Below are 144,179 nucleotides of genomic sequence, written 5' to 3' on the forward strand. Positions count from 1 at the left end.
CACCTACCTATTCGAATCTCATTTTCCAGAACTCAGTCCGTGGCCGATAAGAGTTATAGAATTATTCTAATATTGTTGGGAGTCTGGCCCAGGGTCATATTACCGCCGTAATAATATTCAAATTCACTGCTCCCACTGCCCTAGAGGGACGCAAAGACTCACGATCCTCACTGAAGTTGCCAGGGTTGGTTGAGAAAGCAGATGATAATGCACGTGGGACCTTGGACTTTATAAACAGTGATTTAAGTGAACAAAAACAAAGAAGTTATGATGAACCTGCATGAAACACTGATCAGCCTCAATGGAAATATGGTGTCCAGTTCCGAGAGCTTTACTTTAAGAAAGAAGTGAAGGCATTAGGGAAGGTACAGAAATGATTCACATAAACGGTTCCAGGGTTGAAGAACCTGTTAAGTGGATAGATTGGCGAGGTTCATGAAGAAAATGAAGAGAGTTGATAGAGGTGTTCAAAGTCATGAGGGGGTCTGGACAGAGTAAGTTGGAAGAAGCTGTCCTCATTAGCAGAAGGATTCATAACCAGTGGACTCCGATTTAAGGTAACTTGCAAAAGAAACATCAGGGACAAGAGGATCGAGAAAACAATGCTCGAGAATGTGATGGAGGCAGAATCAATCGTGGCTTTCAAAATGAGAATTATCTGAAGAGAAAGACATTTTCAGGGCGAAGGGGGGAAAGGCAGAGGAATAGGACTAAGTGAGTCGTTCTTGCAGATAATCAGCATGGACACGACAGGCCATGTGGCTCTATGATTCAAACTATTTAATTTCCTTCTAAAGCATTGACTCTTTTTAAGAAATATGGTTCAACAAGTGTCAGTCCAACTTTGGGACCTCACTCTAGACATCCGTTAATGATGTACGAGCCTCAAAGCCTGTGTCTGCAGGACATCCGTTCACAGAATATCGTTGCTGAGCCCAATGCACTGTTCATCTGCCATACACAAACTTCCACTGGAGATTTCAAGATAATGGTAAGTGGTGAGGTGTAGACCTAACACAAGGGCCAGGAGGGGAAACACAGGAAATATAACATAAGGTACATGTCAGGGTCAGCGCTGGAGTGAGGCCAGATGTCTTGATCTGGGGGAAAAGGTGATGATTCTCATGGAGAATTGCAAATGATAGGTAACTCTTGGAATTAACATTATCAGTAGTTTAATGTTTTTAATTCCCACCATAAATTGTGGCTTCAGGCATTAGGCCCAGTTGCTCATTCAAACGGAACCCTAACGTGTGCAACATGTTCATCCTGAACTGATCTTCCAATTCTCAGTAATCTTCACTGACCTAGATCTTCTTGGTCACTGATGGACCTTTTGCAAATTACCTTAAATCGGTGTCCTCTGGTTATGAATCCTTCTGCTAATGAGAACGGTTTCTTCATCTGTCCTCTAATGTGCTGGAGGGATTTGAACCCAGGTCCCCAGATCTTACCGTGGGTCTCTGGATTACCAGAGATTACCGTGGGTCTCTGGATTACCAGATCTTGCCGTGGGTCACTGGATTACCAGAGATTACCGTGGGTCTCTGGATTACCAGATCTTGCCGTGGCTCTCTGGATACCAGATCTTGCCGTGGGTCACTGGATTACCAGAGATTACCGTGGCTCTCTGGATTACCAGATCTTGCCGTGGGTCACTGGATTACCAGAGATTACCGTGGCTCTCTGGATTACCAGATCTTGCCGTGGGTCACTGGATTACCAGAGATTACCGTGGCTCTCTGGATTACCAGATCTTGAAATGAAATGAAAATCGCTTATTGTCACAAGTAGGCTTCAAATGAAGTTACTGTGCAAAGCCCCTAGTCGCCACATTCCGGCACCTGTTCGGGGAGGCTGGTACGGGAATTGAACCGTGCTGCTGGCCTGCCATGACCTGCTTTCAAAGCCAGCGATTTAGCCCTGTGCTAAACAGCCGTGGCTCTCTGGATTACCAGAGCTTGCCGTGGCTCTCTGGAAACCTGTCCACTGACAAGAACACTACGCCACTGCCTCCCATTCCCATGAGAAGTAAAAACTGGTCTCTCATTAAGAGGCAGCTTGAATACCTCCACTCCCCACTAATGTCCTTTGATTGTAAGCAGATGTGCTGACAGAATAATACGGCAGGAATGAATCAAAGGGAAGAGAGAGTGTGGAGGCTGTTGAGAGGCGATTGGATGGATGTCCCAGACGTCCTGTAACTGTTTCTGTAGCTGTGACAGTTGATAATAATGTCTCATGTTCCTTGATGAATGCTATCTGTCGGAGTTGGTCTGAGTGAATTACTCATTTGTGCCAGAGAGCAAAGATTTACAAATTACTTTTTATTATTAAGGCAACATATTGCTTCTGAATATTTCTCTGCATCAAAGACTGAATTTCCAAGATTGCACTCTGCCATTTAACCTACACCCACTACCCGCCCTTCTTCCGAATCATACAGGTTTTCATCCCATCATCCCACAGTTGAGAATAATTTTAATATGTCCCTTCCATGTTGAACTCCATTACACATTTATCATTTTTAATAAACAAGCCAATGCAGTCTTTGAATTAATGTTGTCTACCAACATCTAGTGAGTTTATCCAAATTACAGTACATTCAAAGGGTAATTACCTCACTTCTGGCAGGGGCTGGTTTACCTCACTTGGCTAGACAGCTGGTTCGTGATGCAGAGCAGGCCAGTAGCGCGGGTTCGATTCCCGGACTGGCTGAGGTTATTCATGAAGGCTCTGCCTTCTCAACCTTGCCTGAGGTGTGGTGATCCTCAGGTTAAATCACCACCAGGCAGCTCTCCCCCTCAAAGGGGGACTATGGCGACTTTACCTTTTACTTCACTTTTGGTGTTCGTATTATTCTTCACCTGAAGATCACAGTCAATATTCGCCTGTTAAAAAATATGCTACATTAAAATGAAGAGATATCTGTCTCTCAAATAATCCAACAGAATTCTATGCCAGCACCTCATACTGCCATTTTTGGTTTTCTTCACTGAGGATTCGGAGCAGGTTAGGCCATTCGGCCTTCACGCCTGCCCCGCACTTAATAAGATCCTGGCTGATGTGGTTGCGGTCTCAACTTGGCCGCCTGCCCCCCCAGAACCCGCGACACCCTAGTCCAGCAAAGATCTCATTCTTCTAAACTCCAATGGGTATAGACTCAACCTGTTCAATGTTTCTCTCTGGAGATAAGCTCCTCATCCCATGAATGAACCGTCTCTGAACTGCTTCTAACCCAATTATATCTTGTCTGAAATAATGGCCCGCAGCTTTTTAATTTTTTTTTTAAAAAATCGCTTATTGTCACGAGTAGGCTTCAGTGAAGTTACTGTGAAAAGACCCTAGTCGCCACATTCCGGCGCCTGTTCGGGGACGCTGGTACGGGAATTGAACCGTGCTGCTGGCCTGCTTGGTCTGCTTTAAAAGCCAGCGATTTAGCCCAGTGTGCTAAACCAGCCCCTGGGTCAGCGACTTAAGTTGCTGGTCCACCGGACATGCGCGGCATGATGACCGAGATGTGCGGGTGAGAGCGCGTGGTGTTTAAACTTGCAGCCCGTTTTCCTTTTACAAGTTTAAAGCCATGCGCTGCACTAGAGTTGCTCAATGAAAAATGCAGGTACAGCGCTAACCTGGGTGACCCGGTTTCAGGTGGGTATTGACACCTTTTTATTTCAACTTTTGTTTCTCGGCCTAGGATTATCGACGGAGGCAGGAGACATCGGGAGACATTTTTTTGGTAGGTTAATGTTTTATATCATTAGTGTTTTGCATTTATAAATATGTTTAAAATGCGAATAAAATGAAAGGAAGATATATTTTTATTTTAGTTTGTCATGAGGCCGTTAATTCCATTAAAAGGAACTATAATGGATAAAATGCGGTGATCACTCACTAACGAGTATGATTGTCCATCTAAGACACTCTGTGTTACTGGTCATGGGTTCGGTGGGTTCTTGCATGATTGATGATCCCGATCCTAGAGCCACATCTTCAATCTCTCACTTGACAGGAGTTTCTAAAAGGTAGCATCGGTCCTTGCTCGCTAAGTCATGGGTATTTCTTTCTCAAGCTCCTTTTCCGGGCCTCCTCTTGCTGTTGGGTGTTCTCGAAGAATTGTGTCTCTTCGATTAGGAGGTTCCTCCAAGTAGGTCTTTTCTGATCAAGGGTCTCCCAGACATTGACGTCTATGTTCCATTTCCTGAGGTAAGCCTCCAAGGTGCCCTCCTCTTGTTTGGGTTCCTTCCTTGAGCTGGGTGAAGAAGATTTGCTTTGATAGTCAGGACGCTGACATCCTAAGTGGCCCAGCGGAGTTGGTTTTGGATGATTATGGCCTCTATACTGGTGCTATTGAGTCCTTCAAGGGCATTACCACGCCTGTCTTCCCAGTTGATTCAAAACTAAAGTACTATTTGGATTTCGCAATGTATTTTAACCTGTATTGTTTAAGAGTCTCCTTGGTGTAATGTTCACTATTACAAGCCTCAGTAATTACTTCAAATGCTTGAACAAAGTTTAATGCCTTAGTTGACATATGCAAGCCTCCTGTAAGCTAATGTGAATTATCTGTCTGACAGGTATTGCAGCAAATGGTTTTGCACACTGGGCTAAATCGCTGGCTTTTAAAGCAGACCAAGGCGGGCCAGCAGCATGGTTCAATTCCCGTACCAGCCTCCCCGAACAGGCGCCGGAATGTGGCGACTAGGGGCTCTTCACAGTAACTTCATTGAAGCCTACTTGTGACAATAAGCGATTTTCATTTCATTTTCAAATCAGATACACACCCCTAGGAGTGTACTGCCAAAGGACATCCTGAAATGATGTCGGAGATGTGTCAGGACTGCATTTCAGCAGCTTCTGCTTTTGGACATTGAGATTGTAACATTAACAATTGATATGTCAAACCCCCCCCCTCTTCCGTCCCTCACCTTTATAAATAAACAGAACCGTTGTGATTATGTAGAGAGGTAGACCAAGGTGACAATATCATAGAATCCCTACAGTGCAGAAGGGGGCCATTCAGCCCATTGAGTCTGCACAGATCCTCTGAAAGAGCATCGTATCCCTGGAATAATAATAATCTTTATTAGTGTCACAAGTAGGCTTCCATTAACACGGCAATGAAGTTACTGTGAAAATCCCCGAGTCGCTACATTCTGGTGCCTGTTCGGGTACATGGAGGGAGAATTCAGATGTCAATTCACCTAACAGCCCGTCTTTCGGGACTTGTGGGAGGAAACCGGAGCACCCGGAGGAAACCCACGCAGACACGAGGAGAACGTGCAGATTCCGTACAGTAACCCAAGCCGGGAATCGAACCCGGTCCCTGGTGCTATGAAGCAACAGTGCTAACCACTGTGCTACCGTGCCACCCACAGCCTAACCTGTGCATCCCTGGATACTAAGGGGCAGCTTAGCATGGCGATTCCACCTAACCTGCACATTTATGACTGTGGGAGGAAACCGGAGCACCCGGAGGAAATCCAGGTAGACATGGAGAGAATGTACAAACTCCATTCAGACAGTCACCCAAGGATAGAATTGAACCGGGGTCTCACACGCTCTGAGGCACATGTGCTAACCATTGTGCCACTGCCATTTCCTCCGGGTACTTTGGTTTCCTCCCATCATCCAAAGAGGTGCAGGTTAGATGGATTGGTCTTGCTAAATTTTCCCCTCAGTGTTCAAAGGTTAGGTGGGGTTGATTGGGAGACTCCCACACGGGGAGGTCAATGGGACGGCGGGGAAAGCCGGGGTCAGCAGGTGTGAGCTGACTTACGGGAGTGATGTGGGGGAGCAAAAAAGCTAGACATGGGTCTAGCGGGGGGGCGGGAGAAAAGAGTTCATGTTGCACTGGCCGAAAGGGAATGGGACACAGAAGCGGTGGTCGGGGCGGGGTCTCCCGGCTGGGGGACTGGAGGGTGAGAGCGGCGCGGACACGGGACTGGCCTAGAAAAGGAGATGGGTAGTCGGCCGGGGGGGGGGGGGGGGGGGGGGGGGGAGCCCCTCCAATCCGGCTGATAACGTGGAACGTGAGGGGCCTGAACGGGCCGGTGAAGAGGGCCCGATTGTTCGCGCACTTAAAGGGACTGAAGGCAGACGTGGCCATGCTCCAAGAGACACATCTGAAGGTGGCGGACCAGGTCAGGTTAAGAAAGGGATGTGGAGGACAGGTATTCCATTCGGGGCTGGACGCGAAGAATAGAGGGGTGGCAATATTGGCGGGGAAGCGGGTGCCTTTTGAGGCCAATAATATCGTAGTGGATAACGGAGGGCGATATGTGATGGTGAGCGGTAAGTTGCAGGGGACGTGGGTGGTATTGGTAAATGTATACGCCCCGAACTGGGATGATGCTGGGTTCATGAAGGGCATGTTGGGGCGCATTCCGGACCTGGAGGTAGGAGGCCTGATAATGGGTGGGGACTTCAATACGGTGTTGGACCCAGCACTGGACCGTTCCAGATCGAGGACTGGAAAGAGGCCGGCGGCGGCCAGGATGCTTAGGGGGTTTATAGATCAGATTGGGGGAGTGGACCCGTGGAGGTTTGCGAAGGATCTGGGGCCAGTGCAGACGGCACAGGGGTGCAATGGGAGCCTAGGTGTGGTCCCCGATCAGGGGTAATCACCGGTTTGTCCCGGGGAGGATGGACGGGGGGTTCCAGGGCTGGCACCGGGCGGGGATTGGAAGAATGGGGGACCTGTTCATTGATGGGACGTTTGCAAGCCTAGGGGCACTGGAGGAGAAGTTTGAGATACCCCCGGGAAATGCTTTTAGATACATGCAGGTGAGAGCGTTTGTGAGGCGACAGGTGAGGGAATTCTCGTTGCTCCTGGCACAAGAAATTCAAGACAGGGTGATCTCGGGTGTATGGGTCGGGGAGGGCAAGGTGTCGGCAATATACCAGGAGATGAAAGAGAGGGGGAAGCGCTGGTAGAGGAGCTGAAGGGTAAATGGGAGGAGGAGCTGGGGGAGGAGATCGAGGCAGGTCTGTGGGCTGATGCCCTAGGTAGGGTTAATTCCTCCTCCTCGTGTGCCAGGCTCAGCCTGACACAATTTAAGGTGGTTCACAGAGCGCACTTGACGGGGGTGAGGTTGAGCAGGTTCTTTGGGGTAGAGGACAGATGTGGAAGGTGCTCAGGGAGCCCGGTGAACCATGTCCATATGTTTTGGTCATGCCCGGCACTGGAGGGGTTCTGGAGAGGAGTGGCGGGAGCAATATCTCAGGTGGTGAAAGTCCGGGTCAAGCCAAACTGGGGGCTAGCAATATTTGGAGTAGTGGACGAACCGGGAGTGCAGGAGGCGAAAGAGGCCGGCATTCTGGCCTGTGCGTCCCTAGTAGCCTGGCGAAGGATCTTGCTACTGTGGAAGGAGGCAAAGCCCCCCAGCCTGGAGGCCTGGATAAATGATATGGCTGGGTTCATAAAGTTGGAGAGGATTAAGTTTGCCTTGAGAGGGTCTGCGCAGGGGTTCTACAGGCGGTGGCAACTGTTCCTAGACTATCTCGCGGAGCGTTAGAGGAAGGTCGGTCAGCAGCAGCAACCTGACTCCCCGTCACAAGGTGGTTAGGGTGCGCTCCTCCTGCGCTGCGCTGGAGCCTGCACAGACCGAGGCACTGGAGGCCCGAGGCTGCCCTACCGACAGGAGGGTTGGACGTGATATGAGTGCAGGTGTGCGCATTTTGTCATTTTAGAATGGGCGGTCCGTGTCGTATCACCGCTAGCCGGAAGTTACGGGCCGATGAAATCAAAACTGTACACAGTACTCCAGATGTGGTCTCACCAATGCCCTCTACAGCTGCAGTAAAACATCCCCATTCTCCTTGCAATTAATGTCGATATTCCATAAGCCTTCCTAATCACGTGCTGTACCGGCATTCTGACTTGACGATTCATGTACCAGGACAACCAGATCCCTCTGTACCATCGGGTTCTGCAATCTCTCACCATTTTAAATCATTTACTGCTTTTCTCTTCTGCCGGCCAAAGCGGCTAAGTTTGCATTTCCCTACATTATACTCCAGCTACTAAATTTTTGCTCACTCTCTTATCCTGTCTATGTCCCTTTGCAGACCTATCCTTGACAACTTACTACCTATCATGGTGCCACGGGTAAATTTAGCTACCATATATAGAAACATAGAAAATATGAGCAGGAGACCATTCGGTCCATAAGCCTGCTCCACCATTCATTATGATCGTGACTGATTATCCAACCGCTTTCCCTCCATATCCTTTGATCCCTTCGGCCCAAGTGCTATATCTAACAACTTCTGGAAAACATGGAACATACAGTGCAGAAGGAGGCCATTCGGCCCATCGAGTCTGTACCGACCTACTTAAGCCCTCACTTCCACCCTATCCCCCCCAAACCGTCCTAACCTTTTTGGACACCAAGGGCAATTTATCAGAACCAATCCACCTAATCTGTTTTGGCTCCAACTGTTTCTGTGGTAGCAAATTCCACAAGTTCACCACTCTCTGACTGAAGACATTTCTCATAATCTTTGTCCTAAATGGTCTACATCATATCCTTAGACTGTAACACTTGGGTCTGGACACACCCACCATTGGGAACATCCTTCCTGTATCTACCTTGTCTAGTCCTGTTGGAATTTTATAGGTTTCTATGAGATCCTCCCTCGTTCTTCTGAATATAATCCTAACCGACTCAATCTCTCCTCGTACGTCAGCCCCTTCAAACCAGGAATCAGACTGGTAGCACGCAGAGAGGTGGTCACATCGTAGGCTCAGACTCCACAGGCAGGAAGGGAATGGGTGACCACCAGGCAGAACAAGAGATCTAGGCAGGTAGTGCAGGAATCTCCTGTGGCCATTCCCCTGCAAAACAGATATACCGCTTTGGATACTGTTGAGGGGAATAATCTCTCAGGAAAACAGTAACAGCCAAACTCGTTACATCACGGTTAGCTCTACTGCAGAGGAGAGGAGCAAAAAGTGTGAGAATGCAATAGCTGGAGGGGATTTAATTGTAAGGGGAATAGATCGGCTTTTCTGTGGCCGTAAATGAGACTCCAGGATGGTATGTTGCTTCCCTGGTGCTAGGGTCAAAGATGGCTCGGAGCGATTACAGGACATAGTGGAGGGGGACGGGGAATAGCCAGTGATTTTGGTATACATCGGTACCAATGACATAGGTAAAACAAGGAATAAGGCCCTAAAAGCAGAATATAGGGAGCTAGGAAGAAAGCGGAGAAATTGGAACTGAAAGGTAGCGATCTCAGGATTACTACCGGCGCCACGTAATAGTCAGAGTAGAAACAGTAGGATATATCGGGATGAATACGTGGCTGAAGAGATGGTGTGAGCGGGAAGGTTTCAGATTCCTGGGGCATTGGGACCAGTCCTGTGGAGGTGGGACCTGTACAAACTACATGGGTTAGACCTGGGCAGGACTGGGACTGAGGGGGGGTACTTGCGAGAGCGGTTGGGGATTGGGGACGGTTTAAAATAATATGACAGGAGGATGGGAACCTATGTAAGGATTCAGAGCCGGAGAATCAAGAACAAGAGAAAAAGACAGAAAGGAGAATAAGAAAGGTGATAGGCAAAGAAATCAAGGGCCTGTATCAGATAATGGCTGTAAAAAATAGTAGGGACGGGACAAGGAACGTTAAAAGGATTAGCCTTAAGGTTTTGTGCCTGAACGCTCAAAGCATTCAAACTAAAATGGATGAGTGAGTTGCGCAAATAGATGCAAAGGGATATGATAGTTGGGATTTTGGAGACATGGCTCCAAGGTGACCAAAGATGGGAACTAAACCTCGAGGCGATTCAGTTTTTAGGAAGGACAGACAGAAAGGAAAAGGTGGTGCAGTTGCATTGTTGAATCATAGATAAAGAAGATATTGATACAATATTGAGGAACTATATTAGCACAGGTGATGTTGAATCTGTCTGGGTCGAGTGAAGAAACACCAAGGGGAAAGGAAATCATTCATAGGGGTAGTACACAGATCACCAAACTGCAGTGGTAATGTTGGGAATAGCAATAGACAGGAAATCAGAGATGTATGTGATAAAGGAACATCTGTGCTTATGGGTGACTTTAATTTGCATAAAATTGGGTGAGTCAAATTAGTCACCGTGCAACAGAGGAGCAATTTCTGGAGTGTATAAGGGATGGTTTTCTGGACCAGTATGTTGAAGAACCAACAAGGGAACAGGCCATCTTGGACAGGGTGTTGTGCAGTGAGAAAGGACTGGTTGGCAATTTAGTTGTGAAAGAACCCTTGGGAATGAATGACCATAACATGGTAGAATTCTTCATGAAAATCGCTTGTCATAAGTCGGCTTCAAATGAAGTTACTGTGAAAAGCCCCTAGTCGCCACATTCTGGCACCTGTTCGGGGAGGCTGGTACGAGAATGAACCGTGCTGCTGGCCTGCTTTCAAAGCCAGTGATTTAGCCCTGTGCTAAACAGCCCCTATCACGGTGGATAGTTAATTCTGAGATCAGACTCCTGAACTGATTGTTTGAAGCATGAGTTGGCTATAATGGACTGTGAAACCTTATCGAAAGGAAGGACAGTGGACAGACATTCAAGGAACGAATAGGTGAACTCCAAAAATTGGTATTCCTATTTGGCACAAGAGTAGAAAGGGAGCTGTGGTCAAACCATGGCTTACAAGGGAAATTAGAGATAGTATTGGAGTCAAAGAAGAAGCATACAAATTAGCAAGAAAAATCAATAGTCCTGAGGATTGGGAACAATTTAAAATTCAGCTAAAGTGTACCAAGGGATTGATTAAGAAGGGGAAAATATAATATAAAAGTAAGCTAGCAGGGAACATAAAAACTGACCGACTGGGACCTCGGCGCCGTGATGCTGCAGTGCTAACCACTGCGCCACCATGCTGTCACATTAGGTTTGTGGCAGATAGGTGTATGGAAGTTAAGTCTCAACATGATATGTTTCGCCATTGCTTTAGGGAGGGGTTTTAGGCACTGGAAGCATGCCTATCAATGATAGTGCAGTATAAATAATATGGAGTTTCAAGGCAAAATGCTGCATTTAAGCGAGAAGTAATACAGATGCGTTAATAGGTGTAAAAACGTTGAACATGGCTGGCGAAGGAGGCCGTTACTCACAGAGAATGTTGCCTAGGTTCAATTATCAGTGCTTCAGAGCCCCTCCAACCTCCTGGTGATGCAATTTGTTTATTTGTAAAAGAATGATTTTTAGAGTGGAGAAAAAACCTTGCAACATGTGAGAATTCAAAGCAGCTAGGTATTAGAAACTCTACAGTGCCTCATCAGCAGCAGCAGCACAAGATAAAGATACTAACAGCTGAAATCTAATAAATACAATTTAACAACTGGCCTGCAATAAGCCATTTTTAAACAGAAGATCACATTCTTCACTGCACTTACTGAGAAGTCATTGTGCTGCAGTAAAATGTTTGGCATCTCCTTCTTGTTGAGCAGTGTGTGGGCCAGCAAGCTGATGGGGAAAGATGATGCCAGTCAACTCGGTTTATTTATTTTACTGCACTCCTATTTGATTGACTGAGGGAAGGAAGTAACTAGCTACACCTGGAATAAGTGCATGAGACTATTTTGCAGACAGGCATTGTGCTTGCACTAAAAGATATAAATCAAATGGTACAATTGAACAGACAAATAATCTGTATCTACTTAACTGTCAATTTTTTGGATCCAGTGAAATATTTTAATTTATTAATTTCATATTAAATATGTTTGCTGCTAACATTACTTTCCTGCTATACTTAGGAGACAGAATTAAGGACAGCCCCAAGTTTGCCTTGATTTTTTTTTACTTATCCCAATGAGCAAAGGTTTTCTGTAATGCATCAAGTCTTTTGACTGCAAATTCTGTCAAGGGAATCACCATCCTAAAAATGTATGGAGTGACCTACAAAGAAGAAACCATAGCCCCATTATCCAATTCCGTCTCTACCATAGCCCCATTATCCAATTCAGTCTCTACCATAGCCCCATTATCCAATTCAGTCTCTACCATAGCCCCATTATCCAATTCCGTCTCTACCATAGCCCTATTATCCAATTCAGTCTCTACCATAGCCCCATTATCCAATTCAGTCTCTACCAAAGCTCCATTATCCAATTCAGTCTCTACCATAGCCCCATTATCCAATTCAGTCTCTACTGTAGCCCCATTATCCAATTCAGTCTCTACCATAGCTCCATTATCCAATTCAGTCTCTTCACCACCTTCACCCTATTGTCTAATTCAGTCGCACCACCATTGATTGATTGATATTTATCGTCACACGTACCGAAGTACAGTGAAAAGTATTTTTCTGCGGCCAAGAAAACGTACACAGTACGTACATAGTAGACAAAAGAATAATCGACAGAGTACATTGACAATGGTACATCAAAAAATAGTGTTACAGTGCAAAACAAGGGCCAAACAAGAGCAGCATTCGTCCCGTTATCCAATTCAGTCTCTTCACCACCATTGCCCCATTATCCAATTCAGTCTCTTCACCATTGTCCCATTGTCCAATTCAGTCTTACCTTGTATGTAGGCATGTTTTGTGAAACAAGTGAAGGTAGATTGGCCAAAATCACATTTAAACATACTTTAATCTAACTCACTACAAAAAAGCCTTTGTGCAGATACACTCACCAATCACTTGCCTATATAAGAGGGTGTTGCAGTTAAAACTTACACCAATGCTTTCACTATCAAATGACAGTGCAGCATCATTGAGCCAAGACTGAGCCAGAAGGTCACTGGTTCAAGTCCCCCCCGCCCCAGAAAATCACAAATTAAGGCCGGCAATTCTGTGTTATACTTGGGGAGTGCTGCAGTATCAGAAATGTGTGAGGTTAGCCCTATCTGTTGTCTCAGGTGCATGTGAAAGATCCCATGGCACTACAATCAAGATCAATAGTTTAGCGCAGGGCTAAATCGCTGGCTTTGAAAGCAGACCAAGGCAGGCCAGCAGCACGGTTCGATTCCCGTAACAGCCTCCCCGAACAGGCGCCGGAATGTGGCGACTAGTAACTTCATTTGAATCCTACTTGCGACAATAAGCGATTTTCATTTCATTCATTTTCATTTCATTTCAATATATATTTCCTGGTGGCTTGGTTAATAATCATCCTTCGATACCTACCATCAAAAGTACATCATCTGCTCATTTATCTTTGTTATTTGCAGGACGTTGCTGCATTTCCCGAAAACAGCGAGAACACGTTAAATATTTCACTGGCTCATTGGCAATTTGTGAAGTTGTGAAAGGCTCCCACAATATAAAGGCAAGTTTGCTCTTTCTGATTAACCAGTTTTGCTTGATCAAATTTCACATTTCCCCTTCCTGATAGCTGGGCTCTTGACGTTTTGTTTTAAACTGAGGAGAGAATATAATCCAGGAGGAAAAATTTTGTTTTACAAAAAAGGAAATAGGCTTCTGGGGCTTCTTGACAATTTGGAAATGAGCAGGCAGCATTCTCATAATAATAATCTTTATTAGTGTCACAAGTAGACTTACATTAACACTGCAATGAAGTTACTGTGAAAATCCCCTAGTCGCCACATTCTGCCGCTTGTTCAGGTACACAGAGGGAGAATTCAGAAAGTCCAAATTACCTAACAGCACGTCTTTCGGGACTTTGGGGGGGGGGGGGGGGGAAACTGAAGCCCCCGGAGGAAACCCACGCAGACACGGGGAGAACGTGCAGACTCCGCACAGACAGTGACCCAGGCCGGGAATTAAACCTGGGACCCTGGCGCTGTGAAGCAACAGTGTTAGCCACTGTGCTACCGTGCCGCCCATTAGATGTGTTGAGAGACAAGCTGGCTGTTGGTTCAATAAACCTGGATGGATGCTTTGCACCTCCTACAGTCAACAAAATAGCAACAAGAATCAAAGATTTTTTAAATCCATAAGCCCACAAAACAATGGAAACAAGACCGTTTACACACATCTTTATTTTATTAAAACAGATTTCTCAAGTCACTGATTATTATGCAACAGAAATAGTGATAGTTCACTCAATAATCCAATTGTTATCACGATCATCCTTAAATTGTTTTTTGTAATAAAACGTTCACAAATCATTATGGTTCACATGATAATCAATACCCAAAAATCAAGGGAAACAAAACATTTGGAAGGTGTCTTCAAGTCAGTGAGGTGCTGCGGCTGTCAAATCTTCAAATTTCAGAAATGAGCTGCTACATTTTGTGAGTACTGCATGAGGGGAACACAATAATAAACTTCTGCTGGAAAACTTTTCAGCACAATCATTTAAAGAACATCTGCTTTACTCTGTCCACAATGTAGGAAAACAAGTCCAAGTAAAGGTGACTCAGGAAGCTGGACATGTGCAGAATAATCATGATACGAACTGCCTTCAATAATCACAGCAATTTATTTTTTGTGTTGAACTATCCCTAGTGAGACGTGGAATCAGTCCATTGGACGCCTTGCAAGAGCTCTGATACTTATGTTAATCAAGTATGTAACTGTACAAAAACATGCTACAAACTTGTCTGTTTAGTCAGAATTAAAAGATGCACTCGGAAGCAGAAAAGAATTGAGAAGGAAAAAAAAAAATGAGATGGTGCAGCACGAGGCCAGCAAGACAATCATCACTTGAGAAGTTCTCTCATTTCAGGGCTTTCAGCAACTTCGAAATAGCTCATTCCATCAGGGCATTTCTCTGTTTTATTAGCACCCTGTGTAATGGAAAATGATGGAAACAAGACACAATTAGAAACCAACTGGAGACAGATGACGTTCACATAAATAAGACCTAAAATATTGGCTCCTGTTCAAAATGAAAAGCGAACAGAACCATAATTTAAAAAATGACACCGATGAGGAACAAAGCAACGAGACAAGCTTTAAAATAAATGTGTCTGCTGATTTAATAGCAGTATGCTGGTGAAAAGTGAGAGCACGGACTACAGATTAATAAGTCTACCACTATCACTGTGCAGCTGCCTTGAAATAACCAACAAGCCTCACTCAAGTGAAATGAAGTTGTTACTTGGATCGATTTAAGGTTCAACCAATATAACCTATAATAAAATATTAGTCATTTGAAAATGAATCAATTAACATTTGAACCATTTCTAAGCATATCCATACCGACCAATGAAATTTTCCAATCAGCTTAAATGCTCAGAAAAATCAGTTACTCAAGTTTTGACCTCTGCTACACTATCCAAATGATTCTGGCAGACAAGATCATGCAAATGTTTGTCAGAAGATTAGTTCAATTCCTCTCCAAATATCCTCACATTCGTTTCAGTTCTATTAACTGAATTAATGGATCTTAGATATTCCCCACTGCACCTTATGTACTAAATAATTAAGCTTTAATTCAGAGTAGTGCCTCAGTTTTTCTGTTGTTTTGACAATCTGTACCTGGGATACAATTATGTTTTGGCTTTTTTTTTTAAACAGACAACAGGTTTCCTTGATCTGAAAAAACATTTCAGGTTTAATGCTTTATTGAAATGCTTGTGGACAGTTCAATGATGCAAGTACAATGAGTATCACATGTGAAATATATTGGTGTGACATTAAAAAGTGGAATGGTTTAAGAGCAAATTTCCTGTAGTATATTGGTGGTAATACACCAAGAGTCTAGTGAAACCAGAATAAGTATCTTGGTCAGGAATATAGCCAAAGTGTAGAGGATGAAATGCCTTGCAAAGTGTTCCAAGTCTTGATGGTACAAAAACTTGGAATAAAAGTCCTCTGTACATAACGCACATTCAGAATTCAAACAGAAATGAAGGCTGCGTGTAGAGGCAATCACGGTCCTTTATCTAGCCCGTACAATGCTTTTTAATGCAAATTAGCTTCTTCCCTCCCCAAAAGGCAATACTCTATGAAAGACCATGGCCGGACAACACGGTGGCACAGACAGCTGCCTCACGGCACCGAGGTCCCAGGTTCGATCCCGGCCCTGGGTCACTGTCCGTGTAGAGTTTGCACATTCTCCCCGTGTTTGCGTGGGTTGATTTGCGGGGGTCGGTGGATTGGCCACGCTGAATTGCCCCTTAATTGGAAAAAAATGAATTGGGTACTCTAAATTTTAAAAGAAATTAAGACCATGGCTGAAATTCTCTGGTCACTCGCTGGTGGCAGGATTCTCTGGCCCTGCTGGTCGCGCACCCCCGCCGGCAGGTTTCCCAGCGGCATAGGGTGGTTCCAATGGGAATTCCCATTGATAGCGGTGGGAAGAGAATCCCGTCACCAGCGACGACACACCGCCTCCCACTTTCGAGAAACACGTGGCCGGTGGACCAGAGAACCTAGCCCCATATCATTTTTATCTATTGTGCTAAAGTGGCAGAGATTTGCATTATTGGCTTGCTCGATAGGTTACTTTTTAATAAACCGGAAATTCTTACCTAGACTAAATTCCAGGATCTTACAGATAAATACAACTAGGAGTGAATGGGCACAAGGTAGACCAGGCAGAAGCTAGGACAGTGAGCTGTCACACCAGTCAATGCTGTAGTCAGTGAGCAGCGTTGGAGAAGAGGGTGGACCAAAACAGGCTTTTGAAAATAACAATTAAATAATTCAAGTCCAATTTCTAAAATGTGCTTTCCTGAAATGATCTTCCACAGCTTACTCTCCTATATCCCATTTAGGATATATCAAACTGTTGGATATCCAACTTCTCCTCCTACACAGAAAACATCTCCCCTCCCAAAGACCAGTGAGAACCTGCATCAAATTCTATAAAATCAGCAGGACCCTGTTCCTTGCAAGCATCAGGGAATTAATATTTGTATTAAATGCAAACGCTGATACTACTGAAAAGACGAGATGGATTCCTCTGCCAGACATGGGCTTTCCTCCTAGAGCAAGAGGGATACAAATATTACTGCAATTACAGCAACCCATATCTCATTTAACCAGAGCAAGCACTTTCTCAAGCCTGTAATAAAATGTCAGCCTACACGAGGAAAAAATGTTACAGACAACATAAAACCAATGATTCATAAATAACCTGCAAAGAGAGACACACAGTAAGCTGCAACACCAAAATATATCATTTCATAAAAAATGAGGGCCTACTAGGAGGGGATTTGTACCCAAGTTTGAACCTCACGCAAGGAACAAGCAAGTTGAGCCTTTAGGAAGTAATCTTGTTATTTATTCAACCCCTACACACAAAACAAGCAGACTACCAATTACTTGAAACAGATCTCGAGGACTCGCATCTTCAGATTAACTTGTAGTTGTGTTATTGTCCACAATTCACACAACCTTGTCAGTGCTTTGGATAAAAGCAAATTACTGCGGATGCTGGAATCCGAAACCAAAAAGAAAATGCTGGAAAATCTCAGCAGGTCTGGCAGCATCTGTACGAAGAGAAAAGAGCTGACGTTCCGAGTCCGATGGTCTTGACAAAGATGAAATGGCTTTGACAAAGAGTCGTTGGACTCGAAACGTTAGCTCTTTTCTCTCCCTACAGATGCTGCCAGACCTGCTGAGATTTTCCAGCATTTTCTTTTTGGTTGTCGGTACTTTTATTATTCAGTCAACTGATATCAGAATTTGGAATTTTGCTCTATAGCATTCCCAATGCTTGCAGGATTCAAGTCTTAGGTTTTCATATTCATATTCTGTCTTATTAGCATCCTGCACAAGTTATTCAATCTAGCTGTGCTTTGAGTTACAAACAGCCAGTTTTCAATTAGCCCAGAGAGAAATATTAGTTGACAACTGCAAAGGTATGTTTAATTCATAAAGAACTATGATTGTCTACAATACCTAAATCATAAGAGGTACTGTACCATAGCAGAAACAAGCCTACTACAATTTCATGGAACAGTTTCTTACACAAAACAACTGACACAGACGCAAGTGACAAAGAACAGATGAAAGTTATGTTTAGTTTTGTCTCAATCACCTGTTTAACATTTGAAACACAATGCATTTTGGGAGACAAATGTAACGTAATCCACTATCCTAAAAGGGATACTTCCTAAAATGGTGAAAAGCTAAAAGTGGAGATTCCAAGGGATTTGGGGATCCAGGTACAAAGATCATCAAAATATCATGAACAGGTACAAAAAAATCAAGTTGCATGGAATGCAGGCCTTTATACCTAGAAGACTAGAATAACATTGGGTAGAAGTTATGCTACTGCTCTACAAAGTCTGGGTTGGATCACATGTTGACACCTGAAGGACTGAGAGTAGTTCTGGGACCAGAGGTTAGGAATTAAGTATTGGCGGGGGTGCAGTATAAATATACTGGAATGATAACTGAATAGCAAGGGCGACATGAAAGGGGCAATTACAGGACGGCATGGTGGCACAGTGGTTAGCACTGCTGCCTCGTGGTGCCGAGGACCCTGGTTTGATCCCGGCCCCAGGTCACTGTCCGTGTGGAGTTTGCACATTCTCCGTGTCTGCGTGGGTCTCACCCCCACAACCCAAAGATGTGCACGGTAGGTGAATTGGCCATGCTAAATTGCCCCTTAATTGGAAAAAAGAGAACAATTACATTAATTCTGGTTAACTTCCCTGTAATCTAGAAGCTTAAAGGGTGATTTGATTGAAGTTTTCAAGATATTAAAGGGAATAGACAGGTAGGTAGAAATGGTTTTCATTGGTTGATGGGGACCTTTAGAACCAAGGGAATACTGTTAAAAATTAGAACCAGACCTTTCAAGAGCAAAAAAGGAAACATTTCCATACACAAGGGCAGTACAAATTTGGAAAACTTTTATATTTGATTAGTTGTTAATTTTACATCTGATATTGTTACGACATTTGGTTAACAAAAATCTAAGGGTCATGGAACAAAATTGTGGAGATAGATCAGAAATTAGCTATGATCAGACTGAATGGTGGAATAGACTTGTAGACCTCACATCCCTTTCTTGTGTTGTGTTTTTTTTACACTGATGTGATATTTGTTCAATTAAGAACTTGCATCGAACTCTTGCCGAGGCCTGCTCCATGACTTTTGTCTAATGCAGCTGACAATATTTTACTTAGCAGATGTGGCTCAGTTGGTAGCACTTTCACCTTTGGGTCAGGAAGTTCCAGGGATCAAATCCCACTCAAGAACGTGAGCACAAACATCAAGGTTGACAACTCCAGTGTAGCACCGAGGGAGTGCTGCAGTGTTAGAGGTGCCATCCTTTGGTCACGATGTTAAACGGAGGCCCCTTCTCTCCTCTCGGGTGGATGTAAAAGATCCTGTGGCACTATTTCAAAGAATAGCAGTGGAGTTATTCCAGTGCCCATTAACGTCCTAAAAAAAATTATCTGGTCATTATCCCAATGCTGGAAACAGGGTGTAAGTAAATTGGCTGTTGCATTTCCTACAATACAACAGTAACGATACTTAAAAGTACATCATTGGCTGTAATGTGCTTGGAGATACCAGGCGGTTGTGAAAGCACAATATAAATGCAAGATTTAAAAAATACATAATATTTAGTTTGCAGAACTATTCATGTGCTGATATCCAATCTCTTTCTTAACCACCTTTCTTTGTTCTACCCACTGGTGAGCAACCCGCCTCTTCACTCTAATTTATTGGGCGCAACCAGATCAATCCCAATTCCCATCAATTTTAATTAACTCATGAAAAGGCCAGTTCACAATCCTGACTAATTTATAATTGTAATTTAAAAATGGGAGGCCAATGAAATTACTCCTGTTCCAAGTCCGATGAGAACAGATTAGATATTTTTACACATTATGAGCCAAGAGGAAAAAACTCTTCTTAGAAAAGCACCAAGTTGATCGGCAGCTTATTCCCGCTGGGTGGCTCAGTACTGAGCTGCCGGGCTAATATGTGCAAAGTTTTAATAGAACTGAAAACATAAAATGCTGCAAACTCAGCTGGTCTGATAGCATCTGTGGTGAAAGAAACATAATTCAAAGTTTCAGATCCAAGGATTCTATGGGAAGCAAGAGATGAAATTGCAGAGCCGTTGGCAATGATATTTTCGTCCTCACTGTCAACAGGGGTGGTACCAGGGCATTGGAGAGTGGCGAATGTCGTGCACCTGTTCAAAAAAGGGACTAGGGATAACCCTGGGAATTACAGGCCAGTTAGTCTTACTTCGGTGGTAGGCAAAGTAATGGAAAGGGTACTGAAGGATAGGATTTCTGAGCATCTGGAAAGACACTGCTTGATTAGGGATAGTCCGCACGGATTTGTGAGGGGTAGGTCTTGCCTTACAAATCTTATTGAATTCTTTGAGGAGGTGACCAAGCATGTGGATGAAGGTAAAGCAGTGGATGTAGTGTACATGGATTTTAGTAAGGCATTTGATAAAGTTCCCGATGGTAGGCTTATGCAGAAAGTAAGGAGGCATGGGATAGTGGGAAATTTGGCCAGTTGGATAACGAACTGGCTAACCGATAGAAGTCAGAGAGTGGTGGGGGATGGCAAATATTCAGCTTGGATCCCAGTTACCAGTGGCGTACCACAGGGATCAGTTCTGGGTCCTCTGCTGTTTGTGATTTTCATTAATGACTTGGATGGGGAGTTGAAGGGTGGGTCAGTAAATTTGCAGACGATACGAAGATTGGTGGAGTTGTGGATAGTAAGGAGGGCTGTTGTCGGCTGCAAAGAGACATAGATAGGATGCAGAGCTGGGCTGAGAAGTGGCAGATGGAGTTTAACCCTGAAAAGTGTGAGGTTGTCCATTTTGGAAGGACAAATATGAATGCGGAATACAGGGTTAACGGTAGAGTTCTTGGCAATGTGGAGGAGCAGAGAGATCTTGGGGTCTATGTTCATACATCTTTGAAAGTTGCCACTCAAGTGGATAGAGCTGTGAAGGAGGCCTATGGTGTGCTCGCGTTCATTAACAGAGGGATTGAATTTAAGAGCCGTGAGGTGATGATGCAGCTGTACAAAACTTTGGTAAGGCCACATTTGGAGTACTGTGTACAGTTCTGGTCGCCTCATTTTAGGAAGGATGTGGAAGCTTTGGAAAAGGTGCAAAGAAGATTTACCAGGATGTTGCCTGGAATGGAGAGTAGGTCTTACGAGGAAAGGTTGAGGGTGCCAGGCCTTTTCTCATTAGAACGGAGGAGGATGAGGGGCGACTTGATAGAGGTTTATAAGATGATCAGGGGAATAGATAGAGTAGACAGTCAGAAACTTTTTCCCCGGGTGGAACAAACCATTACAAGGGGACATAAATTTAAGGTGAAAGGTGGAAGATATAGGAGGGATATCAGAGGTAGGTTATTTACCCAGAGAGTAGTGGGGGCATGGAATGCACTGCCTGTGGAAGTAGTTGAGTCGGAAACATTAGGGACCTTCAAGCAGCTATTGGATAGGTACATGGATTACAGTAAAATGATAGTGTAGATTTATTTGTTCTCAAGGGCAGCACGGCAGCATTGTGGATAGCACAATTGCTTCACAGTTCCAGGGTCCCAGGTTCGATTCCGGCTTGGGTCACTGTCTGTGCGGAGTCTGCACATCCTCCCCGTGTCTGCGTGGGTTTCCTCCGTGTGCTCCGGTTTCCTCCCACAGTCCAAAGATGTGCGGGTTAGGTGAATTGGCCAATGATAAATTGCCCTTAATGTCCAAATTGCCCTTGGTGTTGGATGGAAGTGTTGAGTTTGGGTAGGGTGCTCTTTCCAAGAGCCGGTGCAGACTCGAGGTGCCGAATGGCCTCCTTCTGCACTGTAAATTCAATGATAATCTATGATTAATCTAGGACAAAGGTTCGGCACAACATCATGGGCCGAAGGGCCTGTTCTGTGCTGTATTTTTCTATGTTCTATCGATGACCTTTCAGTTTTTTGGGGGTTTTATCCACAATATTTCGTGACTGTAAAAGTTTTTTGTTTGAGAGATTACAATGTGCAAAAGCTGGAAGCCACATTTCTAGTTGAAAGCCCATTGGGTTCTGATGAATATCTGTACCAAAAACTATTACGTACATTCTCGCTTTACACATAGCAACAAACCTGGCGTGCTTCAGGATTTTCCATTTTCATTAGTATTTTATTGTGGGCCAGAGCTCTCAGTGGCGCTATTCCAAAACAAAGCAGACTGGTGGCTCAATTTCTGCACAGCTACTCAATGGCTCAAGAACATGCAGGAAGCTGGCAACTCACTCTGGTGGCAGCTCACCGGGTGCAGAAGTTAATCTTCAAATTAGACCTCAAAAATAAGGATTGGGAAAGGGCGGAAAGGAAAAAAAACATCTGCAGGTAAACTCAAAATGTGTTCTCGCTGCAACAAATCTTGTTACACATCAATCCAAGCCACTATTAAAAAAAAATATTAGAACCTTTATTGTCACAAGTAGGCTTACATTAACACTGCAATGAAGTTACTGTGAAAAGCTCCTAGCCGCCACATTCCGGCGTCTGTTCGGGTACACAGAGGGAGAATTCAGAATGTTCAATCCACCGAACAAGCACGTCTTTCAGGACTTGTGGGAGAAAACCGGAGCACCCGGAGGAAACCCACGCAGACATGGGGAGAACGTGCAGACACCGCACAGACAGTGACCCAAGCCGGGAATCCAACCTGGGACCCTGGCGCTGTGAAGCAAGCAACAGTGCTAACCACTGAGCTACCGTGCCGCTATACAGTGCCCATTTTTAAGATTAACTGGGTTGCACCATAACACAATTGACAAGGGTGGTCATCGTAGAACGGATCTGGACACAGAAAATGCAAATATCAAATCCGATCAATTAAGTCTGAGATGAGGCAGGTGGACTAAGAAGAGATTTATTTAATATAAATATCAGCACAGGTTGATGACTGAGTCAGCAAGGACATTATAAAAGAGCCAGGAGAAGCTCTTCTTGCAATTTTTCAATTATTTAGATTTTTTTTTTTTTGTCCTGTTGTACTGATACCAAAACTTTAATTTTATCTCCCTCACCAGTTGGAAAACACAAGTATAAATAAATATCACAACCCAGAATCTAGCCTTCAGTCCTCTACAAGTTTGAGCAATGAGGATTCGCCAAGTAAGAATCTGGGGTCCTTAAACTCACACAGAATCAATCAAAATACACGATGTTAATGCCCATTAAATCAGTGTACAGACATCAATAATGCAAACTGGCCAGAAGCACACCAAACACACCTGAACTCCAGCGATATATGTAAGAAGTGATAAAATGAGCAACAGAATTAATGACCTGCTGCCCCAGTGTCATCGGGAATGACGAGTAACACATGCTCCATTCTATCAGTAGACACTGATGGATGAGGTTGGAGATTGCTGCTTAGTGTGGGAATAAGAGAGTTACCACAAGAAAACCATTCTGCTAATACAGCAAGAGGGGGTTTCCATCAAAGCTGTCACTACTACAAGTGCATTCAGAATACTGATGGCAATATCCAAATAATTTCTTGCACATCCATGTAAAAGAAATTGAAGACTCGCATTTATATTGTGCTTTTCACAATCACCTGTATCTCAAAGCACTTTACAGCGTATTAAATACTTTTTGAAATGCGGTCACTGTTCCGATGTAGGAGACACAGAAGTCAATATGCAAACAGCAAACTCTCGCAATGTGACACTGATCAGATTTTTTTGTGTGATGTTAATTGAGGAATAAATATTGGCCAGGACAGACTCCCTTACCCTTCTTCAGGGTCCACCTGAACAGACAGATGGTGCCTCAGTTTAACATCGCAGCCAAAAGACATACACGTACAAAATTATCCAACATTTCTCTTTAAATATTACAAATATGTCTGTGTACATGCATGTGCGCACGGGCCTGTGTGATTTCAAAGACTGAGTAATACTAATAAGCTTCGCCTCCAACCAGCTGCAATTTCTGAGAGCAGGGACAATGGACCAATGCCTCCATCAGCTCACGTTTCAATGTTTCTATCATCTCCTAACAGTGGACAATGCACTCATCAACAGGACATAGTATCTCATTAATCTCAATTTACTCATGGAGTCAGACTGCTCCACTTCACATCCCAACTCCAAAAATTACAATCTCACCCCATTCAAACAAATACACACGAGAACACAAGAAATACAAGCAGAAAGGGCAGCATGGTGACGCAGTGGGTTAGCACTGCGGACTCACTGCGCCGAGGTCCCAGGTTCGATCCCGGCTCTGGGTCACTGCCCGTGTGGAGTTTGCACATTCTCCCCGTGTTTGCGTGGGTTTCGCCCCCACAACCCAATGATGTGCAGGGTAGGTGGATTGGCCACGCTAAATTGCCCCTTAATTGGAAAAAATTAATTGGGTACTCTAAATTAAAAAAAAAAAAAAGAACTACCAGCAGGAGTCGGCCACCAGGCCCCTCAAGCCTGGTTCAATGTGATCCTGGCTGATCCATGCCGGCCTCAACTCCTTTTCTGTGCCATTTCCCCATAGCCCTCTATTCCTCAATCTATCAAATATTGATCCACCTCCACTTTAAATACTTCTAATGATCCAGTCTCCACCTCCCGCCAGGGATTCCAGAGATTCACCACCCTCTGTGAGAAGAGGTTTCTACACATCTGTTTTAAATGACCGACCCTTTATCTTGTAGCTGTTCCCTTGTTCGAGACTCCCCACTAGTGAAAACATCTCACCATCTACCCTGTCCAGTCACCTCAAATGTATATATATTTAATTTAGAGTACCCAATTCATTTTTTCCAACTAAGGGGCAATTTAGTGTGTTCAATCCACCTACCCTGCACATCTTTGGGTTGTGGGGGCGAAACCCACACAAACACGGGGAGAATGTGCAAACTCCACACGGACAGTGACCCAGAGCCGGGATCGAACCTGGGACCTCGGCGCCGTGAGACTGCAGGGCTACCACTGCGCCACCGTGCTGCCCACTAGTCACCTCAAATATAAGACAAGACTGACTGTTTACGACATTTATTCTGAATTAGATGAAAATGCACCAGTCACCAAAATAAAATAATCTTGCATACCTGTTGCATTGTTCACAATGAGTTGGGATATGCTGTTTTAAATACAAAGTGGAAGGGTGGTAAGAGATAAGTGTGAAAGATGTGGTACCTCAAAGTGCAAGGCACATTATATCACCCATGGTGTAGTTAAAGTAAAAAGATAAGCTCAAGTTACATTTGAAGGAGGAAAGGAAGTAGGTAGTGGGTGGCACAGTGGTTAGCACTGCTGCCTCACAGCTCCAGGGTCCCGGGTTCAATTTCGACCCCGAGTGACTGACTGTGTGGAGTTTGCGCTTTCTCCCCATGCCTGCATGGGTTTCCTCCGGGTGCTCCGGTTTCCTCCCCCAATCTAAATATGTACAGGTGAAGTAGATTGGCCACGCTAAATTGCCCCCAAACTGTCCAAACGTTAGGTGGGATTACAGGTATAGGGCGGGGATTGGATCTGTGTAAGGTGGTCGTTCCAAGGGTCGGTGCAGACTCGATGGGTCGAATGGCCTCCTTCTGCACTGTAGGGATTCTATGATTCGATAGGTGAATCCCTGGCGTGAGAGAGATGTAGAGATAGAGAGGAGAGAGATAGAAAATGATCTTTCTAACATGTCTCAAAACTGTCACAGGATATGCTCTTTTTTCACCTGCATCATGTTGGTGCTACATTTTACTTTCTCCTTTTCTCAATTCTTCTTACTCTGTTTCTATTCTGCTGTTTCCCCTTTTTCATCTGTTTCTCGGAGTCGTATCAAACCGAAGGGGGATCCTACCAGCACTACATGCCAATGGGTCCTGGAGGCCACAGATTCCAATGGCGGGAGGAATTGAGACAAGTAGTTTAACTTTCTGATGGCAAAGTCAGGTGCTGGTTAAGAAGGGATTTGTCCAGAGAAGAGGCAGTATGGGGAGAATGGCAGGGTGCTGAGAGGGAACTGCGGTTTAAGGTAGGTTGCAGTAACCTACAATTCTGTTCCCAGAAGTCAGTGGCACCTCAGTTTCTGAAATGAACAAGTTCTTTCCTAGAATTGTGGGGAAGACTTTCTTCATCCAGTTCAATAGCCGAGTCAAGGCTTTGCCTTGGAACTACTTTTTGAAGTGTTGAAAGAATCCTATCCCTGCAATTCATCGCACTTCCTGGTTCAGGCCAGCTACAGCTTTTTAAAGCATGGGCTGGATAAATGGGAGCAGTTATCATGAGAGTGGGAACAGATCAAACTGGTAATAGAGTAGGAGAGAGCAGAGCCTGAGGACCACAGAGGAAGATTTAGTTTCTCTCAACTTTTAAAATTTGAGCAGAACAGCATGCTGGGAGAATAATGAGGCCCAAGGTGGTTCAGAAGAAGTGGGAGATGAAGGTTTGATCATGCCAATTAGTGGCAGGAGAGCCATTTTCACCAATCATTACAGGCTAAGGAATTGATGTCCGAAGATACACGCACTCGTATACGTAATGGGGGTAGTGAAAACACTGCTAACTAGACACCAGATTGTGGACACATTTCAAAAAGGCAGTGTCAATCCCCAAAACATATTCAAAGATGAGGGTTACTTGTCATAGAATAACAAAAACAACATAAAATAGAGATTCAGTTTCTGCTATCTTTTGTTGTTAGAATTATGAAGTGCAAAATCCACAGGGAGAAAGCACAATTAAAAGAGAAATATTCCATAGAAATAGCACTGCAGTGATGTATGGTTTCAGAACTGAAATCAACATCCTCAAGCAAACTGGTGCAATGCTCTCAGCCTATTTCTGAGTCAAACAATTTGCTTCAAGATGTACATATCCCCGACTGTACTATCAGAAAAAAGCAATTACTGTAAAGCTTCAATTTAACTACAAAGCAACTCTTAACCTCCTGAATAAACAAGAAATTGCACCTTCCTCTTTTAGGGATGGTCCAATAATCAAAATCTTTGAAAGGGAAATGGTAATTGGGAAGTAAATTGATGGTTTGGGATTTTAGTGTTCAAATACTCCTCAGGATAGTGTCTTTGTCGACTAGAAACTTTGCCGTTGAAAACACAAAAAATAATTTATTCTAAATCGTAAACTTTAAAGAATCATTAGCTGAAACAAATAAAAACGTTGTTAAACATGCTCAATATAGATAAAGCACCATGGGGACGATTCTCCACTCCCGCGCCGGTTGGGAGAATCGCCTGGGCCGCCAAATTTTCCCACGACGCCGGTTCAATGCCCTCCCGCGATTCTCCCAACCGGTGGGAACGGCCCGGTCGAGTTCCGCGTGATGCAGGCCGGAGAATCGCCCGAGACACCCAAAAGGGCGATTCTCCGGCACCACTGCTATTCTCAGGCCCACATGGGCCGAGCGGCCGGGCCAAAACGGCGGGTTCTCCCCGGCGCCGTCCACACCTGGTCGCTGCTGTTGGGAACAGCGCGGGAACGCTGGGGGGGGGGGGGGGGGGGGGGGGGAAAGAGATCCTGCACCGGGGGGTACCTCAAATGGGGTCTGGCCCGCGATCGGTGCCCACTGATCGTCGGGCCGTCCTCTCTGAAGGAGGAAGTCCTTTCTTCCGTAGCCCCGCAAGATCCGTCTGCCATCTTCTTGCGGGGCGGACTCGGAGAGGACGGCAACCACGCATGCGCGGGTGACGCCAGTTATGTGGCTCCGGCCGCGCCATGTATGCGACGCCGCCTTTACGCGGTGACAAGGCCTGGCACGTGTAAATGACGCGGCCCCGCTCCTAGCCCATTATCGGGCCCTGAATCGGTCGCGATAGGGGCCGTTTCACGCCGTCGTGAACCTCGACGGCGTTCACGACGGTGTGGGCACTTTGGCGCGGGAGTGGAGAATCCCGCCCAATATCTTCTTACTTATGACCAGTTTCTGTCCTGTCATTATCTGACAGGAACCATTCAAATGACAGCAAGAGGATTCGGCTTCAAACCTTCCAGATGTATACAACAGCAGAATAACTAATGAGCACTGTGGAATATCGGCAACTCAAAGACGGCCTCGCAAAATTAACACAGCAACAACAGAGCATTAGAGGAACGTGCACTTTGGAAGTTGGGTTTAACAATTAAGAAAGCTGTACATAGTAATTGGGATTGATTGTACAGCAGAGTCTCGCAGAATTAAATATTACACCAGGAACTGAGTGAAGAGATTCATAAAGATTATTATACCTATACGTGGAGCGACTACTGAAGATTGAAACAGAAATAGTTTAAGACAGGAAGTGGCCATTTAGTCGTCTTCACTCAATTTAGACCCCGCTTGGAAGCCAAACTGACAATGTGGTTATAATGATTTCTTCCGGGCGGCATGGTGGCACAGTGGTTAGCACTGCTGCCTCACGGCGCTGAGGATCCAGGTTCAATCCCGGCCCCGGGTCACTGTCCGTGTGGAGTTTGCACATTCTCCTCGTGTTTGTATGGGTCTCACCCCCACAACCCAAAGATGTGCAGGGTAGGTGGATTGGTCACGCCAAATTGCCCCTTAATTGGAAAAAAAAAAGAATTGGGTACTCTAAATTTAAAAAAAAAATGATTTCTTTCTTCAGTATTCTTGATATTATCCTGTACCTTTTGTGAATGTTGTAATGAATTTGACACTGATTAGCATACGTGACCAACTTTTCTACATTGAATATGGAAAGTTTTCTCTAATCCATTTGATATGCTTATGTGGTCATATTCAAACCATGGCCTCAATTTACTTGCCGATTAGACTAATTTATATTCACCAAGTATATTTCTGTACTCATTTTGGTTTGTTAAATCTCCACACCATCTTCTCAGTTCAAGTTTCTCTATCCTTTCATTGTACCCTAACTCATATATAAGGAGCAAGAGTGTAACTAGAGATAGGATTGGCCCACTCAAAAGACAAAAGAGGGAATTTATGCGTGGAGTCAGAGGAAATGGGTGAGATTCTTAATGAGTATTTTGCATCGGTATTCACCAAGGAGAGGGATATGACAGATGTTGAGGCTAAGGATGGATGTTTAAATACTCTAGGTCAAGTCGGCATAAGGGAGGGGGAAGTTTTGGGTATTCTAAAAGGCATTAAGGTGGACAAGTCCCCAGGCCCGGGTGGGATCTATCCCAGGTTGCTGAGGGAAGCGAGGGAAGAAATAGCTGGAGCCTTAACAGATAGCTTTGCAGCATCCTAGAGCACGGGTGAGGTCCCAGAGGGCTGGAGAATTGGTAATGTTGTCCCTTTGTTTAAGAAGGGTAGCAGGGATAATCCAGGGAATTATAGACCTGTGAGCTTGACATCAGTGGTAGGCAAACTGTTGGAGAAGATACTGAGGGATAGGATCTATTCACATTTGGAAGAAAATAGACTCATCAGTGATAGACAGCATGGTTTTGTGCAGGGAAGGTCATGTCTTACAAACCTAATAGAATTCTTTGAGGAAGTGACAACGTTAATTTATGAGGGAAGGGCTGTAGATGTCATATACATGGACTTCAGTAAGGCGTTTGATAAAGTTTTCCATGGCAGGTTGATGGAAAAAATGAAGTCGTATGGGGTTCAGGGTGTACTAGCTAGATGGATAAAGAACTGGCTGGGCAACAGGAGAGAGAGAGTAGCGGTGGAAGGGAGTGTTTCAAAATGGAGAAAGGTGACTAGTGGTGTTCCACAGGGATCCGTGCTCGGACCACTGTTGTTTGTGATATACATAAATGATCTGGACGAAGGTATAGGTGGTCTGATTAGCAAGTTTGCAGATGATACTAAGATTGGTGGAGTTGCAGATAGCGAGGAGGACGGTCCGAGAATACAGCAAAATATAAATAGATTGGAGTTGGGCAGAGAAATGGCAGATAGAGTTCAATCCAGATAAATGCGAGGTGATGCATTTTGGAAGATCTAATTCAAGAGCGGACTATACGGTCGATGGAAGAGTCCCGGGGAAAATTGATGTCCAGAGAGATCTGGGAGTTCAGGTCCATTGTACCCTGAAGGTGGCAACGCAGGTCGATAGAGTGGTCAAGAAGGCATACAGCATGCTTGCCTTCATCGGACGGGGTATTGAGCACAAGGGTCGGCAGGTCATGTTACAGTTGTATAGGACTTTGGTTAGGCCACATTTGGAATACTGCGTGCAGTTCTGGTCGCCACATTACCAGAAGGATGTGGATGCTTTAGAGAGGGTGCAGAGGAGGTTCACCAGGACGTTGCCTGGTATGGAGGGTGCTGGCTATGAAGAAAGGTTGAGTAGATTAGGATTGTTTTCGTTGGAAAGTCGGAGGTTGAGGGGGGACCTGATTGAGGTCTACAAAATGATGAGAGGTATGGACAGGGTGGATAGCAACAAGCTTTTTCCAAGAGTGGGGGTGTCAATTACAAGGGGTCACGATTTCAAGGTGAGAGGGGGAAAGGTTAAGGGAGATATGCGTGGAAAGTTTTTTACGCAGAGGGTGGTGGGTGCCTGGAACGCTTTGCCAGCGGAGGTGGTAGAGGCGGGCACAATAGCATCATTTAAGATGCATGTAGACAGATATATGAACGGGCGGGGAACAGTGGGAAGTAGATCCTTGGAAAATAGGTGACAGGTTTAGATAAAGGATCTGGATCGGCGCAGGCTGGGAGGGCCGAAGGGCCTGTTCCTGTGCTGTAATTTTCTTTGTTCTTTTCTAGTATTACATGGAATATAGAGGCCATGTAGTCCAGGTATCTATGCAAGTGTTGACACTCCACATGGACCTCCTCCCATTCCCTTTACCGCATCTCAGCTTTTCAACATACCTTTCTATTTATTTTTCACACACACTCATTTAGTTTCTTTTTGAAAGCAACTAAAGATTTGCCTCAATTACTTCTCGTGGTGGCAAACTCCAGATTCTAGCCACAGAGTAAAGACATTTCTCCTTGGTTCCCCATTGGACTCATTAGTAATTATCTTGTATTAATAACCTCTCTTTTTGGATTGTTCCATAAATTGAAGCATTTGCCCCTGTCCAACCTCTTCATAGTTTTAAAGACCTCTATTGGGTCACCTCTGTCTTCTCTTTACTAAAAGAAAATCCCCAAATTTGTCCAATCCTTCCCTCCTTGCTGTGTCCCCTCAGTTCTAATACCATCCATATAAATCATTCTTACACTTTTTCCAATGCATGTCCTTTCTACAGTGTGGTGTGCACCATACTCTGGGAAGTACAGCCTCAGAAATGTCCCATACAAGTTTAACATGACCTCATTGCCTTGCAATTCTATGCCCTTAAAATAAATCCCTGTTCTTACAATAGAATTTTGAATTGCATTGTTGACCTGCAATGCTGTTCTTAATGGTTTTCTCACTGCATCCAGAGGTCCCTTTGCTCATCTATCCCCAATCAGTTTCGTATTTTCAGAAGATCATAAGAAATGAAAGGAATAGTCCATTTGGTCCAAACATTCTCCACTGTTCAATAAGATCATTGCTACGATTGTGACCGTATCGATGCTGTTTCTGCATTTCCTACCAAAGTGCATTATTCCACATTTCCCCTCGTTAAAGTTCATTTATCACTTAACTGTCCAACCTGCAATTTTTTCTAAAGTCTTGCCGTATGTTGCATTCTTACTCATTGGCCTGACTTTCACATTTGTAGCAGCAAAATTGTCAGTGCTTGCTGCTATTACAACCGCGAAACGGACAGCTATTTCTGGCATCTGCAAATACATAGTTAAAGAAGGAAATCCAGAGGTTGCTCTATGATTTCCGACTCATTAGTGTACGTTGAAGTCCTTGCAGAGTACTAGCTTTAGAAGGTACTTGAGCTACACAAACTTGCATTTTTAAGCTGCAACGTAGTGTAAAAACCACCCAAACAGCTACAACATACTGAATGAGATTTAACTGAGCTTTTAAACAGAGAAAACCCGCTTCGGCCATGAAAAAATAATTTTACATTTATAAAATGCTAACTTTATACATGACAAAATTCATAGACTTTTAATATACTAAAAATTTTAACAATGATATTTCTGTTGCTATCTTACTTCTATAAGTATGCCCCAATCTTTGCTTTGTGAACTGCAAAGTCTATATAAAAAGTGAATGAAAACCAGTGTCGTTTACTTCCGAGGTTAATGGCAAAATATTGCCCATACTGGAAATTTGAAAGAAAAACAAAGCGCCAGAAAAACCCAGAAGGTCTGGCAGCATCTGTGGAGAGAGAAACCGAGTCAACGTTTCAAGTCAGGTATAACTCTTCAGATGCACTGTGTATTTATTTGCCTCACTGTTTGCTGTCTGAGAATTCTTCAATGTGATTAGCTGCTTTTATGTTGCTGAACACCTGGAAATCTCCTCGATTTAACGTCAGAATGATACTGTTGGGGAGTGCTCACTCCGCTACTGACCACAAAATCGGAGCCATTATCGTAAATTATGAATAGCAGTCCCAAGCATTGATCCTTGTTGAAGACTACTTTCCATCTTCTTCTCATCTGAATGACTGCCCCATTACTCCTCCCTAATCTCAGGTTATTTTTAGCCAAGTTACTATCCATGAAGCACTCTGGACTGTCAGAAGCAGAATTCTTTTTCACTTTGTTGCCTCATGGTCCAGCATATCCCTCACTCCAACTTCATTATAACACTCAGCAAACAACATTGGTTCAATAGAGCAGGTCAGGAGCTGGGCTGCTTTACCTTGGATGCTGTCAAGCTTCTTGAGTGTTGTTGGAGTTGCACCCATCTAAGTGGACAGCATTCCATCACATTCCTGACTTTTATTTGCAGATGATGGACAACTTTGGGAAATCAGAAATACGTTTCTCCTCACAGAATACGCAAGTTCTGACCTGGTCTTGTATTTATATTTTTTTGGCTGGTCCAGCTTAGCTCCTGGTCAATAGTAACTCCCAGGGTCCTGCTGGTGAGGCATTCAGCAATAGAAATGTCGTTCAAAGTCATGGGGAGATGGTTTCATTTTCTTTTGCTGTAGATGATCATTGCCTGGCATTTATGTGGCATAAACCTTATTTGTCACTCATCGGCCCAGGTTTGAAGGTTGTCTAGGCCTTGCTTCATGTGGGCATGAGATGCTTCAGCATCTGAGAAGTCAGATGCTACTGAACACTATGCAGTCATCATCAAATATCCCAACTTGGGACCTTATATTGGAGGGAAGGTCATTTAAATAGTTGAAGATGGCTGTGTCTTCGACACAAAGCTGAGGAACTCGCGCAGTGTTGAGTTCAGACTGAGATGATTAGCCTTCAACAACCAGAAGCACTTGCCTTTGTGCTAGATATGACTCCAACCCAGTAGACAGCCCCTCAAACCTTTGTGGCAGTACCACCAGGCTCAATGTGGTATATTGGGATCACCATCCAGCAGGACAAAACCTGGCATCTACAAGATTGTATGTCACCACCATCTGTAACTTCACAGATGTCCCAGCATGTTCTTTACACTATCGGCAAGCCAAAAGAAAAAACCCTGGTTCAAAAAGGAGTGCAGGAGAACATTCCAGGAGCAGTACCAAGAAAACTTAAAAATGAGGTACCAACCTGGTGAAGCTACAACACAGAAACATAAGCATGCTAAACAGTGGATACAGCAGTCTATAGACACCACAACCATGGGATCAAATCAAAGCTTTGCATTCCTGCTATATTGTGGTGGTTAATTAATGGGAGATGGAGGCTCCATGAAGATCCCAATTTCATATCCCTACACCAATACACCAATGATGGGAAACCTGGGCTAGTGAGTGAACTGCGTGAGTGGCCCTCCTCCATCTCAGTGGTTGCAAAATTGAAATCTGGCATGTTCACTAATCATAGCCCCATGAATACAACTGAATATATTTAATACATATATATATATATATATATACACACACACAAAGCCAGCCGGCTCGTGATGCGGAGCAACGCCAACAGCATTGGGTTAAATATTGGTACTGGCTGAGGTTATTGAAGAAGTACAATACAGCTACAACACTGGCATCTACCCGGCAATGTAAAATTGCCCATGTGTGTCCAATAGACAAGAAACAGGACAAATCCAACCCGGCCAAATACCGCTCCTTCAGTCCACTTTCGATCATCAGCAAAATGATGGAAGGAGTTATCAACAGTGCTATCAAGCAGCACTTACTCAGCAATAACCTGCTCATAGATGCTCAGTTTGGGTTCTCCCAGGGTCACTCAGCTCCTGACCTCATTACAACCTTGGTTGAAATATGGAAAAAAGAGCTAGAGGTGAGGTGAGAGTGACTGCCTTTGACATCAAGGCAACATTTGACCGAGTGTGGCATCAAGGAGCTTGAGCTAAAGTGGAGTCAATGGGAATCAGGGGGAAACCCTCCGCTGGTTGGAGTCATACCTGACATAAAGGAAGATGGTTGGAAGTCATCACTGCAGGAGTTCCTCAGGGTAGTATCTTAGGCCCAACCATCTTCAGCTGCTTCATCAATGACCTCCCTTCCATCATAAGGTCAGAAGTGAGGATGTTCGCAGATGATTGCACAATGTTCAGCACCATTCCCGACTCCTCAGATAATGAAGCAGTCCATGTCCAAATTGAGCTAGACTGGGACAATATCCAGGCTTGGGCTGACAAGTGGCAAGTTACATTCACGCCACACAAGTGCCAGACAAAGACCATCTCCTACAAGAGAGGATCTAACCACCACCCCATGACATTCAATGGCATTACCATTGCTGAATTCCCCACAATCAACATCTTGGGGGGTTACCATTGATCAGAAACTGAACTGGACTAATCATATTAATACTGTGGCTACCAGAACAAGTCAAAAGCTAGGAATCCTACAGTGAGTAATGCACCTCCTGAACCCCCAAAGCCTATCCACATCTGCAAGGCACAGGACAGGAGTATAATGGAATACTCTCCACTTGCCTGGATGAGTGCAGCTCCAACAACACTCAAGAAGCTCGACACCATCCAGGACAAAGCAGCCCGCTTGATTGTTCCTCCTTCCACAAACATTCAATCCCTCCACCACCGACGAACTATGGCAGCCGTGTGTACCATCTACAAGATGCACTGCAGGAACACACCAAGTGCCCTTAGGCAGCATCACCCAAACCCACGAGCAGTAAGTACCATCTAGAAGAGCAACAGATACCTGGGAACATCACCAACTGGAGGTCCCTCGCCAAGTTACTCACCACCCTGACTTGGAAATGTTTCTCCGTTCCTTCACCGTTGCTGGGTCAAAATCCTGGAACTCCCTCCCTAATAGCACTGTGGGTGTACTTAGACTTTGGGACTGCAGCGGTTCAAGAAGGCAGCACACCAACACCATCTCAAGGGCAACTAGGGATGGACAATAAATGCTGGTCTAACCAGCGACGTCCACAAGACCCCGTCTTCTCTACCTTGTCCCTCACCTGAGGTGTGGTGATCCTCAGGTTAAACAACCACCAGTCAGCTCTCAAAGGGGAGAGCAGTCTATGGTCCTCTGGGACTGTGGCGACATTTAGAATTTAGTGTAGCTATCCAGCAAAATTTCAATCCTTGTATAGACCATGTGACTAGGATCTGGAGTGCTTTTTTCTGCTAAGTACTCATCTTCATTTTGCGTGCTGTGTAAAAGCAGTCCAGTGCGTTGCCTTCTTTAGTTACCATTTATTTATTGTAAAAGGATGATGAGAGGAGGTTTTGTGAAGGAGTTCAGGACATTGAAATGTCATTTAAAGCAATTGGAATGCCTTTGTGAATCACACCTTAAATAACAGGATCCACGGCAATCATAAATAATTGAGTCATCATGTGCATTAAGAACTTTGTGAAATTATGACCAAATTCTTGCTACAGACAAGTTTCCACTCGCATAGCAACACGAGGGAGCTTCGGGTTGCATTTTTTTGATATCAGGTATCACTACAAAAAGTCACTTAAAACAAGTCACTAATTTTCAACTTTCTCCCATAACCTCACAATAGAAAACACCAAACATGTGATAAAATCTCAGTCATTCATAAAATAGCCCGACAATGGAGTCACCGACTTTCCCTCCTTTGACAATGGGCAATAAACATGCATTAGATCCTTTAAAGGACTGAGAGCAGTAGATGATTGTATGGAGATTTAAGTCTTTAACTTGTACCTCAAAATATACTCAAAATAATGCGCTAGACAGCTAAAAAAGCATGCAGCCAAAATTCAAGGGCTGCTAGAATTGTAAATGTGTCTAGTCGAAGATCACTCGAGTTTACATACATACTGACTACACCTGCTGGCCTTTTATCAAGGCAACAGTGATGTAATCAGTGTATCTGACCATTCTTTAGGCCTTTGCCCACCCAGGTGTGTTGGGACCAAACTTTTCACAATATACATTAACCATCTGGAAGAAGAAACTGAGGGCAGTGTTAATAGAATCATCGAATTTACAGTGCAGGAGGCCATTCGGCCCATCGAGTCTGCTTTGCCCCTTGGAAAGAGCACCCTACTTATGCCATGCCTGCACCCTATCCCCGTAACACAGTAACCCCACCTAACCTTTTGGACTCTTTTTCTTTTCCTTTTATAAAAAATTTAAAGTACCGAATAATGTTTTTCTCAAGTTAAGGGGTTATTTAGCGTGGCCAATCGCCTAAACTGCACACCTTTGGGTTGCAGTCACGGGAGAATGTGCAAACTCCACACAAACAGTGACCCGTGGCCCGGATTGAACCCGGGTCCTCAGCGCCGTAGACAGCAGTGCTAACCATTGCCACCAACGTTTTGGATTCTAAGGGGCAATTTAGCATGGCCGGTCCACCAAACCTGCACATCTTTGGACTGTGGGAGGAAACCGGAGCGCCCTGAGGAAATCCATGCAGACACGGGGAGATAAAGCAAACTCCACACAGGCAGTCAGCTGAGGCCGGAATTGAACCCAGGTCCTTGGAGCCGAGAGGTAGCAGTGCTAACCACTGTGCCCTGTGCCACCCTGTTGCTAAGTTTGCAGAAGATAAAAAGATCTGCAGAGGGACAGGTAGTATTGAGGAAGCAGAGAGCTGCAGAAGGATTTGGACAAGCTAGGAGAGTGGGCAAAGAAGTGGCAGATGGAATACAATGTGGAATAGTGTGAGGTTATGCACTTTGGTGGGAAGAATGGAGGCACAGACTATTTTCTAAATGGGAAAAGGTTCAGGAAATCAGAAGCACAAAAGAACTTCGGAGTCCTAGTTCAGGATTCTCTTAAGGTCAACGAGCAGGTTCAGTTAGGAAGGCAAATGCAGTGTTAGCATTCATGGAGAGAGGGCGAGAATACAAGAGGAGGGATGTGCTTCTGAGGTTGTACAAGTCTCTGGTCAGACCCCATTTGGAGTATTGTTTTGGGCCCCGTATCTAAGGAGGGATGAGCTGGCCTTGGAAAGGGTCCAGTGGAGGTTCACAAGAATGATTCCTGGAATGAAGAGTTTGCCATATGAGGAGTGGGTGAGGACTCTGGGTCTGTACTTGTTGGGAGTTTAGAAGGTTGAGGGGGTATCTTATTGAAACTTACAGGATACTGTGAGGCCTGGATAGAGTGGACATGGAGAGGATGTTTCCACTTGTAGGAAAAACTAGAACCCGAGGGCACAACCTTAGACTAAAGGAACGATCCTTTGAAACAGAGATGAGGAGGAATTTCTTCAGCCAGAGGGTGGTGAATCCGTGGAACACTTCGCCGCAGAAGGCTGTGGAGGCCGAATCACTGAGTGTCTTTAAGACAGAGATAGATAGGTTCTTGATTAATAATGGGATCAGGGGTTATAAGGAGAAGGCAGGAGAAGGGGATGAGAAAAATATCAGCCACAATTAAATGGCGGAGCAGACTCGATGGGCCCAATGGCCTAATTCTGATTCTATGTCTTATGGTCAAACATGCTATACCTACCTTGGACACCAGGAATTTCACACAGTCTACATGTCCCTCGTAGATTGCTGACAGGAGTGCTGTGTAACCATGTCTATCTGGAGCCTGTGAATCAGAGAAACAGGAGGGATAAAATATTGTTGAAAAACTGTTCACTTATTAACGCTATGAATGCAAGTAAATTATAATACTGCATAAGTTGAAGGAAATCTCTTTTATACAACTCTTGAAATGATTTGTTCTCAAATTGGTGTCTATCAGGGACGTGTACTGAACTTTCCACTGCAAAATGTAATAGAGAATTATATACCAAGTTTCGAGTGATATCAGGAAACACTGCTCACATACAGGGCAGAAATTGCGAACGCACTCCCATTGAATGACTGTACATGCTAGGTCAATTGAAATTTTAATGTCTGAAATCGATGGATTGTGTGATTAGGAAAGGGTATTAAACGATGTGCAGAAGAGCAAATAAATGGGGTTCAGGTACAGATCACCGATAATGAAATTAAATGGCAGAATCAAGAGGGGAGTGAAGACAGTAAATGCTGGAAATACTCTTGGGGACAGAAAGCTATTATTTCAGGTCAGTGATCTTTCATTGGAATTAGGTCACTGACCTGATAATTCAATTCTGTTCCCCTCTCTCCAGGTGCTGCCTGAATTGCTGAGTATTTGCAGCATTTTCTGTTTGGTTTCACATTTCTAGCATTTGCTGTATTTCACTCGTATGGAGGGGTGAAATTGCCCACTCCTGTTCTTGCCTCCACTAGCAGTAAAGTAACTTCAGGTTCAGTCACTGTTCACAATTACAAGCCAAAATGTATTCTACCCAGCTTCAACTAGAAGATCAATAAAATTAGATAAAGGGGGGTACCATTAGATGTAATATTCAAATTGATGTGCAAAGGAACAATAGTCATTTGATCGGCTGTGGGACGAGATGATATAGGGGGGCAGTGGCATGCATGGTGGTGATGTCACTGGATGCAACATGGGTTCAAATTTAAAGTCAATTGGGCAGCACGGTAGCATAGTGATTAGCACAATTGCTTCACAGCTCCAGGGTCCCAGGTTCGATTCCTGGCTTGTGCGGAGTCTGCACGTTCTCCCCGTGTGTGCGTGGGTTTCCTCCGGGTGCTCCGGTTTCCTCCCACAGTCCAAAGATGTGCAGGTTAGGTGGACTGGCCATGCTAAATTGCCCTTAAGTGTCCAAAATTGCCCTTAGTGTTGGGTGGAGTAACTGGGTTATGGGGATAGGGTGGAGGTGTGCGGTTGGGTAGGGTGCTCTTTCCAAGAGCCAGTGCAGACTCGATGGGCCGAATGGCCTCCTTCTGCACTTCTGTAAATTCTATGAATCTATAAATTACTAAATCTGGAATTAAAAGCTAGTCTAATAGCTATCACATTATCAATTGTCAGAAAATAAATCTCCATCTGGTTCTCTAATGTCCTTCAAGGAAGGAAATCTGACCCCCTTACCTGGTCTGGCCGAAATGTTACTCTCGATCCACAGCAACATTGTTGACTCTCGACTGCCCTCTGAAATGCCCAGCAAACCACTCAGTTGCATCAAACCACGTCAAAGTCTAAAAGGAATGAAACTGGACGGACCACCTGGCATTGACTCAAGCACCAGAAACGATAATGGCAAACCCAGCTCTGTCGACCCTACTTCTCCTTATGAACATCTGGCTGCTTGTGCTAATATTAGGAGAGCTGCCCCACAGACTTATTAAGCAGCAGCTTGACAATGTTTATAAGGTATGATTCCATGAGTATGACAATGCCAGACACGATCATCACCATCCCACTTGCAGAACAGACCACCAGAGGCGGTGGTACAGTGGTATACAGTCTGGACAGTTGCCCTGGGAGTTCTCAATATTGATTCCAGACCCCATGCAGTCTCACGACATCAGGTCCAACATGGGAGGGAATCCTCCTGCTGATTACCACCTACCATGCTTACCGGGTGATGAATCAGTTCTCTTCCGTGTTGAACGTCAATTCGAAGAAGCATTGTTGGTGGCAAGAGCACAGAATTTACTCTGGGTGATTGATTTCAATGTCTAGTAGCACCACTACCGACTAAGCTGGCTGAGTCTTAAAGCACATAGCTGCTAGTCTGGGTCTGCGGCAGGCGGTGAGAACACCAAGATGCAGAAGCTATTTATTTAACTTCGTCCTCACCAATTTACCTGTTGCAGATCCACCTGTCCATGATAGTATTGCTATGAGTGACCACTGCACAATCATTGTGGAGACCAGCTTAGTGGTAAAAACTGGGCGGCAAGGACAAGTTGGGCCGAAGGGCCTGTTGCCATGTTGTAAACCTCTATGACTCTATGAGACAAAGTCCCACCTACACATGAGGGATATGTCCCATTGTATGGTGTGGCACTACCACTGTACTCGATGGGACAGATTTCAAACAGATAGCACAATTCAAAACTGGGTGCCAATGAGGTACTGTGGGCCATCAGCTGCTGCAGAATTTTATACACCCCCAATCTGTAACCTCATACCCCTGCTCCCTCACCATTTTTACAAAGCCAAGGGATCAACCCTGGCTCGATGAAGAATGCAGGAGAGCATGCCAGGAGTAAGACCAGGCATATCGTAAAAATGAGGCGCCAATTTGCTGAAGCTACAACGCAGGACTAGTTGCATGCTAAACAGCGGAAGCAGCATGCAAAATACACAGAGTTAGACGATCCCACAACCAACAGATCAGATCTAAGCTGTGCACTTCTGTCACAATGGTAGCAGTCAATTAAACAACTAGCAGGAGAAGGCTCCACAAATATCCCCATCTTCAATGACTGGGGAGCCAGCACATCAGTGCAAAAGATAAAGCTGAAGCATTTGCAAGAACCTTCTGCGAGAAATGCCGAGTGATCCACCTCGGCCTCTTCCTAAGGTCCCCGGTATCACTAGATGCCAGCCTTCAGCCAATATGATTCACTCCACATGATATCAAGAAACTGCTAAAGGCACTGGACACTGCAAAGGCTTTGAGCCCTTAAACATTCACTTCCTCCAGTGCCGATGCACAGTGGCAGCCGTACGTACCATCTACAAGATACATTGCAGGGACTCACCAAGTTCCTTGGGCAGCAAGCACAAGGGAACACCACTAGCTGCAACTACCAAATATATCACCGTTCTATCACTCGCTCAGGTTGAAATCCTGGAACTCCCTCCCTAACAGCACTGTGGGTGTACCGACACCACAGGGACTGCAGCGTTTTACTGTGGTACCTCTCCACCAGCTCAAGGGAAATTTGGGATAAGCAATAGATGCCTAGGCAGTGAAGCCCACATCCCTTAAATTAACAAAAAATAGGTAAAATTGCCCGGGTATACCCTGTACACATGATGCAGGACAAATCCAACTGACCAATTACCACCCAATCAGTCCACTCTTGATAATCACCAAAGTGATGGAAGGTGTCGATGACAGTGCAATCAAGCAGCACTTCCTCAGTAATAACCTGCTCACTGGCACTCATTGTGACTGCCTCATTACAATCTTGATCCAGAAGGACAAAAGAGCTCAGAGTAGAGCTGAAAGCGACTGCCTAGGACAACAAGACAGCCTTTGCCCGAGCATAGCATCAAGGAGTTCTGGCAAAAAGGGAACTACGGAGTCATACCTAGCACAAAGGAAAATGGTTGCAATTGTTCCAGCTCCAGGAAATCGCCATGTGTTCCTCACAGTAGCTCCCTAGGCCTAACCATCTTCAGCTGCGTCACCAATGATCTTCCCTCTATCATCAGCTCAGAAGTGGGGATGTTCATTGATGATGCACAATGTTTAGCACCATTTGCCACTCCTCAGATACTGAAGCAGCCTTTGTCCATGTGCTGCAAGACCTAGACAATAATCAGGCTGGGACTCAGTATCAGGTAACATTTGGGACATACAAGTACTGGGCAATGACTAACTCCAGCAAAAGAGAATCTCACCAACTATCCTTAACATTCAATGGCTTTACCATTGCTGAATCCCCCACGACCAATATTCTGAGGTTACCATTGTCACAAACTGAATTGGACTACCCATACAAATATTGTGGTTACAAGAGCGAGTAAGAGGCTAGGAATTCTACAGAGTAACCCACCTCCTTAACGCAACCCCCCCACCCCCCCAAAGCCTGTCCACCATCTACAAGGCTCATGTTAGGTGTATGATGCAATATCCTTCACTTGCCAGGATGAGTGCACCTTCAACAAAAGTAAGAGGCTCGTCACCATCCAGGACAAAGCAGCCCACTTGATTGGCACCCCATCCACCACCATCAACATTTACGTCATTCCGCACCAATGCACAGTAGCAGCCATGTGTACCATTTACAAGATGCACTTCAGTAACTCATCAATCCTCCTTCAACATCACCTTCCAAACCTGCGAATTCCACCACTTACAAGGACAAGGGCAGCTGATTCATGGGGACACAGACTCTACCTGCAGGTTCCTCTCCAAGCACACACCACCATGAATTTAAAAAAAAAAAAAATCTTTACATTTATATCCTTTTTAACAGTTCATTTCACTGCTGGTGAAGCATGAAACCTACCTTCAAAACTTTTGGGCTTGGCAATCGACTGAAGACTGTAAGAAATAGATGTTTGCTACATGGCCCTTTAGCCTGCTCTACCGTTTGAAAGGAACATGGCTAATTTTCTCGATAACACCACTTTTTCATCCATCCCCATATACTTTTTAAGTGGTTGTCAGGCTTTGGGGAAATTGGGAGACAAATTACTTGCCACAGGATTCCCAGCATCTGACTTCCGGTGGCGCCTGTGAGCGGAGTGGCCACTTTCAGAAGCTCCTGCCGGTCCGCGATATCGCGGGCTTTTTCGGGGGGGGGGGGTTCCCCGCAGATTTCTTTGAAGAAATAAACCTCTCCGGGTTGGCCCTGCCTCCCTTGCCCTGTGCTAGCATCAAGGCTCCGTTTCACGGAGCGGGAGGGTTGAACGGCGGGAGGGGAGAGACTGGTCCCGGTGGGTTCGGCAGGGCCGCTGCACGCGGAGGGGGAGCGGGGATCGCGACTTGTTCCCCGAGGAGCATCCTGAAAGCCGAAGGGCTCAAAGAGCATGGAGAGGAAAGGAGAAAACATTTTCTGTTTTTTCTCTCTCCTGAAAACTTGAAGGAAGCAGCGGGGGCGGAGCCAAGCGGAGCCCGAGGCGGCAGGCCCGAAGCCAGGGCGCGATGTAGGTGAGGTGTCCGACATCGGATGGCTCCCGCCTAGAATGTGGTAAGAAGGCGGAGCCCGGTCCCAGGGAAATTCTGGAGGTATACCAAAAAAAAGAAGAGAAAGAAGTTTTAAAGAAATTAGAGATTGAAGAAGGAAGGAAGAGTGATAAAGGGAAAAATAATAAGCCGTTAAAGGATGCGAAAAGCAGCGTCGAGGAAGGGAGGAAACGCGGGCTCGCTGTTGAATGAGAAGACGAGCAAAAGTGCTGACAAGATGGCGGAGGCCGGACTGCATGGTGGGGCCGCACTACTTACAGTGGAGAAGATGACCGAGGTGATGGCGGTGGAGCTAGAAAAGCAGTTTGCAAGGCACATGGAGGCTTTGAGGAAGGAGATGGCGGTCACATTGAAGGCATTGGTGGAGGAGGCAAACGCCCCGGTGAGAGTAACTGTGGCAAAGACATCTGCGGAGGTGAGAGAGCAGGACGAGAAAATGAAGGAAGTGGAGGAGGCCGCGTCGCAGCACAGCAACCAGCTCACCTCGATGGGGGACGAGCTGCAGAGGGCAGTGGAGGTCAACAGAGGGCTCCGAGCAAAGCTTGAGGACTTGGAGAACCGCTCGAGGCGGCACAATCTAAGAATGGTGTGCTTGCCCAAAGGGACAGAGGGCCCAAGGCCAACAGAGTATTTCGCTAAGAAGTTGGCGGAGCTGATGGGGGAGGGTGAGAACCCCTCTCAGTACGAACTGGACCGAGCTCATAGGTCGTTAAGGCCGAAGCCCAAAGTGAATGAGCCGCCAAGAGCAGTAATCATCTGTTTCCATAAGTACTGCATGAGTGGGGCTGTTTAGCACAGGGCTAAATCGCTGGCTTTGAAAGCAGACCAAGGAAGGCCAGCAGCACGGTTCGATTCCCGTAACAGCCCCCCCGAACAGGCGCCGGAATGTGGCGACTAGGGGCTTTTCACAGTAACTTCATTTGAAGCCTACTTGTGACAATAAGCGATTTTCATTTTCATTTCATTTCATGAAGGAGAAGGTGTTAAGCTGGGCGAAGCAGAAGGGTGAGGTGCAGTGGGATGGTGCCGGAGTTCGGATCTACCAGGACTTGACGGTGGAGTTGGCAAAAAGACGAGCAGCGTTGGGCAGCACGGTAGCCTTGTGGATAGCACAATTGCATCACAGCTCCAGGGTCCCAGGTTCGATTCTGGCGTGGGTCACTGTCTGTGCGGAGTCTGCACATCCTCCCCGTGTGTGCGTGGGTTTCCACCGGGTGCTCCGGTTTCCTCCCACAGTCCAAAGATGTGCAGGTTAGGTGGATTGGTCATGATAAATTGCCCTTAGTGTCCAAAATTGCCCTTAGTGTTGGGTGGGGTTACTGGGTTATGGGGATAGGGTGGCGGTGTTGACCTTGGGTAGGGTGCTCTTTCCAAGAGCTAGTGCAGACTCGATGGGCTGAATGGCCTCCTGCACTGTAAATTCTATGATGAGTGAAGGCGGCACTGTACAAGAAGGGGGTGCGATTTGGTATGGTATACCCGGCGAAGGTGAGGGTGACGTATGGTGCCAAAGGCTTTTATTTCGAGACAACGGAGGCGGCTGAGGTGTGCGTGAGGGCAGGAGGCTTGGGACAGACATGAGGAGCAGAGCTGGAAGAGAGACTGTGGACTGTGATTGGGGAGCTGGAAAATGTATAAATGGTATAACTTTATTTTTACTGACGTGTATTATAATTTACTTCTCTTCACATTGTTACAGAGTTCAAGTTATTAGTTGGGTTGATTGGCATTCTGTGTTGCGACAGTTATATCTTAGTTTAGTGAATTGTATGGGTTGGATTGTTGTTTTTGTTGTTTCTTTCTCTGGGACTGGGTGGGATGGGACGGTATATCTTGGCGGGGGGGGAGCCACCCGTGCTAGCTAACTAAAGTCGGCTAGTGAACGGAGGTGAGGTGAGAGGAGGGCTGCGAACATTGCAGCCTGGTTGGCAGGTTTCGATGGGCCTACGAGGCGAGAGAGGGGGGGGGGGGATTGATGCCGGGAGATGTTTTTTCAAGAGGAAATGTAGCGGGGGGGGGGGGGGGGGGGGAGAGAAGGGGTTCGATGTTAATAATGGATAGGGGCGGTCAGGCTTATAGGGCAGGGCCCGGTGGTATGACGATGGTGGATAAGGGTGGGACGGGGGGGGGTGAGAGACCCCCAGTTAGGATAGTCACGTGGAACGTGAGGGGGTTAGGGGACCGGTCAAGAGTGCTTGCGCATCTTAAAAGTCTGAAAGCAGATGCAGCAATGCTGCAGGCGACTCACTTGGGGGTGAAAGACCAGGTGAGACTTAAAAAGGGCTGGGTTAGTCAGGTGTTTCACTCTGGATTTGATGGAAGGGCTCGAGGGGTAGCGGTAATGGTCAGCAAAAAAGTACGCTTCCAGATGGAGAAGGTGGTGGCAGATCAGAGGGGTAGGTATGTGATTGTGACAGGGGCGCTGGAGGAGAGGTTAGTGGCGCTGGTAAGTGTATATGGCCCCAATTGGGACAATGTGGGATTCGCAAAGGTGTTTGGAGCCATCCCAGACTTGGACACACACAAACTGATAGTGGGGGTGGACTGGAACTTGGTGCAGGAGCCAAGGTTGGACAGGTGACGGCCGCGCTCACTGGTCTCATCGGGCGGGGGGGCGAAGGCGTTAGCTGGGCTAATGGTGGAAATGGGGGGGGGGGGTGGACCCTTGGAGGTTTCTGCACCCGAGGGAACGGGAGTACTTGTTTTTCTCATCTGTCGATAAGGTATATTCGCGGATCAACTTTTTCGTGGTGGGGAAGGCTTTGTTGGCTGGGGTTAAGGGGTCGGAATACTCGGCAATTGCAGTGTCAGATCATGCTCCGCATTGGGTGGATATGGTGCTGGATAAGGGGGTAGCGCAGAGGCCGGGGTGGAAGTTAGATGTGGGACTTTTGGGGGAACCAAGTGTTCTGTGACAAAATTGAAAAGATAATTAAGGAATATGTAAGTTTCAACTATACGGGTGAAGTGTCGAAGGCAGTCGTCTGGGAGGCTCTAAAGGCGGTGGTGAGGGGGGATGTGATCTCGTTTAAGGCCAGGGTGAACAAAGAGGAGAGGTTGGAGCGGCAGAGGGTAATAGATGAGATGTTGGAGGTAGATTGGAGTTGTGCAGAGGATGGGGACCCAGCAAAGCTGGAAAAGAGGAAGGAACTACAGGCGAGCTTTGAACGATTATCTATTAGGAAGGCGGTGCACCAACTGAGACGAGCAAGGGGTACAGTTTACGAACATGGAGATAAGGCATGTTAGCATGTCTGTTAGCAGGTCAGCTCCGGAGGGAGGCAGCGGTAAGGGGAAATGTGCAGGTGAGGATAGGGCAGGGAAGTTGGTGGTGGCGCCGAATCTGATGAACAAGGTTTTTGATGAATTTTATGAGAGGCTGTACAGGTCAGAGCCACCCAGGGGAGATCATGAGATGCAGGAATTTCTAGATGGGTTGGAGTACCCAAGGTTAGGGGAGGGGGACAGGGCTACATTAGAAGGAGCGATAGCGGAGCAGGAGATAAAGGATGCGATTGGGAGGATGCAGTCGGGGAAGATGGCAGGACCGGTTGGGTTTCCAGTGGAATATTATAAAAAATTCAAGGATAAGCTGGCACCCCTGATGGTGGGGATGTTTGAAGAGGCGATAGGGAAGGGGATGTTGCCACAAACCTTGGGGCAGGCATCGATTTCCCTGCAGCTAAAAAAAGATAGGAGTGTGGATCGTATAGGCCTATCATACCATCTACAACTGAAACAGTCATTTTGTCTTTTTTCTGCCCACAGCTTTATTTACTCCAGCGATGTCTTGATCTGCCTTTATCTGCTACTGTCCATAAATTTCAGTTTATCCAAATCATTACAGCCCACATCATATCCCAGACTGTGTTCCATTCTTCAATCACTCCTCACTGACAGGGAGTGGGATAGCTTGATCTTGGTTTCGGACAAAGCACGGCACAACATCGAGGGCCGAAGGTACTGTTCGATATCACTTCTGAATGTGGACGCAAAAGTATTGGCGAAGGTACTGGCGGGTAGGCTGGAGGAGTGCCTCCCGAAGGTGATAGGTGAGAATCAGACGGGGTTCGTGAAAGGGAGGCAGCTCTTTTCAAATATTAGAAGGGTATTGAACGCCGTTATGGCACCGGCAGAGGGAAAGGAAACCGAGGTAGTTGTGGCATTGGATGCGGAGAAGGTGTTCGACCGGGTAGAATGAGGGTACTTGATGGGTTCTGGAGCGGTTTGGGATTGGACCAAGGTTTGTGAATTGGGTAAAGCTACTATATAAGGCGCCTAGGGCGAGTGTCCACACAAACAACATCAGCTCGAGATACTTTTCTTTCCACCGTGGGACTAGGTAGGGATGTCCTATGTCCCCCCTGCTGTTTGCACTCGCGATTGAGCCGTTGGCCATCGCATTAAGAAGTTCGGGGGTATGGAATGGAATAGTGCGGGGGGGTAGATAGAGCATAGGGTGTCCTTATATGCCGATGACTTGCTGTTTGTACGTGTCGGAACAGAGTGTGTCGATAGGGGGAATATTGGAGCTGCTTCGAGTGTTTGGGTCTTTCTCAGGGTACAAGCTGAATCTAGACAAGAGTGAGTATTTTGTGGTGCCTCGGCCGGGGGTGGGGGGGGGGCTGCCATTCCATAGGGCAGGGACTCACTTTAGATATCTGGGGATGCAGGTACAACATTTCTAATTTGGTGGGGAGAGTGAAAGCTGATCTGGCAAGGTGGGATGGTCTCCCTCTGTCATTGACGGGTCGGGTACAGGCGATTAAAATGAACGCGTTGCCACGATTTCGGTTTATTTTTCAATGCCTGCCGATTTTCCTGCCAAAGGCTTTTTTCAGAGATTGAGGGAAGGATTAAGTCGTTCATATGGGGAGGGAAGGTGGCCAGAGTTAGAAAGGTGCTGCGACAGAGGGGAAGGCAGACAGGGGGTTTGGGTCTTCCGAACCTGATGTATTACTATTGGGTGGCGAATGTGGAGAAGGTGCGGAACTGGGTAAGAGGAGTTGATTCCCAGTGGGTCAGAATGGAGGAGAGTTTGTGCAGGGGGTCAGGTAATAATAGCTTCATTGAGAATTTGGAGGCAGTTTCGCCAACACTTCGGGTTGGGGGCAGGGTCAAAGGAAATGCTGATTCGGGGGAACCACAGATTTGAGCCAGGGAGGTGGGATGGAAATTTTCGGAAATGGGAGGAGAAGGGGATTAAGACACTGAAGGATTTGTTTCTTGGGGGTCGGTTTGCAGGATTGAAGGAGCTGGAAGCGAAGTATGGGCTGGAGCAGGGGGAAATGTTTAGATACATGCAGGTTCGAGATTTTGCCAGAAAGGAGATACAGAACTTCCCGGAGGTGCCGGCCTCCACATTGCTGGAGGAGGTGCTGACGACAGGGAGACCGGAGAAGGGGGTAGTGTCAGCGGTCTACGGAGCTATTTTGGAAGAGGAGAAGGCACCGCTGGAAGGGATCAAAGCAAAGTGGGAGGAGGAGTTGGGAGAGGGTATGGAGAAGTTCTGGTGTGAGGTGCTCCGGACAGTGAATGCCTCCACCTCATGCGTGAGGTTGGGGCTGATACAGCTGAAGGTGGTATACAGAGCACACCTCACGAGGGCGAGGATGAGCCGATTCTTTGAAGGAGTAGAAGATGTGTGTGAACGTTACCGGGGGAGGGTTTTAGGATAATTTCTAAAGTGGTGCACATGAAACTGCACCCGGGGCCCCGGGAGGCCTTATTTGGGATGTCGGACCAGCCCGGGTTGGAAACGGGTGCGGAGGCAGATGTCGTAGCCATGTTAATGGTGGCCATGGGTGATTCCTGATCCTTTTTGTCAGTTGTTTATGTGAACATGTGGGTGGATGTTTTGGGTTTGGTGGGAGGATGGGATCGGTGTTATCGATATGGGGATTGACATATTTGTTACTGATTATTGTTTATTACTGATTATTGTTTATTGTTGGCGGGTGTAAATTTGGGAGAAAATGCGAAAAAGGAGAATAAAGAAATATTTTTTCAAAAAAATTGTAAAAAAAGGATTCCCAGCATCTGACCTGCTCCTGTAGCCACAGCATTTATATGGCTGGTCCACTGAAGTTTTTGATCAAAGCTAAGCCCCCAAGATGTTGATAATGGGGGGAATTCAGTGATGGTAATGCCTTTGAATGTCAAGGGGAGATTATCAGATTCTCTGTTGCGTGAGATGGTCATTACCTGGAACTTGTGCGGCGTGAATGTTACTGCATATTACATAATTCATGTACAAGGATTGTCCTGCAAAACATTAATTAGTCTCCCATCATATTAAAAAGTCTGCCTTTCTTCTTCCTACCAAACTGGATAATTTAATATTTCCCCATTTATACTCCATTTGCCACCACCTGCCACTCAATTAACTTGGAATAGAATTTCTACAGTGCAGGAGGCGGACATTCGGTCTATCGGGTCTACACTGACTCTCCGAAAGAGTACCCCACCTATCCCCGTAACTCAATCTAACCTGCAGATCTTTGGACACTAAGGGGGACAATCCACCTAATCTGCACATCTTTTGACTGTGGGAGGAAACCGGAGCACCCGGAGGAAATTCACGCAGACGCAGGGAGAATGTGCAAACTCCTCACAGTCACCCATGCCGGAATTGAACCTGGGTTCCCAGCGCTGCTTTGAGGCAGCAGTGCTAACCACTGTTCTCTCATCTAAATTGTTAATATGGGTTGTAAATCCGTTGCCAGCCTTCGTGTCAGATTTCACCCCAAGATGAGCTTCTGGCCACATATTCATTCAATCCTCATTCATGCCTTTTTACCTCTAGATTTGACAATCCAACACACCCCTGGCTGGTCTCACATTCCACCCACATGCTACTCACAGTAATTGGAGGTCATCCAAAAGCCTATAGCCCATTTGTCAACACGTACCAAGTTAGATTGCCCCTGTGCTTGCTGACCTACATTTGCTCCAGTCAAGCAAAATCTTGATTTCACAATTCTCAGCCCTTTTCAAAGCTCTTCATGGCCTTGCTGCTCCGTATCCTGGTAACCTTTATTGGCCCCACAACCCACGATATCTGCTCATCTGTGTTTATCTAATTCTGGCCTCTTTATCATCACTGATTTTAGCCATCAGTGGCTGTGCCTTCAGTTGCCCAGGCCTTTTGTTTTTTTTATAATTTAGAGTACCTAATTCATTTTTTCCAATTAAGGGGCGATTTAGAGTGGCCAATCCACCTACCCGGCCCATCTTTGGGTTGTGGGGGTGAAACCCACGCAAACGCGGGGAGAATGTGCAAACTCCACACGGACAGTGACCCGGCACCAGGATGGAACCTGGAACCTCGGTGCCATGAGACAGCAGTGCTAGCCACTGCGCCACCGCACGGCTCAGTTGCCCAGACCGAAGCATCCCTAAACCTCTCTGCTTCTCCACCTTGCCTTCTGCCTTTAAGACTGTCCTTAATACCTATCGCTTTTGGTCTTCCATCCATTGTCACCGATGTGGCTTGACATTATATTTAGTCTCTTAATGCTCCAGTGAAGCATCCATTAGTTACAACTGCAAATGACATTTATTCTATTGTTTTCGGTCTCTTAGCCAATCCTCAACTCATACCCCTAAAGATGCGAAGCCTCTCATGTGCGACCTTATAAAAATTTGAAAATACAAAAAACCCGCATCCACCACTCTTCCTTAACAGCGCGACCTTATCTACCCTATTAGTTACACTTCCAGAAAACACTAAGTTTTGTCAAACAAAACGTAATCTTCATAACATAAGAACATAAGAACTAGGAGCAGGAGTCGGCCATCTGGCCCCTCGAGCCTGCTCCGCCATTCAATGAGATCATGGCTGATCTTTGTGGACTCAGCTCCACTTTCCGACCCGAACACCATAACCCTTAATCCCTTTATTCTTTAGAAAGGGATCTATCTTTTTCTTAAAAACGTTTAAAGGAGGAGCCTCAACTGCTTCACTGGGCAAGGAATTCCAGAGATTCACAACCCTTTGGGTGAAGAAGTTCCTCCTAAACTCGGTCCTAAATCTACTTCCCCTTATTTTGAGGCTATGCCCCCTAGTTCTGCTTTCCCCGACCAGTGGAAACAACCTGCCCACATCTATCCTATCTATTCCCTTCATAATTTTATATGTTTCAATAAGATTCCCCCGAATCCTTCTAAACTCCAATGAATACAGTCCCAGTCTACTCAACCTCTCGTCATAATCTAATCCCCATAACTCTGGGATCAACCTAGTGAATCTCCTCTGCACTCCCTCCAGTGCCAACATGTCCTTTCTCAGGTAAGGAGACCAAAACTGAACACAATACTCCAGATGTGGCCTCACGAACACCGTATACAATTGCAGCATAACCTCTCTAGTCTTGAACTCCATCCCTCTAGCAATGAAAGACAAAACTCGATTAGCTTTCTTAATCACCTGTTGCACCTGCACACCAACCTTTTGCGACTCGTGCACCAGCACACCCAGGTCCCTCTGCACAGCAGCATGTTTTAACATCTTACCGTTTAAATAATAATCCATTCTGCTGTTATTCCTCCCAAAATGGATAACCTCACACTTGGCAACATTGAATTCCATCTGCCAGACCCTAGCCCATTCACCTAACCTATCCAAATCCTTCTGCAGACTTCCGGTATCCTCTGCACTTTTTGCTTTACCACTCATCTTAGTGTCGTCTGCAAACTTTGACACATTGCACTTGGTCCCCAACTCCAAATCATCTATGTAAATCGTGAACAACTGCGGGCCCAACACGGATCCTTGAGGGACCCCACTAGTTACAGGTTGCCAACCAGAGAAACACCCATTTATCCCCACTCTCTGCTTTCTGTTAGTTAACCAATCCTCTACCCATGCTACCAATTTACCCTCAATGCCATGCATCTTTAGTTTATGCAGCAACCTTTTGTGTGGCACCTTGTCAAAAGCTTTCTGGAAATCCAGATATACCACATCCATTGGCTCCCCGTTATCTACTGCACTGGTAACGTCCTCCAAAAATTCTACCAAATTAGTCAGACACGACCTACCCTTTATGAACCCATGCTGTGTCTGCCCAATGGGACAATTTCCCTCCAGGTGCCCCGCTATTTCTTCCTTAATGATACATTCCAGCATTTTCCCTACAACCGAAGTTAAGCTTACCGGCCTATAATTACCCGCTTTCTGCCAACCTCCTTTTTTAAACAGTGGTGTCACGTTTGCTACTTTCCAATCCTCTGGGACCACCCCAGAGTCTAGTGAATTTTGATAAATTATCACTAGTGCGTTTACAATTTCCCTAGCCATCTCTTTCAACACTCTGGGATGCATCCCATCAGGGCCAGGAGACTTGTCTACCTTTAGCCCCATTAGCTTGCCCAATACTGCCTCCTTAGTGATTACAATCATCTCAAGGTCCTCACCTATCATATCTTTATTTCCATCAGTCACTGGCATGTTATTTGTGTCTTCCACTGTGAAGACTGACCCAAAAAACCTGTTCAGCTCCTCAGTCATTTCCCCGTCTCCTATTATTAAATCTCCCTTCTCATCTTCCAAAGGACCAATATTTACCTTAGCCACTCTTTTTTGTCTTATATATTTGTAGAAGCTTTTACTATCTGCTTTTATGTTCTGAGCAAGTTTACTTTCATAGTCTACCTTACTCTTATAGCTTTTTTAGTAGCTTTCTGTTGTCCCCTAAAGACTTCCCAGTCCTCTAGTCTCCCACTAATTTTTGCCACTTTGTATGTTTTTTCCTTCAATTTGATACTCTCCCTCACCTCCTTAGATATCCACGGTCGATTTTTCCCCTTTCTACCGTCTTTCTTTTTTGTCGGTATGAACCTTTCCTGAACACTGTGAAAGATCGCTCAGAAGGTTCTCCACTGTTCCTAACTGCTTCACCATGAAGTCTTTGCTCCCAGTCTACCTTAGCTAGTTTTTCTCTCATCCCATTGTAATCGCCTTTGTTTAAGCACAAAACACTAGTGTTTGATTTTACCTTGTCATCCACCATCTGTATTTTAAATTCCACCATATTGTGGTTGCTCCTTCCAAGAGGATCCCGAACTATGAGATCATTCATCAATCCTGCCTCATTACATAGGACCAGATCTAGGACTGCTTGTGCCCTTGTAGGTTCCATTACATACTGTTCCAGGAAATTATCCCGGGCACATTCTATAAACTCCTCCTCAAGGCTGCCTTTACCAACCTGGTTAAACCAATCGACTTGCAGATTAAAATCTTCCATGATAACCGCTGTACCATTTCTACATGCATCCGTTATTTCTTTGCTTATTGCCTGCCCTACCATCCTGTTACTATTTGGTGGCCTATAGACTATTCCTATCAGTAGGAGCAGTGACCTATCAGTGACCGTTTCGCCTTACTATTCCTGATTTCCACCCAAATTGATTCAACCTTGTCCTCCATAGCACCAATATCATCCCTTACTATTGCCCGGATGCCATCCTTAAACAACAAAGCTACACCACCGCCCTTACCGTCCATTCTATCCTTTCGTATAGTCTGATACCCTTGGATATTTAACTCCCAGTCGTGACCATCTTTTAACCATGTTTCAGTAATGGCCACTAAATCATAGTCATTCACGATGATTTGCGCCATCAACTCATTCACCTTATTCCGTATACTACGAGCATTCAGGTAAAGTACACTTATGCTGTTTTTTATGTCTTTATGAATCCTAACACCTTGATCAGTAACTTTTCACACATTATTTTTCCTCTTACCCTTTCTCCTAATTTTCCTTGTCTTTGAACCCATATCTCTACATAATAACCTGTCATGTAGCCTGCTGCCCTGCTCTCCATTAACCATTATACTGTCCATAGCTTTACCCTTCCCTTCCCCCCAACTTGCTAGTTTAAAGTCCTTGTGACCAACCTATTTATCCTATTCGCTAGAACACTGGCCCCAGAATGGTTCAGGTGAAGACCGTCCCAACGGTACAGGTCCCTCCTGCCCCAGTACTGAAGCCAATGCCCCATGAAATGGAATCCCTCTTTCCCGCACCACTCCTTTAGCCACGTGTTAACTTCCCTAATTTTCTCAACCCTATGCCAATTGGCACGTGGCTCGGGTAGTAATCCAGAGATTATTACCCTGAAGGACCTGTTCTTTAATTTAGTCCCTAGTGTTTGATAATCCCCAAACAGGTCCGCTTTCCTAGTCTTACCTATGTTGTTAGTCCCAACGTGGACCACAACAACTGGATCCTCCCCCTCCCTCTCCAAAATTCTTTCAAACCGATCAGAGATGTCCCTCACCCTGGCACCGGGCAGGCAACATACCATGCGGGACTCACGAACTGGTTTACAAAGGATGCCATCAATCCCCCTAATTATAGAATCCCCTACAACTACCACTTGTCTTTTTGCTCCCTCCTCTTGAATGGCTTCCTGTACCACAGTGCAGTGGTCAGTCAACGCATCCTCCCTACAGCCCTCTTCCTCATCCACACAGGGAGCAAGTACCTTATACCTGTTGGACAAGGTCAAGGGCTGAGGCTCCTCAACTCCTAAACTCAGGATCCCCCTACCTGCCTCCCTTGCAGTCACACCACTCTGTCCCTGACCACTGTCCGAATTAACAGTACTTATTCTACCGGGTGTGACTGCCTCCTGAAACAAAGCGTCCAGGTAATTTTCCCCCTCCCTGGTGTGCCGCAGTGTGTGCAGCTCAGTCTCCAGCTCATCAATTCTGAGCCGAAGTTCCTCGAGCAGCCAACACTTGCTGCAGATGTGGTCACTGATGGTCTCAATGGGATCCACCAGTTCCATCATCATACAGCAACAGCACATCACCTGTTCAGCCATATTCAACTAGTTAATTAATTTAAATAATTAAAAACATTTTTTTTTTTTTTACAGAACCTCAAGGATAAACCCGAACACCAACAAAAACACAGCCACTCACCCGAACTCAGTCACTCACCTAAACTCAGATGCACTCTGTTCCAATCAGCACTCAGTCACTCACCTAAACTCAGATGCACTCTGTTCCAATCAGCACTCAGTCACTCACCTAAACTCAGATGCACTCTGTTCCAATCAGCACTCTGTGACTAAAGGCACTCCTGCCACACCTTTTGTACCCTGCCTGATTTCCAATGAGCCAATAGGCCCGCTCCAGGAAGTGAAGTCTCCAACTGCCACTCGACCTGTAAACTAAGCACTTTTAAATATGCACTCACCTCTCCCAGCAACCCTGCAGCCTGTGGCCTGCTCCAGGAAGTGAAGTCTACAACTGCCACTCGACCTGTAAACTAAGCACTTTTAAATATGCACTCACCTCTCCCAGCAACCCTGCAGCCTGCTCCAGGAAGTGAAATCTACAACTGCCACTCGACCTGTAAACTAAGCACTTTTAAATATGTACTCACCTCTCCCAGCAACCCTGCAGCCTGTGGACTGCTCCAGGAACTGAAGTCTCTTTTAAATATGCACTCACCTCTCCCAGCAACCCTGCAGCCTGTGGACTGCTCCAGGAACTGAAGTCTCTTTTAAATATGCACTCACCTCTCCCAGCAACCCTGCAGCCTGTGGCCTGCTCCAGGAAGTGAAGTCTACAACTGCCACTCGACCTGTAAACTAAGCACTTTTAAATATGCACTCACCTCTCCAAGCAACCCTGCAGCCTGTGGCCTGCTCCAGGAAGTGAAGTCTACAACTGCCACTCGACCTGTAAACTAAGCACTTTTAAATATGCACTCACCTCTCCCAGCAACCCTGCAGCCTGTGGACTGCTCCAGGAACTGAAGTCTCTTTTAAATATGCACTCACCTCTCCCAGAAACCCTGCAGCCTGTGGCCTGCTCCAGGAACTGAAGTCTCTTTTAAATATGCACTCACCTCTCCCAACAACCCTGCAGCCTGTGTTGACTCTCCCTATGGAAGCAGAGGCGAAATGGTATTGTCTTTGGACTAGTATTCCAGAGACCCAGGGTATTGGGGTTGAATCCCACCAGGCAGATGGTGGAATTTGAATTCAATAAAAAACTCTGGAATTAAAAGTCTAATGATGACCATGAAACCTTTGTTGATCATCATAAAAACCCATCTGGCTCACTAATGTCCTTTAGGGAAGGAAATCTGCCGTCCTTACCTGGTCTGGCCTACATGTAACTCCAGATCCACAGCAATGTGATTGACTCTTAAATGTCCTCAGAGATGGGCAATAAATGCTGGCCTGGCCAGCGACGCCCACATCCCATAAATAAAAGAAAATCATATTGTGATATTCCAAGTCCCTGTTATCACCTCCTTAATAACAGATTCAAGTATTTATTGTATTGCTGATGTCAAAGTAACTTGTCTATATAGTTCTGTTTTCTCTAATTCCTTTCTTGAACAGCAGTATTCACTTTATATCTTTGAATCCAGAATTTGCTCTAGAATTCAGGTCGATCAAAATCAATGCAGACATATTATAATTGTTTATAATTATGTGATTAAAAACGGGTTAAAGGGATATGGGGGACAGGTAGGGAGGTGGATTTGGGACCATGATCTGATTGAATGGCGGTGTAGGCTCGAGGGGCCGAATTGCCTACTTCGGCTCCTAATTCCTATGTTTTATCCAGGTGTGAAAATCGGCTAATAACCCAATGCAGTGAAATTACCAAGTCTTTTTTATCTCATCAAGTTTTGCTGTGAAAACTGCCTCATCAGGTGCTAATGCTTTATAATGTATTCTACAAACTACAAGACATAATTCATCTGTGAAAGGCTAGTGATAATCAATTAACTGTTTTTTTAAAAGCATTAATTTTTAACATTGCAAGGAGGCCATTCAGCCCCTCTAATATTCAATTATTCATGGTCGATCCATATTTTAACCATATTTTTATGCATTGGTTAGAAACCCTTAATACTCTTACCTAACAAATATTTATCAACTTTAGTTTTGTAATCGACTAGTCTCTACAATGTTTTGGGGGAAAGAGCGTTTCAGAATTTCCATTACACCTTGTGTGAAGAGGTGCATTCTGACGTCCCCCTGAAAGCCCTCTTTATCATTAAAATAAGTCATCATCATTATGTCAAAACAGTGGATTAATCACGTAGCTCTTTAGGTGGACTTGGCACTAAACGCTTAAAATGATAACAAGGCTCATGCTGGCACTATCCCATTGTGTGCCTTTTATATTCAATGCAAATACACTCCACACTGCCAGAACATCAGAGAAATCATGACTCATTAGTTTTAATTTAAAACGGTGTCTGCAATGCAGCTATCCAATGTACTATTTTGGCCTAACATAGCTTCCTATTTAAAATCATAGACATCTTGCAACAAAGAAAGCAGTCAGCCAGCACACCTCGTCTAAGGCAGCTCTGAAGCTGGAGCTTCCTACTTGAATCAGAACACAGGAAATAGGAGCTGGACTAGGGCATTTGGCCCTTTGAGCCTGCTCTGCTATTCAACAGACTCTACCTCTTCCCGTAGTGTCCCCATATTGTTTAATGTCTTTAGTACCCAAAAGATCTAATGATCTTAGTCTTAAATATACTAAATAACTCAGCATTTACTGTTCACTGCGGGACCAAATATCAAAGATTTGAGTAACATTAACTGGTCTATAATTTCCTGGTACATCCCTTTCCCAAAGAGTAAGGAACTCTTGGCACCTTCCACACCTTCAGCATCACAAAGCAAATTTTCCAATCTCCAATATAGGTAGGCACCCTGGTCAGAAATTCAGAGGCACTTCGCCACAATTTTTTGGCTATTGAAATGTATATGGACAACGCACTCTAAATTTCTGATCACGTGCTTCTGGCCGGCAGACTGAAAATCAGCTCTCGTGCCCGATCATAAACATTTTTGGAAAATTTTGCTTACAGCCTCAGTCAGCTTCTATCCAAACTTCTGTGCTCGAGGTTACATACCATTTGGGCCTGGCAACTTCGTCCTTTAGTTTAATTAACTTTTTAAATTTGCATTTTGAGTATAAAACAATGTTGGTCATTAACATTGTGCATTATTTGAGGATTTTATTGAACTATATCCAGTGCTCTATCCAAACACTGAGAGCAGAAGGTGGGCAGGAAGGTGTGTGGTGAGGGTTGTGGGGTAATCCCGACCGTACAAAATGCCCATACATGTAAAACATGTAATTATGCAAATGTATGACAGGACATAGGTTTTAAATAAATTAGAAAAACATTTTAATAATTGAATAGTGCAGAATCCAATGAAAATTGGAAATAATTTGAAAACTGGAAAAACATCTGAATGCTTAAATCAGAAAAAAAAGGTACAGAAAGATTGACAACTGCAACAGGAGTATTTGTTTAAAGAAGGATGGCCAGACCAACCACTGCCATCATGACCCTTGACAGACAGACATTCAGATTATTGGCATATATCTAACTCACGTTAATCTCTGCTCCCATGTGAATCAGGAATTCCAGAACCTCAAGCTGACCACAATCTGCTGCAAAGTGAATGGCCTTCCGACCAGCTACTTCTACCTTGGTCACATCTATACCCTGAAGAAAGAAGATGTAAATAAAATGGCATTAATAAGAGCAGAAGCAAAATGTTCAGAATTCACAAATGCCATTCAAAAATATAACCACAAGAACATATAAAGAAACCCAGTAAACTCTCTTATAGTTCAGCTGATATCAAATTGACTTAAATGCCTCAATGGACATTAAAAATTCCAGGCACAAGGGGAAATGCTGCACATCACAGAACACCTGCAAGGTACGCCTTCAAAAATAAATAATAAAATAATGGCTGTTAAAATAAAATTGTTATTCTGGAGAGCTGGAAGATCTCTGCACTAATTTAAAAAAAAACTCCCAGTATCTTATCACTATTGACAGAATAGTTGCTGCTCAAGAAGTCATCCACAGTGGCTGTAACCTAAATAATAATCTCCTGGTGTCATAAAACCAAGTTTTACACCCAAGTATTCTTCTCTTTTATCCTCCTTCAACCTCAGTATTCCTTAATTTTTGGCGATTTCAAGCATCTCAGCTCCTTTTCTGCCTTCTCCTCCAAACTCACTTCCCTCCCATCCTTAAATCTCCATTTTATTCCCTTACACACGCTCACTCTCTCAAACTGCTTCCCAAGTACTTCCAAGATTTTGATCACTGCTACGCCATTTCTGTCCATTTCCTCACAACCCTAAACACATATGTTCCTCCCCCTTTCAATTAACTTCCTTCTGCAGCTACTGAACATAGAACATAGTGCAGAAGGAGGCCATTCGGCCCATCAAGTCCCCACCGACCCATTTAAGCCCTCACTTCCACTCTATCCCCATAACCCAATAACCCCTCCTAACCTTTTTTGGTTACTAAGGGCAATTTATCACGGCCAATCCACCTAACCTGCATGTCTTTGGACGTTGGGAGGAAACTGGAGCACCCGGAGGAAACCCACGCAGACACGGGAAGAACGTGCAAACTCTGCACAGACAGTGACCCAGCGGGGAATCGAACCTGGGACCCTGGTGCTGTGAAGCCACAGTGTTAATCACTTGTGCTACCGTACTGCACAAAAAATCTTAGAAACTGTTTAATCTTATGCACAGCACTCGCCACAATATCGCCAACAGCTCATGTACACTAATCACTTTCTCACCTCCACTATCAATGCCTTCATCCCAGTGAAAGCTACATCCCTCATCCTGGTCAATTCTGTTTTGCCCATTTTTAATTCATCAAGTCCAAGGTGTGTACACATGACCATTTCTGTTGTAAAACAGGCAGAACCATCCATTGCCAGAATGAGCTCAGCTGTCCAACACAAGATCTGGTTTAACCAGGTTAAGTACCGTCTTAAATAGAAACATGCATTGAAAATAGAAGGGGTAAGCCATTCCCTCTTGAAATCACACACGGTTTTGGCCTCAACTATTTTCTGTGGTACCAAATTCCATAGATTCACCAATTTCTGGGTGAAGTAATTTTGCCTCATCTCAGTCCTAAAAGGTTTACCCCTTGCCCTCAAACTATGACCCTTTGTGAAGACAGAAGCAAAGTACAAATTTAATTCTTCAGCCATTTCTTTGATCCCAGTTATAAATTCCCCTGTTTCTGACTGTAAGTGGCCCACATTCATTTTTGTCAATCTTTTTCTTTTTACACATGTTCCTGGCTGGCTTACTTTCAAACTCTATTTTTCCCCTTCTTAATCAGCCCCTTGGTCCGCTAAATAGCTGGCTTTGAAAGCAGACCAAGGCAGGCCAGCAGCACGGTTCAATTCCCGTAACAGCCTCCCCGGACAGGCGCCGGAATGTGGCGACTAGGGGCTTTTCACAGTAACTTCATTTGAAGCCTACTTGTGACAATAAGCGATTTTCATTTCATTTCACTCCTTTTGCCGAATGTTGTTGTTAATTTATATGCTTCTTCTTTGAATCCACTGCTATCTCTAATTTCCCTTGTAAGCCATGGTTTGGCCTCAATTCCCTTTCTGCTCTAGCACCAAATAGGAGTAATCAACATTTGGAGCTCATCTATCCGTTCCTTGAATGCCTGCCATTGCCTGCCCATTGTCCTTCCTTTCAGTAATGTTTCCCAGTCTCTCATAACCAGCTCATGTCTCAGGCCATCATAGTTACATTGATTGAGATTCAGGACCCTAGTCTCGGATCTTTCACATTATGGTCATTCATCCCCAAAGGTTCTCTCAGCATCAGTTTGTAAACTAATCCTTTCTTACTGCGCAACAGTCCAAGTTGGTGTGTTCCCTTGTTGGTTCCTCAATATATTGGTCAAGAAAACCATCCCGTACACACTCTGGAAATTCCTCCTCTAGTGACTAGCTTGAGGTTCTACTTTTTAAACTTGCTTCCTAGCTCCCGATATTCGACTTTTAGGACCTCATCCCTTTTTTTATCTGTGTTGTCGGTACCAACATGTACCACAACCACTGGCTGTTCAACCTCCCCCTTCAGAAGTCCTGCAACTGCCGAGACATCCTTGACCGTAGCACCAGGGAGGCAACATACCATCCTGGAGTCTCTTTTGCAGCCACAGAAAGGTCTATCGATTCCCCTCACAATTGAATCCTGTATGACTATTGCATTTCCACACCTTTTGCTCCCGCTTCTGCACAGCAGAGCCAACTGGGGTGCTACAAATTTGGCTGCTGCTGCTGTTATCCCGAGAGGCCATTCCCCTCAACAATATCCAAAACAGTATATCTGTTTTGCAGGGGAATAGCCACAGGAGATTCCTGCACTGCCTAGTCCTGTTGCTCTGCCTGGAGGTCACCCAATTCCTTCCTGCCTGTGGAGTCGGAGCCTGTGAAGTGACCACCTCTCTATGCATGCTATCCAAGGTACTTTCCACCCTCGCGGATGTTCCAGTGTCCCCAGCCGCTGCTCCAGCTCCGAAATCCGGACTTCCAGGAGCTGCAGCTGGAGACACTTCCTGCACACATGCTGGGCCCAGCAACTGGAAACCTTCCTGCTCTCCCACATGGAGCAAGAGCAGACCACGGCTTGGAGCTCTGGTGGCATGTCTTGCCCCTTAATTAATCCTTTTAATATCAAACAATGTCAACTGGGGCCCTTCCTCTCTGCTCTTTGTTTTATATAGAACATATTTCTTACACTGAATCACAGAATGATGTCTCAACAATTACCTACCCAGCTGTACTCAGGAGTTGGAAGCCTGCACTCTGCTTTTTACAGTCTTTTAACCACCTGGTTCTGCTCTTAGATTCACCTTTTCTTTACTCCTTTATCCTCTTAGCTTTGTTCCCTAACTGTTACCTTTTTAAGTTATTTAAATTTCAGTCCAAAGGTGGGTGAGGGCCCAGAGCCTCAGGCTCCCTTTATTCTCTGCTCCCAGAGTGTCTCTCGCAAGTCTGGTGCTCTCCATTGCCGAAAGCAGAGTTTCTGTTGAAACTGGCCACTCTGCTTGGATCATCTGGAGGTCCAAGGTAACTCCCAGACTCACTCTCTCTCCTCTCAACCACTTCCCTTAAATCTCTCTTCCTTATTTCCCATCCTCACCTCCAACAAGCACGAGAAGCTTTTGAATATATCACCAATATGGAGATCATTTGTTCAGCTGTCACTACTGCTTCACTTCTCCCTTTGCCGAACTGGCTAAAACGTTTCCCCAATCTTGCTCCCACCCTAACCCTAAATCTGCTGTCCCTAGTTTCTCCATCTCTTCCATGACTTCCCGAAGTTCTTCTCAATCCTATTCCCAGTATTTTTAAGATGCTGTACAAGTACATATCACTGGACTTGTCGGAGCTACGCATTTATAATTGCTGTTCCTTCAGGATCAACGTAGGTCAGTGAGGAGTGATTGAAGAATGGAACACGATCTGGGATATGATGTGGGCAGTAATGGTTTGGATAAACTGAAATTTATGGACAGTAGCAGATGGAAGGCAGATCAAGACATCGGTGGAGTAAATAAAGCTGTGGGCAGAAAAAAGACAAAATGACCGTTTCAGTTGTAGATGGCATGAGGTTGGTGCGGAGGCGGACAGTTGTGGAAGATGGTGGTCTGTGATAGAGAATTGTCTCGACAATTTACAGAATGTTTTGAGTCCTTGACCTTTCTGACCACTAAAACTGAAATTCCACAGCATGTCTGAAAACAGGAAGTCATGCAGAATATCCCCACTTCCTTTATGTTCCAACTGACACAGAATCCTTATAACCTTCTCAGATTTGAACTTGGGACCTCTTGGTCTGACATGAAATGCTTTACAGCCGTTAAATCCTCAATGATCTTGTGTTGTTGTTGCCCACAGCCAGTTAGGCTCAGTGGGCGGGACAGCTGGTTTCTGATGCAGAGCGAGGCCAGCAGGGTTACCATGAAGGCTCTGCCTTCTCAACCTTGCCCCTCGCCAGAGGTGTGGTGATCCTCAGGTTAAATCACCACCAGCCAGCTCTCCCTTTCAAAGGAGAAAGCAGCGTATGGTTATCTGGGACTATGGCGATTTTATCTTTTTACCTATAGCAAGTCAGAGTCATAGATGTTTACAGCATGGAAACAGGCCCTTTGGCCCAGCTTGTCCATGTTCCCCAGTTTCTATCACTAAGCTCGACCCACTTGCCCTCATTTGGCCCATGCCCCTCAATACCCACCCTGCCCGTGTAACTGTCTAACTGCTTTTGTTTGTTAAATTTAGAGAACCAAATTCATTTTTTCCAATTAAAGGGCAATTTAGTGTGGCCAATCCACCTACCCTGCACATTTTTGGATTGTGGGGACGAAACCCACGCAAACACGGGGAGAATGTGCAAACTCCACATGGACAGTGACCCAAAGCTGGGATCGAACCTGGGACCTCGGCGCCGTGAGGCAGCAGTGCTAACCATTGCGCCACCCCTCCAACTGCTTTTTAAAAGACAAAACCATACCCGCCACTACCACTGCTGCTGGCAGCCCGTTCCAGATGCTCATCACCTTGTGAGAAGAAATTTCCCATCTGGTCTCTTTTGTATCTCTCTCCTCTTACCTTAAACCTATGCCCTCTAGTTCTAGACTCCTCTGCCTTTGGGAAAAGATGTTCTAACAGGCCAAAAGCATTCTACCATTCAAAAAAAAACATTATAAAAGAGATGAACAATGCATTATCTGGACTGTCTAAGACTATAAAGCCTCATTGCTTAGGTATATTGGGGAAAATTAAAAGGAAGTTGTTTTTTCAAATCAAGAAGTTAATTGCTGAGAGGTTATCTATGGTCCTTTGTGGACGATGGTTAATTAGTCACTTATTTTGAAAACAGGAAAATATAATGTTCCTTTTTAAATGCTCGTCAGCATCTATTGGTAGAATCACTGCAATCCAATAGAAACTGATGAACCACAGGTATGGCTACAGCATTATTGAATCACTGAATTGTTATGTTAAAGGAGCTGGCTACTTGGTCCAAGGTGTCTGCACCGACTATCCGAATGAGCAATTCACTAATGCCATTCACCTCCCCTCCCCCTCCCCAATTTCTCCCCACAATCTTCTTCAGATAACATTCAATTCCATTTTGAATGCTTCAGTTGAACCTGCCTCCACCACACTCGGACAGTGCATTCCAGACCTTGACCACTCACTGCGCGAAACCTTTTTCTCTCGTGTTGCTTTTTGTTGTTTCACTTCAAATCTGCGCCCTCTTGTTCTTGATCCTTTCACCAGTGGGAAAAGTATAATCCTATCTGCTCTGTCCAGACCTCTCATTATTTTGAATACTATATCAAATCTCTTCACCGCCTTCTTTCCTCCTCGGCAAACAGTCCTAACTTCTCAAATCTATCTTCATAACTGAAGTTTTCCAACCCTGGAACCACTCTCCAATGCCTCCACATCCTTCCTAAAGTGGGGCAGCCTAAACTGACAAGTTCAACGTAACCCCCATCTTTTGAAAGTCCACGTACACCACATCAACCACATTTTCCTTACCAACACCCTCTTACCTCTGCAAAAAACTCCAGCAAGTTAAACAAGCTTTCCCCGAAGCAAATCCTTGCTGGTGTTCCATAATTAACCTGCATTTTATCATCTGACTATTAATGTTGCCCCCCCAATCATTGTTTCTAAAAGTTTTGCCATCCCAGAAGTTAAACTGACTGGCCTGTAGCAGCAGGGCTCATCTTTATGCCCGTTTTTGAACAAAGGTGTAACATTTTCAATTCTCTAGTCTTACCGAGTCTCGGAAAGACTGAGAAATTATGGCCAATGCCTCCACAATTACCACTCACTTCTCTCGGTACCCTTCGTCGCATCTCATTCGGCCCTGGTGCCTTATCTACGTAGGCAGCCCATCTAATTGTCCGAATTACTCTCTCTTTTACCATGGCCTGGTTAAAGACGTGCAAAATATTCACTTAATACTTCAGATATGCGCTCTGTCTCTATGTGCAAATTCCCTTTTTGGCCCTGAATCAGTCCTATTCCTCTTTTCCCATCCTTTCACTATTTATATATAGAAAACTTTAGGATTCCCTTTCATGCTGACAACCAATCTCATTTCATATTCTTTGCTTCTTTTATCTGCTTTTTCACATCCCCTCTGAATCTTCCAGGTCAGCCTGCTTCTCAATTCTATTTTCTACCAAAATCTGTCATAAACATTGTTCTCAGCCCAAACCTTCCGATACAAAGTCGGCGGTCCCTAAATATTCGCTTAATGACACTTGATCGACTGGGCCCACCTCATTCCCAAGAACCAAGTACAGCAGTGCCTCCTTTCTAATTGGACTGTTTAAGGCACAGTATTAATTTTAGTTAAAAAAACTTACACAAGTTTTGCACAATACAGACAAACATAAATATATACTGTTGCAGGAAGGTCTTGCCTCACAAATTTGATTGAATTCTTTGAGGAAGTGACAAGAAGACTTGATGAAGGTAGTGCAGTGGATGTGATGTAAATGGATTTTAGCAAGGCATTTGACAAAGTCCCACATGGCTAATTGGTCAAAAAAAGTCAAAGCCCATGGGATACAGGGTAATGTGGCAAACTGGATAAAAAGTTGGCTTCGTAACAGGAAATAAAGGGTTGATAGCTGCCTTTAGTTGTTTCAAGTGGTGTTCCACAGGGCTCGGTGTTGGGGCCCTTACTGTTTGTGTTGTATGTTAACAATTTGGACGTGAACATGGGGAGCATGATTGGGAAATTTGCAAACAACACAAAAATTGGTCAAGTGGTGGACAGTGTAGAGGATAGCTATAATCTCCAAAACAAGATAGATGGGCTGGTGGAGTGGGTGATAAAGTGGCAGATGGATTTTAACACAGAGAAGTGGGAGGTCATGTATTTAGGGAGGTCAAATATTTGTAGGGAGTACACAATCAATGGGAATGTACCAAGAGGGGTAGATGGAGTGAGAGTTCTTGGTGTACAGGTACACAGGTCCCTAAAGGCAGCAGTTCAAGCAGACAGGTTTGTTAAGAAAGCATATGGAATGCTCTCCTACATTGGCAGAGGTATAAAATATAAAAGTAAGGATATAATGTTGGAATTGTATAAAACACTGGTGAGGTCACAACTGGAGTATTGTGTGCAGTTCTGGTCACCACATTACAGGAAGGACGTTATTGCTCTGGAGAGAGAGCAGAGGAGATTTAGAAGTATGTTGCCAGGGCTGGAAAAGTGTGTCTACAAGGAGAGATTGGATAGGTTGGGGTTATTTTCCTTGGAACAAAGAAGGCTGAGGGGTGACTTAATTGAGGTGAACAAAATTATGAGGGGAAACGATATAGTGGACAGGATAAAATTGTTTCCCTTGGTGGATAATTCAAAGAAGAACCATAGAATCCTTACAGTGCAGGAGTCCATTTGGCCGATTGAGTCTGTGCCTACCTTCTGAAAGAGCACTCTAACTAGCCCTACCTCCACCCCACCTAACCGTTGGACACTAAGGGGCAAGTTAGCATGGCCAATCCACCTAACCTGCACATCTTTGGACTGTGGGAGGAAACCAAAGCACCCGGAGGAAACCCACGCAGACACAGGGGAGAACATGCAAACTCCACACAGTCACCAAAGACCGGAATTGAACCCGGGTCCCTAACTCTGTGAGGCAGCAGCGCTAACCACTGTGCCAGCCTAGAACCAGGGGACATAGATTCAAGATAGGAGGTGTAGAGGGAACAATAGAAAAAAACTTTACAGTGAGGGTATTGGATGTCTGGAATTCGCTGCCTGAATTTAAAACGTAGCTGGATCTGCGCATGCAGTAAGCTACAGGGCTATGGGCCAGGTGCAGGAAAGTGGGATCAGAAAGTGTACCTGGGTTCCCTTGGGTTGGCATGGACAAGATGGACAAAATGGCCTCCTTATGAACTGTAACTTTTCTATGGTTCTATATACAATTTTAACATCTAGGATAAGGGTCAAGAAACACTAGCATACTGCTGTTCCCCATACCATTTCTCCAACAAACATGTGGAGAAATTTAGCATACATCGTGCAAACAGGAGCATTAATAGCGTAGTTGCTCTTTTATTTACTGATGAGAAATGCAATTATTCCCCATCTGGACTCCCAATTAGGCACACAAGGCAGGCAGTTCTCTTGTGCTCGCAAAAGCGCAACTGTTTTGACACAAGTATCTGTATGAACATTACTAAAGTATTTGCAGCACCAATATTTTATTATCGCCTTAAAAGCAGAAGTACTGCTTTGAAATGAAACTGGTTCTCAATCTTTCTTTAAATAGCTCAATTTCCTGTACAAACCAAACAGTTTCATGCACTGCATTTCTTTTGTAGACTGACAGGCTAACTACAGAATGGAGGTGTGAAACATTCCTTCCCATTTACCAAGACAACATGTTTCCTTGTTTGTTTCATACACACCATGGCATGGTTAAAAAGCAGAACAAGCAAGACACACTTTCTGAAAATAGATTAGAACTCCCTGTTGCGAGATTGGGATTTCCAGAGAGCCACACTTCAGGTTTTCTATCAGTTACCATCCAAAACTTCAGATATTTAACAGATCAGAATTCACCCAATAGATGGGAAATAATGGTAATCCTGAAGAAATGCTCTATTGTTTCTTAGAGCAATATGTGAAGGAGCCAACCAGAGAGTAGGCTATTTACATTTTGTATTATGTAACAAAGAACGATTGATAAATAGTCTTGTTGTTAAGGATCCTCTTGGAAGGAGTGATCACAGCATGCTCGAATTTCAAATTCAGATTGAGCGAGAGAGGACAGAGTGCCGTACTAGAGTTTTAACGTTCGGCATAGGTAATTAGACAGGCCTGAGGAAAGAGTTGGCCCAAGTAGACTGGGCACAAATCATTGAGGGTAGGATAGTTGAGGAACAATGGTGGATGTACAGGACGATATTAAACACCTCTCAATTAAAGTATATTCCTGCAAGGAAGAGGAATAATAAAAGAACATAAAGGCAAAAGTTAGGGCCCACCATTCTGCAAAAGCTGGTGGTAAGCTGCAGTATTCGGAGAACCTTGGGGTTCAGCAAAAAGCTGCAAAAAATTGAATCAAGAAAGTGAAGATGAACTATGAAAGGAAACTAGCAAAAAACGTGAACACTGATACTAAAACCTTCTATAAGTATATAAAGAGGGAGAGTATAGGTAAAGTAAGTGTTGGTCCTTTAGAGGACGATGCTAGTCAGGTAATAATGAGGAACACCGAGATGGCGGAGACACTGAACCATTATTTTGCCTCTGTCTTCACAGTGGAGGATAATAAAAAATTTCCAAGAACTGCAGTTAATGGAGAGGAACTTAGTGCAATAACCATCTCTAGGGAGACGGTATTGAATAAATGGACTTATTTAACCAATAAAGCAACTCCACCTCCTGTTCCATCCTGTCTATTCTTTCGGAATACGGAGTACGCTTGGACACTTAACTCCCAGTCCCGGTCCTCATGCAACCATGTTTCAGTGATCCTCACCAAACAGCCTCATACCCATTTATCTCTATTTGTGCCGTCAGCTCATTGATCTTATTCCGAATACAAGGTACAAGGTTTCTAAATAGGTCCCACTGATTGGTCTGTCCCTTGGAGGATTTTCCTGTGCACTACACTTTTCACACATTTGAGTGAACCGCCAACCAAGTAGAGGGTTTTTAAACTAAATAGTGGGGGAAAGGGATCAGATTTGGGAAGATGTGGTAAATCAAAGACTAGAGACAAGAGAGAAAGGCATTCATGTGGGACATGATAAACAGACTGTGGCAGGAAGGGATAGAGAGTGCTTCATTAATCTCTGATACCACTCGGCCTCATGCCCAACTCCTGCAGTCACTTTACATTTTAATTTTTTACGTTTCCTTACCCCTCCATGGTCGTTACACTGGCCCTGCCTGTTCATTCTATTAACCACTACCTTCTCCTCACATGCTGACCTGCTGCTCTGGTTCCCATTAACCATTATACCCTTCCCTTCACTGACAATGAATACAAAACAGAACTGTCATTTTGACATGCCACTAGGTGGCACTAGATTAGCATTTCCTTCAGGACAGAAGCTGGTTTGTCCAGATGGCCATGCCTGGAGCTGGACATCCTGCCAGATGAAACTGCAAATGTTTCAGTTCCCCAAGCAGCCAAACATTTTCATAAATTATCCTTGTTGATTTTCCCAGTTTAACCATCTTCATATCAGACAAGTTGTATACACATTTTGGTCTGCTTAGTCTGGTGTCTTCACTGTGGCATGTATATGTTGATAGAGGGGCCAAGAAGAATAATGTCTTTGCTACTGAGAAACAAGATGCCAAACTATAGTCAATAGTCTGGCACTGTCCCCCATCCCTTTACATCACACTGCTCTTCAAATAGCCCATACTTTATCTGTCCTTACGTGCAACCACTTGTTGGGTCTGAAACCCATGCCCATATTCCTTGCAACTTTCTGCTTAAATCCTTTCAAAATGGCCCTATCCAGGCATGAAAGACATTTTGAATAACTCTGCTGCATTATCCCTCCTTAGTCCATCTGCAGCTTTTAATTATGGCTCACCAAACCATTATCCTCCAATGCCTCTCCTGCACTGTATAGTCCAATCATATTGCCCTTAATTGGTTCCACTTTTACCTATCTGATTTCAACCTCATCCCTAAATGAGCTAATGGACCATGGCACTGTGGTACAGGAAGCCATTCAAGTGGGGGGGGGGGGGGGCAATTGAATGTAGTGGGAGTAGGGAACAGTATGAGGGGGATTGACAACGTTCTGAGGCAAAATGTCCAGAAGGGTGTAGTGCTTCCCCAGTGCCAAGTTTAGGACATTTATTTGCTCTGGGCTGGAGAGGAACCTGGAGAGGGAAGGGGGAAGATCTAATTGTCATGGTCCATGTAGGCACCTACATTCAGGCCAGGAAGGAGGTTCTTCTGCATATCAGGAGGAGATGGCACCAAAATGAAGCAGAATCCCAAAGGTAATAATTTTGAGAATTGTGCAAAATAGCATAGGGTAAATAAGATTAGAGAAATAAATGTGTGGTTTGAAGGCTGTTGTGGGAGAATTGGGTTCTCCAAAGGGCATATCAGTACAGGGGTAAGTGGGGGCAGTAATGTTGAGACGGTCTACATCTGAACAATGCTGAGATGAGTATTGGAGTGAAACGCAACGAAGAGGGTTTTAAAATTAAACAGTGGGGGAAAGGGATCAGTTTTGGGAAGATGTGGTAAATCAAAGACTAGAGACAAGAGGGAAAGGCATTCATATGGGGCATGATAAACAGACTGTGGCAGGAAGGGATAGAGAGTGCAAATCTAATAGTAAATTAATAGATAAGGCTAGAGCCTACAAAAATAATAAAATAATAAACTAAAGGCTATGTATCTGAATGTACATAGCATTCAAGGCATTCAAGACAAAATAAATGAATTGATAGCTCTAAACAGAAATTAATAAGTACAATCTGATATCCACTCCAGACAGCTAGCTGCAGGATGACAGGTTAGAAAAGTGTGAATGGAGATTTTCTGTCAATTCGCCATGAGCAAGCAGGGCTGAGCTTTTCTGAGTAATCCAATTTCATTAGATTATCCAATGCAGACTCGGTACCAGCGAGGCAGAATGTTTAAAATGGATGAACACATGTCAGAATTATGCATGAAAAGGGACAGAACAACATGTACAATCAACCTGAGCACTTTGTTCATCCACAACCCGACCCAGTCCATTATATCACGAGTTGCTTTGTCGCCAATTTATTTTTCAAACAGGGAATGGCCCCCTCATCCAGGACACTTTCTTCAGTACAAAAATTTGTTTTGGCAGCATTTATCAGGCCATCGAGTGATAAGAAAAAAAATCAAATGCACTTCTAGGGGGATTGGCCATGCTAAATTGCCCTTAGAGTCCAAAATTGCCCTTAAGTGTTGGGTGGGGTTATGGGGATCGGGTGGAGGTGTTGACCTTGGGTAGGGTGCTCTTTCCAAGAGCCGGTGCAGACTCAATGGGCCAAATGGCCTCCTTCTGCACTGTAAATTCTATGATAATCTATGATTAATCCAGGACAAAGGTTCGGCACAACATCGTGGGCCAAAGGGCCTGTTCTGTGCTGAATTGTTCTATGTTCTCCGAGGAGCTCTTCTTAAATGGGCACTGTATTGCAACATCCATTACTGCCCAGAACATAATTAGATCAAGGGGTTATAGGCTGGGGTGTGGCCTCAAAGAAGGGAGAGCTTGGTGAACTGAGGGAAACTGAACTTACTAAAAATCTAATATTGTTTCTATTTAACATTTAATTGCACGTCCTGTTTAAATGACAAGTTTCATCCAGGGGCATAAGCAGGGAGATGGAAGCTCCACTGGCAACAATGGAATTAGTTAATTAAAGAAATTGTCCTTTGCTGTCCAGGCCTCAGCTAGTCCAGACAGATATTTTCAATGCACCATCACTGGAGCTCGGCGAGGAGGGAGGGAGGTACTCCCTCACGTTTCCTACCTGGAGGGTTCTGCCCTTCTACAGGGGAAGAAAGCTGTTTGTTGAGTATCCAGTAAGTGGTCAAGGTCTATTTTATTCCAAAGATTTAAAATAGTACAGGAATTTGTCACAGGATTAATAAATACATAAAAGAAAATAAAGAATTAATTAAATAAACTAATTAAAGAACAAATGGATGGCAAGACAGGTGATATCTCATGGTTGCAGCATGTGGGAGCTCTCGGATACCAGTGTGATACAGGACAAACCTGTCTGCTGTAAGTGCCTGGGGCTGGAGGAGCTCCATCTCAAGAGTCATTGAGCTGGAGGTTGAGCTTGACAATGCAACACATCAGGGAGGGCGACAGTTACCTGGAACTCTGCAGCAGAAGGTGGTCACACACCACAGGATTGGGTCTTTTTAATTTGGAAGGTAGTCAGGGACAGGAGGGTGTGATTGCCGCTGAGGTACACAAGAGGGCAAGAATGTCAGTCTCTGCAATTGTCCGACTGGTTTAGGGTTTTTTCAGCTTGTTTGTGTGAGTGGGGGCTGCAGGGTGGATGAACTGGTGGGAGCACAAAGGGTAAAATCCTTAATGAGTACTTTGTAGCAGTATTCACCAGGGAAAAGGACATGATGGATCTTGAGGTCAGGGATAGGTGTGTGAACACTCGAGGATGTCAATATATCAAAGAAGTGTTGAGTATCCTAAATTATATTAAGGGAGACAAGTCCCTGGGACCGGATGAGATCGATCCCAGATTCCTGCAGGAGGCAAGGGGAGAAATAGCTGGGACCTTAACAGATATCTTTGCATCCTCTTTGACCACAGAAGAGGTTCCAGAGGACTGGAGAATAGCCAATGTTGTTCCCTTAAGAAAGGAAGCAGGGATAATCCACCAAATTATAGATGGGGACGTTTTTGGAAAAGATACTGAAGGACAGGATACATGCACATTTGGAGGAAAATGGACGAGTTAGTGACAGGCAGCATGGTTTTGTTTGGGGAAGGTCATGTCTCACCAATTTGATTGAGGTTTTGAAGCGATGACAAAGAAAATTGATGCGGGAAGGATGTGGATGTATTTTATATGGATTTTTGTAAGGCGTTTGACAAGGTCCCACGTGATAGACTGGTGCAAAAACTAAAATCAAATGGGATTTGGGGTGGGCTGGCTAGATGGATACAGAACTGGCTTGATTAAGAAGACAGTGAGTAGAGGTGCAAGGGTGTTTTGCAGATTGGATATGTTAGCTAGTAGTGTTCCGCAGGGATCAGTGCTGAGACCTCTGTTGTTTGTAGTATATATAAATGATCTGGAGGAAAATGTGGGGTTCTGATTAGTAAGTTTCTGGATGACATGAAGATTGGCGGAGTTGCTGACAGTGCCGAAGATTCTCAGAGGATACTACAGGATATGGATAGATTGGAGTCTTGGGCACAGAAATGGCAGATGGAGTTTAATCTGGAAAATTACGAGGTGATGCATTTTGGAGGAAAATGATCAAATCTAGATATTATACTGTAAATGGCCAAACCTTGAGGAATATTAACATAGAGAGATCTGGGCTTGCAGGTCCACACCTCCCCAAAAGTGGCAACACCGGTGGCCAAGGTGATTAGGAAGGCATATGGCATGCTTGCCTTCATCAGCCGGGGCATTGGGTGCAGGAGTTGGGAAATCATGTTGCAGCTACATAAACCTCGGTTAGGCCGCATTTGGAGTATTGCGTGCAGTTCTGGTCACCACATTATCAGAGGGACGTGGAAGCTTTGGAGAGAGTGCAAAGAAGGTTCACCAGGATGTTGCCTGGTCTCGAGGGTGTTGGCTATGAGTAGAGGTTGAATAAACGAGGAGAGGTTGAATAAACAAGGATAGTTTTCACTGGAAAGATGGAGGCTGAGGGCAGACCTGATAGAGGTCTACAAAATTCTGAGAGGCATAGACAGGGTGGAAGTGTCAATTACAGGGGGCAGAGGTTTAAGGTGAGAGGGGGTAAGGTTAAGGGAGATGTGCGGGGTATATTTTTCCACACAAAGTGGTGGGTGCCTGGAACTCGCTGTCAGAGCGGAAGCAGGCACATTAGCAACATTTAAGAGGCATCTGGATGGGTCCATGAACAGAGACTGAGTAAGGGCAGAAGTTTTTTTTTAGTTAGGGCATCATGATCGGCACAGGCTTAGAGGGCCGAAGGGCCTGTTCCTGTGCTGTACTTTTCTTTGTTCTTGGAATGTAGTGGCGTAGGGGACAGTACAGCAAGGAGGATTGACAGTCGTCTGCCTGATCCCAGGGTTTGGTACATTTGCTCTGGGCTAGAGAGGAATTTGCAGTGAGATGGGGAGGGGAGATCTAGTTGTGATTCCTGTGGGCACCAAAGGCATAGGCAGGATGAGGAAGGAGGTTCTACATAGTCAATATAAGGAGTGAGATGAAGCAGAACCTCAAAGGCAATAATTTCTGGATTATTACCAGAGCCATTTGCAAATTGGGATAGGGTAAATAAGATTAGGGAAATTAATGCATGGCTCAAAGACTGATGAAGGAAACACGGGTTCCGGTTTATGGGGCACCGGTGTACTGACCACAGTATCTGTGACAGTCTGCACCTGATCAGTGCTGGGCTGGTATTCTAGCGAGCCACATAACTAGGGAAGAGGGGGTTTAAATTAAATAGTGGAGGGAAAGGAGATGTGTCAAACCAAAGAATAGAGACAAATCGAGAAAGATACAAATATGAGAAATGATAAACGGACCGGAACAGGAAGGAACAGAAAGTACAAACCGAATAACAAATCAACAGATAAGGCTCGATACTACAAAAAGTTTAAAAAAGGACAAAATTAAATGCTCTGCATCTAAACATATGTAGCATTCAAACAAAAGAGATGAACTGATTGTGCAAATGCAAAGAGAATGCAAGTACAATCGGTTAGTCATTAGAGACACAACTACAGGATGACAGAGATTGGGACCTGAATTTTGAGGGGTATGTGACATTTAGGAAGGACAGGAAGTTAGGAAAAGGTGGAGGGATGGCTCTGTCAATTAATGCTCGTGTCGCACATTAGAGAGGACGACCCAAGTTCAGGGAACCAGGATGTAGAAGCGGTTTGACTAGAGATGAGAAAGGACAAGTTATTTGTGGGACTGGTGTACAGGCTACATAATTGTAACCACACAATACGACAAAGCGTAAAGAAAAATACAATGGAATTTGTAAGAAAGGTACAGTAATAATCATGGGGGATTATAATCTGCATATAGCCAGGAAGAATCAGTTGGGCAAAGTTGCCATAGGTGAGGAGTTCATGAGGATGTTTTGGGGATAGTCTCTTAGAACAACATAATCTCAAACCAACCAACAGCAGGCTGTACTAGACTGGGCAGCACGGTAGCACAGTGGTTAGCACTGTTGCTTCACAGCGCCAGGGACCTGAGTTTGATTCCCGACTTAGGTCACTGTCAATGCAGACCGATGTCTGCATGTTCTCCCCGTGTTTATGTGGGTTTCCCCCGGGTGTTCTGGTTTCCTCCCCAAGTCCCGAATGACGTGCTTCATTGCAGCGTTAATGTAAGCCTACTTGTGACACTAATAAAGATTACATGGGATTAATTGATAACCTCATATTGAAAGCACCCCGAGCTAGCAACGATCATAATATGGCTGAATGTTACATTCAGTTTTAAGGAGCGAAGAGCGCATCCAAGACTGGTATTTTCAATTTAAGGACAATTATGAGAAACGAGAGCTAGCTGAAGTGAACTGGCAAATGAAGTTAAGCGATAGGTCAATAGAGGTGCAGTGGCAGACATTTTAAGGGACATTTCAAAGTACACAAAATAGATACATTCCACTGAGAAAGAAAAATTCTAAGCGGAGGGCCCACCATCCATTGCTAAATGAAAAAGTTAGAAACGGTGTCACCCTTGAAGAAAAATCATATAATTGTGTAAAGATGGGTAGTAGGTCTGAAAATTGGACAGAACTTGAAGAGCAGCAAAGAATGGCAAAAAGAATAATGAGGGGAAAAGTAGAGTACGAGAGAAAGATAATTAGAAATATAAAAGCAGAAGGTGTTAATAAAGTGAATGTTGGTCCTGTAGAAAGTGCATCTGGGGAATTGATAATGGAAAGAATGGGGGGGGGGCAGATTAATATAGGACAAGTATTTTACATTGGTTTTCACTATAGAGGACACAAATAACATCCCAGAAATAACTGCAAGACAGCAAATGGGAGGGAGGGATGAACTCCGAAAAATTACATTCACCAGGGAATTGGTACTGAGCTAATTATTGAAGCTGCAGCCTGTTTATCCCCCGGCCCGGATGGACTTCAGCCCAGTGTCTTAGAAGAAGTGGCTAGTGAGATAGTAGATGTGCTGGTTTTAATTTTTCAAAATTCCTTAGATTAGAAAATAGCAAAAGTAAATCCCACTCAAGGAAGGAGGGAGACAGAAAGCAGGAAATGACAGGTCAGTTAGCCTAACATCTCTCATAGGAAAATGTTCAAAGCTATTATTAAGAATGTTGCAAGGGCACTTTGATAAATTCAAGGCAATCAGGCAGAGTCAACAGGGTTTTGTGAAAGGGAAGTTATGTTTAACCAAGTTATTGGGGTTGTTTGAAGGAGTCAAATTATGCTATGAATAAAGTTATTGGGTTGATGTGATGTACTTTGATTTCCAGAAGATATTTGATAAGGTGCCACATCAAAGGTAATTGCAGAAAATAGAAGCTCATGGTGTAGGGGGGAACATATTGCATGATTAGAGGATCGGCTAGCTAACAATGATCAGAGTTGGCATAAATGGGCCTTGGCAGGATGTGACAAGTGGTGTGCCACAGGGGTCAGTGCTGGGGCCTCAACCTTTTACCATTTATATAAATGACTGGGGTGACGGGTTAGGTTTAGCGAAGGGACCAAAAGTTGAGATTTTCCGACAACACAAAGATGGGTAGGAAAGTATCAATAGAATCTCCACAGTGCAGGAGGTGCCCATTTGGCCCACCGTGTCTATACTGACCCTCTGAAACAGCACTCTACCTCGTCCCACTCCCCCATCCTATGCCTGTAACCCCACATAACCTGCATATCTTTGGACACTAAGAGGCAACTTAGCATGGCCAACCAACCTAACCCGCACATAATTGGACTGTGGGAGGACTGGAGCTCTGGGAGGAAACCCAAGCAGACATGTGGAAAACGTACAAACACCACACATTCTGAAGAGGACATAACCGTGGCTACAAAGGGACATAGAGAAGTTAGGTGATAGTGGGCAAAAATCTGGCAAATGGTCTGTAACAAGGGCAAATGTGAAATGGCCAATTTTGGCAAGAAATATCAAAATAATAAGAAGCTTTTATTGTCACAAGTATGAAGTTACTGTGAAAAGCCCCTAGTCGCCACATTCCGATGCCTGTTCAAGTACGCCGGTATGGGAATTGAACCCACGCTGCTGGCCTTGTTCTGCATCACAAACCAGCTGATTAGCCCACTGAGCTAAACCAGCCCTTATTAGTGAGAGTTTTGAGGGGGGTTTTGGTGCCTTTATGCATAAATCACAAAAGGCTGGTTATATAGGTACAGCAAGTAATTAGGAAAGCTGATCGAATGTTATTGTTCATTGTGAGGGGAATTATTTATCAGAGTCGGGAGGTTATACTCAAGTTGTACAGGGCATTGGTGAGACCACATCTGGAGTATTTTGTACAGTATTGGTCTCCTTAGGCAAGGAAGGGTGTAAATGTATTTGCAGTTCAGTGAAGGTTTACTAGACAAGTACCAGGAACGGGGGGGGGGGGGGGGGGTTGTCTTCTGTGGAAAAGTATCCACTAGAGCAGGGTTTTCAAACTGTGTGGGCCATGGCGGTTGTCGGGGAGGTCGCGGAGCGATCAGTGGCAGCATTCCCGATCACGGGAGACACACCAACAGCCACAACCGGCTTTAAAGTTGAGAATTTCGGCCGCGGCCAGCCTTCAAATCCGAACAATGGATTCTTCCCGGCAGAAGCGGCTGCGTAGAACAGGTCGCGCACCCTGTTTGTCTGTGCTTTGGACACAACATCACAGTGGAGAAATTCCTACATTTTGTAGCTGCCGGCAACAGGATTGCGAAGAGCTGAAGAAATCATTTTGTAATGAGGAAGAGAGGGTCAGAGACACAAACATGCAAGAATCTCTGAATCTGCTGGTGAGAGATATTCAGGAGAGTCGACGGCAGGTCAAAGCAGTGCTGGTCTGAGCTGTATACAGAGCTCCAGGGGTCGGGTGAACAACCCATTAAGAAGAAACTGAAATCGGGAACAAAGCAATATAAAGATGATTTCTTGAGGTATGGCTTTGTTAATTGTGCCAACGCAAATCAGGATGCAAAGCCCATGTGTGTCATATGCAGGGAAGTCTGGCAATGAGTTGGATGATAACTATATCTTAACCTTGCAGACATCTTTTCAATTCCAAACAAATGGAACCTCAAATTGCAAGGGAGGATGATTGCTCTCATCACTGAAGAAATAGATTATTTCCAAACATCATTGAAAGTTTGGCAAGTGCGAGTACAAAGGCAAAATTAACACATGCTCCCCACTCTGCTACAACACATTGAAGAAAACAATGTTTGTAAGGGAACTGTCAACAGACAGGCATACCTTATTTACTCACACTTGGCTGTGCTGATCAACAGGTTTTGTTGCTACTTCCAGAGGACAAGTTTCAGATTTTGAAATAGAGGTGAGTGAAAACTCCTTTCGAGTTTGAAACCCCAGAGTCAATTATTCATTTACAGCTGACTCAAAATGAAGAGACTGAACCTCTGCGCCTCACCTGTGACAGCACATTAAAAACATGCCCCAAGTCCATGAGGCTGTCAGCATTCTGGTGTATCCAGTGCTGAGTAAACCGAACATTTTGTTGCTATTGCCCTTCACAACGACCTACAGGTTGGACTTTCTGCCTTCACAAAGATGAAGACAGCACAAAGGAACCTGCTGAACTCTGCACATTACCATCTCCTCCTGTGAACCTGATTGGAATGAGATCATGAGGACCAAGCAGGCTTACCTGTTACATTAAAGGCAAGTAAAAATGGTGTTATCGGCCAGTGTAAGGCCATAAGACACAGGAGCAGAATTAGGCCACTTGGCCCAACGAGTCTGCTCCGCCATTCAATCATGGATCATATTTTCTCATCCCCATTCTCCTGCCTTCTCCCCATAACCCCTGATCCCCTTTGCGGTGTGAGCCGCAAAGATCGGCCAGCTGATAAACGTGGGTCCAGAAGTTTGAAAAACACAGCATTAGAGTTTAGAAGAGGAAGAGGCGACTTGATTAAACCATACAAGATCCAGAGAGGTCTTGACAGGGTGGATGTGGAGAGTATGTTTATTCTTGTGGGAGAATCTAGAACTAGGAGTAACTGTTTAAACATAAGGGGTTAGTCATTTAATGCAGCTGAGGAGATATGTTTTCTCTCAGAGAGTCATGCGTCTTTGGAACACTCTTCCTGAAAAGGCAGCAGAACTAGAATCTTTGAATATTTTTAAGGGAGAGCTAGAGAGATTTTTTATTTACAGGAGGCGAAAAGTCTTTGGGGGTAGGCAGGAAGGCGGGTTGAGGTTACAATCAGATCAGCATGATCTTATTGAATGGTTGAGCTGGCTGGAGGGGCTGAATGGCCTACTCCAGCTCCTAATTTATATGATCGTAATAATGCCATATCTATCAAATGATCTAAAAATGATGGTGAAACTTTGTGCTGTACTGTATGAGAAAAAAAGCTCAATTTTAGAACTACGAGATTCAGCACCAAAAATAAATTAATGCGTTCCAAAGTCAAACTGAGAGTATGTTGTGATCAGAGAAGATTCTGTGCAGTATTTTCCAGAAGCACTAACATGATTTGCATTTCTGGTCTATAATCAGGCCCAACTTTGATTCTGATTGACAGAACAGGCGGAAATAGATGAGGCTATTAAAGGATTTGAGAACCAGAGCCGTTATATATTAGCTCAACTGACCCTTCCAAAAATCGCTTTATAAAAGGGTAGTGTCATAACCTGCCTGGCTGGAGACTATTGGTTATCCCAGAAATATTTTAAGCTTATTGACAACTCAAGAATACTAAAGAATCAACAACATACTAAAAAGTCACGAAAATCAGTAATATGCGAAAAGCATTTACAGGACACCAAAAAAAAATACGAAATCATCAATGGCGTGCCAAAACAGCAGCTCCACATCGGTGGAAAGACACCCAAATGAGCTGCGCAGCCACACCGATGCGGGGCATGGCAGGAGAGGGAGAGAACTCCCTTTACAAAAAAAAACTCAAGACAAAATACAGAGAAACCACAAGAAACTCAACAAACAATTAAGTACAAGACAAAGCCGCCAACACTCAAGCCAGCCCACGCTCCCCTCCGCCGGCTCCAGCAACAACCCCACGTCGGTGTAGAGGCGCCTGCAAGCAGCTCAATGCACCAGGAAAGGTTGAGGGGAGAGAGGAGGAGAGGGAGAGTAAACACCCCTCCCCTCATTAGTACCAGGAAGGATCCCTCAACCCCCAGTGCACAGAAACAGGAAGGCCGCAACTGGCGAGCACCCAGTGCTAAGCCCAAAATAACAATACACAACAAAAATACAATAATAACCATACAATCCCCAACAATAAATCAAACCGACATCAGTACACCTGGTCAATTGGGCCACCGCCCTGCTGCTCTCGTAGTCCCAGCATCTGGTCTCCAGACACCATCCAGTCCAAAACTGCAAAAACAAGTCCGTTCTCCTCCACTTTCAATCCAGCAGCAGGCCAACCAAAATCCACCCCATGCTCCGCTCCCAGCCGGTAAGCAGAAAGGCAGCGAGTAACAAGTACGTGACTCAGGCGTGGCAACTGCAGCTAGGCAACTCCATCCTCTCTTTCCCCTGCAAGCAACTTCTCCATCCGACTGGTTGTAGCACCGTTCGCCCTTGCCATAGTCCAGGCTTCAAAGTCCAGAAAAGGCAGTTTCACCTGTACAAATAGAGCTGGCCAGTGTGGTACCAGCTGGAGTAGGAAGCAGTGGTGAAGTACTGCTGCGGTGTATAGATTATTGTAAATAAAGTTACTTTCTTTTGACTCTACAAACTCGTGCGGGATTCTTTGTGGCCATCACAAAAGGTAGCATTTAAAATTTCGAACAATAGAGCTTAACATTTGGTATCCAATCTCGAATGGGACTTTTCTGCAGGTTTTCTAACTCTTCCACATTATTCGGAGTTGCAGCAAACCTCATCATTCAAAGAAGATCCTTGACTGTACTGAATTAGACAGTGATCAGCTTACACCTACATTTTGCAATGGCAGTACACATCGCAGGGGAACTGCACCTGTAAACTAGCTCCCCATTACATTTGAAAATCCAGTGGTTTTGATCAGTTGCAAATCTGGAGACTAACAATAACTGATAAAGTCAGTCTTGTGGAAAAAGAGCTAAAGAAATGCTTGTTCAGATGACATTTATGTAAATAAGAAAACCATGAATCAAGCAACATTCGTTTTTTCTTTCTTATAAATTTTTTTTTTTATTTTTTATTTTTTATAGAGTATCCAATTAATTTTTTACTAATTAAGGGGCAATTTAGCGCAGCCAATCCACCTACCCTGCACATCTTTGGGTTGTGGGGGTGAAACCCACGCAGACACGGGGAGAATGTGCAAACCCCACCCAGGGCCGGGATCGAATCTGGGACCTCAGTGCTGTGAGGCAGCAATGCACTGCCCCAACCAAGCAACATTCTTGAACAAATCTATAATCGCAAAACCATATGGACTATACTAATGCCAGATTATTAACGATGTACAAAAAATGAGCCTCTGAGCATTCCTCCCTGCCCTACAATTATGATACATCGTGCATCATATTTGGGCATCATATTTGGAACTTAGGAGCAGCTCTGCCATTTAATTAGATCATGGCTGATCTGCCTCAATGATATCTTCCTTCATTATCCCCATACTTAATGTCATTGATAGAAGCCTATCAATCTCTGCTTTGAACAAAATCAATGACAGCCTCAAAAGTCCTCTGGGGTTGATAATACCAACGATTTGCAGAAATTCTCTCTCGTCTCAGTCCTAAATGTCCTACCTCTTATTCAGAGGCTGGTTCTAGGCCGCAACCCCCCCCCCCCCCCCCACCCCAAGCGAGCCAGGAGAAGCATTCAAATTGCCCGTGTCCAAAGACGTGCAGGTTAGGTGGGGTTACTGGTATAGAGCAGGAGAGCGAGACTGAGTAGAGTGATTTTACAAAGGGTCGGTGCAGTCTCGATGGCTTTTATGTTCTGACCCTTTCTGCATCTATCCGGTTGGGCTCTGTAAGAATTTTGTATGTTTCAATGAGATCACCTCTCATTCTTCTAAACTTGAGAGAATATAGGCCCAGTCTCTTCAATCTCTCCTGAATGGACAATCTCACCATCCCAGGACAATCAAACCATGCCACGGATTAGTCTGGTAAGCATCTGTGGCACTCCCTCTGTGAACAGTATATTCTTCCTTAGGTAAGGGGGTCAGAAATGCACAAAATGCTCCCAAGTGTCGTCTTATCAGGGCTCGATACAATTGCAGCACGACTATAACACCATCGCTCAAACATTCCAGGATATCCGCAGTATTTATTAGGGTTAGACCATAAGACATAGGAGCGGAAGTAAGGCCATTCGGCCCATCGAGTCCACTCCATGGCTGATTTCAACTCCATTTACCCGCTCTCTCCATCGCCCTTAATTCCTCGAGAAATCAAGAATTTATCAACTTCTGTCTTAAAGACACTCAACGTCCCGGCCTCCACCGCCCTCTGTGGCAATGAATTCCACAGACCCACCACTCTCTGGCTGAAGAAATTTCTCCTCATCTCTGTTCTAAAGTGACTCCCTTTTATTCTAAGGCTGTGCCCTCGGGTCCTAGTCTCCCCTGCTAATGGAAACAACTTCCCTACATCCACCCTATCTAAGCCATTCATTATCTTGTAAGTTTCTATTAGATCTCCCCTCAACCTCCTAAACTCCAATGAATATAATCCCAGGATCCTCAGACGTTCATCGTATGTTAGGCCTACCATTCCTGGGATTATCCGTGTGAATCTCCGCTGGACCCGCTCCAGTGCCAGTATGTCCTTCCGGAGGTGTGGGGCCCAAAATTGCTCACAGTATTCTAAATGGGGCCTAACTAATGCTTTATAAAGCTTCAGAAGTACATCCCTGCTTTTATATTCCAAGCCTCTTGAGATAAATGATAACATTGCATTTGCTTTCTTAATTACGGACTCAACCTGCAAGTTTACCTTTAGAGAATCCTGGACTAGGACTCCCAAGTCCCTTTGCACTTCAGCATTATGAATTTTGTCACCGTTTAGAAAATAGTCCATGCCTCTATTCTTTTTTCCAAAGTGCAAGACCTCGCACTTGCCCACGTTGAATTACATCAGCCATTTCTTGGACCACTCTCCTAAACTGTCTAAATCTTTCTGCAGCCTCCCCACCTCCTCAATAGTACCTGCCCCTCCACCTATCTTTGTACCATCGGCAAACTTAGCCAGAATGCCCCCAGTCCCGTTATCTAGATCATTAATATATAAAGAGAACAGCTGTGGCCCCAACACTGAACCCTGCGGGACACCACTCGTCACCGGTTGCCATTCCGAAAAACAACCTTTTATCCCAACTCTCTGCCTTCTGCCTGACAGCCAATCGTCAATCCATGTTAGTACCTTGCCTCGAATACCATAGGCCCTTATTTTACTCAGCAGTCTTCCGTGAGGCACCTTATCAAAGGCCTTTTGGAAGTCAAGATAGATAACATCCATTGGCTCTCCTTGGTCTAACCTATTTGTTATCTCTTCAAAGAACTCTAACAGGTTTGTCAGGAACGACCTCCCCTTACTAAATCCATGCTGACTTGTCCTAATCCAACCCTGCACTTCCAAGAATTTAGAAATCTCATCCTTAACAATGGATTCTAGAATCTTGCCAACAACCGAGGTTAGGCTAATTGGCCTATAATTTTCCATCTTTTTTCTTGTTCCCTTCTTGAACAGGGGGGTTACAACAGCAATTTTCCAATCCTCTGGGACTTTCCCTGACTCCAGTGACTTTTGAAAGATCATAACTAATGCCTCCACTATTTCTTCAGCTATCTCCTTTAGAACTCTAGGATGTAGCCCATCTGGGCCAGGAGATTTATCAATTTTTAGACCTCTTAGTTTCTCCAGCATTTCTCCTTTGTGATGGCTACCATATTCAACTCTGCCCCCTGACTCTCCTGAATTGTTGGGATATTACTCATGTCTTCTACTGTGAAGACTGACGCAAAGTACTTATTTAGTTCCTCAGCTACTTCCTAGTCTCCCATCACTAGATTACCAGCATCATTTTGGAGCGGCCCAATGTCTACTTTTGCCTCCCGTTTTTAATGTATTTAAAGAAACTTTTACTATTATTCCTAATGTTACTGGCTAGCCTACCTTCATAATTGATCCTCTCTTTCCTTATTTCTCTCTTTGTTATCCTCTGTTTGTTTTTGTAGCCTTCCCAATCTTCTGACTTCCCACTACTCATTGCCACATTATAGGCTTTCTCTTTTGCTTTGATGCATTCCCCAAGTTCCTTTGTCAGCCATGGCTACCTAATTAGGTTTGTCAGTCTATATGTAGATTGAAGTTCCCCATGGTTATTGCACTTCCTTGTTACACGCATCTCTAGAACAAAGAACAATACAGCACAGGAACAGGCCCTGCCACCCTCCAAGCATGTGCCGATCTCGTGAACTATCTAGACCATCCGCCTGTATTCTTCTATACCCCATCTGTTCATGTGCCTATCCAGATAAGTCTTAAAGGTCGCAAACATATCTGCCTCAACCACCTCACTTGGCAGTGCATTCCAGGCCACAACCACCCTCTGCGTAAAAAAAACTTTCCCCGCACATCTCCACTGACCCTTTCCCCCTTACCTTGAACCTGTGCCCCCTTGTAATTGTCATTTCCGCCCTGGGAAAAATCCTCCAATTATTCACCCTATCTATACCCCTAATAATGTTATAAACTTCTATCAGGTCGCTCCTCAGCCTCCGTCTCTCTAGGGAGAACAGTCCCAGTTTATTCAATCTCTCCTCATAGCTAATACCCTCCATACCAGGCAACACCCTGGTAAACCTTTTCTGTACTCTCTCCAAAGCCTCCATGTCCTCCTGGAAGTGCGGCGACCAGAATAGGACACAGTGGGCGTGATTCCCCCAGCCCACCGGGCCGGAGAATCGCCACAACCGCGCCACGCCGCCCCGACGCCGGTGCATGATTCTCCGAGGTGCGGAGAATCGGCGCCATTTGAGCCGGCACGTTTGGCGCGGCGCCTGTCGCGGGCCGCTGTACGAGGCCGGGCCACCGATTCTCCAGCCCGAATGGGCCGAGCGGCCACGTGGAAAAAACAGAGTCCCGCCGGCGCCGGCCACACCTGGTCGCTGCCGGCGGGAACTCTGCGCAAAGGGTCGGGGAGGGGGGCGGCGGCCTGTGGGGTGGGGGGTCCGTCCTCGGGGGGGGGGGCCTCTGATGGGGTCTGGCCTGCGATCGGGGCCCACCGATCGGCGGGCCGGCCTCTTTCCCCCCCCCGCCCCTACTTTGTTGCGCGTCCGGCCCCAGAACCCCCGCGCCATGTTGCGTCGGGGCCGGCGCATTCCGTAAAGCCACCGCGCATGTGCGGGTTGGCGCGTTGCCACTGCGCATGCGCGGGTTGGCGTCGCCCCCAGTGCGCGCCAGTAAGTGAGGCTGGAGCTGAGTGAACTGCTCCAGTGCCGTGACGGCCCCCTATGGGGGCCAGAATCGCTAGTGCCCTTGCCCATTGTGAAACACGACGGCGTTCATGACGGCGGGGACACTGTCCCGCGATCGGAGAATCGCGCCCAGTATTCCAAATGTGGCCCAACCAACGTTCTATGTAATTGGAACATAATCTTCGAGCTTTTATACTCGATACTCTATCCTATGAAGGGAAGCATGCCATACGCTTTCTTTACCACAAATTCCACCTGTGCTGCCACTTTTAAGGATCTGTGGACCGGCACACCCAGACCCCAGATCTCTCTGTGTATCTATGCTCCTGATGGTTCTGCCATTTATCTTATAGCTCCTCATTTCCTGATTTATACATTGGCCTACATGGTATAAATCAGAACCACACTATTTGGTTGCCTATTGCTGTTTCTTGACAAAACAATTGCAATATATAAATTCCCTTTCTGCTTGAAACTGTTCTTTTGTTTTTGCTTCTTTACAGGATGTGAATGTACTGGCAAGGCAGCATTTATTGTCCATCTTAATTGCTGGTCGCGCTGATCGCCCTGGAGAAGTCTGGGACAGAATAGGCATGATTTGAATGTATGACTGCAAGGTTATTGTTGAACTAGTTTATGAACCAGCTCTCCAAATTTTAGCATAAATCACCAGATATTAGTGAGGGGGAATTTGCAAGTTTAAAGACCAAAGAACATTACAGCACAGGAACAGGCCCTTCGGCCCAAGAAGCCTGCGCCGATCCAGATTATTTAAACCTACTACTTATTGCTCAAGCAATCTGTATCCCTCCTTTCCCCACCTGTTCATGTGTCTCAAGACACATCTTAAACGTTGCTATCGTGCCTGCTTCCACCACCTCCACTGGCAACGCATTCCAGGCACCCACCACGCTGTGTGAACAAGAACAAAGAATGTACAGCACAGGAACAGGCCCTTCGGCCCTCCAAGCCCGTGCCGACCATGCTGCCCGACTAAACTACAATCTTCTACACTTCCTGGGTCCGTATCCCTCTATGTGAAAAACATTCCCCGCACATAAGCAGCACGGTAGCCTTGTGGATAGCACAATTGCTTCACAGCTCCAGGGTCCCAGGTTCGATTCCAGCTTGGGTCACTGTCTGTGCGGAGTCTGCACATCCTCCCAGTGTGTGCGTGGGTTTCCTCCGGGTGCTCCGGTTTCCTCCCACAGTCCAAAGATGTGCAGGTTAGGTGGATTGGCCATGATAAATTGCCCTTAGTGTCCAAAATTGCCCTTAGTGTTGGGTGGGGTTACTGGGTTATGGGGATAGGGTGGCGGTGTTGACCTTGGGTAGGGTGTTCTTTCCAAGAGCCGGTGCAGACTCGATGGGCCGAATGGCCTCCTTCTGCACTGTAAATTCTATGATAATCTATGACATCTCCTCTGAACTTTCCCTCTCTCACCTTGAACCTATGTCCCCTTGTAATTGAGGCTTCCACCCTAGGTAAATGCTTCTGACTATTCACCCTGTCTAAACCCCTTGTAATTTTGTAGACCTCAATCAGGTCTTAAGAAGGGTAGCAGGGATAATCCAGGGAATTATAGACCTGTGAGCTTGATGTCAGTGGTAGGCAAACTGTTGGAGAAGATATTGAGGGATAGGATCTGTTCACATTTGGAAGAAAATAGACTTATCAGTGATAGGCAGCATGGTTTTGTGCAGGGAAGGTCATGTCTTACAAACCTAACAGAATTATTTGAGGAAGCGACAACGTTAATTGATGAGGGAAGGGCTGTAGATGTCATATACATGGACTTCAGTAAGGCGTTTGATAAAGTTTCCCATGGCAGGTTGATGGAAAAAGTGAAGTCGGATGGGGTTCAGGATGTACCAGCTAGATGGATAAAGAACTGGCTGGACAACAGGAGACAGAGTAGTGGTGGAAGGGAGTGTCTCAAAATGGAGAAAGGTGACTAGTGGTATTCCACAGGGATCCGTGCTCGGACCACAGTTGTTTGTGAAATACATAAATGATCTGGACGAAGGTATAGGTGGTCTGATTAGCAAGTTTGCAGATGATACTAAGATTGGTGGAGTTGCAGATAGCGAGGAGGACTGTCACAGAATACAGCAAAATATAGATAGATTGAGAGCTAGGCAGAGAAATGGCAGATGGAGTTCAATCCAGGCAAATGCAAGGTGATGCATTTTGGAAGATCTAATTCAAGAGCGGACTATACGGTTAATGGAAGAGTCCTGGGGAAAATTGATGTACAGAGAGATCTGGGAGTTCAGGTCCATTGTACCCTGAAGGTGTCAACGCAGGTCGATAGAGTGGTCAAGAAGGCATACAGCATGCTTGCCTTCATCAGACAGGGTATTGAGTACAAGAGTTGGCAGGTCATATTACAGTTGTATCGGACTTTGGTTCGGCCAAATTTGGAATACTGCGTGCAGTTCTGGTCGCCACATTACCAGAAGGATGTGGATGCTTTAGAGAAGGTGCAGAGGAGGTTCACCAGGATGTTGCCTGGTACGGAGGGTGCTAGCTGTGAAGAAAGGTTGAGTAGATTAGGATTGTTTTCGTTGGAAAGACGGAGGTTGAGGGGGGACCTGATTGAGGTCTACAAAATTATGAGAGGTATGGACAGGGTGGATAGCAACAAGCTTTTTCCAAGAGTGGGGGTGTCAATTACAAGGGGTCGCGATTTCAAGGTGAGAGGGGGAAAGGTTAAGGGAGATGTGCGTGGAAATTTTTTACGCAGAGGGTGGTGGGTGCCTGGAACGCTTTGCCAGCGGAGGTGGTAGAGGCGGGCACAATAGCATCATTCAAGATGCATCTAGACAGATATATGAACGGGCGGGGAACAGAGGGAAGTAGATCCTTGGAAAATAGGCGACAGGTTTAGATAAAGGATCTGGATCGGCGCAGGCTGGGAGGGCCGAAGGGTCTGTTCCTGTGCTGTAATTTTCTTTGTTCTTTGTTCCCTCAGCCTCTGTCTTTCCAACAAAGACAATCCGGGTTATCCAACCTCTCCTCATAGCTATCACCTCCAGACCAGGCAACATCCTGGTAAACCTTCTTTGCACTCTCTCCAAAGCATCCACATCCTTCTGGTACGGTGGTGACCAGAACTGCACGCAGTATTCCAAATGTGGCCTAAAGTTTTATACAACTGTAACATGACCTGCCAACTCTTGTACTCAATGCCCCGTAATCTCGTGCTCAATGACTGAGCTGGGTAAGCCCTCTGTCATGTCTGATGACTTGGTTGATGCGAGGTGGCCAATCTGATTTTGTTCTGAAGATTTTTTTCCATAGCTCAGGGACTGCAGTGTTTCAGGAAGGCAGCTCACCAGCACCTTCTCAAGGGCAACCAGGGGTGGGCAATGAATGTGGTTTTAGCCAGCCAAAGCTTGATAAACTGAATGCCGACCTAGCAAGCCAGAGGGCAGCTACGAGTCTATCACATTGCAGAGAGTCTGGAGTCACAAAGGCCAGGCTTCGAATAACAGATTTTCTTTCCTAAAAGGAGATTAGCAAACCAAGTGGGCTCATAAGACAATCCATTAGTTACTAGTTCACATTACCAATACCAGTTATTTCTTTCTAGCTCCAGAATTATTTCATTAACTGAATTTAAACTCCCTGGCTAGTCTCATGAGAGTGGAGCTCCTCTCTCTGGATTACTACTCCAGCAACATAAACATTATGCTACCACATCCTTCTTGTCGAAGCAAGCAAAAATCTGAGAACTCCAAGCCAATCCCGTGTGAGTGAGGGAGAACAAACCCAAGAGATTTTGAACCAGATCACGCTGACCCTGATAATTTTATGCAGGGTCTCATCTTTAGTACAAAATAATCTCTGTCCCATCCAGAAACAAAGTTCAGCTCTCTTATTTCAAAAAAACTCCATGGCTTGGCATCCACTAGGCCAACAGCTTGTTTGAGGTCAACTAGTCTCTCGAAAAAGAACCATTTCCTGACATTGAACGCAGATCACCTTAAAATGACAAAATTAGAAAAAGAAAGGTTTCATCCTTCCGATGAACAGTACATGAAAAGTTACAATAGAACCAAATTAAAAAACAGCTGCCTGCTTGACAATAACAAAGCTCTTCTTTCTAGAAAGTCTCCCCCAAAATGTAAACTGCTACATCATCTGAAACATTCCATCACTCTGCTACAATATCAGCTTTGCTATTCAACGCCATATACTAATGCTGACGGATGGTACATTGGCAGACGTGCAAGGTCACCACAGCATAACTGTTTGAACATAGAGAAACAAAGGGTTCTAAAATTAACAGTTTAGCTTCTGAGCAATGCACAATCTCTGGAGACTTTCACAAATGCCTTCCTCCCCAATGAGGAGCAGACTCTGGAGAGCAGACTTCTGAGGAAGACCAACAAACCTCAATTTCTAGGCGCCAGTCCAGAAAGTTAAGTTGTAGTACCTTTACCTTACCGTTAGAAAGAGGATCGTGCCTCATTTATTGATAACCAGCTGCTGGGTCTGAAGGCGACATTTTAAAAAGCTATCTGATAATTATAATAGAAGGTGACAATGCAATAACTTTCCTGACAATCCCTGTTGATCTTGTGCCTGGGTAATCATCATAGTTCCCTGACAATCATTACGCCCAATTTGTGAAACTGCCCAATTCATGAAATGGCCACTGGTAGAACCCATTTCTTGAAGTGGGATAACAGAACGGATCATGAAATGGGCAGTTTGACTGCTCATTTCATAAAAGGCCAGTGCTGTGTAAGAGTTTTAAAATCTTTGCGGATTTGTTGATCAAGCCTGTTGGTGTACAAATTTAACGTTTAACATCATGTACTAAGTTGCTCAATAACAGCAAGCGAGTTTGTCAATAAAGGCACAAACAAAGATGTAAACATGGTGTTTACTTCAAAGGCTCATATGACAAATAACACTCAACCGTTCATTGGTGACAATTTCAACTCTCCTTTGCTGTACCCAGGTAAAATGCGATGGCATTCACACCTCTTGTGGAACCCCCTAACCAGCATAATCCCTGCAAAAACCAATGACTGTATCGAGAGCTGTGCTATTTCTTTAATGTTAATATGGTTAATTCTGTGTTTAAAGGGGCGGTATGTGGCGCAGTGGTTAGTACTGGGACTGTGGCGCCGAGGACCCGGGTTCGAATCCTGGCCCTGGGTCACTGTCCGTGTGGAGTTTGCACATTCTCCCCATGTCTGCATGGGTCTCACCCCTACAACCCAAAGATGTGCAGGGTAGATGGATTGGCCACGCTAAATTGCTACTTAATTGAAAACAAAATAATTGGGTACTCTAAATTTTAAAAAAAAATTCTGTGTTTAAATTAAAGTTTGCTTTAACATAAAAAATATCTGTTGGTCAGAGTCATCACTCTTGGGGGTAAAGAAACCTTTCCTTGCAGTTTTACAAATTGAAAATTGTTTGGAGTTTCTCGTCCGGTGTCCTAACCAAAGAAAAGGGTTGCAGGCAGAAATGGGCAACAGGAGTGGTTGTGAGACCCCTGTCTGTCAATGACATGAATGAACGTGGATATGTAGATCTGGCTGACAGGTAGGGGTAGCACAGTGGTTAGCACAGTTGCTTCACAGCTCCAGGGTCCCAGGATCGATTCCCGGCTTGGGTCACTGCCTGTGCGGAGTCTGCACGTTCTCCCCGTGTGTGCGTGGGTTTCCTCCGGGTGCTCCGGTTTCCTACCACAGTCCAAAGATGTGCAGATTAGGTGGATTGGCCACGCTAAATTGCTCTTGGCTAAAGTGGGGTTACTGGTTTACGGGATAGATAGGTGTGGGCTTAAGTGGGGTGCTCGTTCCATGAGCCGGTGCAGACCCGATGGGCCGAATGGCCTCCTTCTGCACTGTAAATTCTATGATGATTCTATGATGATGAATGGAGATTATCATTTCCCATTATATTACACGGAGAACCTAACAAATTTTCACATCATTCATCCTCTGAAATCCAAGACAGCAGCTGAAGTTGCCCACGAGCTGCTTCTCATATTTGTAGGCATTGAAGCTCCACATACTCTTCAGTCAGATAAGAGTTCACAGCATAGGTCATCCACGAACTGGCAACACTCTGGGAAGAACTGGTGTTGGCCAATGAGTGTCCCAGACATACCCAGAGTCCGTGTTAAAATAACCCCATCTAACCTTTTTGGACACGAAGGGCAATTTAGCACGGCCAATCCACCCGGAGGAAACCCATGCAGACACAGGAAGAACGGTCAGACTCCGCACAGTCAGTGACCCAAGCCATGAATCGAACCCAGGTCCCTGGTGCTGTGAAGCCACAATGCTAACCACTGTGCTACCATGCCACCCCAAAGAATTTGGGCTTGTTCTCCTTGGAGCAGAGAAGATTAAGAGGCGACCTTATTGAGGTGTTCAAAATTCTGAACAATTTTGACAGGGTAAAGGAGGATATTCTGCTTCCACTAGTTGGTAAGTCAGTGACTCGGGGTCATAATTTCAAGATGGTCAGCAAGAGAGTTCGGAGTGAGATGAGGAGAAACTTCTTTACTCAGAGAGCTGTTGGGGTTTGGAATGCGCTGCCTGGGAGAGTGGTGGAGGTGGATTCCACAGGAGGTTTCAAAAGAGAGCTGGATATATATTTGAAAGTGATGAATTTAGAGGGTTACGGAGATAGGGTTGTGGAATGGGACTAGTTAGGTTGCTCTTTTGGGAGCTGGTGCAGACACGATGGGCCGTATGGCTCCATTCTGTGCTGCAAATAGCAAACACTAATCTTGCAATAACGTCCTCAACACCACAAAGCTATGATGGCTGCTTTAAATTAATGATCCAGAAAGCAACAGGTTTACATCCCAATAAGAAAAATACTTATTTGTCATGATGATCAGGTCTTGCTACAGAATTTCACTGGTACGAGCGGGTTTTAAAATATCCAGTTGTATTGCTCCCACTGTACAAGCTATCTGATCAACATCACAAACCAAAGATTTATCTACTGGAATTGATCATGGCCCCAAAATACACCCCTTAGGCCTTTACTGTTGTCTCCAAAGAGCTGAATGAAATTAAACAGCTAAGGAGTAGGTTATCTGCAAACACCAAAATATGGAGGGAAAATGGAAAATGCTAAAGAAGTCAGCAGGTCCGGCTTAATCGGTGGAGAAACAGAATTAATGTCGAGTTGATATGACTCTTCTTCAGAGGGCCTCTCGAGTCGTATCGACTAACTCGGCATTGCTTTCTCCACAGATGCAGCCATTCCTGCCGAGTTCTTCCAGCATTTTCTGTTTTTACTTCAGATTTCCAGCAGTTTTGTGCTTTAATTTTAGCACAAAAACGTGGATGTGTGTTCGAGGTGGATTGATTGCTCTGTGACATGCAAGCCTGTTATTTTTATATCCAAAAAAGCATTTTATTTCTTGAAAATCACCATTCTCTTCCAATCCTTGCGGCTGACAGTTGGGTCCATGGATTAGAACAAAGAACATACAGTGCAGAAGGAGGCCATTCGGCCCATCTAGTCTGCACCAACCCACTTAAGCCCTCACTTCCACCCTATCCCCGTAACCCCATCTAATCTTTTTGGTCACTAAGGACAATTTAGCATGGCCAATCCACCTAACCTGCACGTCTTTGGACTTGTGGGAGGAAACCGGAGCACCCGGAGGAAACCCATGCAGACACGGGGAGAACGTGCAGACTCCGCACAGACAGTGACCCAGCGGGGAATCGAACCTGGGACCCTGGCGCTGTGAGGCAGCGGTGCTAATCACTGTGCTACCGTGCTGCCCATTGGGCGTTCCATTGAGAGCGGTAATAAATATAACAGCTAAACATTTCAGTTTGTGATGGATAAGTTGCATTATGCAACTGTGGGGATATATCAAATATTCAAAAACAATCCGGAGTTTGAATGCAAGGCTTTCTAATCCTGCAAAAGAACAATTTAGATCCCAATGGGTCACTGACTTGTGATGTGTCTGAGGTGTGCAAAAGAAGCCTGGACAGTTGATAAACAGCTGTACTATGGATGTGATCACATGGTTAGCCACCATCCTCTGATGTTTTAACAGAACGAATGGAGAATGCAATACAATCCTAAAATAAAGACTCCATTACTATTGCAAGTACTTTTAAAATCCAGTGGAAGTGCAGGCAGTGGGTGTGCAGGAAAAACAAACAAACAATGATGAATAATTTGAAATACAAGGAATGAAGGAAATGCAGATAAATGTTTGGACTGAATATCAGGCAGAGGCATCATTACTATACCTGAACTCTCAGCAGCCATCATGATACAGGTGTTACACAGGGCTGAATAAAGAGTATTAAGCTACAGTGGGAAAAGCAAAAGTGCAGTTCAAAGTGGAGTTCAAAAGCAAAGTGGAATTCATTACCACAGGAAGTCGTTGATGCTAAAACTTTGAATATATTCAAGAGGCGGCTGGATCGAGCACTTGGGGAGAATGGGATCAAAGGCTATAGGGAGAAAGCAGGATTAGGCTATTGAGTTGGATGATCAGCTATGATCGTGACGAATGGCAGAGCAGGCTTGAAGGGCCAAAAGACCTCCTCCTGCTCCTATCTTCTATGTATCTATAAGAATGCAAATGTGCCATTCTGACTCGCTAAATTCACCAAAGTCTGTGACATCAGTGAGAGAACAAAGAACAATACAGCACAGGACCACGCCCTTCAGCTCTCCAAGCCTGTACCAGTCACGATATCAACCTTCGCCAAATCCCTCAGCACTTCTTTGTGCAGTATCCCTCTATACCCATCCTTATCCATGTGTTTGTCAAGAGGCCTTTTGAACGCCGTTAATGTATCTGCTTCCACAACGTCCCCTGGCAACGCGTTCCAGGCACTCACCACTCTCTGCGCAAAACACCTGCCTCGCACATCTCCTCTAAACTTTGCTCCACGGACCTTAAACCTATGCCCCTTGGTGACTGACCCCTCCATCCTGGAAAAGAGTGCCTACTCATCACTCTATCCATGCCCCTCATAATTTTACAGACCTCTTAACAGGTCACCCCTCAACCTCCGTCTTTCTAATGAAAACAGTCTGAATGTATTCAGCCTCTCCAAATAGCTAATACCCTCCAGACCAGGCAACATCCTGGTAAACCTCCTCTGCACCCTCTCCAAAGCCTCCACTTCCTTCTGGTCGCGTGGCGACCAGATTGTGCACAATATTCCAAGTGCGGTCTTACCAAGGTTCTATACAGCCATAGCATGACTTGCCAGTTTTTATACCCGATGCCCCGTCCAATGAAGGCAAGCATTCCCCATGCTTTCTTGACTACCTTGTCCACTTGTGTTGCTACCTTCAAAGATATGTGGACCTGCACGCCCAGATGACTCTGACTTTCTATATTCCTAAGAGTTTTGCCATTTACGGTATATTCCCCCTCTATGTTAGACCTACCAAAATGCATCACCTCATTTGTCCGGATTAAGCTCCATTTGCCATTTCTCTTCCCAAGTCTCCAACCTATGTCCTGCTGTATCCTCTGACAATCCTCAACACTATCTGCCACTCCACCAGCCTTGGTGTCATCCGCGAACTTACTAATCAGACCGCTACATTTTCCTCCAAATCGTTTATGTACACGACAAACATCAGAGGCCCCAGCATCGATCCCTGTGGAACACCACTAGTCACAACCTTCCATTCAGATAAACACCCTTCTACTGCTACCCTTTGCCTTCTGTGACCGAGCCAGTTCTGTATCCATCTTACCACCTCACCTCTGATCCCGTGTGACCACCTTTTGTATCAGTCTGCCATGAGGCACCTTGTTAAAGGCTAAACTGAAGTTCATGTAAACAACCTCCACCAGGGCCATATCAATCATCTTTGTCACCTCCTCAAAAAACTCGTTCAAGTTAATGAGGCATGACTTCCCCTTCACAAAACCATGCTGTCTATCGCTTATGAGTCCATTTGTTTCCAAATGGGCATAAGTCCTGTCCCTGAGAATTCTCTCCAATAATTTACCTACTACCGACTCACCGGCCTATAAAATTAATCAAATTATTTTAAATAACCTTTATTGTCACAAGTAGGCTTACATTAATACTTCAATGAAGTTACTGTGAGAAGTCCCTCGTCACCACATTCCGGCACCTGTTCGGGTATACAGAGGGAGAATTCAGAATGTTCAATTCACCTAAGAAGCACGTCTTTCGGGACTTGTGGGAGGAAACCGGAACAAACACATGCAGATATAGGGAGAACATGCAGACTCCGCATAGACAGTGAAGCCGGGAATGAAACCTGGGACCCTGGCACTGTGAAGCAACAGTGCTAACCACCGTGCCACCAATAAATGCTGCTAATTAGCAAATCAAGCAGAATGAAAACTGTTCTCAGATAGGTCATTGGGAAGGCAAGATCTGGAAGGTGTTGTAATGCCACCGTAAGAATATGACCAAGGTTCAGTGGTTCCAAATCTTGGATCAGTAAACTTCCCCAATAATTTACCATCAATCAACAAAAAGGAACAAGAATGGTTGGTTGGTCACAAGCCTGTACTATAAACCAGCGAAGTTTGGATGATATGCATTAGAAAGTATTGTCTACAGTTTATTGAAGGTGCTGCACAATAACCAGTAGCAGCCACCAGCCCCGAACAATACAAACAGCTGACATTAGGAGTAGTTCACTCGTCAGGGTTAACCCATTTTACTTTGTCCCCCAGAATACTATCCTGACTACCTAATCATAACTGCATCTCCATGTTGTTTGAATGAAGATAGAGCCCTGTCTTTAACATGCATCCTTGCAACCAGTTCCAGTTGTTCATTCTGGCATTTGTCTTCAACTTTAGCCTCAAATCTGAAGCTACGGCCTTTTAAACTACTGTTGAGGCATATCTCTGAATGTATTGTTTCATATTTTGCATGCCATTAAATTAAACTTTCAACTTATCTTTTGGAAAAATATTATCTTTCCTCATATTTGATTCCTGTTATTATGGGGATAGTTTAATTCTTTCCTCTGCAATACCTTTAGGATTTGAATGGTCCCTTATGTTGCAGCAGCCACAGCTGTGTACAGTACTCTAGGTACAGTCTGATCAAAACAACATGACTTCTGCAGATTTGAACTCAACTAATTTGACATTGTAACCTAATGTTCAGATTGTTTTTATTGCTAATTTAACTGTTTGGACAGAGGCAAGCATCAAACAAACTAACTACTCCCCAGATAAATTATGTCACTCAAAACACGAGATTCCTATGTACAGCACTCTGCATTTGGGCATGCTGAATTTTCTTGTCAATCAGTCCGGTCGTTAGCATCTCATGTTCTCTTTGGAAGATCCTGGTTGCTTCTTTAAGAGGCCACATTTCTCTCTCTACTCCACTTGATCTGGGTGTCATCCATGGAACAGCAACAGAGCTTGAGGAGCACTTGCTATGTGTGTCAGAAACAGAAGTGCCTACTATGTGACCGTGCGCATTCTGCTGTGCTTTAAATCTTGAACTTTGATCTGACAAGGAACAGGGAAGGGAGTTGGAATTTTAAAAATAGAAGGGAAACAGTAGCAACTGTTTCCAAATAAAAATAACACGAAAGAGCAGCAGGATTAGTGGCAGATGTTTAAATACGTCTCCACTTACATTCTGCTTATTTTCAAAACCCTTTTGAGATATGTGTGTTGGATAAAAACCCAACTGAAAAGTGGGTACTTACTGTGCAACGTACAAGAAGCCTGCAATAAAACCACAAACCAATGCAGAGAAAACAGAGACAGACATTACACTGAAAATCTAATCTTCACCTCATTCTGACAACCTAATTCTTCATTCTCATTCACGTAGCCTTTGCCACATTAGAATAATTAGTAACTTTCAATCTGACATCGCCAGACTTGAACCATCTGGTGGGCAAGGATGCAAAGTTGATCAGAACTCAACTATTTGCATTTGGTAAAATTGTGAGGAAATGCTCCTGCACAACAGGAGTGATAATATTGACCAGTAGGCAGGTTTTATATTAAAACAAACTTTAATTTGAACACAGAATTAAGCACATTAGTATTACGATCCCAGACCAGACCCCAACATATGCTAGCACAGTGTTTTTCAAACTTATTTTCCCGGGACCCACTTTACCAACTACACCTTTGTGACCTACGCAACACAGCATTAGTGCTTACTTCTAATGCTACAGTAAGACTGCTTGGTCCTTATGTTCTCACCTGCTTTGACATTCAATGTTACACTTCTGCTAAGGACTTCAGTTGATGATTTAAGTTCTCGCTGTATACTTTTAAAAAAAAGAGGTTTGTCCTCGAACTCGCCATGCTTAGTCTTCACATGCCTTTGAGGTTTCGAGGGTTATAAATCTTCAATTGCCAGAACTTTGGATTTGCATTGGCACAATTAATAAAGCCATACCTCAAGAACTATTGTCATTCTGTTTTGTTCCTGATTACAGCTTCTTCTTAATGGGTTGTCCATCAGAGGCCCTGGAGCTCACACCAGCACTGCTTTGTCCTGCCGTGAACTCTCCTGAGAAGCTCTCTCCAGCAGATTCAGTTGTGAAATCCTGGCCTGTTTGTGTCTCTGGCCCTCTCTTCCTTATTACAAAATGATCCATCTTCAATTCTTCACAGTCCTGCTGCTTGCTTGCAGCTACAAAATGGAGGAATCTCTCCTGTGATTTCACACCCAAAGCATGGACCGCATGTACGTGTTGGGTGCATGATTTGCTCTCTGCCACTGCTTCTGGAACAGCCTGATGTCAGGAGGAGACGGTGCTGGGGCAACGCGACGACGGTCTGGGCTCCGAGCCTGCGTACTGCTGAATTTGCCTGACGTGGCACATATGAGCGGGGTGACCGGCATTCTCAATCTAAACATCAATCGTGGACGGCATTTTAAAAAGCCAATTGCTCTGGGACCCTCCCAATACCCGACCGTGAGTTACGACCCCGAGTTTGCAAAACCATGTGCTAGGATATCAGACAGGAACCCCAATCACTTAGCTTTAACAGAAATATAGCTTACAATTACCAGTTAACAACACTTAATAATTAAATGAAAGGAAACACTAACTTCTAGCTGATACCTTCTCTCTATATAATCAAGCAAAACCCACCACAGATCAAAAGCCACTTTTAAATAAAGTTAGATTACACAGGATTACTTGCTGGCCTCTTGGATAAAGAATTGAAATGAAATGAAAGTCACTTATTGTCACAAGTAGGCTTCAATGAAGTTACTGTGAAAAGAATTATTTTGAAGAGAGAGAGAGATTCTTTCAGTAAACAACCTGCAAAACCCTGTCTGTCAGATTAACGCTGAATCTGACAGCTTTCTGCAAAAGCTGTTGTTCAGCTCACAGCTTCCAGCAAGTAACTCAAACTAAACTGCCTGCTTCAGACCTGGCTCCTCCCATTAATTACACCATCTCTATCCCACTAACTGGGTTATGGCCATCTTACGAAGGCTAAACAAATGTCTCTAATTAGCTACTCCCCATTATGCCTAATAACAATAATCTAATAATCTTTATTATTGTCATAAATCAGCTTAAATTAACACTGCAATGAAGTTACTGTGAAAATCCTCTAGTTGCCACACTCCGGTGCCTGTTCGGGTACACAGAGGGAGAATTCAGAATGTCCAAATTACGTAACAGAACATCTTTCGGAACTTGTGGGAGGGAACTGGAGCACCCGGAGCAAACCCATGCAAGCACGGGGAGAACATGCAGACTCCGCACAGACAGTGATCCAAGTGGGAATCAAACCTGGGATCCTGGCGCTGTGAAGGTCTCTCTTTATAAACATAAGCATGGATTGAAAGATTGATGATCTCACATTTACAAATCTTAATTGCATATTCAACAGCCATAAAGTCTGTCTTTTAAACCAATATTTATAAAAGTATTACTGCAGCAGACATACATAATATATATACACACCAATGTCTTATATTTATCACATCGGCAACAAACAAATAGATTTAAGTCAACAGGTACAAGCATTGTTGCTTTCCGAAATCTGCCTCTATATGCCAATTAAGCAATCCATATGTCAAAACCACTCAAGATAACAACTGGGTTTTACTTGCTTATATTTGTGCAGAGTCCTTGGACACAGAAACCTTTTTTTCAGGATGAAGCTGAAAACCTTCTGCTCAGCTGAGCCCTGGAAGCAAGTCCAGACAGACCTTGCCCTCCCATTACCTACACTAGCAGCACTCAAAGCACACAGCATTCTTTTATCTATTGTTACAAGATGTGCCTTGATTTGTTTAATTAGGCTTAAACTGTTACAACATTACATTAGCTCTCTATCTGCAAACAGGTCAAATAGTTTTGAATATCTATCAGCAAAACACTTCGCCTGCAAAAATCACTGACCACCTCACATTTAAATCACAGCTCTAACAGACATGCTGTCTGTAAGCATTTTAACCTAGGTCTTAATATTACCGCAAAAATACAAACCATAAAGTATGACAATTTCTCACACCGCAATGCTGATTAACCAGACATCAAAATCTAACTGCAACATGAAATATAATAATCTGCACTGCTGCATTTCAAATGAAATCCAAATGGGTCCAATATTCAGTTTGGAAATTGCTGCCACATCATGTGACTAATGCATCTCAGCCTGGAATGCAAAAATTACACTGCATACTGAGAGTCATTAGTTTAGAAATTTGTCTAGACATCAATTGGAAGCTGGAAACAATCTGTTTGAAGCAAGGAGCTAAACGATCATGAGAAATGATACTCATCTAATTAATTCTGCCTTCGCATGCAGCTTTTCGAACAGAGAAATATGACTTTCAGATTGCAACCGCCCTCAGTAAAAGTCTGGGGTGACGGAAGGAGAACAGGAATGGGGCAGTCAAGAGCACGCATCGACCCTTTGGACTTCTGTGCTATTGCAAGGACTGTTGTTCCTCCTGGCACTCCTGAAATGTTTCAACTACTTTTAATGGCGGAGAGAGCCTGGTCCAGACATCGTGAAGCAATTTTGCCAGCAGAAAGGAGCCTAAAACACCTACTTTACACATGCACATGACCCAATGTCTGTTTTAACCAGCTTTCAGGTGCACCTGGAAAGTGGTCCAATAGTCTGAGCTGGTGCCACATTATTAAGCTTCTTTGCATCTGGAAGATTTCAATTTCTATTATTTACTAATTAACAGGTTAATAAAAATAACATGGTAATATTGTGTATTTTGGAGTCAACACCTCAATAATGGTCACGTGAAGTAATCGCTCCTTTGTCTACATTTGAGAACTTTCAATAGCAAAGGTTGGACCAATTGAGCTGTTTTTTCCCTGAGATTTTCAATTTGATCTTTTTGTAAGCCATTTTTAAAACTTTCCTCTTGGGGGCTGTAATGACTATTTCAACTCATTTACATTGGTTACTGTAGTGCTCACCCCGACAAATTATTTTACACATGTATTATCCATTGTATTAAATTAATCCCAATTTTTTAATTCCCAACAATTTCCAGATGCAGTCTCAAAAGCCATCACTTTCTCAAACTGTTACTACTATAATACTGATAAGTGCAACACCATCCGTTCAGTATTATCAACAGGCCATTGGTTACCTGTAACTCCCTAATAAAAAGAACAAAGGCTTTTGTGCATGTATGTATATTTCAATTGCTAACGTTTTCAATGAAAATATGTAAAAACAAACACAAGAACTCCTTTTTCTGATTCTAAACATTGTCTTAGGCTCTAGCCCAACTGGCTAACACCACATCTGGCATGACTATTGAAAGAATACAATGAAAGTATCTTATTACTCCATGATCATGTTGCAGAACAAAGGTAATCCCCAAATCAAGGAGAAGCACGTTTTCATTTTAAAAGTCAAAATTTGGAATTCCCAGTTCCAACAAGTCATGAAACCGGGTTAATTACATGTTTACGGTCAAAATGGACAGATTTTTGGTTTGCAAGGACACGAGAGAAATGGATCAAAGGTAGAGATTCATATTCTGGAATTTGTGGAATGGACAAGAGGGACTGAATAGGCAGCCTACTTCTGTTCCTCTGGTTGTTGCCATGTTGTTAGATTGCCTGTCTGACAAAGTTCTTGATGAGCCTGGATTAGTTGCATTTAACAATGGCAAATAAAACCCCATTATATTCACACCAATCAGAAAATCCAGTCCCTCGGCTCCTCATCCCATCCCCTACCCAGATGCCCATTTCAGTTCAACCCAACAGGAAATACCCAACTCAATCCTAAACTAGGCTTCAAGCTCTATAACCCATCCATCAACAAGACTGTTGATTTCCACCATTGAAATATTCCCCACCTTCCTCACATTGCCACTGAAACCTACAGGTGTCACATGCTTTCCTACTTTACTCTCTGTAATTTCCTTTATGGCCTCCCATCAGGATCTAAACATCATTCCTCTTTTCTGGAAAATGTGATGATGTTTGGCAGTCCATTTGCCCTCCCTGTCCTATTGTGCGCAATATTCTGCTTGAAAAAGGATGTAAGAAGTTGCGAATACCGTTTATGCACCTTAGCACAGGTGGTCAGCAAACTCAACATAACATGCTAGGTGCATTGAACCAATACCTGCATGTGATATGAAGCTTTTGGGGCGATGGGCATGGAGGGAATGCAGGCAACTGAATTACAAACAGCCAGCTAAAGACTGGCTGCAAATGACGCGTGGAGTCCTGGTCATTGATGGCAAGCAATTCAAGGTCTTCGGAGTGTGAGAGGCGATGACTACAAGCGGCTAAGATAACTGCGTCTTAAAAGATACTGCCAGCTCCTCTTACATTCCCTGCATTAGCAAGAATCAAAATAATTCTAGAAGTGGATTGTTATGCATGGCATTGTTCCATGAGCAGTCTCTGGCCTGGCAAGCTCTTGTCACTGCTGTTGTGCTGGTTTCTTTTAATGGCTACACCATTCATAACTAAACAGAGAAGCCCTTTTCTACCTATACTTATGTAGCACTTAAACATTTAAAACATCCCAAAACACTTCCCAGGTGCATTGTAAAACGCCAACCTCTTATGGTGATATTAGGTCAGATGACCAAAAGCTGGGCGGCATGGTGGCGCAGTGGTTAGCACTGCTGTCTTACGGTGCCGAGGTCCCAGGTTCAAACCCGGCCCGGTTCATTGTCCGTGTGGAGTTTGCACATTCTCCCCGTGTCTGCCCAAAGATGTGCAGGGTGGGTGGATTGGCCATGCTAAATTACCCCTTAATTGGAAAAAAAATAATTGAATACTCTAAATTTTTTTTTTTTTAAAAAGATGACCAAAAGCTTGTTCAAAGAGGTAGGTTTAAAGGAGCATTGAAAAAAGGAAAAGCAAGTAGAAAGCCAAAGAGGTGTAGGAAGGAAGTTGCAGAGCTTATGGCCCAGGCAACTAAAAGCCAATGGTGGTGCAATTAAAATTAGGAATACTCGAGTCCAGAATTAAATAATCTTGGATATCTCAGAGGGTTAGAACAGAGAACATAGAAAAATACAGAACAGGCCCTTCGGCCCACGATGTTGTGCCGAACCCTTGTCCTAGATTAATCATAGATTATCAAAGAATTTACAGTGCAGGAGGCCATTCAGCCCATCAAGTCTGCACTAGCTCTTGGAAAGAGCACCCTACCCAAGGTCAACACCTCTACCCTATCCCCATAACCTAGTAACCCCACCCAACACAAAGGGCAATTTTGGACACTAAGGGCAATTTATCATGGCCAATCCACCTAACGTGCACATCTTTGGACTGTGGGAGGAAACCGGAGCACCCGGAGGAAACCCACGCAGACACGGGGAGGATGTGCAGACTACGCACAGACAGTGACCCAAGCCGGAATCGAACCTGGGACCCTGGAGCTGTGAAGCAATTGTGCTATCCACAATGCTACCGTGCTGCCCTTAAGAACAAATTAATCTACACTATATCATTCTACCGTAATCCACGTAATCCGGTAGCACAAGTGATTAGCACTGTGGCTTCACAGCGCCAGGGTCCCAGGTTCGATTCCCCGCTGGGTCACTGTCTGTGCGGAGTTTGCACGTTCTCCCCGTGTCTGCGTGGGTTTCCTCCGGGTGCTCTGGTTTCCTCCCACAGTCCAAAGACGTGCAGGTTAGGTGGATTGGCCATGCTAAATTACCCGTAGTGTCCATAAGGGTTGGGAGGGGTTATTGGGTGGAAGTGAGGGATTAATGTGGGTCGGTGCAGACTCGATGGGCCGAATGGCCTCCTTCTGCACTGTATGTACTATGTAATCTATGTACCTATCCAATAGCCGCTTGAAGGTCCCTAATGTTTCCGACTCAACTACTTCCACAGGCAGTGCATTCCATGCCCTCACTATTCTCTGGGTAAAGAACCTACCTCTGACATCCCCCCTATATCTTCCACCATTCACCTTAAATTTATGTCCCTTTGTAATGGTTTGTTCCACCCAGGGAAGAAGTCTATGACTGTCTACTCTATCTATTCCCCTGATCATCTTATAAACCTCTATCAAGTCGCCCCTCATCCTTCTCCGCTCTAATGAGAAAAGGCCTAGCACCCTCAACCTTTCCTCGTGTGACCTACTCTCCATTCCAGGCAACATCCTGGTAAATCTCCTTTGCACCCTTTCCAAAGCTTCCACATCCTTCCTAAAATGAGGCGACCAGAACTGCACACAGTGCTCCAAATGTGGCCGTAGCAAGGTTTTGTACAGCTGCATCATCACCTCACGGCTCTTAAATTCAATCCCTCTGTTAATGAACGCTAGCACACCATAGGCCTGCTTCACAGCTCTATCCACTTGAGTGGCAACTTTCAAAGATCTATGAACATAGACCCCAAGATCTCTCTGCTCCTCCACATTGCCAAGAACCCTACCGTTAACCCTGTATTCCGCATTCATATTTGTCCTTCCAAAATGGACAACCTCACACTTTTCAGGGTTAAACTCCATCTGCCACTTCTCAGCCCAGCTCTGTATCCTATCTATGTCTCCTTGTAGCCGACAACAGCCCTCCTCACTATCCACAACTCCACCAATCTTCGTATCGTCTGCAAATTTACTGACCCACCCTTCAACACCCTCATCCAAGTCATTAATGAAAATCACAAACAGCAGAGGACCCAGAACTGATCCCTGCGGTACACCACTGGTAACTGGGATCCAGGCTGAATATTTGCCATCCACCACCACTCTCTGACTTCTATCGGTTAGCCAGTTTGTTATCCAACTGGCCAAATTTCCCACTATCCCATGCCTCCTTACTTTCTGCATAAGCCTGCCATGTGGAACCTTATCAAATGCCTTACTAAAATCCATATACACTACATCCACTGCTTTACCTTCATCCACATGCTTGGTCACCTCCTCAAAGCATTCAATAAGACTGGAAAGGCAAGACCTACCCCTCACAAATCCATGCTGACTATCCCTAATCAAGCAGTGTCTTTCCAGATACACAGAAATCCTATCCCTCAGTACCCTTTCCATTACTTTGCCTACCACCGAAGCAAGGCTAACTGGCCTGTAATTCCCAGGGTTATCCCTATTCCCTTTTTTGAACAGGGGCACAACATTCGCCACTCTCCAATCCCCTGGTACCACCCCTGTTGACAGTGAGGACAAAAAGATCATTGCCAACGGCTCTGCAATTTCATCTCTTGCTTCCCATAGAATCCTTGGATATATCCCGTCAGGCCCGGGGGACTTGTCTATCCTCATGTTTTTCAAAATGCCCAGCACATCTTCTTTCCTAACAAGTATTTCCTCGAGTTTATCAGTCTATCAGTCTGTTTCACACTGCCCTCACCAACAATATGGCCCCTCTCATTTGTAAATACTGAAAAAAAGTACTCGTTCAAGACCTCTCCTATCTCTTCAGACTCAATACACAATCTCCCGCTACTGTCCTTGATCGGACCTACCCTCGCTCTGGTCATTCTCATATTTCTCACATAAATTGTGGGATTGGAGAAGATTACAGAGATTAGGAATGCTAGAGGAGGGATTTGAAAACATGTTGGAAAATTTTATAACCAAGACATTGCTTGACTTGGAACACGATGATGGATGGGTGAACCGGACTTTTGGTTGAAACACCAGCCCGATCTAGCAGTCACTGCTCACAACCAAACTTTCTAATTCCTCCTGTGCTGACCCTCTTTAATCTACTGCAGGCCTATAATTTTGCAGCAGCACACAGATCCTTACATCTTCCATAAAGATAATCAGGAGCTCATCACTTATTAAAATTTGACTAACCCCACAAATTGCAAATGGGTAACATAATTAACTTTGGGTAGGTGCAACTGGCACACCCTGTTATTCTATTCATAAGTAGAAACAGAAAATGCTGGAAAAGATCAGCAGGTCTGGCAGCATCTGTGGAGAGAGAAACAGTTGAGGATTTGAGTTTGCATGAGAAGAAATTTGATGGATTTTATACGGTTTAAGAAGGGGTGGAGCAAAGTAGGTCAGGAATAGGTGTGAGCTACGAGAGATTGGACAAATAGGTCACTTATAAAGGAAGTATTAATGATCGTGTGAAGGATTAAAAAAGGTGCTGATAGTGACAAAGGTAAAACCGCAGAATATGTTAGTATCAGTGCCTTGTGAAAGTAAAATTTAAGAACAAGAGTCAGATGGCCCTGTTGGGGGGTGGGGCAGCTTGCACTGGGACAAGAAATTGGATTTTTAAAAGGGATTAAGATGGAGAAGAAAGTTCAGTCTTCTATTGGTGTTACTGTCATTCTTTCACTGCCAGTCTTTCAATAAAGGAAACCATTCTAATCATGTTTACACCCAAGTGGGAAATTGTAGCCCAGATCACCAGGCTTCTTGTGCTATCAAGACCGCATCCATCGTTCCATTTATGTGACACATATGGATAGATCAGTGCATCACAGGAATGTGTGCGCAAACTCCCAGTTGCTGTAATACATTAGTAATGTATGTATATATGCACACCCAAATATCCGAACATTGGGCAAATTGTCTCAACTCAACGATAGAAAGCATCCCATCTGGCTGCATCACAGCCTGCTAATAGCAAGTGCTCGCCCCAAGACCGCAAGAAACCTCAGAGTCACGAAGACGGCCCAGTCCAGTCCATCACATGAACCCGTCTCTCATGCATAGAACATTACAGCACAGTACAGGCCCTTCGGCCCTCGATGTTGCGCCGACCTGTGAAACCACTCTAAAGCCCATCTACACTATTCCCTTATTGTCCATATGTCTATCCAATGACCATTTGAATGCCCTGAGTGTTGGCGAGTCCACTACTGTTGCAGGCAGGGCATTCCACGCCCTTACTACTCTCTGACATCTGTCTTATATCTATCTCCCCTCAATTTACAGCTATGTCCCCTCGTGCTAGACATCACCATCCGAGGAAAAAGGCTCTCACTGTCCACCCATTCCAATCCTCTGATCATCTTGTATGCCTCAATTAAGTCACCTCTTAACCTTCTTCTCTCTAACGAAAACAGCCTCAAGTCCCTCAGCCTTTCCTCATAACATCTTTCCTCCATACCAGGCAACATCCTGGTAAATCTCCTCTGCACCCTTTCCAATGCTTCCACATCCTTCCTATAATGCGGCGACCAGAATTGCACGCAATACTCCAAATGCAGCCGCACCAGAGTGTTGCATAGCTGCAACATGACCTCATGGCTCCTAAACTCAATCCCTCTACCAATAAAAGCTAACACACCGTAACAACCCTCTCAACCTGGGTGGCAACTTTCAGGGATCTATGTACATGGACACCGAGATCTCTCTGCTCATCCACACTGCCAAGATTCTTACCATTAGCCCAGTACTCAGTCTTCCTGTTATTCCTTCCAAAATGAATCACCTCACACTTTTCTGCATTAAACTCCATTTGCCACCTCTCAGCCCAGCGCTGCAGCTTATCTATGTCCCTCTGTAACTTGTAACATCCTTCCGCACTGTCCACAACTCCACCGACTTTAGTGTCATCTGCAAATTTACTCACCCATCCTTCTATGCCCTCCTCCAGGTCATTTATAAAAATGACAAACAGCAGTGGCCCCAAAACAGATCCTTGTGGTACACCACTAGTAACTGGACTCCAGTCTGAACATTTCCCATCAACCACCACCCTTTGTCTTCTTCCAGCTAGTCAATTTCTGATCCAAACTGCTAAATCACCCTGAATCCATGCCTCCGTATTTTCTGCAGTAGCCTACCATGGGGAACCTTATCAAACGCTTTACTGAAATCCATATACACCACATCAACTGCTTTACCCTCATCCACCTGTTTGGTCACCTTCTCAAAGAACTCTATAAGGTTTGTGAGGCACGACCTACCCTTCACAAAACCGTGTTGACTATCTCTAATAAAATTATTCCTTTCCAGGTGATTATACATCCTATCTCTTATAAACCTTTCCAAGATTTTGCCCACAACAGAAGTAAGGCTCACTGGTCTATAGTTACCGGGGATATCTCTACTCCCCTTCTTGAACAAGGAGACAACATTTGCTATCCTCCAGTCTTCTGGCACTATTCCTGTCGACAAAGATGTCTTAAAGATCAAGGCCAAAGGCTCAGCAATCTCCTCCCTAGCTTCCCAGAGAATCCTAGGATAAATCCCATCCGGCCCAGGTGACTTATCTATTTTCACACTTTCCAGAATTGCTAACACCTCCTCCTTATGAACCTCAAGCCCTTCTAGTCTAGTAGCCTGAATCTCAGTATTCTCCTCGACAACATTGTCTTTTTCCTGTGTGAATACTGACGAAAAATATTCATTTAGCACCTCTCCTATCTCCTTGGACTCCAAGCACAACTTCCCACTACTGTCCTTGAACTGCCCTACTCTTACCCTAGTCATTCTTTTATTCCTGACATATCTATAGAAAGCTTTAGGGTTATCCTTGATCCCACCTGCCAAAGACTTCTCATGTCCCCTCCTGGCTCTTCTTAGCTCTCTCTTTAGGTCCTTCCTAGCTAACTTGTAACTCTCGAGCGCCCTAACTGAACCTTCATGTCTCATCTTTACATAAGTCTCCTTCTTCCTCTTGACAAGTGTTTCGACTGCTTTAGTAAACCACGGTTCCCTCACTCGACCACTTCCTCTCTGCCTGACAGATACATACTTATCAAGGACACGCAGTAGCTGTTCCTTGAACAAGCTCCACATTTCCATTGTGCCCATCCCCTGCAGTTTTCCTCTCGATCCGATGTATCCTAAGTCTTCCCTCATCGCATCATAATTGCCTTTCCCCCAGATATAACTCTTGCCCTGCGCTATATACCTATCCCTTTCCATCACTAAAGTAAACGTAATCGAATTGTGGTCACTATCACCAAAGTGCTCACCTACCTCCAAATCTAACACCTGGTTCATTACCTAGTACCAAATCCAATATGGCCTCGCCTCTCGTTGGCCTATCTACATACTGTGTCAGGAAACCCTCCTGCACACATTGGACAAAAACGGACCCATCTAATGTACTTGAACTATAGCTTTTCCAGTCAATATTTGGAAAGTTAAAGTCCCCCATAATAACTACCCTGTTGCTTTCACTCCTATCCAGAATCATCTTTGCAATCCTCTCCTCTACATCTCTAGAACTTATCGACACCTCCCGCTGCCTTGGGAAAGCAGGCAGCATAATCAAAGACCCCTCTCACCCGGCTTATTCATTCTTCAATTGGGCAGGAGAGTCTGAGAACACACACAAACAGATTCAAAAACAGATTCTTCCCTGCTGTTACCATACTCCTAAACGACCCTCTTGTGGACTGGTCTGATTAACACTACACTCTTGTATGCTTCACCTGATGCCCGTGTCTATGTATTTACATTTAGTACATGAAAAGAAAATACGTAATAGGCCAGCACAAGGTGCACAATGATCTGTTTGAGCTGTGCGCAGATACTGTAACTCGGTACATGTGATAATAAACCAATTCAATTGTAAAACATAAATTATAAGAATCATTGTAAAATGATGCAGCATACACTCATCACACCTGCGTTACTTCATTTGGTCGGGATATCAAATTAATCCCACTCTTGTCCTTCCCCCATACCTCGAAACAAACAACCAGCCTTGCAGTTCAAAATGTATTTCCACATTCTCGGGTTATAACAACCTTGCCATCCGATTTCCTGTGCAAAAAGCAAAGTATTGGACAGTGCCTGTGCATACCACTGTAATTCAGGAGCAGGTAGGGGGGTTGGAGCTTTACACAGGGCTCTGTGACAGGGTAGAAACCGGTGATCACCAAGCCTGCTGTGCAGCAGCTCCTGCAGTGTCCAATGTGTTTACTGTGTGGAAATCTCACACTCATTACTGATAATGATGCTGATCAGAGGCAGCACCAGAGACACATCTCAGCGGTTAAACATTAACAACCCCCACCCGCTTATATCCCAGAGGCTGCCCGTGTTGCCGTTCCTCCACTGCCCCTTCAGCCTGACAGCCAGGCCCGGGGACCGAGGCCGAGCCCGGGGACCGAGACTGAGCCCGGGGACTGAGACTGAGCCCGGGGACTGAGCCCGGGGGCCGGGGCCGAGCCCGGGGACCGAGACTGAGCCCGGGGGCCGAGGCCGGAGACTGAGCCCGGGGGCCGAGGCCGAGGCCGGAGACTGAGCCCGGGGACCGAGGCCGAGCCCGGGGGCCGAGGCCGAGCCCGGAGACTGAGCCCGGGGGCCGAGGCCGGAGACTGAGCCCGGGGGCCGAGGCCGAGGCCGGAGACTGAGCCCGGGGACCGAGGCCGAGCCCGGGGGCCGAGGCCGAGCCCGGAGACTGAGCCCGGGGGCCGAGGCCGGAGACTGAGCCCGGGGACCGAGGCCGCTATTTCCCCTCCCGGGCCGCTTCCTCCCCGCCGCCGCCGCCGCCGCCCCGGCCCCGCACCTGTTCCGCGAAGGTCTTCACTGCTTCCACATCTCCGTTCTTGATGGCCCAGATTAATTTGCGGTCAGTTTCCGACATGTTTGCCAGCGGGCGGGCGGAGAGCGTGTGCGCGGGGCGGGGGGGGTGGGGAGCGGAGAGCGGGCGGACCCACACCCAGGGAAGGAAATTAGTGTCACACCCAGTGACGCAGCTTCCGATCCGCCCGCCCCGCTTCCGGTTCGAGACTGGGGAGGGAGTCGCTCTGTCCCCCGCAGCCGCCGCCCCCGCTCCGGTTTCAAACAGAAACGCGCGTGGAGCCGCTCAGCGCTGCGGGAGGAGGAGTGGTTGCAGGTTACCCCGCCCCCCCCCAAACCAGCCCCCCCCCAACCCAACCCACCCCCCCCCCCCCAAACCAGCCCCCCCCAACCCAACCCCCCCCAAACCAGCCCCCCCCAAAACCAGCCCCCCCCCCAGACACCCCCCCCCAGACACCCCCCCAACTCAACCCCCCCCACCCCCCCCAAACCAACCACCCCCCCACCCCACCCCAAACCAACCCCCCCCACCCCAAACCAACCCCCCCCCCAAACCACCAACCCCCCACCCCCCCAAACCAACCACCCCCCCACCCCACCCCAAACCAACCCCCCCCCCCAAACCAACCACCCCCCCACCCCACCCCAAACCAACCCCCCCCCACCCCCCCAAACCAACCACCCCCCCAAACCAATCACCCCCCACCCCCCCAAACAAACCACCCCCCCCCACCCAACCCAAACCCCCCCAGACACCCCCCCAAACCACCCCCCCAGACACCCCCCCCAAACCACCCCCCCAAACACCCCCCCCAAACACCCACCCCGCCCCAAACACCCCCTCCCCCCAAACACCCACCCCGCCCCAAACACCCCCTCCCCCCAAACACCCCCTCCCCCCCAACACCCCCTCCCCCCCAACACCCCCTCCCCCCCAACACCCCCTCCCCCCCAACACCCCCTCCCCCCCAACACCCCCTCCCCCCCCAACACCCCCTCCCCCAAACACAACCCCCCCCAAACACACCCCCCCAAACACACCCCCCCAACACACACACCCCCAACACACACCCCCAACCCCCCCAAACACCCCCCTCCCCCTCCCATCACCCCCCTCCCCCTCCCATCACCCCCCTCCCCCTCCCATCACCCCCTCCCCCTACCATCAACCCATCTCCCCCTCCCAATCACCCCCTCCCCCTCCCATCGCCCCCTCCCATCGCCCGCTCCCCCTCCCATCGCCCCCTCCCATCGCCCCTCTCCCCCTCCCATCGCCCCTCCCCCTCCCATCGCCCCTCCCCCTCCCATCGCCCCCTCCCCCTCCCATCGCCCCCTCCCCCTCCCATCGCCCCCTCCCCTCCCATCGCCCCCTCCCATCGCCCCTCCCATCGCCCCCTCCCCCTCCCATCGCCCCCTCCCACTCCCATCGCCCCCTCCCCCTTCCATTGCCCCCTCCCATCTCCCCCTCCCATCTCCCCCTCCCCCTCCCATCTCCCCCTCCCATCACCCCCCTCCCCCTCCCATCACCCCCTCCCCCTCCCATCACCCCCTCCCCCTCCCATCACCCCCTCCCCCTCCCATCGCCCCCTCCCCCTCCCATCGCCCCCTCCCCCTCCCATCGCCCCCTCCCCCTCCCATTGCCCCCTCTCCCTCCCATCTCCCCCTCCCATCTCCCCCTCCCGTCTCCCCCTCCCCCTCCCATCTCCCCCTCCCATCATCCCCCTCCCATCACCCCCCTCCCCCTCCCATCACCCCCCTCCCATCACCCCCTCCCCCTCCCATCACCCCCTCCCCCTCCCATCACCCCCCTCCCCCTCCCATCACCCCCCTCCCCCTCCCATCGCCCCCTCCCCCTCCCATCACCCCCTCCCCCTCCCATCACCCCCCTCCCCTCCCATCACCCCCCTCCCCTACCATCACCCCCTCCCCCTCCCATCAACCCCCTCCCATCAACCCCCCTCCCCTCCCATCAATCCCCCTCCCCCTCCCATCAACCCCCCTCCCCCTCCCATCAACCCCCCTCCCCCTCCCATCAATCCCCCTCCCATCAACCCCCCCTCCCCCTCCCATCAACCCCCCCTCCCCCTCCCATCAACCCCCCCCTCCCATCAACCCCCCTCTCCCTCCCATCAACCCCCCTCCCCCTCCCATCAACCCCCCTCCCCCTCCCATCAACCCCCCTCCCCCTCCCATCAACCCCCCTCCCCCTCCCATCAACCCCCTCCCCTCACCCCCCCCTCCCCTCACCCCCTCCCATCACCCGCCTCCCCCTCCCATCATCCCCCTCCCATCACCCCCTCCCTTTCCCATCACCCCCCCTCCCATCACCCCCCCACACCTTCCTCCCCCCCTTCCCCCCCACACCCCTTCCCCCCCACACCCCTCCCCCCCACACATCCCTCCTGCCCATCCCCTCCATACACCCGCCCCATCCCCTCACACACCCTCCCCCTCCCCACAAACACCCCCCCCACCACACCACCCTCCCCCCCCCCACCTACACCACCTGCCCCCCACACACCACCCTCCCCCCCCACACATACACACCACCCACCCCCCCCGCCCCCCCCCTCCCCCGCCCCACACAAACCCCTCCCCCCTTCCTGTTGAGTTCCTTATTTCCCCTTTATTTTTTGCCTTTGTCATTTTGACGCAGGGATGCTCAATGTTGTATCGTTCAGTCAAGCAGCAGAGAGAATGAGGAATTCAACAAGTTGCAACATCAGTATGTGGTAATAGTTTTCGAGCAACAGAACTCATACTTTGTGGCACCCGAGAGATTGGTTGGCTGGTGATCAATGAATTGATCAAACGCAGCAGTAATGGCCGATGATTATGAGCTGGTCCATAAATGTAACCCTTTGTTCCATCACCCCAATAATGTTGAAAAGGATAGGAAATGGGAGAGTGAAAGGAAGTAAGGTAGGCAAGTTAAAGAACGGGTAGATGGGAATGCTCAGAGATCTCCTCGGACCAGGAAGGAAGGTACTGAGGGTGAAGGTGAGACTCGAAAACCTAGGTGTTACAATTGTAACAAGGTGGGACACATTCAGCATGTTAGAAGTTGCACGGTAAGCCCATGGGACTTGTTGGTGTTCATAAGGAGGATTCTGAAAAGGGAACAAAAATGGAGAATACTGTAGCTCTAACTGGACTGAGAAGACGGGGTAAACTGCTGTGGGAGGAGGTATGTTGAATGAGGTAGATGAGAGATATGCAGGGTTTTTGTATAAGGGGAAGATTACCTAATTTTCCACAACTGATGTAGCCAAACCCATAAATATTTTAAGGGACACAAGTGCTACTCAAACTCTTACGGGGGAAGGATTTGGTCTTGCCTCCAGAGAGTTCATTGAAAACTGAGATATTAGTGAAGAGGATAAGTGGGGATTACATCCCAGTTCTATTGTATAAAGTGCAATTGGAGTGTAATTTAGTGTCAGGTCCAGCAGTTGCCGGAGTGGTTAAAGAGTTACCGGTAGACGGAGTAGGCTTACATTTGGGGAATGATTTGACAGGAGTGAAGGTTGTAGCTTCACCCATAATTACAGAGAGTCCGCGGGAAATACTTTGGATAGCACATGAGAGACTAATGGCAGGACAGATGGGAATTTGAAAAACTAATTGGGCATTAAATTACTCAAGGAAAGAAATGTTGAAAGACATTAATTGCATATCAATTGACAATGGTAGTAAATTTGATTATGCTGATACAGAGAATGATCTCCCACAGAAGTTTGTCAAAGATAAAATCTAGTAGAGAACCAGACTCTGAAAACTCCCAAGCCTGAAGGTGATCTTTAAGAAAAAGGAGTCCGAACCTAATAGTACTAACAGTGATGAAGAGTCAGACGAGAGAGCTCTGACTTCGATTTGAGCTCTGATTACTAAGAAATGATAAACAACTGTTATCAAATAGACCTGTCACTGATCTTGAACAGAAGGCAAGTAATTCTAACAAAGTTAAGGAAGAAGATAACAAACCAGAAGAAGAAAGTGAATTGGACTTTCCTAAAAGTTACTTGTTACTGCCTCGTGCTGTCAATCCATTGTCATTTACTTCAGATGCAAATATTTCCCTGAGCATGTGTGTTTTGAAGAAAAATATACACAATAGCATGGCATCAGCTTATGATGAGGACAGCAATAATGTGAAGTGACACCAAGCAAACTGCTGAATAACTCACATCCTTTTAATGGCCCACAGTGCCTCTTAAAGGTAAAGGAAGCAAATAGCAAAGGAGATGAAATAATTGGTGATCAATTCCTTTTTAAAATGAAGAGGAAGGTGGATGGAGAACCATGCAGCGATTCTGAAACTACATCTGTTCACAAAAGACAGAAAGTTCATGGAACGAACAATGTGTCACCCTCTGAATGTAAAGAAGAAGAGTTGACATCTGGAAAACACATTGTTTCAGTCCGTATTACTAAATGGAGATAAGGGCTTTGATTATGAAGACTGATGAGGTGGTAAAAGCTGTAAAACAAAGAATGGTGGAAATACAGCCAGCCAACTTTGCGAAGATTATACTTGTCACTGAAAGTAGCCATGTGAAGGAAAAGAAAGAATGTAAAGCTGGAGGGGTTATTGATTAAAAATGTACCAAATATTTCCCTCGGCATTGACAATACTGTTTGTAGTTTGGTTGCAGACGATCCTCAAAATTTGGATAAACATACATTGGACAGTCGGAAAAGACTAGCTGCATTAGCCGACTAGCTGCATTAGCCGGGAGAGACAGAAATGCAAAAGAAACTCATTCAGGGGATCCTCTTGTAGCCATCTGGGATGGCCACTTCCAGAATACAAAATGGACACTCATCAAAAATGTAGGGAAATGTGGACAATACTAGACAACAAGCAGGCACGGCCTGAATGAATATTTGGGAAGCAGTTACCAGACGGAATCGAAACTCTGGGTCGATTAGCATATTGATGGCCCATCTCCGAGGAACAAAGGACTAACACTCAGGTAGTTGATACTGTTACAGACATCCCGGCGCCAGAAAGACACAAACAAAGCAAGGCCAACGGCCACCTGAGACACGCCCAACCATCAGGGCACCCACCCCTTTATTGGTTAAGATCGATAACAATGATCGAGAAGCTGCCCAATTAATTAGGACCAAGTTTAAGGCCCGCCTAAAAGCGCGCGAAGCCCCTCCCAAGTATAAGAAGCAACCCCACGAGAGATTCGCTCTCTTGGATTTGGCTCTCAGGCGGAGAGACCCATCCCCCAGCATCACCAGAAGCAAGTAAGTTCAAGGTCAATGCTCGCTACCAGACGGACAATCTTAGCTGTTCTCCTGTATTTCATCGAACCCAACAGCCTCAGATCCGAACAACGGCCATTGTTCCTCTGACTAAGTGGGCACCCGAAGTTAAGTATAGGCGTTAGCGTTAGAGATAGTTTAGTTTTTGTACTGTTGTGCATGGGTAGATCTCACTGTGTGTAAATAAATAGTATTGACTTTGAACTAACTAACTGGTGCATTGGCGCTTTGATCGGTATTCAGGTTGAACCTTGTGGCGGTGTCGAGAGATACCTGGCGACTCTGAAAGTAGAAACATAATTAGGATTAAGAAAGGCGACCATATTGACCACCATATTTATAAACAGAGAAACACTCTTCAATTGGGACAGTCAGAAACCTGACAAAGGGAAGCACGTTGTCTTTGACTTTGAAGAAGAGAGTGAAAACAAGATATTAGAGTGAGGTCTAAAACGAAAGATGCAAACCTATCCGCAGAAGAAGAACAAAGGAAAGATCTAATAAAGATAGTGGAAGAATATGGAGGATTGTAGGGAAACACCAGGGTGCACTCCGTTAACTAGTTATGATGTGGACATAGGAAACAGAACCAAAGTCACATAGAGGGATATGGACCCCGGAAGTGTAGAAGATCTTAGTTTAGACGGGCAGCATGGATGGCGCAGGCTTGGAGGGCCGAAGGGCCTGTTCCTGTGCTGTACCTTTCTTTGTTCTTTGTTCTATCGGTCGCAACTAAAACCACAGAGACTGCCTGCGGTGGTATGTATTAGGGGTAATATGGTACCTGTGAAGCCGAGAGGCTATTGGCTGACAGGTCCCGGGTCCTGGTTGGATCGGCCGACTTCTGGCTCCGCCCTGAAGGCGGAGTATAAGAGCTCGAGTTCTCCCAGCAGCCGCATTCTGTAACTGAGCTGCTGGGGAACAAGTCTTGCTTAATAAAGCCTCGATAGACTTCATCACTTCTCGACTTGTGTAAGTCATTGTGCGCTACAATTTATTAAGCAAGCTTAAAAGACTATGGAGCTCCGGATCATCCCGGATCAGCCCCCATGCAGCAAACTCGGCGACTGTGTTTAAACACTGGCAAGCATGCTTCGAAGGCTACCTCCGAACGGCCCCCGGCCGGACCACAGAAGAGCAGAAAACGCAGGTCCAGCATTCCAGGGTAAGCCCGGAGATCTATTCGCTTATCGAAGACGCGGAGGATTTCCCGACGGCGCTCAGGTTGCTGAAAGGCGTCTACATTCGGCCCATAAACCAGGTCTACGCACACCACCAACTCGCGATGAGACGGCAAATTCCCGGAGAATCACCCGACGGATTCTACAGCGCGCTGCTGATTTTGGGACGAAATTGCAACTGCCCGTCGGTGAGCGCGATCGAGCACACGGACCTGCTAATCCGAGACGCATTCGTGGCAGGTATGAATTCTCCCCAAATTCGTCAGAGACTTTTAGAAAGAGAGTCTCTAGGACTCTCAGAGGCACGGGCCCTTGCGGACTCCCTTGATGTGGCCTCTCAAAACGCCCGCGCCTACGGACCTGACCGCACAGCAGCCCCTTGGGCTCCGTGGACCCCCGTTGCGACCGACTCCCCGGCAACCCCACCCCCCTGCAAGCTTGCGCAGCTAGAGCGTCAAACCATCTGGTGGGGCCCGCTGCTACTTTTGCGGGCAGGCGAAACACCCCCGGCAGCGCTGCCCGGCCCGCGCAGCTATTTGTAAAAGCTGCAGCAAAAAGGGCCATTACGCGGCAGTGTGCCGGTCCCGGGGGGTCGCCGCAGCCCCCGGAGAAGAACGAGGATAGCAGATTCCCAACCCCCCCCCCCCCCCCCCAACGATCCATGCGCGACCCGTGGGCACCGCCATTTTGGGTCCCGGACACCACGAGGGGAGGATGGGCGCCACCATCTTGTGACCCCCCGGCCACGTGCGATTCATGGGGGCGGCCATTTTGTCCACCCCCGCCCACGTGCGATTCATGGGGGCAGCCATTTTGTCCACCCCCGACCGCGTGCGATCCATGGACGCTGCCATCTTGGTTGACAACAAAGGACCCCAGCATAGACGGCTCCACTGGGTCCGAAGAAAACGCCGCGACACTACTACCACGACTGGCTTCGGTGACTCTGGATCAATCGCGGCCACCGGACGCTCCAAACGACGACAACAACGGTGCTGGTCAACGGATACGAGACGCCATGCTTGATCGACTCCGGGAGCACGGAAAGTTTTATTCACCCAGATACAGTAAGACGCTGTTTTCTGTCCATTCATCCAAGCGCTCAAAAGATTTCCCGAGCTGAGGATCCCATTCAGTAGAGATCAAAGGGTTCTGCATCGCGAACCTAACGGTGCAAGGGAGGGAGTTTAAGAACTACAGGCTCTACGTCCTTCCCCAACTCTGCGCGCCCACATTACTGGGATTAGATTTCCAGTGTAACCTCCAGAGCCTAACATTCCAATTCAGCGGCCCAATACCCCCACTCACTATCTGCGGCCTCGCAACCCTCAAGGTTGAACCGCCGTCCTGTTTGCAAATCTCACCCCGGATTGCAAACCCGTCGCCACTAGGAGCAGACGGTACAGCGCCCAGGACTGGATGTTTATCCGGTCTGAAGTCCGGCGGTTGCTGAAGGAAGGTATAATCCAGGCCAGCAATAGTCCCTGGAGAGCCCAGGTTGTAGTCGTGAAGACCGGGGAGAAGCAAAGGATGGTCGTAGACTATAGTCAGACCATCAATAGGTACACGCAGCTAGATGCGTATCCTCTTCCCCCCCCCCCCGCATATCCGACATGGTCAATCGGATTGCACAGTACAAGGTCTTTTCCACCGTGGACCTTAAGTCCGCCTACCATCAGCTCCCCATCCGCCCAGGTGACCGCAAGTACACAGCCTTCGAGGCAGACGGGCGGCTCTACCATTTCCTAAGGGTCCCATTTGGCGTCACAAACGGAGTCTCGGTCTTCCAATGGGAGATGGACCGAATGGTTGACCAGCACGGGTTACAGGCCATGTTCCCCTATCTCGACAACGTAACCATCTGCGGCCACGATCAGCAGGACCACAACGCCAACCTCCAAAAATTCCTCCAGACCGCCAAAGCCTTGAACCTCACGTACAACGAGGAAAAATGCGTTTTCAGCACAAACCGTTTGGCCATCCTGGGATACGTAGTGCGCAATGGAGTGATAAGCCCCGACCCCGAACGCATGCTCCCCCTTATGGAATTTCCCCTCCCCCACTGCTCCAAAGCCCTGAAACGCTGCCTGGGCTTCTTTTCATATTACGCCCAGTGGGTTCCCCAGTACGCAGACAAGGCCCGCCCGTTAATACAATCCACTACCTTCCCCCTGTCGACAGAGGCTTGCCAGGCCTTCAGCCGCATCAAAGCGGATATCGCAAAGGCCACGGTGTGCGCCATCGACGAGTCCCTCCCCTTCCAGGTCGAGAGCGACGCTTCCGATGTACCTCTGGCGGCCACTCTCAACCAAGCGGGCAGACCCGTGACCTTTTTCTCCCGGACCCTCGACGCCTCAGAAATTCGCCACTCCTCAGTGGAAAAGGAGGCCCAGGCCATAGTGGAAGCTGTGCGACATTGGAGGCATTACCTGGCCGGCAGGAGATTCACTCTCCTCACCGACCAACGGTCGGTAGCCTTCATGTTCGATAATGCACAGCGGGGCAAAATTAAGAATGACAAGATCTTGAGGTGGAGGATCGAGCTCGCCACCTATAACTATGAGATCTTGTATCGTCCCGGAAAGCTGAATGAGCCGTCCGATGCCCTATCCCGCGGCACATGTGCCAATGCACAAATAGACCGCCTCCAAGCCCTCCACGAAGACCTGTGCCACCCGGGGGTCACTCGATTCTACCATTTTGTAAAGTCCCGCAACCTCCCCTGCTCTGTGGAGGAGGTCCGTACAGTCACCAGGAACTGCCACATCTGCGCATAGTGCAAACCGCACTTTTTCAGGCCCGATAGAGCGCACCTGATAAAGGCTTCCCGTCCCTTTGAACGCCTCAGTTTGGATTTCAAAGGCCCCCTCCCCTCCACCGACCGCAACGCATACTTCCTGAACGTGGTGGACGAGTACTCCCGTTTCCCCTTTGCCATTCCCTGCCCCGTCATGATAGCGGCCACAGTCATTAAAGCCCTTGGCACCATCTTTACACTGTTCGGTTTCCCCGCGTACATCCATAGCGACAGGGGGTCCTCCTTCATGAGTGACGAGCTGCGTCAGTTCCTGCTCAGCAAGGGCATCGCCTCGAGCAGGACGCCCAGCTACAACCCCCGGGGTAACGGGCAGGTAGAGAGGGAGAACGGCACAGTCTGGAAGACCGTCCTACTGGCCCTACGGTCCAGAAATCTCCCAGTTTCCCGGTGGCAGGAAGTCCTCCTGGATGCTCTCCACTCCATCCGGTCGCTGCTGCGTACCACCACTAACCAAACGCCCCACGAGTGCCTCCTTGTCTTCCCTAGGAAGTCCTCCTCCGGAACGTCGCTGCCGACCTGGCTGGCAACCCCAGGACCCATCTTGCTCCGGAAACATGTGCGGGCGCACAAATTGGACCTGTTGGTCGAGAGGGTTTACCTTCTCCACGCAAACCCGCAGTACGCCTACGTGGCGTACCCCGACGGCCGACAGGACACGGTCTCCCTGCGAGACCTGGCGCCCGCCGGCAACACACACACTCCCCCAACACCGATCACCCCCTCCCTGCCACCGGCGCACCCCACGACCGCCACCTTCCTGGGTGGAACGGTCCTCCTCCCGTGTCCGCCCAGGAGTAAAACAGGAACGAACAGCGCAACGCTCCCGGAGACGACAGTGCCCGAGCCAGCACCTGCACCACCACCGGGGCTGAGGCGATCGACGAGGACGACCAGGCCACCCGCTCGACTTGTAGAATCCGCTTGACACCAAGAAAGGAAGAATTCTGTTGTAACAAAAATTTTGTTGTAAATAATTCTGACACAAACTTGTACATAGCTAAATATTGGGCTAAAAATGCATAGCCACGGTTCGAAATTTGTTCCAGGACCAGCCTTGTAAACCCCTACCACCATGCGAACCACCACCCCGCCGGGTTCTTTTATAACAAGGGGTGAATGTGGTGGTATGTATTAGGGGTAATATGGTACCTGTGAAGCCGAAAGGCTATTGGCTGACAGGTCCCGGGTCCTGGTTGGATCTGCCGACTTCTGGCTCCGCCCTGAAGGCGGAGTATAAGAGCTCAAGTTCTCCCAGTAGCCACATTCTGTAACTGAGCTGCTGGGGAACAAGTGTTGCTTATTAAAGCCTCGATAGACTTCATCACTTCTCGACTTGTGTAAGTCATTGTGCGCTACACTGCCTCAGTTAGAGACTGAAATACAGTGCATGTGAATATGTTGCGGAAACAAGCAAAAACACTGGTCCACAGAACGCCAAGTAGAATTTGGGAGATTGAAGGCCATGTTCGTGGGCAAACCAGTGCTGGACTTTTCAGACTATTTAAAATGGTCACAGATGCCAGTGACCTGGGGATAGGTGCAGTGTTACTAGCCCTTCAGAATTTTGAAGTATGGGTATGACATGACAAACAAAGCTTGCTTTACAGACGTGGGCCGGGATTCTCCCCTACCCGGCGGGGCGGGGGGACCCGGCAGGATGGAGAGGCGTGAACCACTCTGGCGTCGGGCCGCCCCAACGGTGCGGATTTCTCCGCACCTTTAGGGGCCAAGCCCTCACCTTGAGGGGCTAGGCCTGCACTGGAGTGGTTGGCACTCTGCCGGCCTGCGGGAAACTCCTTTGGCGCCATGCCAGCCGGGGCCGAAAGGACTTCGCCGGCTGGCGGAGGTCCACGCATGCGCGGGAGCGTCAGCGGCTGCTGATGTCATCCCCGCGCGTGCGCGGGGGGGGGGGGGGTGTCTCTTACGCATCGGCCATGGTGAAGACTGTGGCCGAGGCGGAGGGAAAAGAGTGCCCCCACGGCACAGGCCTGCTTGCGGATTGGTGGGCACCGATCGCGGGCCAGGCCACCACGGGGACACCCCCCGGGCCAGATCGCCCCACGCCCCCCCAGGACCCTGGAGCCCGCCTGCGCCGCCTTGTCCCGCCGGTAAGAGAGGTGGTTTGATTCTCGCCGGCAGGACAGGTATTCCAGCTGCGGGACTTTGGCCCATCGCGGGCCGGAGAATCACCGGGGGGGGCCCGCCGACCGGCGCGGCACGATTCCCGCCCCTGCCGAATATCCGGTGTCGGAGAATTCAGCAACTGGGCGGGGACGGAATTCACGCCAGCCCCTGGCGATTCTCCGACCCGGCGGGGGGTTGGAGAATCCCGCCCCTTAATCCACTTGCGTTCATAGAAAAGTAAGAAACCCGGAACACAAGATTATTCCATTGGAGTTTATTATTACAGCAATTCAATGTTAAAATTATACACATTCCTGGAAAGGATAATGTGCGGATGTTTTGTCACGGGTTTAAGGGCTGGCGAGTCACCAAGGTAGAGATTGGGAAGGGGTCTGATATGGGATGGATGGATATGTGTTTGTGATTTATGATAATAGTTAGCCAGTTGTATTTGCAGCATATTTCATTATCATTCTCGTTATAAATAGAAAGGTCCAAAGACATCAGGTATTTTTCTCAGAATTATTGGCTTATTGAATTGTGTTGCGACTCTGGGTCAAGGGGGGCTGGAGTTGACCCCGCCCTAGCCCAGGGTATTGTAACAGCGTTCTTTCAAAGATGTAAATTATCTGGAAGAATTGATTCTGCGCTATCGGCCCAGTTTGAAATGGAATGATGAGACTTATTGTTGCCACAATGAAACTGCTGCCTTCTTTGATACTACCTCGAAGAGGACATGATGAATCACCAGTGCCAATCGAAGAGGTAATTTTTTAGCCAGGCTTGAATATCTCAGTGAATTTGATGAGCTTCTCAAAGAGCATTTAAAAGTTATCAATATTGTGGCTCAAGAAAGACCAACGTTTTAATACACCAAACCTATGATGATTTCATCACTCTATTGGCAGAGCGGATCAGAGACCAATTCACTAATGAACTCAAAGATGTCAAATACCACTCATAATTGTTGATTCAACACCAGATGTGAGCCACGTGGATCAATGAACATTACTTTTAAGATATGTGACCAGCGATGCTGAAGTTGTAGAGTGATTTCTTTGTTTTGTCCAACTACAATCCCATACTTCCGACTAGAGATAACTGTTTTGGAAATCATTGCAAATTTAGGTTTGGACACCAGTCGTGGGCAGAGCTTTGATAATGCCGCAAATATGACAGGAAAATATTCTGGTCTACAAATAAGATGAACAATGCAAGCCCCTGTGCTTTATTTATCCTATTAATTTAATTTACAACACTTCAGCTGAATCGTGTGAGGCAGCTGCACATTTTTTGACTTTGTTCAAAATGTGTATGCCTTTATAAAGGTTTCCACGCATCACGCTTGGAGTAGACAAGCGAAAAACATTTGCCAGTCAAAACAATTTGTGACACCGGTGGTCCCCTTGTGCAGATGCTGATTTGGCTCTGAAAATGACCTTTACTGATAAAAAGGAAACCTTATTAAACATCGCCGCATCAAATTCAGAAAAAAACATGTGAAATCTAAAGGTTTCTATGAGATCTTCCCTCATTCTTCTGAACTTCAGCAAATTCAATCCTATCTGACCCAATCTCTCTTCATATGATAATCCTGCCATCCCAGGAAACAGTCTGGTAAACCTTCGCTGCACTCTACAGCTAGAACATCCACCCTCAGATAAGAATAAACATTTACTACAAGGAAAATCCACATGCCATCGACCTCTGGGTCATGGATCCAGCACACTTCCGCTGTGTCACCCTGCTCCGGATTGAGACCAAAACTGCACACAATACTCCAGGTGGGGCTGTTTAGCACACTGGGCTAAATCGCTGGCTTTTAAAGCAGACCAAGGCAGGCCAGCAGCACGGTTCAATTCCTGTACCAGCCTCCCCGAACAGGCGCCGGAATGTGGCGACTAGGGACTTTTCACAGTAACTTCATTAAAGCCTACTCGTGACAACATAGAACAATACAGCGCAGTACAGGCCCTTCGGCCCACGATGTTGCACCGAAACAAAAGCCATCTAACCTACACTATGCCATTATCATCCATATGTTTATCCAATAAACTTTTAAATGCCCTCAATGTTGGCGAGTTCACTACTGTAGCAGGTAGGGCATTCCACGGCCTCACTACTCTTTGCGTAAAGAACCTACCTCTGACCTCTGTCCTATATCTATTACCCCTCAGTTTAAAGTTATATCCCCTCGTGCCAGCCATATCCATCCGCGGGAGAAGGCTCTCACTGTCCACCCTATCCAACCCCCTGATCATTTTGTATGCCTCTATTAAGTCTCCTCTTAACCTTCTTCTCTCCAACGAAAACAACCTCAAGTCCATCAGCCTTTCCTCATAAGATTTTCCCTCCATACCAGGCAACATCCTGGTAAATCTCCTCTGCACCCGCTCCAAAGCCTCCACGTCCTTCCTATAATGCGGTGACCAGAACTGTACGCAATACTCCAAATGCGGCCGTACCAGAGTTCTGTACAGCTGCAACATGACCTCCCGACTCCAGAACTCAATCCCTCTACCAATAAAGGCCAACACTCCATAGGCCTTCTTCACAACCCTATCAACCTGGGTGGCAACTTTCAGGGATCTATGTACATGGACACCTAGATCCCTCTGCTCATCCACACTTTCAAGAACTTTACCATTAGCCAAATATTCCGCATTCCTGTTATTCCTTCCAAAGTGAATCACCTCACACTTCTCTACATCAAACTCCATTTGCCACCTCTCAGCCCAGCTCTGCAGCTTATCTATATCCCTCTGTAACCTGCTACATCCTTCCACACTACCGACAACACCACCGACTTTAGTATCGTCTGCAAATTTTCTCACCCACCCTTCTGCGCCTTCCTCTAGGTCATTGATAAAAATGACAAACAGCAACGGCCCCAGAACAGATCCTTGTGGTACTCCACTTGTGACTGAACTCCATTCTGAACATTTCCCTCTGTCTTCTTTCAGCTAGCCAATTTCTGATCCACATCTCTAAATCACCCTCAATCCCCAGCCTCCGTATTTTTTGCAATAGCCTACCGTGGGGAACCTTATCAAACGCTTTGCTGAAATCCATATACACCACATCAACTGCTCTACCCTCGTCTACCTGTTCAGTCACCTTCTCAAAGAACTCAATAAGGTTTGTGAGGCATGACCTACCCTTCACAAAGCCATGCTGACTATCCCTGATCATATTATTCCTATCTAGATGATTATAAATCTTGTCTCTTATAATCCCCTCCAAGACTTTACCCACTACAGACGTGAGGCTCACCGGTCTATAGTTGCCGGGGTTGTCTCTGCTCCCCTTTTTGAACAAAGGGACCACATTTGCTGTCCTCCAGTCCTCTGGCACTATTCCTGTAGCCAATGATGACATAAAAATCAAAGCCAAAGGTCCAGCAATCTCTTCCATGGCCTCCCAGAGAATCCTAGGATAAATCCCATCAGGTCCCGGGGACTTATCTATTTTCAGCCTGTCCAGAATTGCCAACACCTCTTCCCTACGTACCTCAATGCCATCTATTCTATTGGCCTGGGGCTCAGCATTCTCCTCCACAACATTATCTTTTTCCTGAGTGAATACTGACGAAAAATATTCATTTAGTATCTTGCCTATCTCTTCAGACTCCACACACAATTTCCCATCCCTGTCCTTGACTGGTCCTACTCTTTCCCTAGTCATTCGCTTATTCCTGACATACCTATAGAAAGCTTTTGGGTTTTCCTTGATCCTTCCTGCCAAATACTTCTCATGTCCCCTCCTTGCTCGTCTTAGCTCTCTCTTTAGATCCTTCCTCGCTACCTTGTAACTATCCATCGCCCCAACCGAAACTTCACACTTCATCTTCACATAGGCCTCCTTCTTCCTCTTAACAAGAGATTCCACTTCCTTGGTAAACCACGGTTCCCTCGCTCGACGCCTTCCTCCCTGTCTGACCGGTACATACTTATCAAGAACACGCAGTAGCTGATCCTTGAACAAGCCCCACTTATCCAGTGTGCCCAACACTTGCAGCCTACTTCTCCACCTTATCCCCCCCAAGTCACGTCTAATGGCATCATAATTGCCCTTCCCCCAGCTATAACTCTTGCCCTGCGGTGTATACTTATCCCTTTCCATCATTAACGTAAACGTCACCGAATTGTGGTCACTGTCCCCAAAGTGCTCTCCTACCTCCAAATCCAACACCTGGCCTGGTTCATTACCCAAAACCAAATCCAACGTGGCCTCGCCTCTTGTTGGCCTGTCAACATATTGTTTCAGGAAACCCTCCTGCACACACTGTACAAAAAACGACCCATCTATTGTACTCGAACTATATCTTTTCCAGTCAATATTTGGAAAGTTAAAGTTTCCCATAATAACTACCCTGTTACTTTCGCTCTTATCCAGAATCATCTTCGCCATCCTTTCCTCTACATCCCGAGAACTATTAGGAGGCCTATAAAAAACTCCCAACAGGGTGACTTCTCCTCTCCTGTTTCTAACTTCAGCCCATACTACCTCGGAAGAAGAGTCCCCATCTAGCATCCTCTCCACCACCGTAATACTGCTCTTGACTAGCAGCGCCACACCTCCCCCTCTTTTTCCTCCTTCTCGGAGCTTACTAAAACACCTAAATCCCGGAACCTGCAACATCTATTCCTGTCCCTGCTCTATCCATGTCTCCGAAATGACCACAACATCGAAGTCCCAGGTACCAACCCATGCTGCCAGTTCCCCTACCTTGTTTCGTATACTCCTGGCATTGAAGTAGACACACTTCAAACCACCTACCTGAACACTGGCCCCCTCCTGCGACGTCAAATCTGTGCTCCTGACCTCTATACTCTCATTCTCCCTTACCCTAAAACTACAATCCAGGTTCCCATGCCCCTGCTGCATTAGTTTAAACCCCCCCCAAAGAGCACTAACAAATCTCCCCCCCAGGATATTTGTGCCCCTCAGGTTCAGATGTAGACCATCCTGTCTGGAGAGGTCCCACCTTCCCCAGAAAGAGCCCCAGTTATCCAGAAATCTGAATCCCTCCCGCCTGCACCATCCCTGTAGCCACGTGTTTAAATGCTCTCTCTCCCTATTCCTCATCTCACTATCACGTGGCACGGGCAACAACCCAGAGATAACAACTCTCTTTGTTCTAGTTCTGAGCTTCCATCCTAGCTCCCTGAAAGCCTGCCTGACATCCTTGTCCCCTTTCCTACCTATGTCGTTAGTGCCAATGTGGACCACGACTTGGGGCTGCTCCCCCTCCCCCCTAAGGACCTGGAAAACACGATCCGAGACATCACGTACCCTTGCACATGGGAGGCAACATACCAAACGTGAGTCTCTCACGCTCCCACAAAATCTATCTGTGCCCCTGACAATAGAGTCCCCAATTACTAATGCTCTGCTCCTCTCCCCCCTTCCCATCTGAGCAACAGGGACAGACTCCGTGCCAGAGGCCCGTACCCCATGGCTTACCCCTGGTAAGTCGTCCCCCCCCACAAGTATCCAAAGCGGTATACTTGTTTCTCAGGGGAACGACCGCAGGGGATCCCTGCACTGACTGCTTTTTCCCTGTCCCTCTTACAGTTACCCACCTATCTCCAATCTTTGGTGTAACTAATTCCCTGAAGCTGCTATCTATGACCCCCCTGCCTCCCGAATGATCCGAAGTTCTTTCAACTCCAGCTCCAGTTCCCTAACTCGGTCTTGGAGGAGACAATAATCCTCAATACTGGGGCCCCGCAAATCTGCAAACTTAGCCCCATACTATATTCCCTGTACACACACGACTGCGTGGCAAAATTTGTTTACAACTCCATCTACAAGTTTGCTGACGATACGACCAGAGTGGGCCGGATCTCGAATAACGATGAGTCCGAATACAGGAGGGAGATAGAGAACCTAGTGGAGTGGTGTAGCGACAACAATCTCTCCCTCAATGCCAGCAAAACTAAAGAGCTGGTCATTGACCTCAGGAAGCAAAGTACTGTACACACCCCTGTCAGCATCAACGAGGCCGAGGTGGAGACGGTTAGCAGCTTCAAATTCCTAGAGATGCACATTACCAAAAATTTGTCCGGGTCCACCCACGTCGCGCAACCACCAAGAAAGCACAACAGCACCTATACTTCCTCAGGCAACTAAGGAAATTCGGCATGTCCACATTAACTCTTCCCAACTTTTACAGATGCACCATAGAAAGCATCCTATCGGGCTGCATCACAGCTGGTATGGCAACTGCTCGGCCCAGGACCGCAAGAAACTTCAGAGAGTCGTGAACACCACCCAGTCCATCACACGAACCTGCCTCCCATCCATTGACTCCATCTACACCTCCCGCTGCCTGGGGAAAGCGGGCAGCATAACCAAAGACCCCTCCCAGCCGGCTTACTCACTCTTCCAACTTCTTCCATCGGGCAGGAGATAACAAGTCTGAGAACACGCACGAACAGACTCAAACTCACACATTGCAATACTGACCATCTTTACCTTCATTCTGGCAAGAGGTAAACCTGTATTTCAATTCAGCAATTATTTATGCAGGTGTGTCTTTACTAATGAAAAAGCAGTGACCAATTGGTCTGTTTTTGTGGCTTTAACCTTTGCGTTCTGTGTGGTGAGGATGGGAGGGGAGGGCATGCAGAGCAGAAATGAAGGTGATCGCGGGTCCCCCCCAACTGTAAATCTGGAAACATGAGAATTTATAATGAGAAGTCTCAATTTGTACCCGAACAGGCGCTGGAATGTGGCGACTAGGGGTCTTTCGCAGTAACTTCATTGCAGGGTTAATGTAAGTCTACTTGTGACACTAATAAAGATTATTATTATTATTATAATTTCAACAGTTCACATCTGTTTTATCACAATGGCTGCTGTGGGGGGCTTCTGTGAAATACGAGGTTTATTTTACATTACATATCTACGAGAACTCAGTTGACAACAGGCCCTGAGCTGTCAAAGAATGAACCTGACAAATTTAATAGTTCAAGTGGGCAGCACGGTAGCCTTGTGGATAGCACAATTGCTTCACAGCTCCAGGGTCCCAGGTTCGATTCCGGCTTGGGTCACTGTCTGTGCGGAGTCTGCACATCCTCCCCGTGTGTGCGTGGGTTTCCTCCGGGTGCTCCGGTTTCCTCCCACAGTCCAAAGATGTGCGGGTTAGGTGAATTGGCCATGATAAATTGCCCTTAGTGTCCAAAATTGCCCTTAGTGTTGGGTGGGGTTACTGGGTTATGGGGATAGGGTGGCGGTGTTGTCCTTGGGTAGGGTGCTCTTTCCAAGAGCCGGTGCAGACTCGATGGGCCGAATGGCCTCCTTCTACACTGTAAATTCTATGATAATCTATGAAGTGTTAAACTGCACCAGGCAATGTTTGTTCTGCATTCTGCAAGGAGTTATACTGTCTACGCTGTGGGAGAGAGAGGAAGTGTGCCAGGGTAAGAGAGAGACGTGAGGGGGGAGAGAGCGTGAGGGAGGAGCAGGGGAAGAGAGGGTTTGTGAGGGAGAAGCTGTGGGAGAGACAGGGAGGAGGAGTGGGGGAGAAAGATTGAGGGAGGAACGGAGGAGAGAGAGTGAGGGAGGAGCAGGGGGAGATAGAGTGAGGGGGGAGATAGAGCGGGGGAGAGAATGAAGGGGGAGTGGGAGTAGAGAGAGTGAGGGAGGAATGGAGGGGAGAGAGTGTGAGGGAAGAGTGGAGAGGAGAGAGAATAATTATGAGGGAGGAGCCAGGGGAGAGAGAGAGCGTGAAGGAGGAGTGGGAGAGAGAGAGAGCATGAGGGAGAAGCGAGGGGAGAGAGACTATGAGGAAGGAGTGGCGGAGACAGAGAGTGTGAGGGAGGAGCAACAGGAGAGAAAGTGTGAGGGAGGAGCTGGGGGAGAGAGTGTGAGGAAGAAGTCGTGGGAGATGATTAGATTCTGGCTTGTTCGAGATGGTCATTACCTGACACTTGTGTGATGCGAATGGTACTTGCTACTTTTCAGCCCAAGCATGAATGTTGTCCACGTCTTTCTGTATATGGACACAGACTGCTTTAGTATCTATGATTGATGCTGAACATTGTGCAATCATCAGGGAACATCCCCACTTCTGACCTTAGGATGGAAGGGAGGTCATTGTTGAAGCAGCTGAAGATGGTTGGGCCTAGGACACTACCCTGAGGAGCTCCTGCAATGACTTGAACTGAAATGATGACTTTCAACAACCACACCTATCTTTCTTTGTGCTAGGTGTGACTCTGGCCAGTCTTGAGTTTTCCCTCGATTCCTGTTGACTTCAGTTTTGCCAGTGCAGCTTGATGCCACACTCTGTTAAGTGCTGCTTTGCTGTCAAGATCAGTCGCTCTTGCTTCACCTCTTCAGTTCAGCTCCTTTTCCATGTTTGGACCCAGGATGTAATGAGGTCAGGAGCTGAGTGGATCTGGCAGAACCCAAATGGAGCATCAGTGAGCAGGTTATTGGTGTGATGGTGCTGCTTGAAAGCACTGTCGATGACAACTTCCATCACCTCACTTCTTTATTTGTTCATGCAACGTGGGTATCGCTGGCTGGGTCAGCTTTTATTGCACAATTGTCAGAGGCAATCTGCTTCTTAACAGGTATGGAGACAGAGAACCTTTCGTCAGAACTGGAAAAGTTAGAAATGCAAGTGGCATTGAACAGGTGAAACAAGGGAGGGTAGCCTCAAGAACAAAAGGGAAGGTCTGTGATAGGGCAGAAGGTCGGCACATTGAATGACATTGAATTACCCCATTTGGAGTATTGTGAGCAGTTTTGGGCCTCGTATCTCAGGAAGGATGTGCTGGCCTTGGAAAGGGTCCAGAAGAGGAACGGTTGAGGACTCTGGGTCTGTACTCGTTGGAGATTAGAAGGATGAGGGGGGGGATCTTATTGAAACTTACAGGATACTGCAGACCTGGATAGAATGTATGTGGAGAGGATGTTTCCACTTGTAGGAAAAACTAGAACCAGAGGACACAATCTCAGACTAAAGGGACTATCCTTTAAAGCCGAGATGAGGAGGAATTTCGTCAGCCAGAGGGTGGTGAATCTGTGGAACTCTTTGCCGCAGGAGGCTAAATCACTGAGTGTCTTTAAGACAGAGATGCATAGGTTCTTCGTTAATAAGGGGATCAGGGGTTATGGGGAAAAGGCAGGAGAAAGGAGATGAGAAAAATATCAGCCATAATTGAATGGCAGAACAACTCGATGGGCCGAATGGTCTAATTCTGCTCCACGTCTTATGGTTGTAAAAGAGTTGCCATCTGGAAACAAAAAGAAAAGAAAAGCTAGACTAAGACTGAAACATGCACAGAAAGAAACAAAATGGGTGCAGAAGCTACAGTCTGAAATTGTTCAACTTAATGTTGAATCTCGATGGCTGCAGCAAGATAATCAAAAGAAGAATATTCCTTGAGCATGCATTAGGTGTCATTGAAAACTGCAGCAGGCCGAGAACAGAGAGATCAACGAGATGGAGAATTAAAACCTATTAAATTTCTAACTTTTCCCAGTTCCGATGAAAAATTATTGACCTGAAATGTTAACTTTGTTTCTCTTCATAGATGCTGCCTGACTTCATAGAATCCCAACAGTGCAGAAGGAGGCTATTCGGCCCATTGAATCTGCACTGACACTTCGAAAGACCATCCTACCTCGGCCCAATCCCCCATCCTATTCTTCCAAATCCACCCGAAGGGGCAATTTAGCATGGCCAATTCACCTAACTTGCACATCTTTGGACTGTGGGAGGACGGAGCACCCGGAGGAAACCCAAGCAGACACGGGGAGAATGTGCAGACTCCACACAGACAGTGACCCGAGGTCGGAATCGAACCTGGGTCCCTGGGGCAGCATTGCTAACCACTGTGCTGCAATACTTCTGAGTATCTCTAGCATTTTCTGTTTCAGATCTCCAGAATCTGCAGTATTTTGCTTCTGTATCTTTCTTTTGTTGTGTCTCGAAATAGTGTGATTCTTCCATTGTTGAATGTTGACACACTGTTTTGTTCATTCAAAGTCACTTATTCCCAGACAATACAAATTATCATGATCACAGCATGTATGACAATTGCATGATTCAAATACATCAGTACATATAGATTGTGATTATGTTTGTATGGGAGGTGGAGGTTGTGAGGATTTGGTTTCAGGTCGACTCCCCTCGAGGGAGAGAAAGACATCTGCGAGTCAAGATGTATCAACAGGAAAGAAAAGCAGAAAACTGAATCCTGATTATACAATGAGATAATTACAGTTATTGCCACACATGAATTTACACATTTATAATGGGAAAGTGCTTATTTAAAAAGGAGGGCAACATGAGTATTAAGAACAGTATTTAAGATTCCTTGGAAAATTAAAAAAATGAATGATAAAAGTCAAGAGACCAATGGTCAGATATTTGTTACTATATAAACACCAAGAATATTTATTAAGGAGAATTCTTTTCACGAAAGACTTGAACAAACATTTTCATGAGCTGCTTCATATGTCCAGGGATATTGAATTCCATTTATCTGGGCCAGTGTGCCTGATTGTTTTATATGTTGAAGCAGTTTTTGGATTGAACAGATGGACGTTACAGGAATTTCTGGTCGGGTTCCTTGTGAATGGCAGAATGCAATTGAAACATTTTGTCTAATGAAGATGGTAATTGATTGGAATGAAATTGAAACATAGGGAGGCCATTTTGTAAAAAAGGTACATCTTCAATCTACAAAGTCTTAAGGTGACTATATAATCGGTCAGTGTTGTCAAAGTGACTTGCACCGTGCACAAATTTGTGTAGCTTTGTTCTGTAATAGAAGAACAAGATAGGTTTTGATTTGTGATCTTTCCATATGTTGTTACAGTAGGTTATAAGCAGCAAAAGAATAGAATGATATACAATAAATGATATTTGTGTTTCTTAATCATTTCTGTTATAAAATTGATCAGCTTCATCTCAGTAACTGATGTCAAGCATTTTCCTTCCATATCAGACAATAACATTTCCTGTGTCTCCCCCGAGAATTCAATAATGATAATCAGATTTCAGTTACAGCCCTAGGACTTTCTGTTGCCAGAGAAACCCCTGATAACAACCACCAAATATCAAATAGGTTTCTAACTGTTCGTAAAGTGATCTGCAGCAGCCGGGTCTGACACAAACACAATTAAGTTGTTAAGAATTAGGTTTCCAAGCTCTTCCTCACAGATTAATTCTCCTGCCTGGCATTACACAGGTGTTGCCTTCTTTGCAATGAATGTCATAGGACGCCTTTGAATGAGAAAGGAAGCATTCACTTATATTCAATTTAACTGGAATATCTTACAATTTGTGAACATTTCCATGAAACTGACAGGATTATTCAGCACTTGCTGTGTGCAAAACATTTACTCTGTTCAAGGGGGAAAAGATGTCAGATCTTCAGATTCTTCCTTGTCTTAGACATTGTTTTCTCCCAATGCTGACGCAGCACAGGTTAGGTGCCAGTCTGTGCTCTAACTAGAAAAAGATGTTAATCCAGCTCAACACTGATCCCAAGAAAACAATTCCTGCCGACTGAATGTGTCACTTCCATTTGTTTCTGCCCATTCTTTTGATTTTTTTGAATTGAGAAACATAAATGAATACAACATTTTGGTCAGTGAGCACTGTGCAATCTTGTCAGTTTAAACTGCGGAGATACCTACATTTCAAATCAGTGACAGGAGGGATGAAGCATTTATCTTGAACTGGAATCAAACTTATCTGCCAGGAATGAATGAGCAGTATTACATCACACTTGGCCCTTCAATTTCCTTTGTTGAAGGCATGCAGATTGTTGTTTGATAACACAAGTAATAAAGGAGTAATTCATCAGAAAGAGCATTTGAGAGTTCTTTAAGATCCAGCATAGAGAGGGCTTTATGGAGATAATTGCACAATTCTTTACTCCCAGTAGATTTAGAGATAGGGCAACACCACTGAATCCTCAATTCTTCAACCTGTGTTGTACTAGGATAGTTGCACCTTATATGAAGTCTAGAACCTAGATGTATACAAGTACTCAGTTTCCCATTTCTGTCACATTAGTAACAGTAACTTCCCATTGTACTTTTATGTAAGTAAATTCCCAAGACACTTTACAAAGGAGAAACAGTAAGAGAAAAATGAGTAGACATAGCTCAATGAACGGTTAGGTAGGTTAGCTCTGTGGAGTTTTTATACGTAGGGGAGAAAATAGCTAGGCAAACAAGTTTACAGTGAATCTAAGTAGAATCTAAGAAGCAGAAGCTCCTACTGAATGTAGAGCATAGATTCTAAGGAGCAGAAGCCCCTACTGAATGGGGAGTTTACAGGAGGAATTGAAGGACCATTGGGAGTGGCCTAGGAAATAGAGCTAGAGCAGGTTGCAAATATTGAGTGGGACAATGCTATGTTGACTTGTAAACAATGTTTTTTTGAATTTGGAGAATGGGAGAAGAGGGAGCCAGTGAAGGTTGTCTTGATAGGGAGATATTAGGATCTTGTGTCCAGAAATGGGCTGCACAATGTAGCAGGTAATTTAGGAGCTAAAAAGATTGCTAGCAGCAGAGGCAGAGGGATATGCGCACAGTCTGAGTTATTGCCTCATTCATTCTTAACCTTGTTAGTGGGAATACACAGGATGCCCGCTTCAGCCAGGATGATCCACTCAAGATCCATTGTCATTCAGGACATCCTTGTTTGACCAGCCATATTCCATCACAGAGTCTGATGACCTATTTTTCCATCAATGGAAGGTTAGTTGCATATGAATGGCATGACTCTGATCTCTGAAATCAGACAGCACAGATAACGATAATAGATTTGAGCCTTGCCACCTGAGACGAGAACCTTTATTTGAGGGGGTGGGTGGAGCTTAGAGAGAGAGAGAGCAAGAAAGAAAGCTGTTCTGAACAGTTACTAGGGGCTTTTCACAGTAACGCCATTGCAGTAAGCCTACTTGTGACAAAGATTTTTATTATTTACAATTGCCTCTCTCCAAGCTGATGTGATCAGTATGAGCTTAGTTCTGTTTAAAAACTCTGTTAACTGATAAAAATATCTTCAGTTTTTTAAATCCCTTGCTTCATCTTTTTTAAATAATGGGTAATAGAAAAGTTATAAGAACAATTTTCAATGTAAATGGAGAGTCAAATGTGAATAATTAATGTTTGCAGCAGCGGTGGTGCCTCTGCCAATGAAAGAACTGAGGATATAAAACACCATGTAAGCTTGTGTAATAAGACCATGTTATTAACCAAAATTGTTGGAAGACATTCCTTTTAGCACATTTCAAATGAGGTGATGCCAAAATTGCTGTTTATTTAAATTAGTAAACAGCATTGTTTTCAGAAATGCAACTCTAGTTGTCATCCGCATAAAATTTTCACCTTTCCACAGCCCTCAGCTGAATTTACCATTAGATTTTGTATCTAACAGTGACCAAAAGTAATTAGTAACCTGAAGCTACTGGAGGAATCTTCAATGAGCTGGCATTTCTTTGAACAAAAAAATGCTTCCTAACAGAGGTAAAAATGTAATGTTTTCGACAATAACAAACTGCCATTGAAGCTATCAGAGCTCTCAGCATAGGAGACTGTACTGCAATGTTGATGGAGCTAAACACTCACTCATTCTCTGTTGAACACAATAGTCTCCATGCTCTATGTAAAACCCCAAAAAGGTTGGAGTCGGACTCTTAGCCATTGTGAACAGGTTTGCTGGAAGGCTGCTCAGTGTATCTCGCATTTTCTGGTCTCTGCCCCAATGCTCATCAGCCTAGTTCAGTCACCTGGACCTCAAAGTTAGCAACTGAATCCGTTGTATTCAAGCTCGTTTGTGATCCTGTTATCTGGCAAGGAGAAACTCAAGGCATCCTCATTCTCCTCCACTAATGTCTATGCACGAACAACACTGGGGCTGGTGATTCACCATGTACTGACCCCTCTAATCTATCCTCGAAAGCAGTGTTTTTCAAACATTTTGTCCCGGGACCCACTTTTGCCAACTTGTCGATCTTCGGGATCCACACTGGCCGACCTTCGTAACCCACGCCGGCCGACCTTCGTGACCCACGCCGGCCGACCTTCGTAACCCACGCCGGCCGACCTTCATGACCCACGCCGGCCGACCTTTGTGACCAACGCCGGCCGACCTTTGTGACCAGCGCCGGCCGACCTTCATGACCCATGCCGGCCGACCTTCGTAACCCACGCCAGCCGACCTTCATAACCCACGCCGGCCGACCTTCGGGACCCACGCCGGCCGACCTTTGGGACCCACACCATGTTCGCTTATCTTTAATGTGACAGGTGAGTTTGCTTGACCCTCACAATCTCACTCCATGGGTTTTGCATCCTCCCTCAGGCTGAGTGAGACAGGAGGAAGTAAGTGTGCCCCTGGTTGCATTGGCCCAGAGTAACTGGAACACACATAAGAAAGACATTCTCTCTCTCTCTGTTTGCCTCATTCTGCTCCCGATCCCCCCCTCACCCCCAGCCCCCGCTGTGTCTGGGCTATCCATAATCATTTATTTAGGTTGTGTATTTCACAACTCATTTGTTAACTTTACATAACTGCGGCAATAGGAGGGGAAAAAAATGAAAAAGAGATAAGAAGACTGGCAGAATTGCATACAGATATTTACATCAAATTGCTTTCCTTTCTGCTGTGGCCTTGCCCCCCCCCTTTGGGCAGCGTACCATTGTTGCAATTCCTAGGTTGGCCCAGGCACGTATTTAAAAATGTCGATCTATCTTTGGTCCCTTGTCCCTCTTGTTTTCCTTGTGTGTCCTCACTCCACCTACCCCCGTTCCCCCCTCCCTCTCGAACCCCTCACATCCTCTTCCCTTTTCATCTTTATCCCGTGACTCGCTTGTGTCTCCTCCTCCCCCACAATTGTGACGCGGATGCAGGGATCTTACAGCAAGATCTGGGCAGGTTGAGCCAGTGGGAAATCAATGGCAGATGCAGTATAATTTGGATAAGTGTGAGGTTATTCACTTTGGAAGCAAAAACAGAGAGGCAGATCACTACCTGAATGGTTGTAAATTGGGAGAGGGGAGTGTGCAGCGGGACCTGGGTGCTCTTGAGCACCAGTCGCTGAAGGTAAGCATGCAGGTGCAGCAGGCGGTAAAGAAGGCAAATGGTATATTATATTACATAGATTATGTGTTAACTAAACTAAAATAAATGTAATTTCAACTTGTGAGTAATGCATAATACTGTTCCAGTTTTCACAGGGTGAGATCTTACTCTTCCACCCCTTATCTCAGTATTATTCTTTGTCACTTTCTTTCTCTAGCCCTTGAGTGGGGTGATCTGTGAAGAGGGAAAATTCACTTCTCTGTTTTTGTTTTCTATTCCAGTTTATTCCATAATCCATGGTAACTTGAATGTGATCTCTGAATAATTGGATTGATACCCCTTTCTCTCTGACACCCCTCACTTGCATATCATCTCACTCAAATATCATTCAAAATAACATCATGCATGGACTTGAACTATTCTCCAGCTCTCCAAATTGTCTATGTCCATCTTGTGAATATTCCTCACCAGGTTTATTTGCTACCAGGTCTTTACTTGTTCTCATCCAAATAATTTACCCTCTCACTTCAATTGTGCTCATTTCGACAGGTATCAACGTGTTTGATTCCATCCCAATTATTTTTAAGTCAGTTTCTCTATGGAATGTGTGTCAGTGCCTTGATCGCTTAATGATGTTGTTTCACTCTGTTACGCCATTGACCATTTCCGGCAATGCTGTTTGTCAAGTAGTGTGCACGCATGGGACCTGCTCTTCAATGCATAATAGCAAGCCTGCCTATTAGTCACTTCACACGCAATTCATCTGCACACGTACGCAGTGCCCTCAATGTCATACCACACATTTGTGAACCTTTTGTGATCTTATTAAAAGATTTCAATGTTGTTGCTTATCTCTCCACATATGGTCCAGATGCCTTGGATGGTGGCCAGAGTATCAAACTTTGTTCTCTTAAAGAAAAGCATAGACAAGGACACAAGCATTACCAAGAGAACGTTTGTCAATTTACTAGCCTCCTTTATTCCGTCCCCTTCATATTAATGCCAGATTGAAATATTCCATTGAATTGCACCCAATATTCCAATTCCCATTTCCTGTCTCAATTGTTTCTCAACCATGAGCCCTGGAGGAATCTTTGCAGTCCAATAAAATATATTCATGTTTAAAACAGAAATCAAACATTTTCATTTGATTTCAGGCAGTATCATTGTGATTGTTTGTTCTTTGTCTTAACTTGCATCTTTTTTAAGGTAACTTGCAAAACTATATTGTCTGTCTGCATCCCAGAATTGTCCCAAATTCAAACAAAAGTTTCAGATTTTTATTAAAGTTCAATTCATCTCTTCAAAAGAGGCTTTGTCCACATGTACATCGATACTGCCTAAACTGTGTCTGGGTTTATTTTTATTGTCTTCTTAAAACCCCTTTAAATGTCAGTTTTTTATTCGCCCCTCATCATCGTCGTTCTCGTTACCCGTCAAATAGATTCCACTTTTAATTTTGTCCCGCCCATCATGTCCTTGACTCTTCATTGACTACGATGTATCCCATTGACAAACAGGGTCACCATGGCCTCCTCTAACCCTCTTCTCCTGCCCTGCTCACTTCCTCAGCTCCAATCTGCACATACATGTTCTTATCTTCAATGTTCATATATCCCACTTGGTTGTTCCTCTCACGCTTAACTACTGTAACTCACCCATTTAAGTAATAGACACTCCCCTTAAGCCCTTCAAGCATCTGAGATCATTTTCAATCTTCCCATGTTCAAAATCTGCACTAAGGGGTGTTCTATGTGGATTTCCTATATCCAACAGCAACTGCTGATTGTCTGTTGGAGTAACAGACTACAGATCACTTATAATCATCATATTGTTGGGTCAGTACAGCAGTGTAGTGATGACGAATGTGATATAAAATAGTTACTTTAGAGATACTAGTTAATGTAATGTAGAAATAAGCCACTTTGATTCTGGCAGTTAGGGACAAAGGGGTTTGAGACCGCATGGGAAAAGCAGGAAGAGGTGTGTCTATGAGAGTGATGCTGCATTGATAGGGGCCAGAGAAAGGGATTGGAAGTGAGCCAATCAGAATAGATCAAACAGGTCAGGAGGGACATAGGCTGACCTATGGGCGTCGAGTATGTGAAACTTGATACCATTTGAATTGATTTGCAGAGATCCCTTTCTCTCTTTGTTCAGTCGTTTTTCTGGAGCTTAAGAGGCTGGATGTCTCTTATGTTTCTGTAAGATGAATTAAGCTTGCAAGCTAAATAAATAGCTTATTTTTACGTGCGAATCCATCTCAACTTTTATTGAGGCCGGACTGACAGAGAAAGAAATTTGGGGATCTACAGTGATTCCCATTATTATGGCCATGTATGGCCAAGGGTGCAAGTAAAATCTGGAAACCACAATGCTGGCTCTGTTGCTCGGATTTGTCTAAGACTAGTGAATGTGGCCTCGCGTTTCCCCATCAATTCTGAGACTGGTGAATGTGGCCTCGCGCTGACCGATCAAATCTGAGACTGGTGAATGTGGCCTCGCGCTGACTGATCAATTCTGAGACTGGTGAATGTGGCCTCGCGCTGACCGATCAATTCTGAGACTGGTGAATGTGGCCTCGCGCTGACCGATCAATTCTGTTGTTTACAACCTCTCACTGAATGCCCGCCCCCTTTCACTAGATTTTAAATCGGGCCGGCTATTGAAAACCTATAAATAAATTCTCAAATTCTTGGAAGCTACTGCAAATCTTGTTCCACGTGCAGTTACCTGTAAAGTAAAACACAAAAGATCCATTCTGCTTGGGCAAAATGGGTTAATTAATCAGAAATATCTGACAATTTACTTCAAACTTAAAATTTGTAATTCCCAATTCCTGTAAAAATATAGGTCTTCAGCTGTTAACAGGCAAGGGTTAATTTTCTACTCAGATGTAAAAGGGGTGAGTAAAAGTGTTCAACTGGACATCATTACGTCACCACCTCTCTTTGTTTTGACTCAAGGAGAAAATATGATCATGGGACCCGTTTTCTTTAATAATCATGACTTTACACTCCGATCTCAGAATTTTCCTGTCTTTCTTCTTGTGTCAGTTGTGTTAGGAATAATTAATTCTTTCTTGAACGTGACAAGAAGTTTTAACTCAGGATCAATCGAACACAGGATTGGCTATAATCATTTTAGATATCCTAAATTCCAATAAATCCTATTAAATTAAAATGATCTCACTCTTACATGTGTGAATTTGTATCATGATTAAAATTCCCACATGGTGATCACATATATCCTGGAATCATGCCTCTGGCCAGAAAAACATGACCCTAGGTTTGTTAGCTGTTTGCTCAAAGATTTCAATTTTGACAGAAAACACCAGCACTTGAAACAGACACACATGAATATCATTCACACCCAAGCAGCAAAACATATCAAATACTTTAAAACAACAAATGAATCACATCAATGTCCTTTTGTTTCTATTGTAACATGCCATGAATGTCTGTAATTAAAAGAAACTCCAAACATGGTTAATTCCCCATAAAGATAAACCTTACCGCTAACGTGATTCTACAACACCCACATATTCATTTGCTCATAAAGTTCAAACAGTTAATCATTTCTGCTTTTAACTGCTGTCATTGAGTTCTTATAAATCAACACTTAAACCTTATATTGAGTAATTTAGCTACATGTTTCTGGGCAATTTAAAAATCAATTAATTGCCTGCTGAAATAGTTAACATCTGTGCTCCAATTTTACTTTCCTATAAAGAAATCTTAACATTTCACCTGTAACTTGTTTTGGGATAATTCAAATTGAATCACTGCCAAACTGCATCCTGACCTTGACCAGGCAACACAAGCTGGTGTTTCTCTTGTCAGGATTTGTTTGCGCATTATTATCAATTCCCAGACCCTTTTAATATCTTTCAAGGGTTTTCCAGCTAATTTCTACTCCTAAATAGTATTTCTAACCCCAAACCTGCTGGTCGCAGATCACGTCGTAAAGAGAGCTAGGGAGTCACCCGCCTTCTACACACGATCACAGATCTGCAGGTCTATTACCTCGATCTTCCAACCTGCTCTTTCCTGAGCTGTTTTACGGCTCCTGCTAACGTTAGCTTTTGTTGTTCTACCTACAAGGACAGTGCTCCACTCTTGTGGGGCATCGACCTGCATCAACAAATTAGCTATTGAGCCAAAACCCGAGTCCACCGCATTCCATCCTGGAACACGGTAGGTCTCAGGTTTAGGCTCCTTTGGTGTCTGTCCCTCTATCTTAAACATTGTGACCGAATCGTGTTCGTGATGCCAAATTTGTCTTGGCTCCAAGTGCTCTTTGTGATTCGGCCACAAACTGTGATAAAGAGAACAACGACAGAAGTTTGTCTACTTTATTGGCAAAAATAAGACAAAGATAAGGGGTCCACTGCGGCTTCGGGATTCAGATCCTGACACCTGTCGCGACTCTGGTCTGAGGTGAAGTCCAAGGAACGAGTAAAAGGACCTGATATTTATATAGTGAAGTAAAGAAGTCTAATAGATAAGCAATTGGGAAAGTCAGCAAGTTGTTGCAAATAGTTGGAGGTAGTGGCATAGTGGTATTATTGTTGGACTAGTAATCCAGAGATCCAGGATAATGATCTAGGGACCTGGGTTGGTGGTGAGATTAAAACTCAATAAAAGTATTGGAATTAAAAAGTCTAATGATGACCATGAAACTTACCTGTGGATGTGCCTCTGCATTCCGGGGTTTCCCTTTGTTCGGGGCCCATCCACCATGAGGCTTGGCCCTGCGCTCTGGGGTTTCCTTTTGCCCAGGGGCTACCCAAGATGGCTGCCAATTGTGGGTACACAAGGTCTGCCCCAATTTCCTGGTACACATGGATCAAGTGTCCCTCCCATTTACAGGACCTTTCCCAGTTCAGGATCTTTTCCCAGTCTTAGTACCGATGCAGTTTCATAATGATGGCCCACAGCTGTTCCCCGGCCTTGGGCTTTGGCTGGAGTGACCTGTGGGCTTTGTCCACTTATGGGGGGTTGGGGTAACTTTTCCCTCCAACCAATTTTCCCAGAATCTGGGCCACGTACTCCGTAGGGTCCTTGGCCTCGGTGCCCTCCTGTCGGCCAACGTTGAGGAGGTTTTAGCGGCGCAGTCGATTTTCTTGGTCTTCTACCTTCCCCCTTAGTGTCCGCTACGCTGCCACCAACCTTGTCATTTCTGTCTCCAGTGAGATGATCCGATCGCTCGAGATGGTCGTGGCCTTCTACAGCTCTCTGATCATCACCTGCGTCTCTAGACACCGCTCCGCCTTTCCCAGCGCTGCTTGCAGGATGACCAGCGCCTCCACTACCACCACTTTCACCATCGCCATTTAAGATGATGGCGTCCTTGAGCTCTTCGAGTTCCTGTGTTTGGAATTCGCTCTGTTCGTTCATCAGGAGGTAGCCCGGCAGATGTTCCAGCGGTCCATCCCGTTTGGGTGTGGCCGTAACCTCGTCGCCTCACATATTTATCATCACCTCAGTCTTTCCCAGCTTTCACTGCCTCTTCGACTCCTCAGGTTGTTGTTGCCTGAAATGTTTAGTTCGTTGTGGTGGTGTTGGAGGAGTGTGGGTGGGGGTGGGGGGCTTCCCGGGTTTAACAAGCTATTTTGGGTTCAAAGTGCCTAATTTTGAGTTTCCAGGGGGAACATTTTGTGCGTCCACTCAGCACATCCCCGTCACCGGAAACCCATCGCCATTTTGGTTTCACTCGCTTCCTCTATGTAACTCTGCATCTCCCACCATCTCTGATTGGAACCTGTGCCTGTGCCAATATTTTCCCTTTTCAGTGTCTCTCTTATGAATTGCAAGTCTCTTTTCTTCTGGGTTTTTCCTAAGGTATGACTCTTTTTTCCCATTTTTTCCTATTTCTTCCCTTTACGACCAAGAATATATTGTTTCCCTTGTTTCTCTCTCTGTTCCTATCTGACCCGGCCACTGCCTCTCTCCTCGATCACCTCTCTTTTTTCCCTGTTCACAAACGACTCTTCAATTTTCTCTCTGTGCCTCTGTCCACAGTTTTTGTTTTCCTTCCCCCAGCATCATGTCTGTCTCAATTACTTCAGTGTAATGTCAAAATAGAATTAGAGTTAGAAAGAACGTAGGGAGATTGAGACAGGAGATATGGAGAAGTAGTGATATTGATACAGAGAGGCAGAAGTTAGCCTTTTCTTTTTGATAATACAGTACCTTGGGATGCTTCAAAACCTGCCTGTCACATTTTAACTCTCTGTAAATCCATCTCTCTCTTTTATGATGTTTAGCGTTGGAAAGATTCACAACAGTTTATTTATAGTAAGGCTGCGGAGTTAAAATTAAGACTTTTTTTGTCCTGTGGCTCCAGAAGTGACCTTCAGCGCAGTAAAAGGCAAATGAACCCGTTGCTTCCAAGAGCAGGATCATACATCAGTATCGTGAAATTATTCTGAATCCTACGCTCCTGAAACGAAAGAGATTGCAGCTGATTGGCAAATGTGGCCAATGATGTGGAATTAAAGCTAAACAATGATTAATACCTTAAAAGTCATCATCATTGCTGCAGATGTGTTGGAGGTGAGCTCTTTAAGTTCAAAACAAGTGGCACAAGTTGTAAAAGTTTTTTAAAATCATTTTTTACGGGATGTGGGCATCACTGGTTGGCCCAGAATTTGTTGCCCATCCCTAGTTGCCCTTCAGAAAGTGGTGGTGAGCCACCTTCTTGAACCGCTGCAGTCCTTGTGTTGTAGGTACACCGACAATGCTGTTAGGGAGGGAGTTCCAGGATTTTGACCCAGCGACAGTGAAGGAACGGCGATATATTTCCAAGTTAGGATACTGAATGACTTGGAGGGGAACCTCCAGGTGGTGGGGTTCCCAGGTATCTGCTGCTCTTGTCCTTCTAGATGGTAGTGATTGTGAGTTTGGAAGGTGCTGACTAAGGAACCTTGGTGAGTTCCTACAGTGCATCTTGTGGATGGTCCACACGGCTGCTACTGTGCATTGGTGGTGGAGGATTTGAATGTTTGTGGAAGGGGTGCCAATCAAGTGGGCTGCTTTATCCTGGATGGTGTTGAGCTTCTTGGATGTTGTTGGAACTACACTCATCCAGGCAAGTGGACACTATTCCATTACACTCCTGACTTGTACTTTGTAGGTGGTGGACAGGCTTTGGGGGGGTCAGGAGGTGAGTTACTCGCTGCAGGATTTCGAGCCTCTGACCTGCTCTTGCAGCTACAGTATTAATATGGTTAGTCCAGTTCAGTTTCTGGTCAATGGTAACAGCGGGATGTTGATTGTGGGGGATTCAGTGATGGTAATGCCATTGAATTTCAAGGGGCGATTGTTTGATGCTCTCTTGTAGGAGATGGTTATTGCCTGGCACTTATGTGGTGTTAATGTTACTTGCAGCTTGTCAGCCCAAGCTGAACTCAATGATGAAAGCCTAGTAAAGAAAAGCAACTGTGGCTTTGATCAATAGGCAAGTGAAGATATGTGACCTTCTGCCTGTGTGTGTGATGTAGAAGTACCGACTTAGTCCGACAGAAGGAAAATGATGAAACACAACAAGACAGCAGCAGGTGAAAATGACCAGTGTGATAACTTTTGAAATGATACCAGGAATAAAAAGAAGAGTTGAAGATTCTGAAAAAGTAACAATAAACTAGATTTAAGAAGTTCTACAGAACAGGCTTTGTCGCTGCAGCAATGATGGA

At 45.7% G+C, this 144,179-nt stretch overlaps 1 protein-coding gene and 1 long non-coding RNA gene across 2 annotated transcripts; one reads left to right on the forward strand and one right to left on the reverse strand.

The window, feature by feature from the left end:
• Positions 1 to 13,928: 13,928 nt before the first annotated feature.
• On the reverse strand, positions 13,929 to 110,183 carry mtpn (myotrophin). The gene is made up of 4 exons (XM_072485360.1): positions 110,006 to 110,183; positions 58,331 to 58,444; positions 37,685 to 37,768; positions 13,929 to 14,693 (listed from the first exon to the last, which is right to left on the reverse strand). The coding sequence occupies exons 1-4, from the start codon at positions 110,081 to 110,083 to the stop codon at positions 14,607 to 14,609; spliced, it is 363 nt and encodes a 120-aa protein (XP_072341461.1). The 5' UTR covers positions 110,084 to 110,183; the 3' UTR covers positions 13,929 to 14,606.
• Positions 110,184 to 127,520: 17,337 nt separating this feature from the next.
• On the forward strand, positions 127,521 to 133,256 carry LOC140395953 (uncharacterized). Its single transcript, XR_011936419.1, has 2 exons — positions 127,521 to 127,916; positions 130,971 to 133,256. It is a non-coding gene; the product is annotated as an uncharacterized lncRNA (long non-coding RNA).
• The last annotated feature ends 10,923 nt before the right edge of the window (positions 133,257 to 144,179 follow it).

This window comes from Scyliorhinus torazame, chromosome 19 (assembly GCF_047496885.1).
Source record: "Scyliorhinus torazame isolate Kashiwa2021f chromosome 19, sScyTor2.1, whole genome shotgun sequence".
Classification (NCBI taxonomy): domain Eukaryota; kingdom Metazoa; phylum Chordata; class Chondrichthyes; order Carcharhiniformes; family Scyliorhinidae; genus Scyliorhinus; species Scyliorhinus torazame.

Bases quoted from the DNA above. Each gene is read 5' to 3' on its own strand.
- mtpn (XM_072485360.1), bottom strand. From the start codon at position 110,083: ATGTCGGAAACTGACCGCAAATTAATCTGGGCCATCAAGAACGGAGAT. The intron at 58,445-110,005 runs GTGCGGGGCCGG...TTCTTTCTTCAG, and splicing joins TGAAGACCTTCGCGGAACAG to GGTATAGATGTGACCAAGGT. The intron at 14,694-37,684 runs GTAGGTATAGCA...TCCATTACACAG, and splicing joins TGAAATTCCTGGTGTCCAAG to GGTGCTAATAAAACAGAGAA.